The following is a 144,179-nucleotide window of genomic DNA, read 5'->3' as shown; positions in this document are numbered from 1 at the left end:
TTTGACTAAAGTCTGTCAGCTTTTACTTAGTACCTTCTTTTCCTATAAGCATTTGTATTGAGCTCTGTTGTAGATGATATTAAAATGCCAGGTTCTGGTCCTTGCTCTGTAGAAACCTACAGTGTAGTTGGTGGAGCCAAGACAAAGATATCAGAAACAATGAAAGAATATTTACAAAGTGGTATAAGCTGAAACAAAATGTAAATTAGCTTCAAACACCCAGGAAATGGGGAGTCAGGGAATCCTATGATGCATGTTTGTCCATAGGGTATATGTGCCCATTTATGTCTGTTGAGGAGGTGGTGGTACAAAAATCTGGGAAATGAAGCACTATCCTGAGGAAGTGTATAAGCTAGATTGTTGGAGAAAAAGAGCATTCTCTGTTACTATGAGCAATGAGTATAGAGGCAAAAATAAACAGGGCATGTAAAGAAAAGAATTTTAAAAATTAGGCTATTTAGACTGGTGGATCTTTGTGAGTAAGGCTGAGATTGAAGAGCTGGGCAACAGGCATGCAAAGGTTGATAGTGGGGGGCGGGAATTGGATAGATCTTTTAAGACTAGTTGGAAGAGAGCTTCAAAATCCACAGCTAACGTCATACTTAATAGTGAAAGACTGAAACATTTCACTCTCAGGTCAAGAGCAAGATGAGGATGCTTGCTTTCACACATTCTAAAAAAGGGTAGCCATTCAAGAAGCTGTGAGGCTACATTTGTCCTGGACTAGTTAACATTGTACTAGTGGTTCTAGCCCAGGCATCAGACAAGAAAAAAGAAATAAAGAGCATACAGATTGGTAAGAAAAAAAGAAGTAAAACTATCTCTATTTGCAGATGACATGATATTGTAAATAGAAAACACTAAGGGATCCACTAAAAATCTATTATCACTAATAAACAAGTTCAGCAAGGTTGTATAGTACAAGATCAATATACAAAACTCAATTGTAGTTCTATATATTTGCAATGAATAATCAACAAATGAAATTATGAAAACAATTATATTTATAAGAGCATCAAAAGAGTAAAAAACTTAGGAACAAATTTTAAAAGGACTGAAAAACTTATACTCTGAAAACTACAAGCATTATTTAAGGATATTAAAAATCTAAGTAAGCCCTGACGGGTTTGGCTCAGTGGATGGAGCATCGGCCTGTGGACTGAGGGGTCCCGGGTTCGGTTATGGTCAAGGGCATGTACCTTGGTTGTGGGCACATCCCCAGTGGGGGGGTGTGCAGGAGGCAGTTGGTCGATGTTTCTCTCTCATCAATGTTTCTGACTTTCTATCCCTCTCCCTTCCTCTCTGTAAAAAAAACAATAAAATATATTTTTTTAAAAATCTAAGTAAATGGAAAAACATCCCATGTTCATAGATTGGAAGATTTCATATTGTTAAAATGGCAATATTCTCCAAATTAATCTACAGATTCAGCATGATCCCTGTCAGAATCCCAACTGACTTCTTTGTAGAAATTGACAAGCTGATTCTAACATTAATATGGAATTGCAAGTTTCCCAGGATAGCCAAAACAACCTTGAAAACAAAGAACAAAGTAGGAGGACTCACACTTCCCAATTTCAAACCTTACTAAAAAATAATGGTAAGCAGGATAGTATGATAGTGGCACAGAATAGACATATAGATCAGAGGAAGAGAATCATGAGTCCAAAAATAACATTATGTGTCAACTGAATTTTTACAAGGGTGCCATGACTATTCAATCGGGGAAAATATTCTTTTCAAAAATATAGTGCTGGGACAGATGGATAGCCACAGGCAAAGAAAAAAAAGTGAAGTTGGACCCTTACTTCACATCCTATACAAAAAATAACTGAAAATGGATCAAAGACCTAAATTCAGAAGATAAAACTATAAAATACTTAGAAGGAAACGTAGAGATAAATCTTCATGACCTCAGATTTTGCAAAGGATTCTTAGATATGACACCAAAAGCATGCAAAACAATAACAAAATAGATAATTTGGACTTCATTAAAATTTAAAACTTTAGTGCTTCAAAGGACACCAAAGTGAAACAAGGTTCCACAGAATGGGAGAAAAATATTTGCAAATCATATATTTGATAAGGGACTTGTATCTAGACTATAAAATAACTCACATTTCAACAATAAACATACAAACAACTCAATTCAAAATATGGTCAAAGGATCTGAATAGACATTGCTTTAAAGAAGATAAACAAATGGCCAATAAACATATGAAAAGATGCTCATCATTATGAGTCATTGGTGAAATGCAAATTAAAATCACAATGAGATATCATTTCATATCCAATAGGATGGTTAAAAAAAGAATAATAAGAAGTGTTGGGAAGGATGTGGAGAAATTGGAACCCTCATACATTTCTGTTGTGAATATAAAATGGTGCAGCCACTATGGAAAACCATCTGGAAATTCCACAAATGAGTATAATTACCATATGACCCAGTAATTCCACTTCTAGCTATATACCCAAGAAAAACCAAAACATCTCCACACAAAAGTTTGCAGACAAATGTTCATAGTAGTAATACTCATATAACTCAAAAGTGGAAATTCAAATGTCCATCAACTGATAAATGGATAGACAAATACAGTATATCCATATAAGGGAATATTATTCAGCCAAAAAACAAATTAACTACTGATACATGTTATGACTTGGATCAACCTTAAACACATTTTTTCTAAGCAAAAAACATTCACATTGGACCACATATTGTATGATTCAATTAAATGAAATGCCCAGAGCAGGCATATTTATAGAGACAAAAAGTAAATTTGTAATTGCTTAAGGCTGGGGCAGGGAGAGGGGGGATGGGAAGTGGCTACTAATAGCGATGAAGTTTCTTTTAGGGGGAATAAAAATTTTAATATTAGATTGAGTGATGTTTACAGTCCTGAGAGTACACTAACAACTATAGATTGTACACTTTAAGTAGGTGAACTGTATGGTATGTGGATTGTATCTCAATAAAGCTAATGCTATGAATTGAATTGTGTCTCCCAAAGAGATATGTTAACATCCAAACCCCTAGTACTTGTGATTATAGCCTTATTTATAAATAGAATTTTGCAGATTTAATCCAGTTAACATGAAATCATTAGATTGGTCTCTAATTCAATATGACTGGGGTCCTTATTAGAAGGGGGACATTTGGACAAAGATGCAAATGGAAAATGCCATGTGAGACAGAGGCAGATATTGGAGCAATGCAGCTGCCAGCCAAAAAAACACCAATGGTCAATGGCTACCACCAGAAACTGAGACAAGGGATGATTCTCCCCAGAGTCTCAGAGGGACCATGGCCCTAATGACACCTTGATTTTAGGCTTCTAGGTTCTATAACTATGAGACCATAAATTTCTGTTGTTTTAAGCCACCTAGTTTTTGATACTTGGTTATGAAAGCCCTAGCAAAATAATTCAGTAATCCAGCTGTTAAATAAACAAACAAACAACCCAAAGAGTTTCAACTTGTATAAGATATTAGAAATAACACTGGACTCAGAGTGAAGGGACCTAAGTTTTTGTCCCAATTCTCTTGTGATTTACTGTATGACATTAGGCAAGTCACTAGCTCTCTCTGAGCCTAAGTTTTCCCATTTATGAAATGCAGAGATTGGGTTGCATAATCATTAAGTTTCCCTCAAGGGTGGCATTTCCCACCACTAATGGAACTCATTTGTTTTAAAATTCTGATTCAAATGACACCAATAAAAACTAGTGAAATATTTTATAATCAAATTAACTCCTTCCATCTTTTGCTCTTTTATTCATCTTGAAATCTCACTGGAACTAAAATCACCCCCATTCTTCTTAGCTCCTACAGGAACATGAAATCATTCCCCAAACCATATGGGGACTATGAATTGAGACACAACCCAGTTTGTGAAATACAGTACAATTGTGAATTAAATTCCAGTTGTCCTTTCTCTTATACTTTGTAAATGCAGAACTTCTTTTTCAGCATTGTATTAATAAAAACCTAGGTGATGCCAGCAACTAAGCCTCATTTAACCAAAGAAAGAAAAGTAGTATTGTCCTAGTTATACCTTGTATTCAAAGATGCTTTATGTAGTTTGTAAACCTTTGGTTTTGAGGTACATTAAAGAAATCTCAAGCTGATCTTCCCTTTGTTATTAAAAATGTATAGCGTTGCACAATACAGCAAGTGTTCAAAATGGCTTCCCCCTCCCCATTTGTGTTTAAATATTTGGAATATAATACTCTTTCATTTATGTTTCCATTATGCTTTTTAAACTTCCTTTTATCTCTCCTGTGGTCCTTTCTCTCTGCAAGAAAAATCACTTGACCCTCTTGACAATGGCAAAACTCCATTGTATCTCAAGAAATGGAGTTTGCATCAGTTGCTGAATTGTGCACATGCCATAAAGATGTCTCTTCTTTAATACATAGCCCCATGTGAAGTTTAACTTAACTTTCCAGATCACTGCAACCCAACAGAATGTTTTTTCACAGGCTGAATATTCAGGAAACAGTTTTGTATTTAGCTTCAAAATAATGAACTCTTCTAAATGCCAGCCATTGAGTTTGGGCAAGTCATTATGGTTTATATTTAATAGTTTGCCTGTTGCATTTAAGATTTTTGAACCTACTATTGCTAATTTGTATCAAAATTTTTATCCTGTAGGTTTAAATAAAATGGTATTTTCAATTTCATGGTACAGTAGTTAGTTTTACATTCATTCAGTCAGTCACTCATTTATTCATTTATTCAAATGTTGAGTAGTATGCAAAATTTTATAAATATTGAATTTTTAGAAATTAAATCGCATTTTAGTACAATACATGAGTGGCTATTTAGAAGAAATCTAGAGTTGATCCTTCTGCAAAATAATCATTTAGTAAACAGATACCTCTAACCTAATGTATGTTGTATTGAGTGTACGTGAAGTGAAGACCCTATTAGTTAACATAGATGGAACATTAATGCTCTTAAGAGGATAGGAAGCATGGTCTTCAGACCACACAAGACAGAAAACTGAAATTGAAACTCTTGTTTAAAATTAGGATCCTCAAAATCTATCTATTTTGTGTGAAGGAGACCAGAACAGTTTCACCCATCATCTCAGGGAAACACCAAAGACACTTATAGACTATGTCCAGAACTGGTAAAACTCCTAAATCTCTTGCAAAATTAAAAAAAAACAATTATTTAGAGACACCTCCACATCCTAGGGTGCATGGAACACCCACAGAAAGGACAATGCTGAGTTTATAATAAAAGCATAGAAACCACATTAGGAAATTAACCACTGTGAGAAAGAATCAGCTGTTACAATAAACAGCAGGATTAGCATCTCAAGAACTGAACAAAACAAACAATTGCAGGAGATTATAAAATAGGAATGTTTAAAATAATTTAAAAGATCAAAAAGTAGGATTTTTAAGAAAAAAAGATGAATTTGAAGAAGAAACAAAAAGAACTTCAAGAAACAAAACATATAGTCATTGAAATTAAAAACGGAATACAGAAGTGAAACTACAGTCTAGATATAGCTGAAGAGAAACTTTGTAAATGGAAGTTACCTGGGAAAATCACCAGCTCAGAAAGATAAAAGAATGATGAAAATGTGAGTGATTAGAATGCCTAAGGATAAAATAAGCAGAGTATAATTGAAGTGGTAGCATTGTTTTAAAATCCCATTCACAATATACAGAAAATGAGTTACAAAAGAAATGAAACAGAATGGAGAAAAAGGCAATATTTGAGGAAATAATGGCTGGAAATTGTATATAACTGAAGAAAGACACTAGTTTTCAGATCAAAGCACACTGAGTTTTAAGCAGGATTAGTAAAACCAAAAGCATATCTAGACATATCATAGTGAAATGCAGAGTACCAAAGGTAAAACAAACAAACAAAAATATCCTACAAAGGAATGACAATCATATGGACAATAGAGGCTCAAAAAAAAATGAAATGACAGTGTCAAAGTGATGAGGAAAAATATCTGCTACCCTGAAGCCTATGCCTGGCTATCATTAAGAGTGGGAGTAAACAAAAGGCATTTTCAGATAAAGAAGACTAAGAGCATTTTTCACTCACAGATCCTTGCTCAAAAGCAATGAAAACATACACTTCAGTAAGGAAAATAATAATTTTAGGAGAAAGAGTAGGACACAAGAAACAAAGGTGAGCAGAAAAACTGGAAAACATGTTGGCAAATTTTAAACACACTAAATATAAAAATAAACAATAATAATAGCTAGGGATGGTTAATAATAAAGTTAACAGCCTATCTAATAAAAGAGTAATATGCAAATTTACCATCACTCCAACACACAAGATGGCCACCGCAAGATGGCCAGCAGGGGAGGACAGTTGGGAGGGACCAGGCCTGCAAGCGAGGGCAGTTGTGGGCAATCAGGCCAGCAGGGGAGGGCAGTTGGGAGGGACCAGGCCAGCAAGGGAGGGCAGTTGGGGGCGATCAAGCCTGCAGGGGAGGGCAGTTAGGGGTGACCAGGCCAGCAGAGGAGGGAAGTTGTTGGCCATCGGGCCTGCAGGGAAGGGCAGTTGGGGGGGACCCAGGCCTGCAGGGGAGAGCAGTTGGGGGGGACCAGGCCAGCAGGGGAGGGCAGTTAGGGGTGACCAGGCCTGCAGGGGAGGGCAGTTAAGGGTGACCAGGCCTGCAGGGGAGGGCAGTTAGGGGCAATCTGGCTGGCAGGGGAGCAGTTAGGCATCTATCAGGCTGGCAGGGGAGTGGTTATCGGGTGATCAGGTTGGCAGGAAGAAGCGGTTAGGGGCAATCAGGAAGGCAGGCAGACAAGCAGTTGGGAGCCAGCAGTCCTGGATTGTGAGAGGAATGTCCGACTGCCCGTTTAGGCCCGATCCTACTGAGATCGGGCCTAAATAGGCAGTCGGACATCCCTCAAGGGGTCCCATATTGGAGAGGGTGCAGGCTGGGTTGAGGAACACCCCCCCCCCATGCATGAATTTCATGCACCGGGCCTCTAGTACTAGATAATAACATGGAAGAGGGGGTGGTGATAAGTATTTGTGTTCTACTGCCCTGGTATTGTTTAGAAAAAATAGATATAGTGATTAATATTAGACTTTGTTAAGTCACATTTATCTGGAAACATCTAAGAGATCACATATTCATTTAAATTTTTTCAAACCACTAGAAGAGCAGGAATAAAAATGTATGACTTCCAAATGAATAGATGATAGAAAGAAAAATAAAGAAAGCTTCATCAATAAGAAGAATCATCATTGGAAGTTTCTCAAAAAATTAAGGTTCCCATGTGAGCCAGTAATTCCACTCCTAAGTATATACTCAAGAGAATTGAAAACATGTCCACACAAAAACTTACAAATGAATGTTCATACACAGCATTATTCATAATAGCAAAAAGTTGAAACAACCCCATGTCCATCAACTGATGAATGGATTAACAAGATGTGTTATAGCTATACAATGGACTACTAGGCAGCCGTAATAAGTAGTGAAGTACTGATATATGCCACAACATGGATGAACCTTGAAATCACTATGAAAAGTCAAAGAAGCCACACACAAAAGACCACATATTTTATTATTCCATTTATATGAAACGCCAAGAATAGACAAATTAATAAAGAGACAGAAAGTATGTAAGTGGTTTCCAGGGGCTAGAAGGAGACAGGGATTGTAAATGACTGCTAATATGTAAAGGGTTTCTTTTTAGTTTGATTTAAGTGTTCTAAATTTAAATTGTGGTGATGACTGCACAACTCTGTGGATATACCAAAAGCCACTGAATTTTACATGTGAACAGTATGAATTTTATAGTATGTGAATTATATTTCAATAAATGTTATTAAAAACAAAAAAAGAAGTCTAAATATATCAGTAATCACAATAAATGATAATAGATTAAATTTAGCTATCAAAGGCCCATATGGTTTTGGAAGCAAGTTAACCTCAAAAATGTATAATACATATTTTATATAAATATTACAGAAAAAAAGTTAACTACTCCAATTTCTTTTGTGAGTCTAATATACCTTGATACTAAAACTAGAACAGTGCAAAGAAAGGACAAGAACAGGACAATCTGCCTTATGATCATTGATGAAATCTCCTAAATTAAATATTACCAAACCCAGCAATGTATTTCTAATACATTATGACCAAGTGGTATTTATCCTTGCAATGTAAGGTTAGTTTAACATTATCAAATCCATATAATTCACAAAATTAGGTGTCCATGAGAGAAAATTCATCAAATCTCCTAGGTGCAGGAAAAGTGTTTGAAAAAATGCAATACCTGTTGATATGATTTTAAAAAATTCTATTAGCCAACTTAGAACAAAAAGGAACTTTCTTAACTTGATTAAGGTAGCTCTCCAAAACCTGCAATAAATATCATCCTTAATGGTGAATCAGAAAACAAATAAAAAATTCTCATCACTGTTTCTACTCTAAGATAGGGGGACAGGACAGAAAAATAAAATGACATAAAGAAATGAGAGAAGAGAGAAAACATGGCGGCGGGAAGGGAGTGAGCAGTCCGTGCGGCCCCGCACCCGCAGGAGGAAATAGAGGGAGCAGCTGAAACGAGAGGAATCCAGCCTGAATTGGCGAAGGAGAAGCGTCTGGTGAGACAGTTTGCAGCTGGGAAGGGCAGAGATCTCCTAGAAAAAGGTAAAACAAAGATCTGGGAAATAGAATCTGCTGGATCTCTAAACCCAGAAGGTCAGGGGAAAACTACACAGCGCCAAGCCGCATCCCTGAGGACAGGCAAAGTGTCTGACTGTGAGAAAAAGGGTCCACGGGACTGCGGGAGGTAGTAGATTTTAGACCTTGGAGTTTGATTTGGGATCTGAGCTCAAAGGCAACCCTGAAGAGCTAACTGCCCGACCGCGCAGTGCCCCCAAGAGAGGAGATTGCAAAGATGCGGTCCCTCTTCATGCAGGGGCCTGCGTCTTTCTCCACTGAACCTAGTTTGTAGGACCTTTCGGATACAGACACTTACCTGTGGCTGAGGTGCAGGAGAAGGGGAGGAGTGGTGGAACCTGGGGAGAGTGGGCAGAGGTGGAAGCGTGTCTGGGGCTGAGTCACATCAGATCCCTGGTCGCCATTTTCTCCTAAGAGATAACCCCTCCCTCCAGTCTCCAGGCAACCAATATAGCCACACCCGGATACCACTCTGATTAACACTATAGGATTTGAATACTCCCTGAGGCCATAGGTACTGCCCAAAAGAAAAACCTTTAGCATCTATTAGGCAGTTACACTACCAGAGCTCTTCAGAGTGCTTCAGTGTGCCTCGTTGGCAAACTTACCGCGGGTGCTCCTGTGAGCTGCCACTGGGAGTAAGCGCCTATCCAACACAGGTACAGCAATAAAAGCTGAGTCTGCCCACCCCACAACTACAGAACTCTGGGCAACACAGTCACGCCTTTCCAGAGTGCAGGCCCCCCAAGCCAAATCACCCCAACAGACGGTTCCTTAGAGCCACTGTGAGTCCCCACTGGGCAAGCGTAATTTCAATTTAGGGTGCAAGACAGAAAAATTGGGATACTACCCTCCACGACTGCTGACCTCTAGACACTGCAGTTGTGCCTCTCAAACTCACAGGCCTACATCAAGAGAACCCAAATAGTTCAAGTAGGGAACTACACTAGATTACCAAGCCCAGGAAAACTGAGAGATTATACCAGTAGCACCATAACCAAAAGATCCTGGGTAGCAAAGCAATTGAAACTACAATTAAAACATTACAGGAAAACATGGGGAGACAGAAAGGAAATCCTCAAAGGAAGGAACAAGAAGAATCACCATAAAGGGAGTTAAATGAACTTGAGGCTAGCAGTTTAACAGAGAAAGAATTCAGAGTATTCGTTATAAGGATGTTTAAAAGGATGGATGACAAATACACACAACTCAATGAGAACTATAAGGAGCTGAATGAAAATGTCACCAACATGAAAAGAAACCAAGAGGAGATGAAGAATGACATAGCTGCAATAAAGAACACAATGGAAGGATTATAGAGTATAGTAGAAGAGGCTGAGGACCGCATCAGCGAATTAGAAGACAAGGTAGGAAAAAACACACAAACACAGCAGCAACTGGAAAGAAGACTTAAAAAGCAAGAGGAGAGCCTAAGGGATATTTGGGACGACAAAAAACAAAACAATATTCGAATAATAGGGATAAAAGAAGGAGAGGAAGAGAAGCAAGGAATAGAAAACCTGTTGGAAGAAATAATGACAGAAAATTTCCCTGATATTGGCAAGAAAAAAAACTATCCAAGTCCAAGAAGCATACAGAGTCCCAAACAAGTTGAATCCCAAAAACCAACACCAAGACACATCATAATTAAATTGACGAACACCAACGACAAAGCAAGAATCTTAAAGGCTGCAAGAGAGAGACAGAAAGTAACATATAAGGGATCTCCTATTAGAATATCAACTGATTTCTCAACAGAAACACACCAGGCCAGAAAGGAATGGAATGAAATATACAAAGTGATGCAAAACAAGGGACTGAATCCAAGAATACTATACCCAGCAAGGCTATCATTCAAAATTGAAGGTGGAATAAGAAGCTTCACAGACAAAAAAGGGCTAAGAGAGTTCATCACTACCAAGCCAGCAATGCAAGAAATGCTAAAGGGGCTGCTGTAAAAAGAAGAAAGAGAAAGGCAAGAAGAAATATAAACACTAAGGAAAAATATGTCAACAAACAGGTACTTATCAATAATAACAGTAAACCTAAATGGATTAAATGCACCAATCAAAAGACATAGGGTAGCTGAATGGATAAGAAAACATGACCTATATATTTGCTGTCTACAAGAGACCCACCTTAGAGCAAAAGATTCACAGAGACTGAGAGTGAAGGGATTGAAAAACATTTTTCAGGCAAATGGAAATGAGAAAAAAGCTGGGGTTGCGATACTTATATCAAATAAAATAGACTTCAAAGTAAAGGCCATAATAAGAGATAAGGAAGGCCACTACATAATACTAAAGGGAGCAATCCAGCAAGAAGATATAACTCTGGTAAACATTTATGCACCCAATGCAGGAGCGCCCAAATACATAAAAAATCTCCTGGAAGATATCAAGGGAGAGATCAACATCAATACAATCATAGTAGGGGACTTTAATACACCACTGACATCAATGGATAAATCCTCTGGACAAAAAATCAGCAAAGAAACAGCAATTCTAAATGACACACTAGATCAGATGGACCTAATTGACATCTTCAGAGTATTTCACCCCAAAGCCATGGAATATACGTTCTTCTCAAGTGAACATGGGACATTCTCAAAAATAGACCACATATTGGGTAACAAGCAAAGTCTCCCCAAATTCAAAAAGATTGAAATCATATCAAGCATTTTCTCAGACCACAATGGCATAATATTAGAAATAAACTACAATAAAAACATTCCCCAAAATTCAAACACTTGGAAACTGAATAGCATGTTACTAAACAATTATTGGGTTATCAATGAGATCAAAGAAGAAATTAAAAACATCCTGGAAATGAATGACAATGAAAACACAACATTGCAAATCCTATGGGACACAATGAAAGCAGTCCTGAGAGGGAAGTGTATAGCTCTACAGGCCTATCTTTAAAAACAAGAAAAAATGGTAATAGATCATCTAACTCAACAACTCAAAGAATTAGAAAGGGAGCAACAAGAAAAGCCCACAGTGAGCAGAAGAAATGAAATAATAAAGATCAGAGCAGAAATGAATGACATAGAGACCAAAAAAACAATACACAAGATCAACAAAACCAAGAGCTGGTTCTTTGAAAGGATAAACAAGATTGATGAACCTCTAGCCAGGCTCACCAAGAAGCAAAGAGAGAGGATCCAAATAAACAAAATCAGAAATGAAAGAGGTGAAATAACAACAGACCCCACAGAAATACAAAGGATTGTCAAAAAATACTATGAACAACTCTATTCCAACAAACTAGACAACCTGGAGGAAATGGACACATTCCTAGAAAAACACAACCTTCCAAAACTTACTCAGGAAGAGACTAAAAATCTCAATAGGCTGATAACTATGGAAGAAATTGAAGCAGTCATGAAAAAACTTCCAGCAAACAAAAGCCCAGGGCCAGACGGGTTCACAGGGGAGTTTTACAAAACATTCAAGGAAGAGCTAAAACCTATCCTCCTCAGACTATTCCAGAAAATTCAAGAAGAAGGAACACTCCCAAGCTCCTTCTATGAAGCCAGCATCACCCTAATACCAAAACCAGATAAAGATAACACAATGAAAGAGAATTACAGGCCAATATCCCTCATGAACATAGATGCCAAAATCCTCAACAAAATTCTAGCAAATCAAATCCAGCAGTACATCAGAAAGCTCAAACACCAGACCAAGTAAGATTTATCCCTGGGATGCAAGGATGGTACAATATTCGCAAATCAATAAACGTCATACATCACATAAACAAATTGAGAGATAGCCGAAACCGGTTTGGCTTAGTGGATAGAGCGTCGGCCTGCGGACTCAAGGGTCTCAGGTTCGATTCCGGTCAAGGGCATGTACCTTGGTTGTGGGCACATCCCTAGTAGGGGGTGTGCAAGAGGCAGCTGATCGATGTTTCTCTCTCATCGATGTTTCTAACTCTCTATCCCTCTTTCTTCCTCTCTGTAAAAAATCAATAAAATATATTAAAAAAAGTGTCTACTGATGTCCTTTGCACATTTTTTGATTGGATTGTTTATCTTCCTTTTGTTAAGTTGTATGAGTTCCCTGTAATTGTTGGAGATTAGACCCTTATCGTTGATATCATTGGCAAATATGTTCTCCCATGCAGTGGGCTTTCTTGTTTTGTTGATGGTTCCTTTGCTGTGCAAAAGCTTTTTATATTGATGTAGTCCCATTTGTTTATTTTCTCTTTAGTTTCCATTGCCCAAGGAGCAGTATCGGTGAAGATATTGCTTTGGCATATGTCTGAGATTTTGCTGCCTGTGGATTCCTCTAATATTTTTATGGTTTCCTGTCTTACGTCTAAGTCCTTTATCCATTTTGTGTGTATTTTTGTGTATGGTGTAAGTTGGAATTTGGTTGTTTTTGTTGACACTTCTATTATAGAGAAAGGGTAAATAGCAATATTAAAATATTTCTTCTAATTAATTTCCTGTCAATGTGCATGAATCCATGCACTGAACAACTAGTGTGGGATATAAACTCACAAACAAACAGCAGTGTGTTGATTGCCAGAGGGATAGGCGAGGGGAGAGAAGGGGGTCCTAATATAAGGTGACTGGAGAATTTGGATGGTGGGCACACAGTGTAATACACAGATCTCGTAACACAGAAGCCCACCCCTGAAACCTATATATTCATGTTGACCATCAGTTGCTTATATTTTATTTCAATACTAGAGGCTCAGTACATGAAATTCGTGCATGGGGGGAGAGGGGTCCCTCAGCCCAGCCTGCACCCTCTCCAATCTGGGACCCCTCGAGGGATGTCTGACTGCCAGTGGGATCGGGCTTAAATGGGCAGTCGAACATCCCTCTCACAATCTGGGGGACTGGTGGATCCCAACCGCTCACCTGCCTGCCTGATCACCCCCTAACCACTCCCCTGCCAGCCTGATAGATGCCTAACTGCTCCCCTGCTGGACCGATTGCCCCTAACTGCCCTCCCCTGCTGGCCTGGTCACCCTTAACTGCTCTCCCCTGCGGGCCTGGTCGCCCTTAACTGTCCTCCCCTGCAGGCCTGGTCACCCCTATCTGCCCTCCCCTGCCGGTCTAGTCACCCCCAATTGCCCTCCCTGTGGGCCTTGTCCACCCAATTGCCCTCCCCTGCCAGCCTGGTTGCTCCCAACTGCCCTCCCCTGCTGGCCCGGTCACCCCCAACTGCCCTTCCTAGCCAACCTATTTGTCCCTAACTGCCCTCCCCTGTGGGTCTGGTTGCCCCCAACTGCCCTCCTCTGCAGGCCTGGTCCCCCACAACTGCCCTCCCCTGCAGGCTTGGTCACCCTCAACTGCCCTCCCTGCCAGCCTGGTTGCCCCTAACTGCCCTTCCCTGCCAGCCAAATTGCCCCTAACTGCCCTCGCCTTCTGGACTGGTCACCCCTAACTGTTCTCCCCAGCCAGCCTTGTTGCCCCTGTCCTCCCCTGCAGGCCTGGTTGCTCCCTAACTGCCCTCCCCTGCCAGCCTGGTAACCCTCAACTGCCCTCCTATAAGGGCCTGGTCCCCCCCTACTGCCCTCCCCGGCAGACCTGGTTGCCCCCAACTTCCCTCCCTTGCTGGCCTGTTTGCCCCTAACTGCCCTCCCCTGCCAGCCTGGTCAGCCCCAACTGTCCTCCCTTGCAGGCCTGGTTGCCCCTAACTACCCTCTCCTGCCAGCCTGGTCACCCCTAACTGTCTTCCCTTGCTGGTCTGTTCACCCTTAACTGCCCTCCCCTGCTGGCCTGGTCGGCCCCTAACTGCCCTCCCCTGCAGGCCCGGTCACCCCTAACGGCCCACCCTTGCCAGCCTTGTCACCCCCAACTGCCCTCCGCTGTGGGCCTGGTCCCCCCCCCAACTGCCCTCCCCTGCAGGCTTGGTCATCCCCAACTGCCCTCCCTGCCAGTCTGGTGGCCCCTAACTGCCCTCCCCTGCCAGTCTGGTCACCCTCAACTACCCTCTTATGAGGGCCTGGTCCCCCCCAACTGCCCTCCCCTGCAGACCTGGTTGCCCCCAACTTCCCTCCCTTGCTGGCCTGGTCACCCCTAACTGCCCTCCCTTGCGGTCTGTTCACCCTTAACTGCCCTCCCCTGCTGGCCTGGTCGGCCCCTAACTGCCCTCCCCTCAGGCCCACTCACCCCTAACTGCCCACCCTTGCCAGCCTTGTCGCCCCCAACTGCCCTCCTCTGTGGGCCTGGTCCCCCCCCCAACTGCCCTCCCCTGCAGGCCTGGTCACCCCCAACTGCCCTCCCTGCCAGCCTGGTGGCCCCTAACTGCTCTCCCCTGCCAGTCTGGTCACCCTCAACTACCCTCCTATGAGGGCCTGGTCCCCCCCAACTGCCCTCCCCTGCAGACCTGGTTGCCCCCAACTTCCCTCCCTTGCTGGCCTGTTTGCCCCTAACTGCCCTCCCCTGCCAGCCTGGTCACCCCTAACTGCCCTCCCTTGTGGTCTGTTCACCCCTAACTGCCCTCCCCTGCTGGCCTGGTCGGCCCCTAACTTCCCTCCCCTGCAGGCCTGGACACCCCTAACAGCTATCCCCTGCCAGCCTAGTTGCCCCTAACTGTCCTCCCCTGCAGGCCTGGTCCCCCCCAACTGCCCTCCCCTGCAGACCTGGTTGCCCCCAACTTCCCTCCCTTGCTGGCCTATTTGCCCCTAACTTCCCTCCCCTGCCAGCCTGGTCCCCCCCAACTGCCCTCCCCTGCAGGCCTGATCACCCCCAACTTCCCTCCCTTGCTGGCCTGGTCACCCCTAACTGCCCTCCCTTGCCAGCCTGGTCACCCCTAACTGCTCTCCCCTGCCAGCCTGGTTGCCCCTAACTGTCCTCCCCTGCAGGCCTGGTCGCCCCCAACTGCCCTCCCCTGCTGGCCCGGTCACCCCTAACTGCCCTCCGTAGCCAGCCTGGTCACCCCTAACTTCCCTCCCCTGCCAGCCTGGTGGCCCCTAACTGCCCTCCCCTGCCAGTCTGGTCACCCCCAACTGCCCTCCTCTGTGGGCCTGGTCCCTCCCAACTGCCCTCCTCTGCAGGCCTGGTCGCCCCCTACTTCCCTCCCTTGCTGGCCCCGTCACCCCTAACTGCCCTCCCTTGCCAGCCTGTTCACCCCTAACTGCCCTCCTCTGCCAGCCTTGTCAGCCCCAACTGTCCTCCCCTGCAGGCCTGGTCACCCCTAACTGCCCTCCCCTGCAAGTCTGGTTGCCCCCAACTGCCCTCCTCTGCAGGCCTGGTCCCCCCCAACTGCCCTCCCCTGTAGGCCTGGTCACCCCCAACTGCCCTCCCCAGCAGGCCTGGTCGCCCCCAACTTCCCTCCCTTGCTGGCCCCGTCACCCCTAACTGCCCTCCCTTGCCAGCCTGTTCACCCCTAACTGCCCTCCCCTGCCAGCCTTGTCAGCCCCAACTGTCCTCCCCTGCAGGCCTGGCCGCCCACAACTGCTCTCCCCTGCCGGCTATCTTGTGGCGGCCATATTGTGTCCACATGAGGGTGGCCATCTTTGACCACATGGGGGCAGCCATCTTGTGTGTTGGAATGACGGTCAATTTGCATATTACCTCTTTATTAGATAGGATTATTATATATGCACAGACACCCAGGGATCATCAGTATTTAAAGAAAAATTTGCAACAAAAAAATAGATCAATAATAAACAGAAGAAGGGCCCCAAGAAAACATGAATACTTCAGGGAATAAAGAAAACTGAAACAGTAATAAGAATAAAAATTTTATTGTGGTAAGAGCACTTAACCTGAGATCCATTCTCTTAACAAATTTTTAAGTGCACAATACAGTATTGTTAAATATAGGTACTATGTTTTACATCAGATCTCTAGAACTTACTCATCTGGCATGACTAAAACTTTATACCCACTGAACAACTCCTCATTTTCCCCTCCCCACAGCACTTGGCAACCACCTTTAAATTATCTGTTTCTTTGAATTTGACTATTTTAGATACCTCAAGTCAAATCATACAGTATTTGTCCTTTTGTGACTGGCTTATTTCACTTAGCATAATGTTCTCCAGGTTAATTCATATTTTAGGATGTGGCAGGATTTCCTTCCTTTTTAAAGCTGCATAATATTTCATTATATATATATATATATATATATATATATATATATATATATATATATATATATATCCCATTTTCTTTATCTTAATCTATTCATCATCCAATGACATTTAGGTTGCTTCCATGTCTTGGTTGTTGTGAATAATGCTGCAGTGAACATGGGAGTGCAAATATCTCTTCAAGATCCTGATTTCAATTCTTTAGGATATATAACCGGAAGTGAGATTGCTGGATCATATGGCAGTTATATTATTTTTTGAGGAACCTCCATACTCTCTTCCATAGTGACTGAACCATTTTATATTTCCACCAACAGTGTGCAAAATTCAAATTTCTCTGCATTCTGGCCAACATTTATCTTTTTATTTTTTTATGTTAGTCATCCTAACAGGTCTGAGGCACTATATCATTATGGTTTTTATTTGTATTTCCATGATTATTAGTGATGTTGAGCATCTTTTCATGTATCTGTTGGCCATTTGTATGTGTTCTTAGGAGAAATGTCTATTTAAGTCCTTTGACCATTTTTAAATCAGGTTATATTTTTTGGTATTGAGTTGTAGGAATTCATTATATATTTTGGATATTAACTCATCAGCTATATGGTTTGCAAATATGTTCTCTCATTCTGTAGGTTACCTTTTCACTCAGTTGATTGTTTCCTTTGCTGTGCAAAAGCTTTTTAGTGTAATATAGCCCCACTTGTCTATTTTTGTTTTTGTTGGTTGTGCTTTTGGTGTTATATCCAAGATCATTACCTAGCCCAATATCATGAAGCTTTTCCCCTATGTTTCCTTCTAGTGTTTTTATAGTTTCAGGTCTTAAAATATTTAATCCATTTTGAGTTGATTTTTATGTATGGCATAAAATGTAAGATGTTCAGTTTCATTTTTTTGAATCCCATTTACAATAGCATCAAAAAGAATAAAATACTTCAGGATAAGGTTAACCAAGGGGGTAAAATATTATATACTGAAAACCACAAGACACTCATGAAAGATATTGAAGACACGAGTAAATGGAGAGACAACGTGTGTTCTTGGAAGATTTAATATTGTTGAAATGTCTAAACTATTCACAGCAATGTACAGATTCAATGCAATTCTTATCAAAACCCCAATGGCACTTTGTAGAGAAAAATGTTCAAAAGTCCTAAAATTCATATGGAACCACAAAAGACTCCAAATAGCCAAAGCAATTCTGAGAAAGAAAAACAATTTTACAAGGGTTCTTTTTCTCCACATCCTTACCAGCACTTGTCTTTTGTTGATTTGTTGATGATAGCGATTCTGACAGGTGTGAGATGGTACTTCATTGTTGTTTTGATTTGCATCTCTCAGATGATTAGTGACTTTGAGCATGTTTTCATATGTCTCTTGGCCTTCTGTATGTCCACTTTCAAAAAGTGTGTATTTACGTCCTTTGCCCATTTTTTAATTGGATTGTTTATCTTCCTTTTGTTAAGTTGTATGAGTTCTCTATAAATTTTGGAGATTAAACCTTTATCGGATATAACATTGGCAAATATGTTCTCCCATGCAGTGGGCTCTCTTGTTGCTTTGTTGATGGTTTCTTTTGTGATACAGATACTTCTATGAATAGATCCCAAGAAATCATAAACACCAGTCAGAAAGAATATATGCAACCCTATGTTCATAGCCACACAATTTACAATAGCTAAGATTTGGAAACAGCCTAAGTGCCCATCAGCAAATGAATGGATCAAAAAATTGTGGTACATCTACACAATGGAATACTATGCTGCTGTAAAAAAGAAGGAGCTCTTACCTTTTGCAACAGCATGGATGGACCTAGAGAGCATTATGCTAAGCAAAATAAGCCAGTCAGAGAAAGATAAATATCACATGATCTCACTCATTTGTGGAATATAATGAACAATGTAAAGTGATGAACAAAAATAGATACAGAGACATAGAAGCATCGAACAGATCATCCAACCTCAGAGGGAAGGCAGGAGAGGGTGGGAGGGAGGGGTAAGAGATCAACCAAAGGACTTATATGCATACATATAAGCATAACCAATGGCACAGACAGTAAGGGGTGAGGGCATGTGCTGGGGGGCGGGAGTGGGCAGAGGGAGAGGTCAATGGGGAGGGGGAAGGAGACATATATAATACTTTAAACAATAAAGTACTTAAATGAAAAATACATAAATAAAATAAATTTTTAAAAGTGCAACTTAAAAAAAGAAAAATAATTTTAAAGAGCATCTGCAGAAAGATTCAACCAATCCGAGAAAAAGAAAGTACTTGTATAAATTGAAAATGTGATTTCCAAAATAAAATTTAGTTATAAGGTTGAGCATAAAGCTGAGGAAATTTCCCAGAAAATAAAATGAAGAGACAAAGAGGTGGGAAATCTGACTAAAAAGATAATAGACATAGAGGATCAACCCAGAAATTCTAAATCTGATTAGCAGAAGTTTCAAAAAAGAAAATTGATAAAGGAGATGGGAAGAAATCATCAGAACAAATAACACAAGAAAATTTTATAGAGCTCCATGAAGAACAGAGTGTCTGTATCAAAAGGGCCTCCTCAGTGTCCAGTGCAATGAATCAAAAACACTCCACACTTTGAGACAGCATGGAGGGACCTGGACAGTATTATGCTAAGCGAAATAAGCCAGTCAGAGAAAGAGAAATATCATATGATCTCACTCATATGTGGAATCTAATGAACAAAATAAACTGGAAAAAAAAATAGACCAAGAGACACAGAGCATGGAATAGACTGACAAATTTCAGAGGGAAGGTGGAGTTGGGGTGGGGATGGGAAGAGATTAACTGGGGAACTTATATGCAGACTAGAGGCCTGGTGCATGAGATTCGCGCACTGGAGGGGGGCGTCCCTCATCCCGGCCTGTGCCCTCTTGCAGTCTGGGACCTCTGGGCGATGTCCGCTTGCCAGCTTAGGCCCAATCCCTAAGCTGACTGTCAGACATCCCTCTCGCAGTCCAGGACCCCTCGCTCCTTACCTCCTGCCTGCAGTGGAGGCAGGAGAGGCTCCCACCACTGTCCTTGTGCTCACTAGCCGTGATCCCTGCTTCTGGTTGAGCAGTGCTTCCCCTGTGGAAGTGCACTGACCACCAAGGGGCAGCTCCTGCATTGAGCAACTGCCCCCTGGTGGTCAGTGTGCATCATAGCGACCGGTCATTCTGCCATTTGGTGTATTTGTATATTAGATTTTTATTATATAGGATATGCATAACCCATGGACACAGACAATAGTGTGGTGAAGGCCTGGAAGGGGTAGTGGAGGGGTAGAGAAGTTCAATGGGGGAAAAGGGGGCACATCTGTAATACTTTCAACAATAAAGATTTTTTAAAATTTTTTCCACAATAAGCCACATCATTGTGAAATTCCAGAATGCCAAAAATCAAAAGAAGATGGTAACACCTTCTAAAGAAAACAAAACTGGTCATCTAGAAATGTACAAGAATCAGACCAGCATCATAGGTTTCATCAGCGGCATCAATTGCTAAAAGACAACTGAGCCATGCCTTCAAATTCTGAAACAAAACTGCTTTCAAATGAGAATTATGTATCTACAAACTTATCAATCTAATATGAGAATAGAATCAAAACATTTTCAGACACTTAAAACTCAAAAAATTCATCTTTCACATGTTCTTTCTTAGGAAGTTACTTGAGGATCTATTCCAGCAAGATAAAGTAGTAAACAAAATCAAAAGACACTGAGATCCAAGAACCAGTTGCTCCACCCAAGGACTGTAGTGAAGAGAAGTCCTAGAATGACTGCTGCTCATCAGAACTGGGGAGCAATAAGGCCAGATTGGGGCAAGGCAATAGAGGGCTCCAGCTGTGAGGTATCCACAGAAAATAACAGGAACCAAGAGATGTTTATACTATCCTTTAAATGTTGGAACCATCTAAGAAGATGATAAAGGCAGGCAATGTCTGGGAATTAGGAAAGCAGCCAAACAAGCAATAACTTAGGTAATACAATGCCAATTAACCCTTCTGGAAAGAAATACTTAAGAATAAAATGCATCCTGGCAAAAGATAAGCAAAATAAAAATCTTATAAATGGAGATTCTTTGGTAAAATGAACTGGTGTTCCAAGCAACTAAGGAAATTGAGGTTACAGAGATGTACCACCTTAAGCAATGTGGTGAGTAGAAAAACTATATTCCTCAGCTGCCCCTGTACAGCTGGAGGGGTGGCAGTCAATGGAATATAAATGGCAATAGGGTTTCTGGAAGAGTGGTTTTATACCTTTCCCCCTTCCTGCTTCTTGCCTGGAATATGATGACTAGAACTCCAGCAGCCACCTTATGACCTTGAAAAGTCACACACTAAACTTGGCAAAGCAGGAAGACAGAGCAAGCTGGGTTATTAATGAGTCCGTGGAACCTTTGCCATGTCCTGACTCCAGTCTTCCTTCAGGTGAGAGACTAAATTCTTATGTAATTAAGTCACTATAGTCAGGTCTCTATTATCTGGCAATTTCTAACCAATTCCTAGAACATAAAGCAAATGTTATGAACCTTGACAATGTGATATCCTATCTAATAAAGAGGGAATATGTTAATTGACCCTCACAGCATCGCAAAGATGGCGGCGCCCACAGCCAATAAGGAGGGAATATGCTAATTGACTGCCCCACCCTCAAAGATGGCAGTGCCCACAGCCAATAAGGAGGGAATATCCTAATTGACTGCCCCACCCTCAAAGATGGCGGTGCCCAGAGCCAATAAGGAGGGAATGTGCTAATTGACTGCCATATCCTCAAAGATGGCAGCGCCCACAGCCACAAGATGGTGGTGCCCAGTCCCCTCAGCCCCCGCCGGGGTGGCAGGCACGCGGCAAGGGCGGGCCTGGCCACTCCGCATGCCTGCCTCCAGAGTCCCTCAGTCTCCTCAGCCCCCCAGTCTCCCAGGGCTGGCCCGAGGCACAGGGAAGCCTCGGATGGCAGCTGCCCAGCCATCCAGGGTTGCCCAAGGCTCAGGTAACCAGGGCTGGCCAAGGCTTGCGCTGCCGGCAGTGACAGCAGCAGAGGTGTGATGGGGCGTCTCCTTCCCCTGATCACCAGATCGCCTCCCGCCCCTGAGGGCTCCCAGACTGTGAGGGGTGCAGGCCAGGCTGAGGGAGCCCCCCTCCATTGCATGAATTTTCATGTACCAGGCCTCTAGTATTATTATATGAAACAAAAATTGGAAGGGAAGAGGAAAAAACAAGTGTGACTTCATCTTTCATGGCAGAGAGTCAGTTAATATTATGAAATTTTATTATACTCATATGCATGCATACAAGTCCTTTGGTTGATCTCTTACCTCCCCTCTTCCTCCCTTCCCTCTGAGGTTTGACTGTCTGTTCCATACTTCTATGTCTCTGGATCTACTTTTGTTCCTCAGTTTATGTTGTTCATTATATTCCACAAGTGAGTGAGATCATGTGATATTTATCTTTCTCTGACTGACTTATTTCACTTAGCATAATGTTCTCCAGGTCCACCCATGCTGGGGGGTGGGAGCAGCAGGGGAGAAGTCAATGGAGGGGAAAGGAGACATACCGTATTTTTTGGCATATAATACGTTTATAATACATTAATAATAGTTTATATGCCGGAAAATACAGTAGTCCAATATATCTAATCCATTATATCTAATCCCATCAATATAGTCCAATATACCATATTTTCCAGCGTATAAAACAACTTTTTAACCCAGGAAAATCTTATAGGCCCAGTCGTCTTATATGCCGAATGTACGGTATGTAATCTATACTAATAAAAGAGTAAAATACACATTGACCATACCTTCGCGACGCCCACCAGCCAAATCAGGAGTGAATATGCAAATTAACCCAACAAATATGGTGGGTTAATTTGCATATGCAGGCACAGAGCAGCTGGGGCGGGGCAGGACGACACTTGTGTCATCACCATAGCGACGATGCAGGAGTTCTGACCTGTCCCAGCCACTCCAGGCCTCTGGGCAGCGTGGGAAGGCAGAAAGGCGGCTCTGGCCTAAGCGAAGGCGGTGCCGGCAACCAGGGGAAGGAAGGCCCATTCTTTCACAAATCTTCGTGCATCAGGCCTCGAGTACTTTAAATAATAAAGAATTTAAATTTTAAAAATATGAAAATTGAAATGAGAAGGGAAAAAACATGACACCAACCTCATAATGCTTTTTTTCATCAAATTTTTTCTTCCACATTAGAGGGATCTATTAGAAACTGATATTCCATATGGTAAATAAATATTTTTCCAAAGTGTATAGTTTCTTCAGTTTTACTTCATTTTCCCTTTATGCTGTTAAATGCTAGTAAATGTGCCGGAAACCGAACATTGTCACTAATAGAGAAATGTGAAAAGGGAATCCGGAAGGCTGGTCAACCTTAATCGCTTTGAATGGTCGGAGCTATTCACTCATTGTTTAGTTGAGACATTGGTAGTTAAATGTGAAAAGGGAATCCGGAAGGCTGGTCAACCTTAATTGCTCTGAATGGTCAGAGCTATTCACTCATTGTTTAGTTGAGACATTGGTAGTTAAAGCAACTTTCACCTGTTAATCATATGTAAATTCTTGCTGATTGTCTATTATTGGAATTTCATGCCTAAAGGATATGGGTGTATCTCAGAACCTCAATAAAAGGGATGGCAAAGGCCAGAGCAGGGGTAGTCCTCTCCCTAGAGGTGGACTCCCGCCTGGCCCCCCATTTTCCCAAATTAACTCTTTTCATTTTGTTTGCAGCCTTCTCCAGAAACCGGACCCTTAACAGGAACCCTGAAACACGCGGGACGTGAAAGGGGCTCCCACATAAATGTAAAATGAATACTTTTGATTAACAATATGTATATGGTCCAACTTTTAGAAAATACATGTGTATTGAGCTATCTAGAATGCTGTTAACTGCATGTTAATGGTAGCTGTGTCAGTGTGGTGGGAATTGCTCTCAAAATCTTAGCTCTCAATTTTTTACTTTGCATTGATTAAATTTTTATAATGAGCATGTATCATTTTTTAGGAGAACAATAGTCATTTTTTGGTTGATTCTCACCCGAGGATATTTTTTCCATTGATTTTTAGAGACAGTAGAAGGGAGGGAGAGAGGAGGAGAGAGAAATATCGAGGTGAGAGACACATCAATTGGTTGTCTCCCACACATGCCCTGACCTGGGCTTGGGATCTAAACTGCAACCCAGGTACATGCCCTTGACCAGGAATCAACCCGCAACCCTTTGGTGTATGGGTCGATGCTCTACCACTGAGCAACACTGGCCAGGGCAATAAAGTAATTTTGAAATGAGGGGATTAGACTCAAAGATCTCCAAGCTCTAAAATTCTATGATTTAATATTCTATACAAACATATCCATAATTCAGTGATAAAAGTCTCCACATTAAAAACAACACCTCACCTAATCTTCTAGCCTCCTTTAATCACTAATCTTTGTCTAGACCCAATGTCTATTTTAAAAGCACTAGATGACCTCAAGTAATCTGGCTGGTGTGGCCATATGGTTAGAGCATTTGCCTTCACACTGAAGGGTCCATGGGTTTGATTCCCGGTCAAGGGAATGTGCCTGGCTGGGTTGCAGGTTCACTCCCTGCCCCCAGTCTGGGTGTGTGCAGGAGGCAATCAGTCATGTGTCTCTCTCACATCGATGTTTCTCTCTCTCTCCCTCCTCCCTCTTTCCCCTCCACCCCTCCTCCTTCCCTTCCTCTCTCTCTGAAAAAACAATGGGAAAAATATCCTCATGTGAGGATTGATAAATAATAATAAAGTGCCTGCCACATGGTAACCACCCAAAAAGAAAAAAAACACAGTGTGTTCTCTCATCAACCAAAAGCAACTTTTCTAATACAAATGAAAATTTCAAAAAACAGTAAGTATGCAACCTAATCCAAGAACAATAGAGAAACATTAACTTACACATAAAGTAGTTTTAGTATTTAATTGTTATGATGGCAAATTGTCTACTTAGAGAGGTTGTAAATATAACTTAGATTGGCATCCCTTTCTTCAAAACAAGGAACATCCACTATTCCCCTAATGTCTCATCTCTTTCATACCTGTGTCTATAATGCTTTCTACCTTACCTATAATTTGGACAAATACCAATCACTCGACAACACCTAGCCCTTCCTACCACTACAGGCCTATAGCACTTGATGTGTACCTCTGTTATAACAACTCTTAGGGCCACTGTTGTGCAGGTTCTGCATTGCACAAAAGCACACAGATGAGGGAGTAAGTGGTGTTATAATCCTTCCTGAGCTCAGTTGCCAAACCAGGTTGTACCTGCCTAGAGGAGTGTCCATTAAATTTGAACAGTGGCACATTATAGGTTCACATTAACTGTTACAGTAGTTTGGATTGAAATCAGAGTTGAATTGTCTATTGCTCTTCCTACTGTATGCTCACCAAGGACCTGGCATAGAGTAGGAACTTAATATTTGCTTAATGGGTCCTGAATAAATATAAGATACTAGAGGCCCGGTGCATGAAAATTCGTGCACTCGGGGGCATCCCTCAGCCCAGCCTGCACCCTCTCACAATCCGGGACCCCTCAGGTAGGGTCCCTAGGCCTGGCCTGAGATCAGGGCCTATCAGGGCTTTCCTTTCCCGGGCTGCAGGCAGCTGGCCCCACCCCCGCCGCTGCCACTGCTTGCCATCTGTGCAGCACTGCCTCCCCTCCCCTGCCACCAGTGGCCTCCCTCTGCAGGTGACAGGCTGGGGTGCAATGGCTTGATTCGCCTGGGCCTCCCTCTTTCTTTGCTGGGGGGCAGGGCCAGCCCTGCGAGTGGCCATCTGCCTACCTGATCACCCCTAACTGCTGGTCTGCCTACCTGATCACTCCTAACCACTCTGCCTGCCTGCCTGCCTGATTGCCCCTAACTGCTTGCTTGGGGGCGGGGCCAGCCTGGTGAGGGGCTGTCTGCCTGCCTGATTTCCCCTAACTGCTGGTCTGCCTACCTGATCACCCCTAACTGCTAGTCTGCCTACTTGATCACCCCTAACCGCTGATCTGCCTACCTGATCACCCCTAACCGCTGGTCTGAATACCTAATCACCCCTAATCACTCTGCCTGCCTGCCTGATTATCCCTAACCGCTTGCTTGGGGGCGGGGCCAGCCTGGCGAGGGCCATCTGCCTACCTGATCTCCCTAATCACTTGCCTGCCTACCTGATCACCCCTAACCACTGGTCTGCCTACCTGATCGCCCCTAACCACTCTGCCTGCCTGATTGCCCCTATCCACTTGCTTGGGGGCAGGGCCAGCCCAGAGAGGGACCCTCTGCCTACCTGATCATCCCTAACCACTGGCCTGCCTACCCGATCTCCCCTAACCACTTGCCTGCTTACTGATCACCCCTAACCGCTGGTGTACCTCTACCTGATCACCCCTAACCGCTGGTCTGAATACCTAATCACCCCTAATCACTCTGCCTGCCTGCCTGATTATCCCTAACCGCTTGCTTGGGGGCGGGGCCAGCCTGGCGAGGGCCATCTGCCTACCTGATCTCCCCTAATCACTTGCCTGCCTACTTGATCACCCCTAACTACTGGTCTGCCTACCTGATCTCCCTTAACCACTTGCCTGCCTACCTGATCACTCCTAACTGCTGGTCTGCCTACCTGATCACCCCTAATCACTCTGCCTGCCTGCCTGATTGCCCCTTAACGCTTGCTTGGGGGCGGGGCCAGCACTGACTTCCGGTTGGTCAGCCTCTGGTCGTTACTGGTCAGTACAACCCAGGGTTTTTATATATTAGGATAAGCAATTCCCTTAATCTCTTAACATCACAGTGAAAACAAGTGTAAAGCATATTTCTCTCCCTATATTTAGGTTGAAAAGCTTTTTTAAAGTTGTACAGAAAAAAGGAAGAAAATAAAACTAATATTTCATGAGTAGCTACTGTATGTCGAAAACTTTACATATATCTCATTTTATGTTCCAAATAACCCTACACATTCAGTCTTATTAGTAGTGATAGTTAAAATATTTACCAACCAGTATAGCATGGGCACCCATTAATCAGAGGCGACAGTGGCCCGATCAGAACAGAGTCCAGCTGTAAACAACAGCTACACTCTTGCTGGCAAATACAAGGTGAATGTCAGCTCTGGGTATATCAACCCCATCTTACAGATGGGCAAATGAATACTCAGAGGTAAACTAGTGTGTCAAGTTCACATAGCTAGTAAGTGGAGAAGCCAGAACTAGATCCTGGATAAGTCTAATTCTCCCTGGTCTCTACAGCCCAGCAGGAATGTGGGAATTTGGGTCTAAGTTTCCTGATGTATAATCCAATATCTATTCACTAGACTACTTCGCTTCCCCAAAGAGGAATAACCACTTTTTATGATTCTAAAGAAATGACCCTCATTCCACAAGTCACACACAACAGTCATTTTGCTTTAGAGTCATGCTTCATACCTTAATAAATCTGAATGGGATATTTTTATTACTTTATACATTGAAGGGGTTAGTAAAAGGAGATAATTCTTGAATAATGCTCCTGGCTCCCTTTGCATTTTTTGAAGCCTGTATTCTTTAAATTTGAACTACATAATGCAGTTCCTCTCAGCAAATATACTTCATCTGTTGAAGAATATACCAAATATAATTTTGTTCTATGAAAGTTCAGGGCAATACTTTTCCCTACACATTTTATTATTGGTTGATGAATTCTAGCTAGTTTCTAGACCTCATATGTTCTATGAATACACTGAGTGCCAGATTATTATGATCTCTGAACGGATAATAATCTGGCCACTCAGTGTATATCCTATATAATAAAAGGCTAATATGCAAATTGTCCCCTCGACCAGGAGTCCGACCAGCAGGCAGGCCGGCCAATCGCCCATGTCCCCTCCTCCTGGCCAGGCTGACCAGACCCCACCCATGCATGAAATCATGCACCAGGCCTCTAATTTATATATATATATATATATATATATATATATATATATATATATATATATACACACACACACACACACACACACACACACACACACACACTGAGTGGCCAGATTATTATGCGTTCAGAGATCATAATAATCTGGCCACTCAGTGTATATGTTCTATGAACATTATTCATTTCAGAATACTGTATTTACTCAATCCTTGGATCAGCCATTGCATAGTAATATGGCTAGTCACTATGCATCATGCCAAATCTCTATTGGGAATGAAAACATTTAACAATGTTTGGCTTTCCTTGAGGTTATTTTTCATTACAACCCTGTAGGCGATTCTAATAAATTTGTTTCTACTATGAAATCAGTTCTTCTCTGCAAAGGAAAAGTGATTTTTTTTCCTTAGATCAGTTTTATTGGAATATAATACTAACCTATAGACAATCAACTCATTCTGATTTGTGACCAAAATTTATTTTTCTGAAAATAAAAGAGTGAACCCAAGGAAAGATTATCATTTAAAAATGCTTTTTTAAAGACACAATTTCTTCTTTTTTAACAGAAATGGTGAATGCTTTATTTTTTTATTTTTTTAATATATATTATTGATTTTTTTACAGAGAGGAAGGGAGAGGGATAGAGAGTTAGAAACATCGATAAGAGAGAAACATCGATCAGCCGCCTCCTGCACACCCCCTACTGGGGATGTGCCCGCAACCAAGGGACATGCCCTTGACCGGAATCGAACCTGGGACCCTTCAGTCCGCAGGCTGACGCTCTGTCCACTGAGCCAAACCAGCTAGGGCGGAAATGGTGAATGCTTTAAAAGTGCAAATGTAGAAAAAGACATGTTAAAATGGCTTTAGAATACCACCAAACTATGAAATGCATTATTTACAAGTACACTGATGAAAAAACACATAGAAAACTTTGTACATATGCCTTTTGTAATATGTGCTTTGAATCCTCCTTCCATGCAAGTCATGGGAGTGGCATTCAAAATATTAACAACCTGAATCGCACAGGCATGAGCCATCAAAATGGAATCCAACTCTATCCTGGAGCAGAGTCCTCTGTTATACCACAGATTAACCCTTCATTTGCTGGGTAGTAATAAGATCTTGGGGTTCCCAGGGAGGGATCAGATCAGCTTGGATGAGGTGAGACACTTGAGGGGCTCTGGGAAGGAACTATTTACCAACCACTAAGTATTCAATATTGTAGTAACCACGTATCACTGTTTATTAAGTAATTAACAGTAGTATATTTTAATTTCTATTATATTTTAATATTACATTTAATATTACCATATTATTAAAAATAAGCAGTATGGTCGGTACCATCTGAAAATCAATGTCCACGTGCACCTGCCATGCCCCAGGCCCTTTGTTCCCAGGCCCTTTGTTCCAACTACCCTACTCTTAGCCCCTGCTGCCCACCCAGCCATGTTATATACCATATTACTCAGCCCTTCACTAACCACAAACAACAAAACTCAGTATGCAGTTACAGGGGCTGAAAATCCAAACCGCTCTACAGCAGCGGTTCGCCTAAGACCATCGGAAAACACAGATATTTACATTACGATTCATAACAGTAGCAATATTAGTTATGAAGTAGCAACGAAAATAATTTTATGGTTGGGGGTCACCACAACATGAGGAACTGTATTAAAGGGTCGCGGCATTAGGAAGGTTGAGAACCACTGCCCTAGAGGCAGATTCTCAACTGCTGACCAACTCAGGTGCAGCCATGTCAGTCAAACCACTTTCCTACAATGTGACCTGATGCAAAAGATGATTTCTATCCCTATGATTCTCCCAATCAAAAATCTGAAGAAATGAAAGGTAAAGCTTACCAAAAATGCCCTCAGGAAGAGAAGGATATATTAAGGATCGTGGTAAGGCAAAGTAGCAATAAAAGCAGAATGCATTGCACAGCACGAGGTTCCAAGAAATAACATCAGTAGGCCATCCATTAAGGCTATAGACACATATAGAGAGAAGCAGAGCTATGGAGAAAGAATGACAATTGAAAGACATCATGCAGTCCTGGAGAGAGATGGTATGGGGTCACACCAGGATTTAGCCCAATTCCCTCCTGACTGGAATGGCGTCTGCCTGGCCAGGGGCCATAAGGAGCAGAGCAGCACAGACCCAAGTGCCTTCCCACATCCTTGACAGCTAAACAAGCTCACCAGAATCTTTGTCCTTGGACTGAACACAGGCTGTTCCCAGCACAGCTCCCTCCCTCTCTCCTCTGCTAGAAGCCCCTATCTGACTCTGGCCTAGGACAAAAACTCACCCAACAGATCAGCAGCCATTGGGTCTTCTCCAGATGTAAGTAATAAAGACTATGACCTTCCTCTCTTATCTCTCACATGTTTTTGTTGTTGTTGTTTTGTTTGTTGTTGTTTTTTTTGGACTAGCAAAGAAGTGTGGCGCTCCCTGGATTGGAGCTCCGACATTACAGATGGAAAGCATAATTGCCTGTATTCCTGCTGGAAGGTGTCCCTACCATATCCACCTTTTCAGATGTTAGTACTTGTTACTGGAATGCCAGAGGCAGAGGCTATTTAGATGCATTTGAGTGTAAGCAGGTGAGGGCAATTAACAAGATTAATGCAACACAGAGTGGATGAGAGAGACAAAGAAAATGAAAGAAACATAGAGAACTCACAGACCAACTCACAGACCAATGGAGACAAAGACAGTTCATAGGGGTACAAAACTTGAAGGGCTCTCTGTCAGAGAAGGGGTCATGGTCACAACCCCTTCTCCCAGGAGTTTAACCTGGAGTCCAATTAAATGAAAATGAATGAATGAATATACAAATAAATAAATTTTGAATTAATACACAAAGTTAATGACATATGTCAGGATGGACAGAGGTGACTTTGGCCAAAGCCCAGTGGCAGACAGAGAAACAAAGCTTCTGAGATCAAATCACTATGAGTGGGCCAGCCCTTGCCTCAAGCCATGTAGTCAAAGAGGAACAGAAGGACCGGATCTGTGGCGTGACAGACCCAGCAACTGATCCCACTCCAGCTCTTCTGGTGTCCTGAAGGAAAGTTAGTTAATGTGTCTAAAGAGCTTGAGTGTTTCAAGTCCAGATCAGTTTTTGCCAGAGTACCTTTGCTGGGTGGTGGCCTGGGTGGGGAATCTCACTTAGGGACCAGGGAAGTGATGGAAGCAGGAGTGTTCTGCCACAGACACATCAATTCAGGCATAACAGGTGACTATGCACAACCCAGCACCAGCAAAGACAACAGTGGCAATATTACAAATCTTGCCAACTTCACTGGCAGCAAAAGTGGCATGAAAACCTGTTCTGAAGCAAACAGCTAAGGGTAGGAAAGGTGAAGTTCTCCAGCCTGGAAGGGTTTTGTCTGAGTTCTGGGCCAGTGCCAAGAAAGGAGTGGCAGGACTAGCACATGTTGGTCCTTGGGGCATTTCCAGATAACACGGCTCTCACTGCCTATTTTGACCCCAAGGACATTTTTGCTCTGCATTTTGTACTTTCATACACCCATAGTATGAACTGTTCGGGTTAGAAGAATTCAACTTTACCATGAGTTTAATACCTCTACTTCAACTATACATTTCTTTGAATGTATAAATAGGAATTTAATACCTTACAAGTAGCTGAGCCCATGAGAGGAAAGACATCATGTGCTGATCTTCCCAGTTATAGAGCTAGCACATGTTTCATTAGGTTCTCTTCTGAGTACTCCTGCTTTCCCAGTTTATAGCTATGAACCTGGAGCATGGTGCCTGAGTAAGAAAAAAGCTGCCTCAAATCTGAAGTTGGCCTGTTGCTCACAGCTAAGCTGTCTTATTCCCCTATTGGATATTTAAAATTTCATATAATACCAACTTCAAACAAGGTTACTCTGAGAACATGAGAATGTGTGACAAAACAAGGCCACTTCATACTTTTGTCTTAAGCATAAAGTCAAGGCCACTGTGGCCCCAAAAAACTACTCAACACTACTTCCTCTTGCCTAAAATGAGTAACTGCTACTTGTTTACCAATTATCGATTCATCGGCTCTCTAGCTGGACCTCCCTATAGATAAGGTTGTATTGAAATACCCTGACAACATCCAATCTAAAATGAACCCTCACTTCCTTAGACCCTACCTCAACCACCTAACCAAAGCCCAAATCCTGTAATAGGTGGTTTCAACTATCCTCTCATTGGGAGACCCCATATTTTCTTCCCCATAGTGTGTATTCTCCCACCCTGAAAGAAGTAATAAACCCAACTTGTTCAAATGCAGGTGTGTTCCCGGTGAGTTTTAACTGAGGGGCATTGGCATGCCCCTAAAATGCATTCTTTTGATTTATTTTGTCTTGTTGTGTGTTGTGTTGTGTTGTGTGTACGTGTTTTGCATTAAAGGTTGAAGGATATAAATTTTCAGTATCATATATATAATAAGGCGGGGGGGGGAGGGTTAACAGAGTTTTAGATGTTGAACATATCATAGCTACAAATAGTTTAAGGAGAACTGGTAAATAGCCATAATTATATTAGGAGAAACTGCGTAGTTAGGTTGTATTACAATAAGTAATGTAAATTATTAAATCATAAGCCTGTTTTAATGGAAATGTGTTGGTTTTAACAAAATGGGTATCAATTTCAGAGCTCAGGGATGCATAACATTTTTCCCACTTAAAGTAATGGTAATTGCCACTGTGGCTCAGGAGGATTTGCACTAAAGGAGACTGCTAGGAACAAATCACAAAGGAAAAGATTATATTCATAAGTATTGGATGTGCAATAGCATAGATCCATCCTGAAGAATGGGAAAATTCTGGAACACCTGACGGAAGTTGATAGCATTTTCCTCATGGAATAGCCAAGAAATTAATACCAATTTCCAAATAATAATAAATATAACTATTTGAACTAATCAACACAAAATAAAATGGTCAATGTCTAAAACAGCACATAGTAAATTTTATTAGAAACAAAATACTTAAAAACTACATGTCATTTGTAACATTGAAAACTGTGAAAAGTAACCTGAGAAAATAACCTCCAAGGGAAAAAATGACAAGTGGTGAAATTGCACAAGATAAAATTTATTGACAACATTAATTTTACAGAAAAGTCACACATTCATGAAAATTTTAGATCTGTAAAATTTGAGTCAGGAAAATACACCTTGATAAAAAATAATGTTCACAAATGAACATTTATAATTCAAGGTAAATTTTTGCTATGAAAATAATTTTTTGATAAAGCAAATCCTTACTCTAAAGTTAAAATGAAACTCATCAATCCCATTGGAAATAATTTGGGTAAATTAAAAATACAAATGGAAAGATGGAAATGGTTTATTTGTACAGTTTAGAAAATTGATTAAGAATCTTTAGTTAATGAAACTAGACTACCAACTTACACCATACACAAAAATAAACTCAAAATGGATAAAGGACTTAAACATAAGATGGGAAACCATAAAAATACTAGAGGAATCCACAGGCAGAGAACTCTCAGACATATGCCGAAGCAATTTCTTCACTGATACTGCTCCTAGGGCAGTGATCGGCAAACTGCAGCTCGAGAGCCACATGCAGCTCTTTGGCCCCTTGAGTGTGGCTCTTCCACAAAATACCACGTACCCTAATTAAGTTAATAACAATGTACCTACCTATATAGTTTAAGTTTAAAAAATATTACTCTCAAAAGAAATTTCAATCGTTGTACTGTTGATAGTTGGCTCTGTTGACTAATGAGTTTGCCGACCACTGTCCTAGGGCAATGGAAACTAAAAAGAAAATAAACAAATGGGACTACATTAAAATAAAAAGCTTTTTCACAGCAAAAGAAACCATCAACAAAACAACAAGAAAGCCCACTGCATGGGAGAACATATTTGCCAATGTTATTACCGATGAGGGTTTAATCTCCAACATTTACAGGGAACTCATACAACTTAACAAAAGGAAGATAAACAACCCAATCAAAAAGGGCAATGGACCTAAATAGATACTTTTTGAAAGAAGACAGAGGAAGGCCAAGAGTCATATGAAAACATGCTCAAAGTCACTAATCATCTGAGAGATGCAAATCAAAACGACAATGCGGTACCATCTCACACTTGACAGAATGGCTATCATCAACAAATCAACAAACAAGTGCTGGTGAGGATGCAGAGAAAAAGGAACCCTTGTGCACTGCTGGTGGGAATGCAGACTGGTGCAGCCACTGTGGAGAATGGTATGGAGTTTCCTCAAAAAAATTAAAAGTGGAACTCCCATTTGACCCAGTGATCCCACTTCTAGGAATATAGCCCAAGAAACTAGAAACACCAATTAGAAAGGATATATGCACCCCTATGTTCATAGCAGCACAATTCACCATAGGTAAGATTTGGAAACAGCCTAAGTGCCCATCAGCAGATGAGTGGATTAAAAAACTGTGGTACATCTACACAATGGAATACTACACTGCGGTAAAAAAGGAGTTCTTACCATTTGCAACAGCATGGATGGAACTGGAGAGCATTATGATAAGTGAAATAAGCCAGTCAGAGAAAGATAAATATCACATGATCTCACTCATTTATGGAATATAATGAACAACATAAACTGATGAACAAAAACAGATCCAGACAGAGAAACATAGATCAGACCATCAAACCTCAGAGGGAAGGTAGGGGAGGGTGGGGGTAAGGGGGAGAGATCAACCAAAGGACTTGTATGCATGCATATAAGCCTAACCAATGGACAAAGACAACAGGGGGATGAGGGCATGAGTGGGGGGAATGGGGAGTAATGGGGGAATAAGGACACATATGTAACACCTTAATCAATAAAGAAATTTAAAAGAAAATAATCTTTAGTTAGCTTAAGGAAATTTGTCTCAATGAAAATTTGTTTAATATCCCTGACCAGGTGGCTCAGTTGGTTGGAGTGTCATCCCATGCACCAAAAGGTTGTGGTTTGATTCCTGATCAGGGCACATACCTAGGTTTCCGATTCAATTATCTAAATAAACCACTGCTACAGGGAAGGGACACCAACTAATAGCCTGGAGCACACTTAATAGCCTGGGCACCAACTTTGGCCTTACGAAAAACTTGGGAACACTTTAACCTCTGCTTAATAACAATTCCCATTATTGTCGCTATTGGTGATATGAAAAAGTCTCATTGTTAATGGAGAGAGGAATTAGAACCTAGTACTTTGTACCAGTGTAGACTATCCTGATCCATTCACACCACCCACTAACTGTCCACAAAAGGGTAGATTTTCTAAGACCAGATCAATGATACACTACCCAGTCACTACTCTCTTTAATGCCCTCCACCTTTTTATGAAATAACTAAGGGTTAAGAAGAGCTATATATATATGGGTTTAGTGTCTTAATTTGGGTTTCCTAAGAAGCAGACCCTGAGAGAAAGAGGCTAATGCAAGTTTATTTAGAAGTTGACCATAGGAAACACCCACAGGGGAGTAGGAAGTGATACAGGGAAAGGAAAGCAGTCCATAGTGTGCTATCAACCCAGCTACTACTGTGGATGGCTAGAGCTTAATCTGTTGGGAACCATATAGATTACATACCTTAGAGTGACCTTGCTCAATAGGTGAGATAGCTGGGGCACTTATACATAACCTCCAATCAGTTTTGGGTTAAGAGCCACCCTCCACCTCTTCCAGCCTATCATGGAAAGGGTAGAAAAGCTTTCCAATGCCTCTAATAATGCACATAGACAAAGAGATATTGGCAGTTAGAAATCATCAGCTGAAACACACAAAAATGATAAGGCTGAGGAATAGGGGACATGACATGGCATTAGCTACATGTATTTGAATCACATGAAAACATTACCCCTTATCTACTGGGGAGGTTAGCTTAGGCAGACTAAATAAAGGAGACATGGGATAGAATACTGATAGAACTTTGAAATTTGATGGAAACTGAAGGATCTCAGGAGTTAATAAGAACACCTGGAGAGAAAGCAATGTGGACACAGCATTATTGTGGGCCTTGAAACTGGCCCAGGAACCTGATTGGCTACTGTACCATAAAGGAGGAACAATAGATCACAGTGGGGAATAATTGCATTTTATTTTGGTGACAGTTGTTTCACCAGATGGGTAGAGGCTTTTCAGACCAAACACACAGCAACTAAGATAGCTGTAAAGTTTATAGTTCAATAATTTCTTTTAACTGGGAAGTCTCACACAACGGACCAAATTTGGGGCATATTTCATGGGAATCTGACAAGTATCCAACTTTTCTATATAGCATAACTATTCATAGGCCAGGGAGCCAGGGAACAAGAAAGAATTGTAAGTTACTATGATGAAAATGAAAGATTTCTGAGCTCACTACCTTCTTTTGATTCTAAGGAAATTAGGATCTGATTAGCCAGTGAATCATCAAAGACAGGTGATTTATGAGGGCCTCTGTGGGAGCCCAAGGGTTTTTGGAAAAGCTATTCACCTCTTGTCTTCTATAGACAGAGGCCTTGAGTGAAAGAATGCACTTAGGGTCCCTGTTTTTCTACTTACTTCCCTCCTTGCACATTCTCCAAACAAGGAATCAGGTTAGGTAAGATTCCAATAGAATCAATTGGACCATTTTTGCTGGTGGGTTGATTATGAATGTATAAGATTGTATTCATGGATACAGCACTTTCTTCTGCTTCCTTTAACCTCTAAGCAGCCAACATAATAAACCAACTATCCTACTTTTTCTCCCCAACATGGCTCCCAGGTCTAGGGGCTACTATCCCATCAGCCTAGGCCTCTTGTTTGAAATGGAATTCTTTGTTGGGAATTTTAAATTCTCTATGACAACTTAATTTCTCTGTAGAAAGTTGACAGTAAGAGAGATTTCCTATAAAGACTTGGGCCATTTTATATCCAATCATTGTATTATTTGGACCATGCTATCATCTGGTGTTCATTGTATAGTCCTACTTGGTAAGCTATGTTCAACAAAGATACTGTATATAATCTAAGGTGAGGAATACAATAGGTGTGGTGTTTAATATCCTGAATAAAACGCTTTCACAAGTTTCTGAGAATGACATCAGAGGCATTCACTGAACACCTTAGATAGCTGAATTTCACATCTCTTTGGCCCAAGAAAGGCTCATAAGAGCCATGATACAGATTAGTAATAACATTTTGGGTTACCAGAGAAACAATAAGAAATAGAGATTATTAAATTTCCATGAAAGAAGTTCAAAGATACTAATTGTACCTGCTCCCACCCTCCATTTTCATTCTGTCTTAAGAAAAGAAATGCTAAAAGGAACCCTCATTCACTGCTGATGGGGATGTAAATTGGTACAGCCACTATGGAAAACAGTATAAATGTTCCTCAAAAAATTAAGAATAGAGCTACCACATGACCCAGCAATCTCTCTTCTTTGTATTTATCCAAAAAAATGGAAAACATTTGGTTGCAAAGAACATGCACTCCTATTTCATTATAGCATTATACATGGTAGCTAACACATGGAAACAACCTAAGTGTCCTTTGATGGATGATTGGGTAAAGAAAATGTGACACACACACATACACGCACACACACACACACAGTGGAATACTATTCAGTCATAAGAAAAGATGAAATACTTCCATTTGCAACAGCATGGATGGATCTTGAGAATATCATGCTAAAGGAAATACGCAGGTAGAAAAAGACAAAAACCATACTATGTCACTCCTATGTGGGACATTAAAAAAAGCAACAAATGAACAAACAAATTCACAGACACAGACAACAGAAGGGTGGTTACTAGAGAGGAAGTAAGTAGGGGAAGGATGACAAGAGTGGAGGGGGTCAAGTATATGGTGATGGAAGAAGAGTAGATTGTCTGTGGTGAGCACACAATGAAACATACAGATGTTGTTATTACAAAGTTGTACACCTGAAACTTACACAATCTTATTAACCAGTATTACAACAAATTTAATAAAATTTTTAAAAACAAACTTTTAAAAAGAAAAAAAAATGCTGAACTGACTGATCAGAGTCCAGGGCCCTCAATGGGCTGTTTTTTAACGCACAGAACTTGGGGGTAACAATAAGACCTCAGGTTATCATTTTCTCCTGCTCAGGTGAAACGTTTAATCTCATTAGAGTGAAAAATTCCAAAATTTTATTTTGAGTTTAAGAGCTCTAGATTAAAGTTGGAGCCACAGCACCAGCTCCTGAAGTATTACTTTGCTTACCTTTGCCTCCTTTGTGGGCCTCACAGAAAGAACAGTTAAGCCAAGGATGTATTTGGGTATCTCTGGGTTCCTTGATATAATATCATCCTAACAATATCTCTTACTAGTACCCCAATTTCACCCCAACCTCCAATAAAGTACAAGAGTCTCACTCCTAGTGCAGTGGTCAGCAAACTCATTAGTCAACAGAGTCAAATATCAACAGTACAACGATTGAAATTTCTTTTGAGAGCCAAATTTTTTAAACTTAAACTTCTTCTAATGCCACTTCTTCAAAATAGACTCACCCAGGCCGTGGTATTTTGTGGAAGAGCCACACTCAAGGGGCCAAAGAGCCGCATGTGGCTCGTGAGCCGCAGTTTGCCGACCACGGTCCTAGTGGATACAGTAAAAGGTATCCAATCAGGGGTATGTCAGTAAGAAATAAGAAATCTGGGCAATAAATAAAAACTTGGAAAATCTAGCAGATAATGGGCTGTCATTCTAGAAGATGTATTCTTGTTTCAGAACCTCTATGAGAAGACCGAGGATGTGAAAGATGCTGGCTTGTACTCAGAGCTACCCAAGATTTGTACCTGCTTCCACCCTCCATCTTCATTCCACCTTAAGAAAGGAAATGCTAAAAGGAACCCTCATTCATTGCTGGTGGGAATGTAAATTGGTACAGCTACTATGGAAAACAGTATGGATGTTCCTCAAAAAATTAAGAAGAGAGCTACCACATGACCTAGCAATCCCTCTTCTGTGTATTTATCCAAAAAATTTGAAAATATTTGTTTGCAAAAATATGCACCCCTATGTTCATTGCAGCATTGTTTCAGAACCTCTATGAGAAGATTGACGACGCTAAAGAGAATTTTATAGGAAATGCAAAAGATCTTAATGGGGGAGGGAGTAATTCTTTATTGGTCCAAACCTTGTTTTGATAACTAACACTACTGTCCTGCATTCCCAGACTTTATTTGTTGTGTGTTTCACATTAGATTCTGATCCATTTTTATCTGTTTCCTTATAAACTAACCTTGACTTTGATTAACTGCACATTAGCAGTTTCATATGACAGACCCAAGTTCTTTCCTGAACAGAGAGCCCCTATAGCAGAGGAAATAATGTAAAGCGTTCTAATTTGTCCCCCTATATTTGCCAGCTCACTTGCACATACATGGGACCACATGGCTAGGTCTGGTCAATGAAATATAAGTGGATGTGACATGTGTCACTTCTGGCTGAATCAATAAAGTGCCTACATGAAATTATCCAACATCTCTTTTTCTCCTACAGCATCAGTTGAACAGGCTACATGTCCCGATGGTGCAGCTACAAAACAGTGGAGTGACTGTGTGGAGCAGATACCCTCCCATTCTCACATACCTCTCCCCAGCAATGGGACTGTGATATGAGCAAGAAATAAACTCTTGGTGTGTAAAACTTCTGACACTTTGAGATTGTTATCTGAACATAATTGTATTCCTATCGAACACAGCCCCCTACTTCTGCATGCATTGGGCTTATTTCATACTCTTAACTTAGTCATCAATAAATCTGCATGTTAAACCCATAATCCTCTGAACTGGCTCTACTAGACATAAAATCGCACACAAGTCAGCAAGCAAAGCTTTAACTTTCAACCAAATACATAGTAGTGAGCAATACAATTCAGTAAATACAAATATTTTGTACTGCACAAAAAAACAGGAAATAATTAAATTTCGTATAGACATTTCTTTATTATATTTTCCCACTTGAATATTTAGAGAATAATTTAAATGTGATTCATACTGACAGCAAGCACAGTATCAAATATTAGCTTTTTAATATTTTTCTGTTCTCACCCTTGATTCCTTTAGAAAAAAAATATTTAGATGACCTCAAAGAAACACTTATTATGCTAATCACAGTATGCAGTAATACAACAATCCCATACTCAATAGAAAAGAAAGCAACAAAGAAGTGAAAAAGTCTTTCTCCTCAAATCATTTTAATTCTTTTTTCCACAGCCATATAAATTTAAAGTATGAAACAACAATAATACAGCTATAGAATCTAGGTTTTCTTTCAAAGCAGCGGCATATAAAACATAGAAAAGCTAAAACCTCAGCACAAGCTTCAAAAGAACAAGGACTGAGAGGATTTGATGAAGACATGAAATGCACAAAATACAGTACACAAAAATACTAGAATGCATAAAATATAAAGCTACACATTTCAAGTAGAAAGCATTGTAAAATATATAAAATATGCAAGAAATCAAAACGAAAAAGATTTTTCTTAGAGTACCATGAATACACTGGAACTGGCAATTAGCATTTGAAGATGGGAACAAGAAAATAGCAGTTTCCCATTTAAAACTTTATTTCTAGGCTTTAGGATTTCACCTTCTTGACATCCTTCTTTCCAGAGCTCTCAGTAGCTGACTCTGCTTTTCTTTTCTGTGACTAAAATGGAAACAGATTTAATGTTCTGCTCCAATATGGATATTTTTAAATGGCCCAACAATGTTAAATCTAGGATGTAAATGCATTAAAAAAAATTTTAACATGAATATTCACTTAAATGTTATACTCACAATTAATGTTCTATATAGCCCAACAAACTATATAACCCAATGTAAAATAACCTTCAAATATGTTTCTTTTTTTAAAAAGACATAAAATATGCATAAAAAATAGTCGTCAAGTGACTAGTTACACATGGTACTATAAATGTACTCTTATGTTAACTACTTAATACTGAAAGTTTTCTGGGCAAATGTTATTTATGAGTGTATTATTTATAAAAACTATATGATAGATATTAAAATACCACATTTCATGTATTTTATGATGCACATTTCTTTCCCATGTTAGCATCTCTGAAATCAGGATGCATCTTACAATTGATGACAAGTTATAGTTACTTGGCAACAGTTTTTCTCAGTGGTACATAAAATAATGCTGTGTCTTAAGAGTAGAAGGCATCTCAGACTTGCTGAAATATGGCAGTTTACATAACCACACTCAAATAACATGACCCATTTAAGACTATTTTAAATTCTAACTGTACAAGACAACCTGACTGGATTAAAATCAAGTCATCTTATTATTCAACAGTTAATTTATGAGCAAGTAAACCAAGTAAAGCTTTGCTATCCACTCAAAGTTCTCATTTTCACTCATAGTTCCACAAAGAAAATTTATTTGATCAAATCAGAACTCCCTGTTTCAATTTCAGCCCCATCCCATACCCCTCCTCCAACTCCCACCAACAACTCTAGTCTCAATTTGAATGATTTTGCTTGCATATTTTTGCTTAAAGTCATGAGGAATTTTTTAAAACAGAGCCCTGTTACTAGGTAGGGAGTTCCTAACCATATGGTCTATAAACAAATAAGAAACAGTGGTTGTAGTGTAATTCTTTTTCTATCAAAAACAAATTAGCAATTCATAAAACCAGTTTTTATCATTGGTATCACTATGGCATTAAACATAATATAGGCATTTTAATTATGTAAAAAATGGGATCTACCTAAAAATTAGGAAAATGCTGAAAATTTTACCATTGGAGTTTTAGTTGTGCGTTTCTTCTTTTCTGCTCTCTCTCTTTCCTCAATTTCCATATTTTCTTTCTCAATCAATGAAATCAGAGTATTACAGCGTCTCTGGAACTCCTAAACCAAACAGTTAATGATTTTAAATTTCTGTAACCCAGGAATACTCATTAGTGATAATTCTTTAATTGTATCATTTTTGTGGTACAGATTTCTAAAGTTAGTATTCTTCAGAACAATATCCATAAAGGATATTAATACATTTAACCAAAAATATGGGGAAGAGGTAAATGTCATTCAATGGGTAAATGGGTAAAAAAAAAACAAAAAAACTTTGATACATATGTACCATGAAATACTACTCAGCAATAAAAAGGAAGTAAGTCTTGGTATGTACAACAATCTAGATGAACCTCAAGGGAATTATGCTGAATGAAAAAAGTCGACCTCAAAAGGTTACATACATATTCCACTTACATAACATTTTTTAGAGAATTTTTTTTATTGTTCAGGAAGAGAGCAAACAAATATATAACATTCTTGAAATGACAGTTTAGAAATAGAGAACATATCAATGGTTGCCAGGTGCCATGGAAAGGATAGTGGATGTGGCTATAAAAAGCTAGCATGAGGGAGTCTTATGGTGGTGCTGGTTACATGAATCTACATGTGATAAAAATTGCACTGATCTACATTCACATGCGTCAGCACACACACATAAGAGCCATGTATAACCGATGAAATCTGAATAAGCACTGTGGATTGTACTAATGTCAATTCCCTCGTCATGACATTGTACTATAGTTATGCAAGATGCTACCATCAGGGAAGACTAGGTAAAGGGTGCATGGGACCTCCTGTACATTTCTTTACAACTTCCTGTGAATCTATAAATATTTCAAAATAAAAAGCTAAAATCACACAAACAAAAAAATAAGGGAATATCTTATTGCCAGAATAAGTTTTGGAAGTAGTCAGTTTACAAAAATGAAACAGATTGCTGTAGTACAGGGCTCCTCTTAGTGGTCAAGTTTCTGACGAGCACTGTCAGCCACTAGGTGAGAGACGTAGTATGCAAGTAGTTCCCAAAGCTATTCAACCAACAGAATTCTCTTCTCGCAGAACACCTTGTGGGATCAGAGTTCTGAAAAGCACATCTCAGGAAACACTGCTGTATTTATAAATTTGGAGCAAACAATAGCTGAAAAGATTCTGCATTCACCTTGCCACTATCTATATTTCACTGCCAGCAAATCAATGCATCCAACTATAAACAGTTTTTATGAATGTATGGTGAGTACCAAACATATGATTCATTAATATAGACATTCATATATGTTAACCCTGTATATTTTGCTGTATTTTAAAGGTAAATAATAGTTTAATATTAAAAAATAAGTAACATTTTAAAATATTATTCCTTTTCTGTACAAGCAAAAATACCTGATAAAATACAAAATAGCTAAATGTTTAAATGAAAATGTATGTTCATGGACAATTAAAACTCCAACAAAAAATGGTCAAAATACAATAGAAAACTCCTAAAAATTAAAATGTCCAAATACTTTTAATTTTTCACTAAAACTAATGATCAAAGAAATGCAAAGTAAAACAATATCGTCTTTATTAAATTTGCAATATGTATGCACATATGTATGTGGTATGTGTATCCAATGTCAGCAGTAAGATGGTGAAATGAGAACTCTATAATTCACTGATGATGAGATATCAATGTTATGAACTGAATTGTGAACCCTCAAAATTCATATGTTGAAGTTAGCACCCCCACATTGTGACTGGAGGTAGGAACCATAGGAGGTAATTAAGGTTAGTTAAACGAGGTCATAAAGATGGGGACTTGTGTTCTTACAAGAAGAGAAAGTGATGCCCAGAGATCTCGCTCTGTCTACACTCCAACAGAGAAAGGACCATGAGAGAACACAATGAGAAGGTGCCATCTATAGGCCAGGGAGAAAGGTCTCACCAGAAACCGACCCTGCTAGCACCTTAGTTTTAGACTTCCAGTCTCCAAAACAGTGAGAAATTTCTCTTTAAACCACATGCAGACTAACACATTACCTTTCTAGAAAGCAAGTTGGGAATATCAATAAAGCATCTTAAAAATGTCATACCTTTGAACTAACAATTCCACTCCTAGAAACTTCATATAAGGAAATAAGAAATATATACAAAGATTTACTGTAAAAGAATTTTTATAGCAGTGTTATTTTAGCAGGAAAATACTGGGGACTAAATTTTTGGTAATTTGGAAATACAGAAATGCATCTTATTTACACATATATACAGAAAAATAGCTGAGAGAATATTATCTACAGTATTACTAATGGTTAACAGCAGGTATCTCTAAGAGTGGGACCAATGGTAACATATTTTCTTCTTCATACTAGCCTGTATTTTCCAAATTTTCTGCAATGAACTTTTAGGTGTTGGGTAATCTGTAACATTTTTAAGAAATGGAAAATTGTTTTTTAAAGACAGTTTTATCTGTCCAAATAAAAGCCAGAAAAATGGCATACAACATAGAAACTGTTACATAACAAAAATATTATCAACTATCCAAGCATTTTCTACTCTAAAATTCAAGCCCAAAAGGAAGCAGAAAACCAAAGATAGTCTAGACAGAAAAAAATTCCTCATTGACAAGTTATTGTTTAACTGTTAAAAATAACAGTACAAAACAGTGGTACATTCAAGTCTCTTGTACATATTCAATTACCCAAGGTTAAATAATTTAGGAAAAATAACACTGAAATTTTCCTTACTTACCAAAACAATACTGGTATCCTTAATATGCAGACCAAATACTCTTCATAGCTTCATTCAATAACACACATACAAATTAAACAGCATGTTATTCAATTTATCTATTATAGAAAGGGCTAAGTTGACCCTGATGAGATTTGATCATTGGTTTCTAGGGAGACTAGATAGAGTCTTTATTTGAATCTCATTCTTGAATCATTAAGCTATACCCTCTGGCTATTACTATTCTCAGTAAGTAATAGTTGTCTGTGACTGCAGATATCTTTAGATACATATTCATGGTTTATATGTGTGATTCAGGAGAAAAATAATACTTTTGACACAGTCTCATGTGCAGAGAAGTAGAATATATCAAAATGATTATAAATAGACTGTATAATTTCTTACCTTCATTCCTTTTAAGTTGTCACTAACTACTCCAGACACAGAAAAATAGCCTAACTCACTAGATAAACACACCAAGGAATGGGTGAGTATGAACGTTGCTTTACTAGTATAGGTACTGCCACTTTCTCTAGATATACCAACCCCATATTTTTAATTTTTTTTTATAAAGAGAGGAAGGGAGAATGAAAGCGAGAGAAACATCAATGTGAGAGTGAAACATCAATTAGCTGCCTCCTATATGCCCCCTACCGAGGATTGAGCCTGCAACCCCATGCATGTGCCCTGACCAGGAATGGAATCAGCAACCTTTTGGTGCATTGGATGACACCCAACCAATGAGCCACACTGGCCAGGACCCGACCCCATTTTTTATTCACACACTTAAAGATTGCCTAACTAAACAAATGGTATTATAAATAGATCACTAGCTAAATCCAGAAATTACGAGAAAGGCCAGATTACCAATAAAACAGTATTGTACTTTTTAAATAACTATGAAATGACTATGAGTAATTTCATGATGTCAAAAGCACTTTCATCCTATATAATTTTCCTTTCATTTATATACTAGAGGCCCGATGCACGAAGATTCATACAAGACTGGGCCTTCCTTCCCCTGGCTGCTGGCACCGCCTTCGCTCCTGCTGGAGCCACCTTTCCACCTTTGCTCTGGCCCGGAGCCACCTTTCCGCCTTCCCACACTGCCCAGAGGCCAGGAGCTGCTGAGGCGGTGCGGAATGCCTGCGTCGTCGCCATGGTGATGACGCAAGCGTCCTGCCCCGCCCCCAGCCACTCAGCGCCTGTGTATGAAAATTAACCCACCATCTTTGTTAGGTTAATTTACATACTCACTCCTGATTGACTGGTGGGCATCACAAAGATACGGTCAATTTGCATCTCTCTTTTTTATTAGTGTAGATTCTCCTACATTTTTATAACTCTTTATCTTCCCATTTTCCTGGGGTTACAGGGAGTGGTTTCTACAGTTCTATAGTCTAATTATCTCTTTCTCTCATCATTTCCCCATGCTGGATTTAGGAATGAAGTTGGAGTGAGAAAAATAGCATATGAGAGGAAGAGAGGATATGCTAAGCCAATAAATACAACAGGAACATGACAAATGGAAAACTGTTCTGCAATGTTAATAACTGTGGCAAAAGAAGAAAGTACTTTGTGTTCATGCATATGTGAAAATGCTGGATTTTAAAAAGGTTAAACAAATTTCTTCATGGCAGGATTTCTCTGGGCATTTCACATTCTAATGTAGATTGGAAGCATCCAGGGAAGGATTCAGTATCAGAATTTCCCAAATCTATTTGAACACAGAACCCTTGTCCTGCATATCATTTATTTGCATATCCTAGAACAATGTTTGGTAAAAACTAACTAGGAAAATGCTGTGCAGGGTAAGAATGATGAATAAGGCTAAGTTTGGATCAAAGTTCACACACAATAAAAAAACAACTAGAAACTAAGAACAAAGAATGAAGAAATTTGACTTAATTCAGTTGACAATAGGATCTCATTGACAATTTTTGAGCTGGAGGAGTGATGTAATCAAAGGTGTATTTTGGTACTTGGAATTCTTTCCTGGATACAGATTCTCAATAGTGAGAGTTCATAAAACTATACACTCTCAAGGTTAGAAAGGGCCTTTAAAAACAATTCAAGTTGATGCTTGAATCCCTTCTACTAGGCCCTTGTTAATTAGTTGTCCAGTATGTCTGAATTCTTCCAATGATAGGGTCCTCTCTATCTCCAAAGGCTCTCTATTCCACCTTTCAACAAGTTTAAAATGTCCCCTATGCAACACTACAATTTGCTACAATCAGTTTCCAACAATCAGTTCTAGGTAGAATTTTTTAAAGTATGATTTTATTGACTACAGAGAGAGAGAAGCAAAGGGAGGGAGAGAGAGAGAGAAACATCGATGAGAGAGAAACATCAATCAGCTGCCTCCTGCACACCCCCATACAGGAAATCGTGTTTGCAACCCAGGCATGTGCCTTGACTGGGAATCTAACAGGTGACCTCTTGGTGCTTGGGATGATGCTCAATCCATTGAGCCACACTGGCTTGGCTAGGTCTAATTTTTATAGTTATAGAAAACAAGCTGATTCCCTTTTCTATATGACAATATTTCAAATATTGCAAAGCAGCTATCATGTTTCCATCACAATCACCAACACAACCCCCAAACACCCCTCGTTTAGTAAGGGTACATGCCCGGGTTGCAAGCTCAATCCCCAGTGTAGGGCGTGCAGGAGACAGCCCATCAGTGATTCTCATCATTGATGTTTCTATCTCTCTCTCCCTCACCCTTCCTCTCTGAAATCAATAAAAATATTTAAAACAGAGGTCATCACATCTTTTCTGAAAAGAGCCAGATAGTAAATATTTTCAGCTTTATAAACACATGGTCTCTGTCACAACTATTCAGCTCTGCCATATAGGATAAAAGCAGCGGTAGACAGTATATAAATGAAGGAGGGTGGTTGTGTTCCAATAAAACCTTACTTACAGATACTAAAATCTGAATTTTGTATTTATTTTCACATGTCACAAAATAGTCTTCTCTTTATTTTCTTTCAACCATTTGAAAATATAGAAATCATTCTTGGCTTGCAGGCCATACAAAAACAGGTGGTGGGTACAATTTGCCAACCAATTTAAAACTACAGACTTTAAATTTACTTAAACAAGTTTTACTGCCTTAGCTTTCCACGCCTTTTTAATTATGGTCTTACTCACTACAAAGTCACCTGAGTTTCAACTTTAAAATACTAAGATATGTATCCCTACCTTTATGTAATAAATGATGGAATGTTTGCAGTGAATAGCACTGCCCTTTAGTGTGTGGTAAACATCAGTCATGCTGGGCACCAAGTTCAAATATCATTTTCCCCAATACTCAGCTTCAAAGCATCAATTCAAAAGGCACAGAAAGCATCAGTAGTCTTGAAGTGACTTATTGAAAGAGATTAAAGAAGCTCCATATCACATTTCCTATGTACTAAAATCCTAGACACTAGCCCTACCTAATTCTAAATGACAGAAGGTTCATGCCCATTATGGTTCAAAGTCAAAAGCAGGTGAATGAGCAAGGGCAAAATATAAACTGCACTTCACATTGTGTCTCTAAATTTTAGGTAGTTCTATAAAGCCATAATTTTCTTCTACAGTTCTTAGTAAAACAAAATTGGTAGGTTTTTGCCTTTGCTCTTTTATAAACTCCCTATACTTTACATACAGAATCAATACCTTGAATTATACATTGTGTGAAATATTTCCCAGGTCCTTTGTTACCTTGGAACCTCTATCATAATAACAAAAAGCAATCACATTCTATACTAGAATCTCAGGGCCCAAGCACACTGCCAGTTAAATGAGAAATAATATTCTAATAAATATATCATACATTTCTTAAAAACAAGTATCAAATGTTATGATGCTTTTACTTAACTGCTGCTGCTTAAACATAATCCTATATAATAAAAGGCTAATATGCAAATCAACTAAATGGTGGAACAACCAGTTGCTATGATGTGCACTGACCACCAGGGGGCAGATGCTCAACACAGGAGCTGCCCCCTGGTGGTCAGTGCACTCCCACATGAGCAGCACCGCTCAGCCAGAAGCCCTGAGCTTGGCTTACAGCTGGTGAGTGCAGCGGCAGTGGTGGGAGCCTCTCCCGCCTCCAAAGCAGCACTAAGGATGTCCTACTGCCATCAGTCGGACATCCCCTGAGGGCTCCCTGACTGCGAGAGGGTGCAGGCTGGGATGAGGGACCCCCCCAAGTACACAAATTTCGTGCACCAGGCCTCTAGTTACTTATAAAATATTACATCACCTCCTCACAAGGTAACACATAAGTATACTAAACACCTAAAACAGACTCCTGCTAGTGTATTTATTGTATCACAGATTGTTAGAACTGTTCTGCCTTAAATCAAACACTCTAGTTACTAATAAAACACATGCTATTTACAACTGACTATTCAAACTTATCCTGTATAATAAAAGCCTAATATGCTAAGTGTCCGGTCGACCAGTCGGCCGTTCAACCAATCCTATCTAATAAAAGAGTAATATGCAAATTGACCGTACCTCCGCTAAACCCACAAGCCATGCCCACAAGCCAATCAGGAGCAAATATGCAAATAAACCCAACCAAGATGGCTACGGCCACAGAGAGCAGGAGGGAGGCTTGGGTTTCCCCAGTGATGGAGGAAGCCAAGCTTTCTGCCTGCCCTTGCCGGCCTAGGCCTCCACTCAATGCTACAAAGTTTCAATTATAGAAGGTAAATAAATCCAAACAGAAATGGCGGCAGACATGGAGCTGGAAGAGGAGGCTAGGGTTGCCCCCGGCGATGGAGGAAGCCAAGCTTCTGCAGCCCTGGCCAGCCTAGGCCTCCACTCCAGGCTACAAAGTTTCAATTATAGAAGATACATAAATCCCAACAGAAATGGCTGCCACCACGGAGTGAGCAGAAGGCTTGGCTCCACTCCAGGCTACAAAGTTTTAATTGTAGAAGATAAATAAACCCCAGATACCAGGGCCTTCTCTTGGGTCACCGGGGGGCGTGACCGGCCTGCAAACCACCACAGGCCCCTTGCCCAGGCCACCCCACGCCCCAAGGGAACCCCCACCCTGATCCAGGACACCCTTCAGGGCAAACCAGCTGGCCTCCACCCATGCACCAGGCCTCTAGCCTATCTAATAAAAGAGTAATATGCAGAGTGACCATCACTCCAACACACAAGATGGCTTCCCCCATGTGGTCAAAGATCCTGCCCCCATGGTGACACAAGATCGCCACCACAAGATGGCCAACAGGGGAGGACAGTTGGGAGGGACCAGGCCTGCAAGGGAGGGCAGTTGTGGGTGATCAGGCCAGCAGGGGAGGGCAGTTGGGAGGGACCAGGCCAGCAAGGGAGGGCAGTTGGGGGTGATCAAGCCTGCAGGGGAGGGCAGTTAGGGGTGACCAGGCTGGCAGAGGAGGGAAGTTGGGGCTGACCAGGCCTGCAGGGAAGGGCAGTTGGGAGGGACCCAGGCCTGCAGGGGAGAGCAGTTGGGGGGGACCAGCCCTGCAGGGGAGGGCAGTTAGGGTTGACCAGGCCTGCAGGGGAGGGCAGTTAGGGGCAAACAGGCTGGCAGGGGAGCAGTTAGGCATCAATCAGGCTGGCAGGGGACTGGTTAGGGGGTGATCAGGCTGGCAGGCAGAAGCATTTAGGGGCAATCAGGAAGGCAGGCAGGCGAGCAGTTGGGAGCCAGCAGTCCTGGATTGTGAGGGATGTCCGACTGCCCGTTTAGGCCCGATCCCGGGATCGGGCCTAAACAGGCAGTCGGACATCCCTCAAGGAGTCCCAGATTGGAGAGGGTGCAGCCTGGTCTGAGGGACATCCCCACTACCCCGTGCACGAATTTCGTGCACCAGGCCTCTAGTCAAAGTATAATATGCTAATGATATGCTAAGGCCACTCAACTGCTCGCTATGACATGCACTGGCCACCAGGGGGCAGATGCTCTGACCAGTAGGTTAGCTTGCTGCTGGGGTCCGGCTGATCAGGACTGAGCAAGATGGGCCAGATTTGCCCTGGAGCCCTCCCACGGTCCCTCCCTGGCTGGCCAACCTCCCATGTCTCTCCCCGGCCCTGATTGTGCACCAGTTGGGTCCCTCGGCCTGGCCTGCACCCTCTCACAATCTGGGACCCCTCAGATGATGTCGGAGAGCCAGTTTCGGCCCGATCCCGCAGGCCAAGCCGAGGGACCCCACTGGCGCATGAATTCATGCACTGGGCCTCTAGTGAATAAATAAAAGCTACAGGGATGAGAGCCAAATAAAGTCTAGCATTAGAAAAAGGTAGATGAAAAGTAAAGAACTCAACCCCATTGGTACATTTCTTCACTTTCTATCCAATTCTGCTCCAACTGCAGGGGTCTGAAATAGAAGCCAACTTAAGTACAAAAGTTCCAAGCTCTTCTATGCCTACTTTGTGCAAGGTATTATGCTGGTCCCTTTAGATATAACCAGTTGCACTTAAAAATTAAGAGAACAGTACAAAATGCCTCTGGGACAGATGGTAATACATAAGCCAAGGGAAGAAAAAAAAAGATGAGGAACAGAGAAAAGACAGAGACATCAATTTGGAGATTATCAGCCTATAGTTGGTAGGTGAGGTAGACATTTGACCACTTGCACAGAACAGTATTTCTAAAATGTAAATCTGGTCATGTCACTGACCTGTTAAAATCTTCCAATGACTCCCCACTTCCTATACACTGAGTGGCCAGATTATTATGATCTCTGAATGCATAATAATCTGGCCACTCAGTATGTGTATGTATATATTAGAGGACCGGTGCATAAATTCGTGCATGGGTGGGGGGTCCGGCCAGCCTGGCCAGGCAGAGGGGATATGGGCGGTTGGCTGGCCTGCCTGCTGGTCGAACTCCTGATCGAGGGGACAATTTGCATATTAGCCTTTTATTATATAGGATATACACTGAGTGGCCAGATTGTTATGTGTTCAGAGATCATAATAATCTGGCCACTCAGTATAGACTAAAGACCAAAGACTTCAATATAGCAGACAGTTATTTCCTCATTTCCCAGTACTTCCCTACTTACACCCTACCATACCAACCTATTTACAGTTTCTGAATATGCTCGGCTTGTTTATACTTTTGCACATGATGTTTCCACAACCCTGAATGTAGTCCCATGGCCAACTACTTTTAGTTTTTTAAGACTTGGTTCCAAGAAAGACCTCTTCTATGAAGCTATTCCTCGGATCTAACACTCAAGGCAAAGTCAAACACTACCCCCTCTGTACATATATCTACAGAGAACCTTTTCAAAATTAAGGCTGGAAAGGGACAGTTTCATCTTTTAAGTGCATGAGTTAAAAATATATCCCTATGAGCATAACTATATTGCATTTTTAATATTTTAATCTATAGTCAAGAAGAACCCAATAATACATTTTACAGTTAACCAGTTTTATCAATAATGTATTAACTCATATTTCTCACATTTCATTAATAATGTAATACTCTAAAATATCAATGTTAGCTGTTATCATATAATTAACTACTGACATGTAAAATCAAAAATTGTGATTGGCCTGCTTTATGAAATTTTCTAGACCATGCTGCATAAGCAACAAACAAAAGTAATTACTGTGACTCTAGAATAAGTTGGAAATTTTCAAATTTGACTTTTATTTTTCTAAAGTACAGTACCTATAAAGAAAATCTTTCTCTGACTATGATGAACTAATAACCTAATTAACACTATCACTGATAAATCTATAAAAAGGGAAGCAAGCTAATAAAAGGCTATAGTGATATTTCCTAAAAAGTATTTTTTCTCCTATAATTCTAATGAGAAATATCATTTTCTTGATTTAAAATAAGGAACACTTTCATTAATAATAAGTTGATTTAAAAACAAACAGTAATATCAGGAAATTTTTATTACATTGTATACAAAGTGTGCGACTCTGAGAGGCTATCAGAAAAAAATTTAAGCTACTACAAAAGGCATGATAATTGTAATAACTAATTACTAATACTTTGATTCAACTCCAAGGCACATGGCCACAGGCAATGTGCACATAGCTCCTTTAGCTAGGAGAGGAAAGAAAAAAATGTCCCCAGAAGTTAAAAGGCAAGAATTCTTTTTTTTACTAAAATTAAGAGTCAAAGCAACCCTGCAAAGGATACAATAAATGGTTATATCAAGAAATGTTCTTTATCTTAGAGAGTTAAATTCTGCTTTTCCCCTTTAAGTACTTAAAAGGACCTAAGCAGATGCAAAAATGTACTGATTAAGCTTTGGGTACTTTTCATATGTCCTTTCCAGTAAACTGACTAATGTGCTAAATCTTTTGGACCTCTCATATTCTTCTCAAATCTCCCAGTCACATTGGTCTATCACAAAATGAATGGAAATAGTACCCTAACATCCATTCCCTGAAAGGAATGGCAAGAAAATTAATGAGCTAATAGTGATAAAGGGATTGGCAAGAATTATATAAAAGGTACTATCAAATATGAAATATTATCCTTTCTTCTTATAGTCATTTGGTAAAAGTCTTTGAATGCCCTAAGACTAAGACCCCATTTTAAGATATTTTTCTTTGGAGGGAAATGGTAGGGCTATTCATATGCTCTGAGTTTAAAAATCTAAATTGATCGTATCCTTCCTACTTGTTTATATAGTTCAATAGGCTTTGATTACTTAAAGAACACAGAAGTTTTCAGAGAAAGAAATCACAATCTTTTTAGCACAGAGAAATTAAACTAAAATTCATTTTTTTCTTTTGTAAAGCAAGAATTTTTAAATGGAGTAGAGCCTCAAAGAAATCTTCAACCTTTAGCTGAAGGCTTTCAAAGTGAGGCATATTTAGAAGTGGAAGTTCATGACTTTAAGCACTTTGAGAATGTTATTTAAGTCAGAAGCCATTAATTCAGTACTTTGAGACCTCAGAATAAAATATGACTACCAAGGTTTCTACTTTTTTTCTAAGCATTTCCATCCTATTTATTGGTATCTCTGGGAGAAAAGAAAGACATCTTTAGGCGAGATTATGTTTTTAAAGATAGCTTCTACAATAAGCTAAGTTCAAAGTTTAAACATTAATAAGTTTTTAATTGGAACACAGTGACACATATAATGAATAAAATTACATCTTCTGTATTTTTAAGATGGGATATTTCACCGAAACAAATTATTTTAACTTTGGAAATCACAACGGCCTCTTTCAATCTTCCTAGGTTGTGAATGTGATTCACTATACAAGAACAATTATTTAAAATGATGAGGCAAAGAGATCATCTAGGAATATTAATAATCTATTTCTTGGTGTTTTATTTTAATTTTTTCAATTATGTTTTAAATTCAATATTATTTTGTATTCATTTCAGGTGTACAGCATAGTGGTTAGATAATCATAGTTAAGTAAGGGTTCCCCCCATATTTCCAGTACGATATTATTAACTATATTCCCTATGTTGTGCTTTACATTCCCATGACTATTTGTACTTCTGTACTTCTCAAACCTTTCAACGTTTTCACCTAGTCCTCCAACCCCTCTCCCCTCTGGCAACCATAGGTCTATTCTCTGTATCTATGAGTCTGTTTCTGTTTTGTTTGTTTACATTGTTTTTTTAGATTCCACATATAAATGAAATCATATAGTATTTGACTGACTTATTTCATTTTCCTAATGATTGATATTATCATAAAATATTCCAAAAAAGATGGTGTAAATATATTTTAAAATATACTACCTGTACTCTAATTCCAGATATATAAGCAAAAATGATCCATTACCCAGGAGGAAAATAAAAACAATATGACAGAAAAGTTAACAAACAAAACACTTTGTATTACAATATTCAAATATGAAATAAACTATTACATATTTTAAAGATTTGTTAGAAATCATAAATTGCACCTTCTAGAAGGTAATTAAGGACAGAGATGTCTTCATTTTCAAAAGACAAAATAAAGGTTTCATTGTTCATTAGCTATGTACAATATCTGCTCTTTGGAAAATATACATTAGAGATTTAAATATCTTGGTAAAGAAACAGGTAAATGTTTTGTAGAAAGAAGATGGAGGAAAAGGATTCTTTACAAGGGAGTTCAGGGACATCTAGTGGCTATTAATAATATACTTGTTTTTTTCTTGGAAGATGAAATAATTTTATATAGTTCTACAGGCATGTTCATATTACAAATAATATAAGCTTTTCCTTGCACTTCTGAAGCTACGGTGTTTCATCCTACTGCTTTTGTTTAATGATTCCAGAAACTGAAAACAGCATTAAACTCTCAACCTTTTTAAAAATTAGTAAAATATCACTGAAATATACTTGAAAATTAAGCAAAAGTTCCACCACATAAAAGGGCGTGTATGATATAAAATACGATTCACCAAAAATTGTAAGTAGGTATTTGTCTTTTACAAGTTGTTGATGCTGCTCTAAATTAAATAGTTAAATGCACAAACCTCCAAATGGCTAAAATGCTAAATACAAGCGGTACAAACTTCCAATCTATATAAATAAAAGGCTAATATGCAAAGTGTCCCATCAGGAGTCCAACCATGAGACCGGGAGTTCGATTGCCCCTATGACGTGTGCTGACCACCAGGGGGTGGCATGGAACATGGTGGGTGACCAGTGGCAGCAGCGGGGCGCTGAGGGAACGAGGGAAGGAGGAGGCAGGGAGGTGGGGGGGGGGGGGGAACCGCACCATGGCAGCGCATAGGCGGCAAGGGAAGGAGAGGGCGGAGAGGCAGAACCTGATTGGTCCTGATCGCTGGCCTGACTTAGGGACTCTACCGTGAATGAATTTTGTGCACTGGGCCTCTAGTTATAAAATAAATAAGCCATGGAGGTGTAATGTACAGCATAGTGACTACAGTCAATAATATTACAGCCCTGGCCAGTGTGGCTCAGTTGGTTAGGTGTCGTTCTGTGCACCAAAGGGTTGCTGGTTCCATTCCCAGTCGGGGCACATGCCCATGTTGTGGGCTCAATCCCCAGTAGGGGGCATGCAGGAGGCAGTCAATTGATATTTCTGTCTCCCTCTCCCTTCCTCTGTATAAAAATCAATTTTAAAAATCTTTAAAATAATAATAATAATGTAATGCATACTTAAAAGTTGCCTAAAAGTTCTCACCACAAGAAAAAAAATTATTTCTAACTCTATATGAAGACAAATGGTAACTAGGCTTACTGTGGTGATCTTTGGCAGTGTATACAAATATCGAATTATTACATTGTACACCTGAAACTAGTGTTATATGCCCATTATAACTCAAAAAATCCTTGAAATGAGTTCTCTGCAAAACATGGTCACAGATGTACTAAGCTAGAAGGCACCTTAAAAGGCCAGGAAGCTCACTGCCAAAGCCTCAGACAATCAAAATAAAATCTCATTTTGAAATCTAATAGACAAACTATTCTACAGTGTTCTTCAATGATCTATGTCAATTATCCAAAAAACCCTGTCAAACAACTCTTCACTACATCCAAACTTAGCCCTTCATGCTATAGATTAATTTTTTTATTCTCTTCCCAGTACTTTCTACTGAATCTTATTAACATACTAGAGGCCCAGTGCACCAATTCATGCATGGGTGGGGCCCCTTGGCCTGGCCGGCGATCGGGGCGGTCTCACCTAGTCCCAATTGGGGCTGATTGGGGCCAGCCGGCTGGGGGAAGGACCGTGGGATGTTGGTTGACCACGGGAGGTTGGCTGTGGGAGTGCACTGACCACCAGGGAGCAGCTCCTGTATTGAGCATCTGCCGCCTGGTGGTCAGTGTGTCATAGTGACCGCTCAAATGGTTGTTTGGTCTTTCGGTCATTCGGTCACTTAGGCTTTTATATATAGATACACCTCTTCATATTCTTTCAAACAAGTATAGCACTTTATATTTATTCCTATTAAGTATTATGTTGTAAGATCCAACGGATCCATCATTCCAATTTCTCTAGTTCTGTTTGGATCCTGGTTTTATCCAAAGAATTTGCTAGCCCTCCCAGCATTACATAGTCCATAAACTTGACAGGAATGTTCTAATAACAATCCAAGAGAACACTCTAAATTTTTGGTAAAGTTTTAAGGAATATCTGATCTTATAAAGCATCTGCCAAAATTAGCATCTTCAATATGGCAACTCAGATTTTTTCTTTTCTTCTTATTCAACTTGAACTGAAATTCAAAGTCAAATCTTTGCACCCCTATGAAGCTTTGGCCAAGAAAACATTTATGGTAGATAGCAACTACTTAAGAAAAAAAGTTCAATATTTGGATTGTTAGTTTCTGGTTACTTTTAATTTTTAGGCTGTATAAAAGCTATTTTGTTTTAATTCAGCTTTCAAAAAACTGATGATGTCGACATTAAAAATGTGTTGCATTTATTTCAATATCATCAGAACACTGCTAAGCAGCACTAGAATTTAACAAAAACACAATTCAGATTAGAAAGTACCAGAATAAATTATAAGTAGCTAAAATAAAAATATATCTTCTACTTAAGTATACTTTGTCTCATAATAATTTTATAAAGAATCCACTTAGACAACAATTCATTCTCATTAAAAATAAATCTTTAAGTTATATACACAGTCTCAAGTATCACCTGCCTAATAACAAAGGGGAAAATGTACCTTTAAAGTGGAGAGTTGTAGCTGTCACCATATTAACCAAGTGATCAAACTTAGCATCACCAAGAGTGACAATCTGACATGATGTGCTTCATGATGTGATACAATAAGAAGTACCTATCATTTATGTAGTACTCTTGCAAAAAATGCTTAACCTAAGCCTAACAATGAGCAAAAACATAAAGTTGTAGATTAAAAGAGACTAAAAAGCCCTAGCCAGTGTTGCTCAGTTGGATGGAGTGTCATCCTGTACACGGAAGGGTCCTGAGTTTTACCCCTGGTCAGGGCACTTACCCAGGTTGCAGGTTCACATACTGAGAGGCAACTGATCAATGCTTCTCTCTCACATCTATCTCTCCCTCTCTCCCTCCCTCCCTCTCTTCTTCCCACCCTCCCTATCTCTCTCTATCCCTCCATCCCTCCCTCTTCCTCTCCCTAAAATTGATAAAAACATAATAATATATCCTCTGGTAAGGAGAGAGAGAGAGAGAGAGAGAGAGAGAGAGAGAGAGAGAGAGAGACTAAAGCAGTGGTTCTCAACCTTTCTAATGCCGCGACCCTTTAATACAGTTCCTGATGTTGTGGTGACCCCAACCATAAAATTATTTTCATTGCTACTTCATAACTGTAAATTTTGCTACTGTTAATGAATCGTAATGTAAATATCTGTGTTTTCTGATGATCTTAGGCTCTACAGCAGCGGTTATCAACCTGTGGGTCACGACCCACAGGTTGAGAACCGCTAGCAGGGTCGCCTAAGACCATCGTAAAACACAGATATTTACATTACAATTCATTAACAGTAGCAAAATTACTTATGAAGTAGCAACGAAAATAATTTTATGGTTGGGGGTCACCACAACATGAGGAACTGTATTAAAGGGTTGCGGCATTAGAAAGGTTGAGAACCACTGGACTAAAGAGACTAAAGAGACTCAACAGCCAAATTTAATGTTTGAATTTTGACTGGATCATCAAGTTTAAACAACAGCTATGAAAGACACTTGTAGGACAATTGGAAATTTTGTACATGCACTCTATAATGGATAACATTATTGAATCAATGTTAACATTTTCAGGTAGGATCAAGATATTGTGGTTATGTAGGAAAATGTTCTTATTTTTAGATAAATGCTGAGGTATTTAGAAGTGAGCATTAATGATGTGTGCAAGTTACTTTCAAATGTTCGGAAGTATAAATATGTATATTTATAAATATAAAATAAAGATATGTATTTCTGAATGCAAACTATAGATTATATATATATGTATAAGTATATACACGCATATATGGGTGGGGGAGAAAGTCAATGTGTTAAATGTTAGCAATTAGAGAATCTAAGTGAATAATATAGAATATTTGAAATTTTCAAAATAAAAGTTAAAAGAAGAAAGGAATACATACCATGGCAGTTCTAGACTTGATAAACCAGTCAAATCTAAACTGAGGAGCATTCCGTACACACTGTCTTAATTCTTCATAAACATTTTCTCTATCAAAGCCCATTTTGTGTAACATACAAATCAAGAATCTATCTTCTTCCTCAGTATAGTTCTTTCCTTTGCTGGTTCCATACTGAATACGTAACTGATGAAATGGAGCCTTGTATCTTGCAATCTGTGGATTTAAACAAATTAGTGTTTTAACTATATGTGCAATAATAAGTCAAAGCTAGTAACCATATCAATTAAAATAATCCTATATAATAAAACCCTAATATGCAAATCTACCGAATGGCAGAACAACCAGTCACTATGACACTGACCACAAGGGGGGCAACTGGTGGTGGTGATTGGGGGGCAGGGCCGGCTAGCAGGCATCACCAGGCCACCAGCCAAGGTGGGTGCCAGCAGGGGCCCTGCCCACCGGTCACCCCACAGATGGTCCTGATCGCTGGCCAGGCCTAGGGACCCTACCCTATATATTGGGAACAGTCTCTTAGATTTAAAAATTAAAACCTGGCAAGGCTACTCTGACACTGAAAAAACAGGATGATGCAGCAATGACATGCTTGGACTCTGGCTTGCACATTTTGTGGTCAGCTCTGATTCTGACACTTACAACTGTGTGACAAAGCCAATTAACTTCTCTCTGATTCAGTTTTTCCACCCATAAGATGGGGAAAATGGTACTACTGCCTCAGAAGGATCATGTTATGTACTACTTTTTATAATCAGGGCAAAAAAATGTAGCTGCCCATACAACAGCAAGATGTCTTTCACCTGTATGAAAAGTATGGTCACTGGTGCATGCAGCGTCCCTGATTGTGAGAGGGATGTCTGATGGCTGGTTTAGGCCCAACATCCCCCAAGGGGTCCCGGACCATGAGAGGGTGCAGGCCAGGCTGAGGAACGCCCCTCCCCCCCGCCCTGCAGTGCATGAATTTTGTGCACTGGGCCTCTAGTCTAATAATAATTTTACAATTATGAAATATAGTACTTTGGCATCCAGAGCTTTCTTGATACTGATCCTCCGTTGAATTCTTGCTTCACCACGTTCAATTTGAGCCATAATTTTCTCAATGTCCTGTAATTCATTGCAACGTTCCCAAAATACAGCTGAAAGACAGAATTACTACTTTAGAATACTATCATCTTAAAAAACTAAATCCACAAAATTGTACAATGAAGAATTAACAGAAAAGGACACAGTAAAATGATGTTTAAAATTAAGATTCAGATCCATCTGTATATGTTAAATTATTAAATACAAATGGCATTTTTATTATCCATCCCAAATGACAGGATTTCAAGATACTACTGATACTGATTTATGCTATGCTTTTATTCCAACATGATACAGAGGGGATCAAATACATAAAGTGAAACAGGAGAGAGGGTGACCATATAATTTAGAGAGCATTGCTTCTTAACAAGCAAAAAAAAAAAAAAAGGGGAAAACATTATCAACAGATTATTCAAACTTCCTATGAAGCAGCAATTTCTACTGAAACCATTGCTTCGCCTTTGGAAGCACTCACTGTTCTTATTTTCAGTGACCTGTAGCTTATTTTTTAAACTTACTTGGAATAGCCTTTTCTCTAAAAAACAAAACAAAACACCAAGTCACCCTAATTTTATATGAGCTAAATAATCTGGCTGCATTAATGTAACTTCAGTGAAAAGCTTTTTTTAATGACATACTCTCAAATTTTTCATTTTTAGAGCCTATAAGAAGGAATGTTACCCTAATCAGTGTGGCTCAGTTGGTTGGAGAGTCATCCCATACACTGAAAGGTGGTGAATTTGATTCCTGGTCAGGTCACATACCCACGTTGCGGTTAGATCCCTAGTCAGAGTACATATGGTAGGCAGCTAATCGATGTTTCTCTCTCACATAGATGTTTCTCTCTCTCTCTCTCCCTCTCCCTTCTTCTCACTCTAAAAATCAATAAAAACATATACTCAGGTGAGGATTTTTTTAAAAAGAAAAATTTTAGCACTCTAATTTGTATAAGCACCTGCATTCATTTATTCATTCTTTCACTTATTCATTCAACACATGTTTAAATGCCTGCTATGTATAAGATACTCATTAACAGCCAACTGTAGGTATTTCTTCTCTTATTGTAACCAACTACATAAACCATTCCAATTTCCCCAACTTCTGATAGAGCCCCAATTAAACCATCCTGAGCTAGTCATGCCACCAGGCCTGGTGTCAAATTTGAGGGAACATCTGACATGTTATCTTTTTGAATCACTTGTTTTCTTGCAAAATTAGGGTGACTTGGTGTTTTGTTTTGTTTTTTAGAGAAAAGGCTATTCCAAGTAAGTTTTAAAAATAAGCTACAGGTCACTGAAAATAAAATCAGTGAGTGCTTCATATACACTGATGCTATTTTGAAGAAAATTCTACTTCAGAATATCACTCTGCACATATCCTTTTACACTCTTTTATTCAACTCTTGCTGCTAAAATGTCTCTCTCATCTTTTTTACTCCCTCTAAGCCCCCAAGTGCTCTAAACTTATGTGGTAAAGCTTAAGAGTAATAGAAGTGTTATGCCAGTATCAAGGAAAATAGGAAGTTCATAAACTTGATTTATACTATATGAAATAAAAACTCAATATAATCAACCTCTAAAGTCCCTGGTAATCATCAGAAGACCCTTTCATATTTCCAAAGGGGGGAAAAAAGTATTCTCTAATTAAATCTGGACTTCTTCAAACACTGACACTATAGATACCTTAAGAGCTGGTCCTAGCTTATATTAATCCTTGACATATTTCTTAGTATTATAATGTCTCCTCCCTACAGAATTTGAGTTGTTAAGCTAAGTAGGATTTGAGGGACTAGCATAGAAACCTCAGACTACTTTGTAACATTGTTTTTATGGGGTAAGTGTGCTGGATTCTAAACAGCTAATATTCAGACTATGAGAGCCCAACCTATTTGAAAGTCAGAAACTTCCTATTCTACATATAGAAAATTTCCTAGACATAATTGCCTATATTTGATAAGAGTTTTTTTAGAAGCTGGAGGTTGAATACACTGTGGCATGGGAATTGTATTAAGTCCATGTGCTTCAGCAGCTAACCTAGTTCTGGTCAATACCAAAGACACAGCTAAGTAAGAGAGGGACATGATTCTAGGATCAATCAACAGATTTATTCAAGCAGTCTTTTTAGATCTATTCCAGCTTTTCTGGAATTAATGGAACCCACAAGACCTGCCTGGAGTTCACTGGAATCCTGACAGTGTCTGAGGACCTAAAAGGGCCTAATAGGAATTCTCTACTTCAAGGATGACATAGAAAGACAATAATTCAATTTGCTGAACCTGAAATCTCAAACTTTACCCAGAAGGAGGGGTGGAGGGGGACAATGGGGGTTAAGGACACATATGTAATACCTTAATCAATAAATAAAAGAAAAAAAACTTTACCCAGAAGAGAACCAAATTCCAGAGGTGGGAAAGTGGGAAACATTTTCTCAATGCGCATCCAATAGCCCTTTTTTTTCATTAGGGCTTTACTTAGCTCCACTAGCTAACTACTAGGGACAACAGCAGTTACTTTGTTTTGATAACTCTTAAAATCTTTTTGTAGAAATAGAATTATATTTTACTAGAGGCCCGGTGCATGAAATTCATGCACTGGGGCATGTCCCCTCAGCCCAGCCTGTACCCTCTCCAATCTGGGACCCCTTGGGGGATGCCCAACTACTGGACATCCCTCTCACAATCTGGGACTGCTGGCTCATAACCACTCACCTGCCTGCCTGCCGGATCGCCCCTAACCGCTTCTGCCTGCCAGCCTGATCACCCCTAACTGCTCCCCTGCCGGCCTGATTGACACCTAATTGCTCCCCTGCCAGCCTGATCGCCTCCAACTGCCCTCCCCTGCCAGCCCAATGGCCCCCAACTGCCTTCCCCTGCAGGCCTGGTCACCCCCAACTGCCCTCCCCTGCCAGCCCGATGGCTCCCAACTGCTGTCCCTGCCCCCAACTGCCCTCCCCTGCAGGCCTGGTTGCCCCCAACTGCCCTCCCCTGACAGCCTGGTCACCCCCAATTGCCCTCCCCTGTCGGCCTGGTTGCCTCCAACTGCCCTCCCCTACCAGCCTGATCTTGCCCCCAACTGCCCTTGACCTGATCTTGCCCCCAACTGCCCTCCCCTGCTGGCCTGATCTCGCCCCCAACTGCCCTCCCCTGCCATCTATCTTGTGGTGGCCATCTTGTGATGATGTGGGGGCAGCCATCTTTGTGATGATGTGGGGGTGGCCATCTTGTGACGACATGGCCATCTTGTGATGACGTGAGGGCGCCACGCGAGGGCGTGAGGGCCACCTAGGCTTTTATTAGTATATATATTCTCACCTGTACTTTATTCATAAAAGTTTAAAAGATTTCTTGACAATGGCACAATTACAGTGACACTAATGAAATGAATAAGATTACAATTAAACATCATGTTTGAAGTTATATACAAACCTGAATACTCCATGACCTCCTCAGGGGATTTGCCCTCCACCTCTCGAGCTATATTATCAATGTCATCTCTTCCATACTTCTCATTAGCTTTAACAAATTGGTTAAAATCACGCTTAGTCCAGTTTGTGAATCCCTATGAACAAAAAAATTAAGCATTATCAATCAAGGTTAAATTAACAAATCCATTTATTGTTCTATTTTCTTCTATACAATGATACATTGAAACAGTTTAAAAGATTGAAAATATTTCTCCTCATAAAATCCTATGTGTTTTATGTTGGAATCAAAAATTGAATGAGTGTTATTTATAAAAATAACTGCTTTTCTATCATGAAGAGAATGTACTTCTCTCCAAGTACTAAAAACTGATTTATAGTTTCAAGATATTATATAATTTTTAATCCTATATTTTATACATGCCCTTGCCTTTGGGGTAAAGTTCATAAAATGTTCTCTACAACCAAGGCCCATAAGTTTGGTACCTATATTTTCCTCTATGTAATTTATTGTTTTGGGTCTTATGTTTAGGTCTTTGATCCAATTTGAACTAATTTTTGTACATGGGGACAAACTGTAGTCCAGTTTCATTCGCTTGCATATGACTTTACAGTTTTCTAAGCACTATTTATTGAAGAGACTGTCTTTACTCCATTGTGTTTCTGGTTCCGTAGTCAAAAATGATCTGTCCATACATATGTGGTTTTATAGCTGGGCTCTCTATTCTGAGGAGCTATTAGCTTTTAAGTATGCAATGATTACCTTTAAAAGTTTCAAAAATCTCTCATCATTGTACTAAAGTTCTTTCCAAGAAAGGCTAAAAAGAATTTGAGAATTATGAAATTATTCCATAAATAAAATATTAGTAAAGTATAATTTCAGAGGACAGTTTGCATCAGTCAATAAAATAAATTAAAAATTTTAAGAATATGTTAGTAATTATTGTCTCAGGACTCATAGTGAATTAAATGACCTAATTATAATTAATAAAATACATTTCTTCTTTCTAACAATTGAAACCTACATTTTATATTTATGTATTTCCTGGTATTTCCATAAGATTGTATTTTGTGAAAGAGATAAAAAAAATTGGGATATTTGGTCTAAACACTTACAAAGTAGTCCTAAGTTTTGTTAATGTATCCAGTCAAGGTACTAGGCCTATACAACAAAAAATAAGTAATCTATATTTTCTTTTTTTCTATTAGTTGACTAGAAGTATTTCAGTCACTTAAAATATTTTACTTGTGTGAGAAGTTTTTCCTTTTCTTCATTCTCCTCTGCTGTAAGAGGTTCAGCTCCATCTATCTTTTTTTGCTCCTCTCTTTGAGCCACAGCTGGATTTGGGATATCAGAATTTCTTGGGACCTATAAATTCAAAATATGAGTTATGAGTAAACTGTTGAGAAAAAGTAATTAGAATACACACACACACACACACACACACACACACACACACACACACATCAGTCTTTAGTAAACAATATAAAGTCATACAGTCATACCAGAATGACATATGATCCTCTCCACATTCCTACTGCCACATTACCAAAATAAAAACCTTAAATGTGCCACATGGTACTTTATTTTTTATTGAATTTATTGGGATGACATTGGTTAATAAAACCATATAGATTTCAAGTGTACAACTCAATAAAACATCATCTGCACACTGCATAGTGCGCTCACCATCCAAAGTCATCAAAGTCAAGTCTCTTTTTGTCCCCATTTATCCCTCCTTTGCCCACTTCTACCTCCCCACACTTCCCTTTCCCTCTGGCTATCACCATACTGCTGGCCATGTGTGTGCGTGTGTGTGTGTGTATAAATTTTTTTGCTTAATATACACTGAGTGGCCAGATTATTATGATCTCTGAACACATAATAATCTGGCCACTCAGTGTATATCCTATATAATAAAAGGCTAATATGCAAATTTTCCCCTCGACCAGGAGTTCGACCAGCAGGCAGGCTGGCCAACCGCCCATGTCCCCTCTCCCTGGCCAGGCTGGCCGGACCCCACCCATGCATGAATTCATGCACCAGGCCTCTAATATATATATGTACACACACACACACACACACACACACATACACACACACTGAATGGCCAGATTATTATGCATTCAGAGATCATAATAATCTGGCCACTCAGTGTATATACATACACATTTTTTTGCTTAATCCCTTCACCATTTTTACACACAGCTTTCTAATTCCCCTCCCCTCTGACAGCTATCATTCTGTTTTATGTATCTGTGCTTCTGTTTCTATTTTGTTTATTAAATTATTTTGTTGATTACAATAACCAAGATCTGGAAACAGCCCGAGTGTCTATTAGTAGATGACTAGATAAAAAAGCTGTGGTACATTTACACAATGGAATACTACTCGGCCGTAAAAATGACAAAAATCTTACCTTTTGCACAGTATGGATAGACATGGAAATTATTATGCTAAGTGAAATAAGCCAGTCAGAGAAAGACAAATACCATATGATCTCACTTATATGTGGAGTCTAATCAACAAAACAGTTAAACCAACAAAATATAAACAGAACCACATGGTATTTTAGAGTTAAAACCCATTGCTAAATGCCACATTATATTCTAGATTTGGTTATACAATGGAACGAAATATATTGTAATACAATGATAAAAACAATAATGTAATTATCCCCAATACCAACATTATACAATAAAATCTCAAGCCCAGAAGAAACAGTTTGGCAGTACAAAAAGAGCCCATATTCATCCAGCAATATAGACAGTGGTAGAGAAATGGCAATGCACCTGAAGATTGTATCCAACATGTTGATCAAGTCATCATGCAAAGGGAAAGTAGTGTTTTTATTGCCTGACAGGGTATGAAAAGGGAGAGTATCTTCACATAAAATGCAAAATGTCTAGAAATGACAAAATAATGGTGGAAAAAGATTATATATAGGGTGGGGCAAAAGTTGTGAGTATGTGAAACAGTTTATTCTTGGATTATAATGTATTAATTACTGCATTATTTTCCATCCAAACAACTGTAAACCTACTTTTGCCTCACCCTGTATATAAGAGGGTAGGTGTAGTGGAGCACACAAACACCTGTGATGGGACCCTCAGTCAAGGGAAAAAGACTCTAGTAGCAGTAACTAACAAATTATTAATTGTGTTCTATGTACAGAGTTGTAAATACACTTACAACTAAGGAGAAGAAACACCAATGTGAGAGAAACATTGATTGGCTGCCTCTTGCACATCCCCTACTGAACATCGAGCCCAGAACCCAAGCATGTGCCATGACCTGGAATCAAACTATGACTTTTGGTTCATGGGAAGATGTTCATCCAACTGAGCCACACTGGCCGGGCTTGGCTTCAAATTTTAATTAAGAAAAACCTCTTTAATCGTAAGATATTTCTCTATCAAATACCTTCAAATTTTCTATGTCCAACAAACCATATTTTAACCAAATAAAATATTTCATAAATGTCTAATTTTATGACAGAAAATGGAAAATACCCATACAAAATAAACTCTTTATTCCTATGCAGATTACCCCAATACTAAAACTTCCCCCCCCCTGAACTTTAATAGGAACAAAATCAGAATATTATATCATACCATTAGATTTTAGGATCCACTGCAGACTGCTTCTTCCATAAACACCAGTCATATTTTAATACAGCAATGCCTTCATCAATATCACATTTACTATTTTAATTTTAGAAATTATTCAAATACATAGTTGCTAATTTTTTTAGAATTAGAAATGACTCAACATTCCTAAATTCCATTATGTCCTCCTATCAAAAAAATATCCTTTTTAATATTCATTTAAAAAAGGTATTCATTTTTTACTTCATGAGGTTCTTGTCAGCACTAAGCTTCCTGCAGTTATTTAAAACTGCTATATAATAATTAAGTAGGAAAATTACAGACTAATAGTACCAACCAGATACCTCAAAGGTCTCAAGTACTCACACTGTGATTCTTACTGATGGCTCCCAGCAACACTTGATAGCCACAATATACAAAAGTTATCTTTCAAAAGGAAGCATCTCTATTACTATATGGATTTCTAGTCAGACCCTAAGGAATTTGCACTTAAGAGCTGTGTTCCATGGAGAAGTGAAAAACATTTTTTTTTGGCCTTGTTTCTTGGAAGGAGTTTTAGCAAGCATTTCATAGAAATATGAAATACTGAATTAAATGTGACAGCACACAAAATGAAAGCAGTAACCTGAAATCAGCTCACTGCATCTTAGTTCTACCACTGCAAAACAGGTGGCCCACGCTACCAAAACTCACAAAGATTATGGAACTTCCTCCATTTGTCAAATGTTCATATCCATCCCTAAAGATTTTTTTATTGAGGATACATGTTAGAAAGCTCTATAGCTTTTTTCAGCTTCAAATATAACAAAACTCTTTCACTCCATGTCTTAGATTTCAATAGAATTTCTAAATACTCTGGATTTTTTATTCTGCAATTGAAATTTCAATTAAGTCCTCTCTGTAAAGAGTTTAGTGAACAAGTTATTAAATGCATTAAGTAACTCTTTTAAGTTGCAAGAGCAATTAAGCTTCTGAATATGTCTAACTTGTAACAAGGTCAAAGCTTAGACAGCAGGGGGAATTGGTACTCATGCACTGCTATCTACCAAGTGGTTAGGGCAAAGCAAACCTGTATTTCATCCAGCCTCCAATCAAACAAAACTCTCACTACAGATCTTATCAGCAATATTGCTGTGACCTTATTGGTCACAGAATATGGGGGAAGGGTGGGAGAAAAAAAATAGAAAATAAAAATTCAAATAAGCAGGCCCTCAAGAAAAATACTCTTTCCCAACTGCTTCAAAACTATTGAGCCCCTTGCCTGGCCAGCATGGCTCAGTGTTTGAGCATCGAGCTATGAATCAGGAGGTCACAGTTCGATTCTCGGTCAAGGCACCTGCCCGGGTTGTGGGCTCAAGAGGCAACCGATCGATGATTCTCTCTCATCTTTGATGTTTCTATCTCTCCTTGTCCCTCTCCCTTACTCTCTGAAATCAATAAAAATATATATTAAAAAAAACAATTATTGAGCCCCTCAGCCCTACCCCAAATCACTACAAAATAAGACTATGAGGGACTCAAAATGGACAAAACAGTACTGTGCACCACAGTGGCCCCAGCTATAGACCACACCTCTCTCCCTTGGGCTAGCAATCATTTAAGCAGAAAGGGGGTGGAAGGAGTCCTCTTTTGAGAACCTAACTTGTGTAGAGAATACCATGTACCTGTGCTATAGCAGTTCTTTTCATCTGAGAATAAACTATTGTTCTATTCATTTGTGCCTCTGTTGAGTTTTCTGGAGATATGAAGGGGGAATCAATGCTGGATATTCTTGAGAAAATAGGTCTAACAGTTATCAGTATCACACTGTCCTTGAAAGGAAACATTTGCAGGTAATTAACATGCCATGCTCTTCTGTCTGTACTCTGAACTCAAACATGAAACCCACCCAATTAAGTCACCCAACTTAACTCAGGTCCGTAGTTTCTGGTAAAAAATTTTAAAAGGCTCAGAAAGAACCAACATCCAGAATGAATTCTTATTTGTCATAAATCCTCAGCTACAGATGCATACAAAGGATCAAGGCAAGTCTAAAAACAATACAGAAGCAATTCAGGATGAATTTTACCCTGTTTCAAATGTCTTCAGGGAGGACAAGCTAAAGGTAGAGTGGTATGGGATCATTCCCCTTCCTCCTCCTCCAACTCCACCACCACCACCACTGCAGCCGCTACACTCCAAGACACCACCATCTTCTCTTATCGTCACACTTCAAATGCCCCCTGGCTGATTTCTTAGAGAAACTCATCATCCTCTGTGTAGCAGCCAGAGTGATCTTTTAAAAGTGTAAATCTGATCATACTCTACCACTTACTTATATGTTGTTTGATTTTTAACAAATTATTCAGGGCAAATTACTCAACCTCTCCATGCCTCATTTTCCTCATCTGTAAAATAGGATGTAGTTCTAGGGCTGTTATGAGAATAATGAGCTAATCTTTTTAAAGAACTTAGAACAGCCGAAGCCGGTTTGGCTTAGTGGATAGAGCGTCGGCCTGCGGACTCAAGGGTCCCAGGTTCGATTCCGGTCAAGGGCATGTACCTTGGTTGCGGGCACATCCCCAGTAGGGGGTGTGCAGGAGGCAACTGATCGATGTTTCTCTCTCATCGATGTTTCTAACTCTCTATCCCTCTCTCTTCCTCTCTGTAAAAAATCAATAAAATAAAATAAAAAGAACTTAGAACAGTAAGCATCACAAGAACTAAATAAGTAGCTATTATTATTTCACCACTCATCCACCCTTCTGTCTTAAAATCATCTCAATGGTTTTCCTGTGCTCTGAAGCTAAAGTTCAACCTCATTAATATGACCTATAACGGCTCCACATGACCCAACTCCACCTGCTCACTAGCTGCATCTCAAGTCACTTTCCTCCTCACTGGGCTTCTTTCAGTTTCTGAAAGGGCAATCCTCCCTACTGCAACACTTTTGCAGCTATGGATGCATTACCTGAGCTTTTCTCTCCCACACTGCATTTGGCTAATTCTTGTGCATCTCTCTGATCTGTTTAAATGACCCTTCCTTAGGGACCACTACTTTGATCTTGCAGTCCACATTAGATATCCATGTTATGCTCCCTTGTAGCACCCTGTGCAAGCACTGAAACACACAAATAACAATGTCACTACTCTGTGGTACCTGCTTAATGCCTGTGCCTTTTAGAATGTAAAGTCCATGTTCCTCTTACTCATTGCTTTATCTTCAGTGCTTGGCATAGAACCTGATACAGAGGAGTACTCAATAAATATGTATCAAATTTTTAAAAAGCCCTCCTTTCACTCATTCTCCCTGTCTTGTCACTTCTATCTGGAGGTGAAGAAGAGAAAATAATAGTAAGGTGCCATAGCATGGATTCCATGTCACCTTCCCTCTCCTCATTCATCCCTTTCCTCTCTTCTTACACCTTCCTCCTTTCTATCACCCTTTGCAGCTGTCCCTTCATTCCTCCCTCTTCTAAGGTTTCCTCTCTCCTCCATCTCCTTCCAGTTGGCCACCACCCAACCAATCATTGTGAGACCTCGCTCTTCACTACAAACTGCCTGTAAGGAAAAGCACTGTTTACATTAAAATCAGAGGTATGGTAAGAATGTGGTGGGCACTGTATTATTGCAGGGAACAGAATTTCAGTATCTTCAAAGAAGGAGCATAAACAATTCTATCAACAAAGATAATTTTTTATTGCTGCTTCTTGATTACCACTTGGCTCACCTCCCAAACATGTCACACCACTGTAAACACAGTCCTTATTTAGGGTTGCAGAAAGAAGCAGGGTTATGTCACATGCAGAAATAGCCCAGGATGTTTAAGTGGAAAGAGCATAGCATTTGAACATTGAGAACTTTGGTTTGGGACCAGCACCCTTGGCAATTCTGTTAACTGTGTGACTCTGAACAAGTCATTTAACCTCTCTGAATTTCAGTTTCCTCACCTACTATATAGAGGTGATAACAACACCTGTTTCACAGGGTTGTTAGTAATCAAATGAACTACGAGGTCTAACATTTCAATTAATTTTTCTTTCAAGTCTCACCAATAACAGTCAAAAATAACAAAAAGTAATGATCTAAACATAAAATTTTTATAACCCTTAGTGAGATAATATGTTTACCTTATGAAATAGTATTAACTACTTTATTAATTTCACTATTTTTATTTCACATTTTGTACCTATAACTTGCCTTTTTCTCTTGTCATATTACCATTTTCACTGTCTTTGAAATAGTTTTATGTCTGGTCTCAACGTTCAACTGGTTACTGTACACTTTTATAACTTCCTAAGAAGGATTTTATCCAGTCCTGTTGGTTAAATACATTCAAATTTAATAACATTTCCCTAACCAGATTATAACTAACTACTTATATTTACTTTAAGTTTCTTATTCCTATTTATATATATTTAAACTTTGGTACATGAAGAGCAAGCAAAGTTTTTTACCCTGTTTCAAATGGCAAAGCTTCCACTCTGTAATAATAGTAGAAACGCTCTCAAGATCCACTCTAGTTCCAAAATATAAATGAGCTAACTAAATACCTTATATACATGGAGCTTTTATAGACACATTATAACTTCTAATCAAAATAATTGGGCATAGTTCCACTTGTGTTAAAGGCTCACAAAATAAATTTTAAAACACAGCGTCCAGTTCATATAACTGAAATTTTTCTAAAATTATAATAATGTTAATATTTTTATAATTTCATTTATACTATTGGTTATACTTCTAGTCATACCTTTTTGTTCACTATGAAGTCAATTTCAACATATAGAAATAACATGATATGCATAATTTTCAATGTGATAGCTTTAGTGTGGTAACATTAAATTTCACTCACAAAAATGGGTTCCTATTTATCAATATAAATAAGAATTTTGAATTCTAAAATATCATTTTTAAAGTATATAATTTATTGTCATGTTTATCATTAATACCTGTGACCACAGTCTACTAATCACCAACAGGGCTTTCATCAACCTTGAACAATAAACTCAAAAATACTATTTCTTGTTCATATTTTTAAAAAATGATCAACCTTCCTATTATCTATCATACATTCACTTCTACCTAATCACATACCTGTTGTTCTTTCTACACATCCTTTAACCACTTGAACACTAGCATTATTAAAATAATATGTTATTATAACTATTTTAAAATACTGGAGAATTCTCCATTAATCTAATATGGTATAGTGATGATCCTACTGGCAATTAGGTAGATTGATGCTTTACTTCTATTTAACCCTCTTTGGTTTTAAAAACATCACTATTTTGATTTACTCTTACAACCTCTCAAATTAAAATAAAACACCTTCTAGTCTAGCTGAATAGATTATATTAGCTTAAAGGATTACATTACACTAGTCTAAAAAATTTAAATTTTACCTTATAGCCTATTGTCTTCCTATAATAAAGAATTTCTTTTTCCAGGAGCTCAAATAAACGTGGTGGGAAAAATTGAAAATCCTGAACATTTGGCTGTTTTGAAGGTCGTGGAGCCTGTGGGGGGGAAAACGCATGATATATATATACACACACACACACACATATATGTATATGTATATATATATACATACATATATATACATATGCATATATGTATATACATATATATATACATATATATACATATTTTTTCAGTACATAAGGTGAACATATTTATCTTTTACTATTTTTTTATATATCTATCTAATAATAGAGTAATATGCAAATCATCACTCCGCTACACTCACAAGCCACGCCCACCAGCCACGCCCCAGCCACGCCCACCATTCAATCTGAGCGAGTATGCAATTAAACTGAAAACATGGTCGCAGCCCCGCCCCCCAGCCTCTCCAGGTCTCTGGGAGTTGGAGAAGTCAGGCGCCAGCACCTGAGGCTGGCTGCAGCCACAGAGACCAAGAAGCCGCCTGCCCCATGATCCCAGGCTGCAGCCAGCCTCAGAAGCCTCAGGTCCGCCTGCCCCACGTCCTGGGGAGATGGAGAAACTGGGCCCCAGCGCCTGAGGCTGGCTGCAGCCACGGAGACCAAGAAGCCCCCTGCCCCATGATCCCAGGCCTCAGCCAGCCTCAGAAGCCTTAGGTCCGCCTGCCTCACATCCACCTGCCCCACATCCTGGGAAGACGGAGAAACCAGGCCCTGCGCCTGAGGCTGGGTGTGGCCGGGAGACGAAGAAGCTGCCTGTCCCATGATCCCAGGCTGCAGCCAGCCTCAGAAGCCTCAGGTCCGCCCGCCCCATGTCCTGGGGAGACGGAGAAACCGGGCCCCAGCACCTGAGGCTGGCTGCAGCCACGGAGACCAAGAAGCTGCCTGCCCCGTGATCTCAGGCCTCAGCCAGCTGGAGAAGCCGTTCACCCCACGTCCTGGGGGAGACAAGAAACCAGGTGCCAGTGCCTGAGGCTGGCTGCAGCCTGGGAGATGAAGAAGCCGCCTGCCCTGTGATCCCAGGCTGCAGCCAGCAGCAGAAACCTCAGGTCCGCCTGCCCCACCTCCTGGGGGAGACTGAGAAACCCGGCCTCAGCGCCTGAGGCTGGCTGCGACCTGGGAGATGAAGAAGCCGCCTACCCCGTGATCCCAAGCTGCAGCCAGCTGGAGAAGCCGCCCTCCCCACGTCCTGGGGGAGACAAGAAACCGGGTGCCAGTACCTGAGGGTGGATGCGATCTGGGAGATGAAGAAGCCACTTGCCCTATGATCCCAGGCTTCAGCCAGCTGGAGAAGCTGCCCACCCCATGTCCACCCGCCCCACGTCCTGGGAGAGATGAAGAAACCGGGCACCAGTACCTGAGGCTGGCTGCAGCCCAGGAGATGGAGAAGCCGCCCACCCTGCAGTCCTGGGCACCAGTACCTGCAGCTGGCTGTGGCCTGGGAGACAGAGAAGCCACCCACCCTGCGGACCTGGGCACCAGCACCTGTGGCTGGCTGTGGCCTGGGAGACAGAGAAGCCACCCACCCTGCGGACCTGGGCACCAGTAACTGCGGCTGGCTGTGGCCTGGGAGACAGAGAAGCCGCTCACCCTGTGGTCCAGGCGCCAGCACCTGCAGCTGGCTACAGCATGGTAGATGGAGAATCCGCCCACCCTGCAGTCCCGGGCACCAGCACCTGTGGCTGGCTGTGGCCTGGGAGACAAAGAAGCCGCCCACCCTGCAGTCCTGGGCGCCAGCACTTGCAGCTGCAGCACAGGCGAAGCCCCCTGTCCACCATCCCCTAAGGCTGCAGCCAGCCTGGGCGCCTATGGCTGACCAGAGGGAGGGAAGCCCGGATCCTGGGTGCCTGTGGTCAGCTGGAGGAGGGAATCCTGGGTACCAGGTGTGGGCCGAGGCAGAGGTAGTTAGGGGCAATCAAGCCAGCAGGGGAGCAGTTAGGGACAATCAGGCTGGTAGGCAGAAGCAGTTAGGGGCAATCAGGCAGGCAGGTGAGCGGTTAGGAGCCAGCAGTTCTGAATTGTGAGAGGGATGTCCAACTGCTGGTTATCCCATGAGGGGTCCCAGATTGGAGAGGGTGCAGGCCAGGCTGAGGGACACACTCCCCGCTGCCCCCCCACCCCGCCCCGTGCACGAATTTCGTGCACCGGGACTCTAGTAGAAAAATAAATACAATGAAATCCATTGATATGTCTGGGCCATATCAAGTACTTTTCTGTATTATTGTTATATTTTAGGGACTATGATTTAGCACTAATAGAAATAAATCTGATTCAAGATCAGGTTACAAAAGAATTCTTCTGTAGGACATAAAAACTGGCCTCATACTGTTTTCTTTTACCTTTGGAACCTTTGGCTCACTGACACGTAAAGCCTCTCTAAAGTAGGCATCCACTGCGTAGTTTGCTTTGCGTTCTCGTTTAGGAGGTTCAATCCATTCCACCATCCCGGGCTATACACAACAAACAAAAATGAGTAGTTTAATTACTCCAAACCGTTTTATAAAAATCAAGCACATCAAGGTTGCAGAAGCATGAGAAAACCAGAGCCCTTAGGAAGAACCAAAATTTGCTTTTTTATGTCACAAGAATGCATCCCAAGTGCCAAAACCTTGCCCTAAGGTGCAAGGATGGTTTTCTTTTTCTTTTTCTTTTTTTAAAGTAAGTTTAAAACTTGATTCTTCCTTAGCAATTGAGAAGAAATTGCACAATCTGGTTAGTTTTTGATGCCTAATAAATAAATCCAGGGTGGGGTAAAAGTAGGTTTACACTTGTGATTATTCAAAACATAGTTTATTCTTGTATTATTGCTTAATTATTATATTACTTTCCATACGAACAACTGTAAACCTACTTTTTCCCCACCCTGTAGTATCTACTAGAGAAAGAAGACTCACATTGATTCTGGTGACTCTGTTAAGTGTATGAAATAGAAAACAACTGAAAGGGGTAAATGATGAGTATCAATATGACAGGCACATATCACTTAAAATCAAGATAATTTTTTTTAATGAGACTTCTTGATAAGGTAGCTGTGGAAAAAGTCAGTGAAATCAGAATGACCTGAATGTGAAACCAGGTTCTGCCGCTTTACCAGTTGTATAACTTTGGAGAAATTATTTTTTCCATCTGTAACATGCAAATAATAATACCTACCCTAACGATTAAATGTGAATGTATATGTGAAAGCATTAGGTAAACTGTCAAGAGATCAATGTAAGTTATTATTTTTTAAATATATTTCTTTATTGATTTCATAGAGGAAGGGAGAAGGAGAGATAGAGAGAAACATCAATGATGAGACAGAATCATTGATTGGCTGGCTCCTGCACGCCCCCTACTGAGGATTGAGCCCACAACCCAGGCATGTTCCCTTGGCCGGAATGGAACCTGGGACCCTTCAGTCCACAGGCTGACGCTCTATCCACTGAGCCAATCTGGCTAGGGCTGTAAGTTATTATTAAGCATCCAAAGTGGGGTAAACAGTGATTTGGTAGTTTTACAAAACTTCACCCCAATATCAGCTAGAAAATACATTTTAAAAATAAGCAGACAAAACTGACAATAAACGTTCTGGAATCTATAGGAATGGTTTTCTTGTTCAGACATTTTTCTTGAGTTCATAGTGCCTAGCCTAGTGCCTTTACACAAAAGAGGCCATTAATCTATAATTAATGGTCCCACTCCAATCTTATCTAAGGGATGAGTTCCAACTTTGGTATCATATTTAAAGAGTGGATGATATACTCAGATTACAGGCTCAATCCCCAGTGTGGGGGCATGCAGGAGGTAGCTGATCAATGATTCTCATCATTGATGTTTCTATCTCTCTCTCCCTATCCCTTCCTCTCTAAATCAATAAAAATACATATTTTTTAAATAAAGAGTGGATGATAAACTAAGATGACTAGGATGGTTAGAGATCTACAAACTCGGTGTCTAGAGAAGTAAAGACTAAAGAGACATAATGGTGGCATCCACATAAGTAAAAGTCTATCAAACAGGAAAGAATACAGTTCTTCATTGATTCGTAAGATTAAAAACAACATGGGCAGTCACAGGAAAGTAGACTTCCACTCAATATAATTTAATATGTCTTAAGTACCTACTGTATTATTTGCAAGTCAGTGTCACAGGTACACAAATGAATAAAATAATCTCTTCCATTACGAAGCTTATAAATCAAACTAGAGGCCCAATGCATGAAATTCATGCAAGGGACTCAGTCCTCGCAGCCACAGCGGCTTGCCTTGGCCCTTGCAGCCCCAACTTCGTCCAGAAGGTCATCCGGAAGGACATCCAGAAGGTGTTTGGCTGTCTGGTCTAATTAGTATATTACACTTTTATTATTATAGGAAATAAATTTTCTGAGAACCAGAGAATATAAAACAATGAAATGAATTATCCTGAGAAGAGTAGAATTCCCAACATGACCACATTCTCAGGCTGGATAACTATCATCTATATCATAAAAGGCCTGAGGTCATGACGCCATAACGGTGGAATGACCAAACAACGGGTCACCAGGAGGTGCATGGAGCAACTCTTGCAGGCCGGGACTCACAGCTCACGCAGCGAGGTGGGGCTCATGCGGGGATGGCGGGGCTGGCGTAGCAGAGGTGGGTCCTGCGGCTCACTGCAGGGCAGGTCTAGGGTCCCGCGGCTTGCGCAGGGCGGGTCTGGGTCTTGCAAGATTTCACGCACTGGGCCTCTAGTAGATACTATAATGGGCCTTCTTAATTACAAAAAAAGATTAGAGTAACTAACCTTAAGGTCTCTTTTAACTCTAGACTTATGAGATATGGATAATATAATATGAATTTATATAAAATGAGAAATACCCTGAGCAGTGAAATGAGTTTTGTTTTTCTTCCCCTCAGATGGATTAATGTGGGATAATAGTAATATTTTATAAATAACCAATATTTTATTTGTCTCAATTGGGGTAAAAAATAAATCAATAATAATTTCCATTAACTCTCTAAAAGTAATGTATTTGATCATTTAAACTATACTTTTTTGAAGGTATAGGTACCCAAATTTGAAATAAGCATTAAATACCAATTCCTGAACTTTTAAAAACAGAATAAATCATGCTGAATTAGTTTGTTTCAGAAAGCAGTACATTTAATACAAACTTATTCAGATTAATTTATTCAGTATCAATGTCAGTCATTATGACTTAATCTACCAGGTATAGTTGTAAAGTACTGCAAGTGGTTCAACAAATCATATATGAAAATCTACCGCACTGTATAACTCCCATGATTTACGTATAAACAACATTCTTGCAAGTTTTTGATTCCTTCAAACGATAGTATGAACCTATTTTAAGAACCTATCCAGGAAATATGAAAAGATAGAAATAAAATATAATCTCAACTCAAATACTCAGAAAAAATCTGATTTGTCAGACATTCAATTATAAAAATATATCATCATCATCATTATTAAAACTTCTCTTTATCTGTATATCATTAGTTTGCTAGAATCAGAAACACAGGAAAACCAGTTATATTAGAAACAGACAAGTACTTTACTAAGTCTAATTTACCTCTAAGAATGTAGTAAGAAGCTCCAATGATATCTAGACTCTTCACTGTAATATTTTTCCACTTTGTAAAACACTCCTAATATCAGTAAGCCCATGGGAATAACTATAAAATTTATAAAATTAATATCACATAATGAGATCTAGAAAGCATATTAGGGAGGCAGTTTCCAGCCTGTGCATGTAGGCCTTCACCTCTCTCTCATCACAATAAAATGTAAATAGTCAGAATTAAGGTTATAAATATAACTAGATAGATTTAAGTCAAGACACTAAAAACTAACTGAAATAATGAATGCAACAAAGCATTGTAAGCATACTAGTTGTACTGCAAACTAAAATGGCTCGTCTCTCATTTTTTCTGTAAAGTCAATATCCAAGAATAAGGTTTTTTATTTTTTTATTTATTAAGGTATTACATCTGTGTCCTTATCTCCCCCCCATTGCCCCCACCCCACTCCCATTCATGCCCTCACCCCCCTGGTGTCTATGTCCATTGGTTATGCTTATATGCATGCATACAAGTCCTTTGGTTGACCTCTACCCCTTACCCACACCCTCCCCTACCTTCCCTCTGAGGTTTGAGCATCTGATCGATGCTTCTCTATCTCTGGATCTGTTTTTGTTCATCAGTTTATGTTGTTAATTATAATCCACAAGAATAAGTTTTTTAAATAAAATTCACTTCTGAAGTTAAAAAATATAGCAGCTTTATAAAACCATTTGAGCAACAAAATAATGATAGAATTGTATTAAAACTCAAAAATAAAATAACTTCCCTGGCCAGTGTGGCTCCATAGAGCAACGGCCTGGGCACTGAAAGGTTGTGGGTTCGATTCCCAGTCAAGAGCATGTACCTGGGTTGCAGGTTCAATCCCCGGACCCAGTTGTGGAGCCTGTGGGAGGCAACCAATCAATGTGTCTCTCTCACATTAATGTCTCTCTCTCTCTCTCTCTCTCTCTCTCTCTCTCTCTCCTCACTTCCACTCTCTCTAAAAAAAATCAATGAAAAAAATATCCTCACTCCTCTAGTGAGGATTAAAATTTTTTTAAATCAATGGAAAACATATTCTTGGGTGAAAATTAACAAAAAAATAAATAAATAAAAATAAGAATCCATGAGCCCATGTTGATATAAATAAATAACTGAGTATATAAATAAATGGGAAGGGACAGTTCTTCCTTACAACAAAAATCTCATTAATAAATGTAGATTTAGTAATGAAGAAAAATTTTTTAAATTACCATTAGGCAAACACTACAGTAATAACTGCTGTAGGCAAACTCCACCAATAGATGCTAAAATCAGTGAGTAAAAGTTTGAGGAATATCTTCCCCCAAGATATTTATCAATTACAAAGGGGAAAATGGTTATCCTGCAGTGGAGAAACCCAGCAGACATCACTTCAGCTAAGTGATAAAGGTTAACATCCCCAGTAGTAAGATATAGCGGCATCACATGTTCCCTGGTATGATGTATTGAGAAGGACATGGCATCCCTTCCATTGTATTCTTGCCAAAAATGCATAAGTTTCCATTAAAACACAAGAAAATGTTGGACAAACCCAAAATGAGAGACAAACTACAAAATAACTGACCAATACTCTTCAAAAGTGTCAAGGTCATGAAAGACAAAGAAAAACAGAACTATCACAGATTAGAAGAGACATAGCAAGAAAAACATAATGTGGGTCAAGAATATGAGAAGACAAGCCACAGCTTGGGAGAAAATATTTGCAAAAGACATATCTGCTAAAGGACTATTATCCAAAATATACAAAGAACTCTTAATACTCAACAATAAGAAAATAAACAACCTGATTAAAAATGGGCAAAAGACCTGAATAGTAACCTCCCCAGAGAAGATATACAGATGGCAAATAAGCAAATGAAAAGATGCTCTACATCATATGTCATCAAGGAAATGCAAATTAAAACAAGATACCACTACATACATATTAGAATGGCAAAAATCCAGAATACTGACAATATGAAATGCTGGTAAGGATGCATAGCAACAGGAACCCTCATTCATTGCTCATGGGAATTCAAAATGGTACAGCCACTTTGGAAGACAAGTTGTCAGTTTCTCATCAAATTAAACATACACTTACTATACAATCCATCAACCATGCTCCTTAGTATAAACCCATAGGAGTTGAAAATGTATGTCCACACAAATCTTTGCACCTGGCTGTTTATAGTAGCTTTTTTCACAACTGCCAAATATGAAAACAACCAGCATGTTTAGGTGAATGGATAAATAAACTTTTCAACATCCAGACACTGGAATATTACTCAACACTAAAAGAAATGAGCTATCAAGTCATGAAAAGTCATGGACAGAGCTTAAATGCATATTGCTCAGTGAAAGAAGCCAATATAAAAAGGTTACATACTGTGTGATTCCAAATATATGATGTTCCAGAAAAGGCAAAAAAAAAAAAAAAATACGGAGAAAGTACAAAGATCAGTTGTTGCAGGGGTTGAGGGGAGGGAGGGATTGATAGGCAGAGCACAGAGGATCTTTAGGGCAGTAAAACTATTCAGTATGATACTGTAATGGGGAATACAGGTCATTACACATTTATCTAAACCCATACAATGTACAAACCAAGAGTGAACCCTAATGTAAACGATGGTCTTTGAGTGATGATGATATGTCAGTGTAGGTTTGATAGTATCAAACATACCATTATTGTGGGGGATGTTGATAATGAGGGAAGCTGTGTTTGTGTGGGGGTAGGAGGAATATGGGAACTCTACTGTCTGCTCAATTTTGGTGTGAACCTAAAGCTGTTCTTTAAAAAAAAGCTCTCTTTTTTATTCAGTTACAGTTTACATTCAGTATTATTTTGTATTAGTTTCAGGTGTTTAGCATTGTGGTTAGACAATCATATACTTTACAAAGTGTTCCCCCTGGATATTTCCAATATCCATGTGGCACCATACACAGTTATTACAATATTATTGACTATATTTCCTATGCTGTACTTCATATCCCCATGATCTAGAGAGTATTATGCCAAGTGAAATAAGTCAGTCAGAGGAAGACAAATACCATATGATTTCACTTACATGTGGAATCTAAAGAACAATGTAAACAAACAAAATAGAAGCAAACTCACCAATACAGAGAATAGACTGATGGCTGCCAGAGCGGGGGGGGGGGGGGGGGGGGGGGAGGGGATGAGTGAAAAAGGTGAAGGGATTTATAAGTACAGATTGGTAGTTACAAAATGAAGCTGTTTTTCAAAATTGCAATGTGGAATCCTGGACTACATCCCCTGTTGATTTCCTAGATTTGATCATTGTACTATAATAATGTAAGTTGTTAAAATTAAGGAAATCTGAGTGAAGGATATATGTGAACTGTACACTATTTTTTTCGCAATAAAGTCTAAAGTCATTTCAAAATAAAAAGTTTTAAAATTTACAGTCACAATTCAATTAAACAAAATAAATAAAACTCCCATTTCTTCAAAAGATTCTTGCTATACGTAAGGCATTATTTCATAAATGAGAACACCTTACGAAGTCCTTCTATCATTTAAGTAACTATGTGTTAATAATATTATCACTAATATGTTTAGTACTAAGTGCTAAGTATATTGTTCTAATTACATTATGAATATTAACTCATTTAACCTCAGAATCATTCTAGGATATTACTATAACCTCCATTTGACAGGTGAGAAAACTGGGTACCCAAAGTCACTTAGTGATAGAGTTGGGATTTCAGCTTCAGAATCCAGGAACTCAACGACATTCCCACAGTGTTGCTCAAAAACAAAAGTAGTAGTCATAACAGCAACAGCAGCAAAAATGATGATGACAATAATGGTAATAACAAACCAGTAAAATATATTAAAGGTGGCCCTTTCATGAGATCTTCTGACTTACATCAAATTTCACTGTGCAACAGAGTATTGTATTAGGTAAGTACCAGCGATTTTTATAATTGTTATGGGGAGAAATGATCATTTGAGAGTCTAAGGGTTGGGGATAAAAAGTTACCTTCTGTTTTTCTCTATAATCTTCTCCTTCAAACTTGTACAAACTTTGTTCAGTGTCCATTCTAAAATTTCTCAGAGAAGACTCTCCCATTTTCTGCAAGCGTTCATTCATCTCTGCAGTCTACATTTGAAAGCATTGAAATTAGAAAATCATCACTGAATACTTATAAATATCTTAGTATACTCTATGTTTTTAAAAAGTCAAGTTTTGACACAAAATACCCAATCTGTTAACTTTTAAGGTAAGGATGTAATGCTGACATCAAACTTGAATATAAATTTAACTTGCCCCAAGTATTTTAAATACTTACCGTAAATGGTTCTTCCAAAGTATTCTTCAATTAGGCTTTCTTTAAAATATTTTATCATTGAAGATATAACCATATTATATTTTCTATTGCAAAATTTTAATGGGAAAAATAGCTAGTACTAAAATACAGGAAAACTTGGATTAAACAATTGGCATACTAACATAAGATTGCTCAAAATTCAAGATAATATCTGATACATGAAAAGATTCTCAACATCACTAATCATCAGGGAAATGCAAATTAAAACTACAATGAGTATCACCTCACACCTGTCAGGATGGCTATCATCAATAAATTATCAAGGAACAAGTAATGGATAGGATGTGGATAAAGGAACCCTTGTGCATTGTTGGTGGAAATGTCAACTGGTACAGTCACTATGGAAAACAGTATGGAGGTTCCTCAAAAAAAATTACAAATAACACTACTATACTATCCAGCAATTACATTTCTGGTTATTTATTTGAAACAAAGACAATAACTCGAAAAGATATCTGCATCCCTCATGTTCAATGCAGCATTATTTACAGTACTCAAGACATGGAAATGACCTAAGTGTCCATTGATATATGAATGGATATAAAATATATGGAGTATATGTATACAATGGAATATTACTCAGACATAAAAAAGAAGGAAATCCTGCCATATGCAACACTTGGATGCACCTTGAGGGCATTATGCTAAGTGAATAAGTCAGACAGAGAATGACAAATACCATGTGATATGTGGAATCTAAAAAAAAAACAAAAAACCTCATCAATACAGAGAATAGATTGGTGGTTGCCAGAGGCAGGGTGTGGAGTCAGTTATAAAATAAGTAAGTCCTGGAGATATAATGTGAATAAACAAAAAAATGGTCTGAAAAGTAAATTCTACAAACTTACAGAAAATATAGCAAATAGTGAACATGGAAAAATACCCCATGGGGATGGAATCAGCAAAATCCAGACTGTGAGCAACTCAAAAGGGAAATAACACAGTTTCTACACCACATAAATTAAAAGGAAAATAATACATAAAAAAGGGAAAACTACAGATTTTTAAAAATACAGATGACATATCAACCAATGGCAATGTGTAGACATTATGTGTATTCGAATTTAAAGAAACTTTTTAAAAAAGTATAGCTACTTGTGAAACAATTAGAAAATTTAATACTAACTGGATATTTGATATTATTAATGATTTATTGGGAGTTTTCAGGTAGTACAATTCTATAATTATTATGTTTTTAGAAAGCATTCTTACATTTTATTTTTTAACTTTTTATTTTTTTATATATTTAATTTATTGGGGTAACATCCTATATAATAAAAGCCTAGGTGGTGTTGCGTGACATCGTAACAAGATGGCTGCCACAAGCTAGCCACTCTCACATCGTCACAAGATGGCTGCCACAAGATGGCCACCACAAGATGGCCATCACAAGATGGCTGGCAGGGGAGGGCAGTTGGGGGCAACCAGGCCTGCAGGGGAGAGCAGTTGGGGGAGACCAGGCTGGCAGGGGAGGGCAATTGGGGGCGATATCAGGCCAGCAGGGGAGGGAAGTTGGGGGCCATCAGGCCAGCAGGGGAGGGCAGTTGGGGGTGATCAGGACAGCAGGGAAGTGGTTAGGGGACAATCAGGCTGGCAGGCAGAAGTCAAGGGACAATCAGGCAGGCAGGCGAGCAGTTAGGAGCCAGCAGTCCCGGATTCTGAGAGGTATGTCTGACTGCCGGGATTGGGCCTAAACCAGAAGTCAGACATCCCCCAAGGGGTCCCAGATTGGAGAGGGTGCAGGCCTGGCTGACGGACACCCCCCTCCCTGTGCACGGATTTTGTGCACTGGGCCTCTAGTTGGTTAATAAATTATATAGATACTAGAGGCCTGGTGCATGAAAATTCATGCACTGGAGGGGGCGTCCCTCAGCCCGGCCTGCCTTCTCTCACAGTCCAGGAGCCCTCAGGGGCGGGAGGTGACCCAGTGATTAGGGGAAGGTGACGCCCCATCATACCTCTGCTGCCGCCACTGCCGATAGCACAAGCCTCGGCTGGCTGTGGTTACCTGAGCCTCGGGTGGCCCTGGGCAGCTGGGCAGCCACCATTCAAGGCTTGCCTGCCCCTCGGGCCAGCCCTGGGCAGATGGGGTGCTGAGAGACTGGGTAACTCCAGAGGCAGGCGTGCAGCTGTGGGCGCTGCCATCTTTGAGGGCGTGGCAGTCAATTAGCATATTCCCTCCTTATTGGCTGTGGGCACCACCATCTTTGCAATGTTGTGAGGGTCAATTAGCATATTCTCTCTTCATTAGATAGGATCAGGTGTACAATTCTATAATACCTCAGCTGTATACTGTATTGTGTGTTCACCACCACAAGTCAAGTCTTCCTCCATCACCATTTATTCTCCCTAAACCCTCTTCTACCTCCTCCCATCCCCTCCCCATTCCTTCTGGTAATCACCATACTGTTGTCTGTGTCTATGAGGAGTTTTTTTTCTTTGCTTAATCCCTTCGGCTTTTTCATCCGGCCCCCCTACCCGCCTCCCCTCTGACAGCTATCAGTCTGTTCTCTGTATTTAGTCTGTTTCTATTTTGTTTTTTAGTTTATTTTGTTCATTAGATTCTACATATAAGTGAAATCATAGTACTGGCTTCTTTCACTTAACATAAAGCTATGGAACATTAATACAATGGAATACTACTCAGTCATAAAAAATGAAGGAAATCTTACCATTTGTGAAAGCATGGATGGATCTGTCTACTTTTGCTTATGTTTAAAATTATCCAAAATAATTTCTGGCAAAAAGCAAATTCAACACAAAACCACAATATTCTGCAACAGCTTATTATATATACCTTAACAAATAATGCTTTAATATTTCATGAAATGTTCAGAAAAGATTTTCAGTTAACAAAATTTATCAGCAATTTTTAATCCAGTGCAAAAAATATAGTCCTGATATATGTGATTAAACACAAAATTTATTTTGTTTTTATACCAACTTTATTTTCAACAATCATCTAATAAAAGAATAATATACAGATTGATCATCACTGCAACACACAATATAGCTGCCCCCATGTGGACACAAGATGGCCACCACAAGATGGCCAGCAGGAGAGGGCAGTTGGGAGGCACCCGGCCTGCAAGGGAGGGCAGTTGCGAGGGACCAGGCTTGCAAGGGAGGGCAGTTGGAGGTGATCAACCCTGCAGGAGAGGGCAGTTAGGGGTGACCAGGCTGGCAGAGGAGGGAAGTTGGGGGCAAACAGGCTGGCAGGGGAGCAGTTAAGCATCAACCAGGCTGGCAGCAGAGTGGTTAGGGGGTGATCAGGCTGGCAGGCAGAAGCGGTTAGGGGCAATCAGGAAGGCAGGAAGGCAAGCAGTTGGGAGCCAGCAGTCCTGGATTGTGAGAGGGATGTCCCAGATTGGAGAGGGTACAGGCTGGGCTGAGGGACAACCCCCTGCCGTGCACGAATTTCGTGCACCGGGCTTCTAGTATAGTATAAGGTCACTCAATGTTAAACTCTGGTTCATAGTCTTTCTTAAACTAAAGAAACCTAAACTACCCCAGGATATAAATCTACAAATTCTTAGAGAGGACATGAGTCTTTTGAAGCATGAGGTTTAAAACATGTATTTGAAACAACACAAGTACAGAGAGCATGTTGATGTATGTTGATTTCAAAACAATCCATCGTGAAAACAAAATGCCATTTTAACTAACCTTCTTTTCCCCTCTTTCCAGAAGAGTTGTAATGTCTTCATCTGTCAGCTCACTTTCCTTAGAAGCAAAAACATGAGTGGCTCCATGACGTATCATTTGCAACATTTCCTCTTTGGCCAGCTTGTTAGACTGTTGGTCAATGAGTCTTCCTAATAGCAAAAATAAAAGTTATATATATTCTACTATATTCCAAAGAAAGCATGACATAACAGTTCTAATAAGACACCACTACATGTATCCATAAGTAAAGCTTTATAAGAACAAAAATTCGTGAGCTTTAAAGTTATTTTTAATTAACAGCCCTACAAGTTTTTCTTCTATCATACCTTCTATTTCAACATGAATTTCCTTCTGTAAAATTCAGCTAAAACTCAGAAGGACAGAAACATTTTTTCAAGTATAGACTTCACTTTTTAAATCAAATTTTTCTGTATGGAAAGACACCCTCAAGTACCTATTTTAAAAACATTTTAACTCAACATTTTGTCTGTCAAAAGACATAACATTGACATTTGGCTATAAGCTATTAATGTTTAACTAGCTTATAGTGAATGCAAGGCTTTAGCCTTATATTTTAAAAACTGACATTTTTCGCTCACTAAGCTTGCAAATTTTGGTCAACTTTCACTAAAGGTAATCTCCTTTGAAGAAAGTTGCATGTACTTTTGAGAAAAAAAAACACACCTAATTAAGTTTATACATATAAATACCTTGTTGTATAACAATTGAGTCAAGTCTCAGTTTTATCTCAGCTCTTTCTACAATCCTTTCTTCAACAGTATTGTCAGTGATGAGACGGAACACACGTACTGGCTTCTTCTGACCAATACGATGTGCTCGATCCTAATAGAAAAAAATTCTATTATAAGATTTTGGTACTCTGGATAAAAGGTAATATAGCCACCATCTGCTATAAAAATCTGAAACTAAAATTAGTTCCTAACCTCTCTATACCTACAAATTTTGAAAAAAGCATAATGACTATAAAAGGTAAAGCCCTACCATATGACCTACCAAGTCCACTTCTGGATATTTATCAAAGAAAACGAAAATACCAATTCAAAAAGAAATATGGACCCCTATGTTCACTGCAGCATTATTTACAATAGCCAAGATATGGAAGCAACCTAGGTGCCCATCAATCGATTAGATGAGTGGATAAAGATGTGGCATATAGTTTTTTTTTTCAATGAAATATTACACAGCCATAAAAAATGAACTCTTGCCACTTACAACAACACAGATGGATCTAGAGGGCATTTTTCTAAGTGAAATGAGTTAGATAGAGAAATACATTTATATATTTCACTTATATGTGAAATCTAAAAAACAAAACATAAATGGACTCATAGATACAGAAAACAAACTAATGGTGACAGAGGGGGGATGAGCAATAAGATGAAGGGGATTCCGCAACACAAACTTTCAGTTATAAAATAAATCACGAGGATATAATGTATAGCATAAGTAATACTAGGGGCCCGGGGCACAAAATTCATGCACTGGGGGGAGGTCCCTCAGCCCAACCTGCCCCCTCTCACATACTGGAAGCCCTCAGGGGATGTCCTACTGATAGCTTAGGCCCGCTCCCAATGGGGAGCGGGCCTAAGCCGCAGTCTGGCCTCCCTTTTTGGGAGGCAACCGGGCTGGTCAGAGATAGGCACCAGCCCCATCACCCCACTGCTGCAGACACTGCCAGTCACCGCAGCCACCAAGGTGTTTTCATCAACACAGACTCCAGTCCTTTCACCATAAAAAAATGACAACTTCCTTTAAGCATTTTCAAGACGTGTCTTTCATAGGATATGACATTTCTTTCTTTATTTTTTATCCTCACCTGATGATTTTTAGAGAATGTGGAAGAGAAAGGGAAAGACAGAGCGAAACATCAAAGTGAGAGGAACACTTTGATTGGTTGCCTCCTGCATGAGCCCTGACCTGGGCCAGGGAGAAGCCTGCAACCTAGGTACATGCCTTTGATCAGAATTGAACCTGGACCCTGCTGTCTGCAGGCCGAGGCATTATCCACTGAGTCAAACTGGCTAGGGCAGGATATGACATTTCTTAGCCCTCCAGCAGCGGACCCTCATTTTTTTCTCCAGGAGTGTGGTGGAAAAACCCTAGATCACCTTTTTGGATTCTTATACCCAAGATACTAAAAATATTACCAGTGGCATACAGGAAGCTTAGCCAATGAGCGGTCAGAAAAGGTGTTTCCTCTGTAGTTTACACCTATCACCTCTGATCTCCGGCTCCACCCCTGCCGAGGCCTAAAGCCTCGGGCCTGGGTAGGGGTCCCCCAGCTCCCTCTGATCGTCAGCTCCATCCCTGCCCAGGCCCAAAGCCTCTGGCCAAGGCTTGGGGCCTGGGCAGGGGCCCCCCAGCTCCCTCTGATCACTGGCTCCGCCCCTGCCCAGGCCCCAAGCCTCTGGCTGAGGTTTGGGGCCTGGGCAGGGGCCCCCCAGCTCCCTCCGATTGCTGGCTCCACCCCTGACCAGCTCCCTCTGATCGCTGGCTCCACCCCTGCCAAGGCCTAAAGCCTTGGGGCCTGGGCAGGGGACCCCCAGCTCCCTCTGATGGCCGGCTCCACTCCTGCCCAGGAGCTCCCTGGCTCAGGCCCTTCTCAGGTTGCTCAGGACCCACACGGGGCCTACCTCAGAGTGACCTGGGTGCTGAGAAAGTTCCCAGGACCCAGGCTGCTGGGCGCCTATGTATGCAAATTAACCTCCATCTTTGCTGGGTTAATTTGTATACTCACTCTGATTGGCTGTGGGCGTAGCGGAGGTACGGTCAATTTACATGTTTGTCTATTATTAGGTATGATAGGTATGATAGTCATCATTATAGCTTTGTGGACTTACCATGCTGGTCACTTCATAGGGTATACAAATGTTGAATCACTTTATTGTATACCTGAGACTAATATAATACTACATGCCAACTACATAAATTATTTTTTAAAAACTAGGGGGAGCTGAACGCTTCTTGACTAAGTTACTAAATAATTTTTAACCCACTAAATCCAAACACCTTCTACATGAGCAAGGACTTTTGTAAGTAAGGGAAAAAGTAGTTAACAAGTGTTGCTATGGTAGCAAAAGTCAGCTTTATCTCATCATTGAAACAGTTCCTTCTGCTTGCTCAGGCAATTCAGGAATCTGTAGTAGAGTCATAAAAATTAATCAGATACTAATATCCTTACTGTATATTGGTCTAGAATTGGTCCTATGGTTTATAGTTGGTAAAGCTGACAAGTGGCAAGTTCTGATATTAAAACATCTAGGGGTAGTCGTTTTTAAAACACAGAAGCTGCTAGAGCAAGTAGGTGAAGGGAGGATGGTAGTTGAGAAAAAAAATTATCAAAGAAACATAGTTCAAAACAGCTCTTGTACTAAATATAAAAATACCAGAGCCCAGTTACACTTTCAACACTGAAAGAGAATGCAACATCCCTACACATATTTTAAATTTCAAACTCAAATCAGTAAATTGTGAAACAGCTATACTCTAACAATTTTATGGAAATAAAGGTTATAATCAATAAGTTTTCCATTTCAGTAACACTGTAACTTACTTGGCTTGCTCCTACTTAGTTATATCAAACAGGTAGTTTGGTACCATGCTAAAATAACAATTATGCCAAAGTATATTGATTTTCAAATGTCCCAATGGTCAATATTTTCAATTCTCTATCATAAAAGAAAATGAAAGACTTCTGCCCTAACCGACATGGCTCAGTGGATAGAGCATTGGCCTGCGGACTGAAGGGTCCTGGGTTCGATTCCAGTCAAGGGCATGTACCTTGGTTGTGGGCACATCCCCGGTAGGGGGTGTGCAGGAGGCAGCTGATCGATGTTTCTCTCTCATAGATGTTTGTAACTCTATCCCTCACCCTTTCTCTCTGTAAAAAATCAATAAAATATATATTTTTTTAAATGAAAGACTTCTAAGCTATGCCTCACTGGCATATGACTTCCAAAGACAGTCAGTTATTCCATAACTTATTGGGATTTTGAATGAATAACTCTTTTGAATCTTTTTACTTCTGAAATTGTATTTCTATATCTTAAGATGTGTCACATTGACAGAAGTTGTAGCTCTAGTTCAATAAATGACACCATGATGAAAGATAAGAGAAATAGCTCCCTGAAAAAAAAATTTAAGGTAGAACAGTTTCTGATACTGTCCTTAGGAAACAAATGTTTTCCTGGAATATTTTCCTTTGTTACCTTTTTACCTTCTCGCCCCAAATGTTTTATTACAAAAGTTAAAATCGCACCTCTCCCAATTTCAGTACTAAGGATTTTAATATATTTAACTGTTAAGCAGAATAATATTAAGAGACTTTTAACCCTCTTCATTAAAACATGCATGTGTCCTCTTCAAGACATTTCTTTTTCATGATAAAAAGCCAAAAATCGACACACAAATGCTATAGTTGGATTTGGGTATGTTTATTTTCATTTCCTTTGTTTGTTTTTGCAGTTAGCACAATTGAAATATTGTTTATTTTCCAGGAGAATCTATTTTAGCATCTACAAAAACTCCCCAAGATTATTGTTACCCTTTTATCATAAATTGTCTTTGTGCTATATAAATAACAATAGTATTCTGAGCAAAGAAAAATTTCTGACATCATTAAAGATTACTAACCATAGCTTGTAGATCAACCTGTGGATTCCAGTCTGAATCATATAGTATAACCACATCAGCACTGGCCAAGTTAATTCCGAGACCTCCAGCCCTGGTACTCAGCATAAAGATGAATTTGCTGCTATTAGGAGCATTAAAAGCCTCTATTGCTTCCTTTTTTTAAATTGACACAGAAGAGGCAAGAGAAAGAGAGAAAAATCAGATTATATTACCTTAAAAATAATTTTAACATGCAGACTCAAAACCCCACTTCATATTATTCTCCCACCTTCTAAAATATAAACATTTAGCTATCTATATACTGTACTGTGTGAGTTGCTGTAGGAAGTATATTGCATAAAATTCCTAATCTTTATGAGAGTACATCAATAGAGTCAAACTTAGAACACTCATATAAACAAATTTAACTAAGCCAGTAATAAATCATTTGAATTATTTTAAAACAATAATAGTGAAAATGTTTTAACTAAGTGAGAGTTGACATATATCTAGGGGGCAAAATGTCAGATATGTCAACTTCATTCCCATTAGTCTATGATGAATTGATAAGGAAGGTATAGTTTAGGAGATCAGCCAAGAAAGAAAAAGTTTTAGAAATGGGAATGAGAGCAACAGATATAGGGGAAGGTAAGTAGATTTATTTTGATAACCTAGAAGTAATGAGGAAAATTAGGAAGGTAATCAAGGGATATTTAGTAAAGAGCTTTAAAAATTAATGGAATGTTAATATCCTTACTATATAAAGATCTCATACAAATTAATTAGAAAAAAATACTAAGACCCCAAAAGAAAAAATGAGCCAAAAAAAAACAGACAATACACAGAAAAACAATCACAAATGGCTAATAAACACAAGAATAATGTTCAATCCACTAGTAATCAAATAAATACAAATTAAAACATAATACCATTGTTTGAAGATTTAAAAAAAAATGATAATACTCAATGTTGACGAGGGGGGCGGTGAGACGGGCACTCTCATACATTGCTGCTGGGAGTGTAAATTGGTACAACCTTTCTGGAAAGCAATTTGGCAATATGCATCAAGAGTCTTAAAAATATTCATACCCTTTGACCCAGTAATTCCACTTCTAGGAAATTATCCTAAGGAAATAATCAGAGACGTGCACAAAGATTTATGTATAAAGACTTTCACCTTACCATTATTTATAAATAGTGAAAAATTTGAAACGACCTAAATGATCAACAATAGGGGATAAATTATTCATAGTACATCCATAAGATGAAATATTACACTAAAATTATTTTTACAATGACTTTTTTACTGATACAGGAAAGTACAATTTGATGTTGAGTAAAAAGTATCAGGATACTGAACTTTATATATAATGGACATAGTATAACAATTATAATCTTTTAATGTATATTTTACATATACTCATACTTATATATTTAATATATACATGACTATATACATTAAAAGATTGACCAGAAATACTTTTCTTTTCCAAATTTCCTTCAGCAATCGAATATTACTGTTATAATCACAAAATATAGGCAGTTAGACTTTTCATGAATGGAATGGCATGGTCAAAAGTTGCAGGCAGAAAAGGTGACTCCCACTGCCAGTCAGTATAGAATGTAGAGAGGGCAGTATAGAAAGCAGCATGGTGTAGTGAGAGGCAATTTGGTGTAGAGGAAATAGCAAAAACCTGGGCGTGAATCATAATTCTACCATTTATTACATATGTGGATCTGAGCAAGCATTTAACCTCTCTGAGACACAGTTTCAAGTACAGAAAAATTTACCAATACTTTACTGGGCTGCTGGACGAATTCAATTGGAACTATAAGTTGCCTAGCTTATAGTAGTAGTTGCTTGACAAATGTTAGTCCCTTTCCCTATAAAAGTGAGGATGCCAATTAAGTGCACATTACAGGAACTGAGTCAGAGGATGACCAAAGACTTAGCTGAATTTAACTGTATCAATGGAGAAAGGGCAAATCTGTAAGCTGTTGCGAACGAATTCTTCATTATCAGCTGGGAAATGATTAAAGTAAGGAATCAAATATGGTCTTCCCCTTCTTATTGGGAAAATAATAAAAATGATTGAAATGATTGTGTGGACAACAACATAATGAAAAAGCAGGGCATTTCCAAAAAATAAAAAATGATCAGCTCTGACTTTGCTGTATCTAAAGTCAATATATGCAATTTAAAGCCTCTGGAGGGAGAACAGTATTTGAAATTTTAAGAAAACAGAAGAATTTGGGCATAATTAGGTAACGTCTATGATGTTTATCAGGAGGGAGATCAGCTAGAAATGCAAATTGGCTAGTTGAAGTCAGAAAGCATCTACTCTTCTGCCTTAGTATCATCTTTATTCCAGGAAGCAGGGTCATTATGAATGGTACTATATGGTCTATGCTTAAAGTGGATTTGGAGAAACCCATTCTCAAGAATAAATCGGCAAAAGCCCAATAAACCTTCAAGTTACCATTTCAGAAAGAGTAAAATACTATAGAGCAGGGGACAGTGTAAGCTTTCAAATGTCCTACTATTGTAAATGTTACTGCAAGTGTTTCCCCAAGTGGGCAGCAGGTAAACCCTTAATATGAAAAGGACCTGTGTACCTATCCTATGCTCTAGCCAGGCTTCAATGCAACATACAAGGGACAGAGGGCCCGCCGCAGCTATGGAGGGAGAAGGCCATGTGCTGAGTCTTTGTGACCTAAGAAGGGGCCCCAAAGCTGAGAGGTAAAAAGGACTGTGTGCAATCTCATGACATGCGCTATAAACTGCACGACACAATTTAAAAACTGCATTCATACCTATTATATCCAATGGTCCTCACAACGTTGTCAGATAAAAGAAGCCTAGGTATTAATATTACCCTTATAATACAGTTAAAGATACTGAGGCTCAGAGAATTAAATGGCTTGCACACACTACAAAGTGGTGGAGTTGGTGCTAAAATTCAGGTCTTCTGAAACCAAGTTCAATGCATTTTCCACTATACCATGAAATCACGATCTTTGCCCAGAGCATGAGTACAGACTTAAAACAGAGGCCAAAGACAGAGTCCTGAAGGATCACAGAAAAGAGAAGATAAATTAGCAAAGCCCTCCCCAAAAAGTGCTTTAAAATGTTTAAAATACATTAGACCCATGACATTCGTGAGGAATAATCTAAGACCTAGAAGAATTTCCAAATATGAGAAAAATACTGGATGCTAAGTAGGCTTCCTCACTAACTAAATGACTCTTTTCTGCACACCAAACTTTTAGTATTCCAAGATCCAAATGTATGATCAGCACCTATACCTATGTTATCCCATTTCAGTTTTACAAAATCTCTGTAAGATTGAGATTATTCCGTTTACAAATTACTGTTTCTTGAGTCTTTAGGGTTGCTCATAAAGTGGAAAAATCTCAATGTTAAACTCCACGAATGGTGAGGGTCTACTGTAGGAGGCAAATCAATAAAAGAAAATGACATTAAAATCAGAAGTCAAAGAGTTAGCTGAGAAGCAGTTAGTAATCAAAAGGTCAGAGATAGCAATGGTTAGAGGAGGTAAAGATGCAATAGTGTAGTATCCTTTAGATAAGTGAGAATGTCTTTGAAGACCTTGAAAAGAATGATTGGTAAAGAGTCAGTGTAATGGAAGCCAAATTGAAAATCTCAGAGAGAGAGAGGAGTGGCAGTGAGAAATTCAATGCATCTAGCTACAAAAAAGGTCAAAGTTCAAAACTCCTTAATGATGAAAACATGGCTTACTTGAACTCTAAATTTTGAAGTCTTTATTTTCTCATCCTTACCTCTCTTTCTTCATGTGGGGTTTGTCCATCCAATCGACAATACTCATAACCACGCCACATACAATAATCCTCCAAAATGTCCAGCAAGCGAATCATCTGGCTAAAAATGAGGACCCTTGAACCTACAACATTTTACCAAAAAAAGCAAGTTATTCAGCTTGTGTAAAACTAACTTGAAAGTTACAAAAATAAAAGTAAGCATCATATGAAATATAAATATGTAGCACATGAACACACACACTTATACACATACTCATCTTCAAGGCATGCTATACATTTGTTGAGGTGATCTAACACCTGACTTTCTCTGTCCTGAGGCTGAGCAATTAATTGGTCATAGTATTCTAACTATTCTCTTCTCTCTAGTCTTTTCTCCTTAGTAGATTCCCCCATACTGCTTCCAAGGTTCTCTTCCAAAAATACAAGTCTGATTTTATCACATACCAAACCAAGTCGTCTCTGAATTGCCCTGCAACCCACCCTGCCTTCAAATAAGCACAAATTCCTTAAAGCATGTTTTAAAAGGCCTTTTGTAACATGGCCCCATCCATCTTCCCAGATTCATTAATGCCGCTCTACCCCAAATACCATAAGCTCCATATTCCCTTCTTTCACACCTGTCTTCATTACTCTGGAAAACCCTTCCCCTTCTTTTCCAATGGGTTACTTCTATACATTTTCTAGGGCTCACCTCAAATGTCATCTCTGTGACCACTTCCCCAACTCAACGAATCACAGCACTTATCACAATGAACTCCAACTATTCCTCCTTACCACACTGTGAGCTTCCCCAAGGCAAAGACTGTTTTGTGTGTCTATGCATCTTTTTTATAACCAGCCTATAGGACAATTCCTGGCAAATAGTAAGTACTCAACAGTGTTTGCTGACCAAATGAATGAATGAATGAATGAATGAATGATGAGTGATTCTGCAAAATGTTATTCATATACAAGTCATTAATATTGTTATTTCATGTTAATAGAAAGACTTGTAACTCACCCTGTTCTTTGAGTTTGGCCAACAGTTTATCAAGAACTACCATTTTACCACTGTTGCTGACAATGTGCTCATCAGTAGTATAAGGTGGACCAGGTTCAGCACCATCAAACAGGTAAGGATGATTGCAACACTTTCGTAGCTGCATCAGAATGTTTAATAGTCGCATCTTATCCATCTTGCCAGCAGAGTTTAAAACATCAATATCTTTCATCAGGATTTTTGTATACCTAAAATTTTAAAATATAATTAATCACTGATTATTAGAAATGTTTAATGCCATAAAAAATATCCCTTGGGAGGACAATTTAGACTCCTATTTAAAGATAAATAAGATTTGAGTCCAGCTGGAGTGCCTCAGTAGTTGAGCATCGACCCATGAACCAGGAGGTCACAGTTCAATTCCCAGTCAGGGCACATGACTGGGTTTCAGACTCAGTCCCCAGCAGGAGGCATACAGGAGGCAGCCCATCAATGATTCACTCTCATCATTGATGATCCTCTTTCTCTCTCCCTCTCCCTTCCTCTCTAAAAATCAATTAAAAAATACACTTAAAAAAGATAAAGATTTGATAGTAAATCTGATCAGCAAATCCAAGAAAGAAATAAAGGCTGAAACATTTTAACTTGTCTGTTGCCTATTAACCTGTTCCTCTACTTTTTCCATTACTAGAAATTGCAATCACTATTCAAATAACTATATCTGATAATTATTCAATACACAATCGCAATTTCTTATATCTGTCTTCCCAGGTCTTTTTTTTTTTCTGATCCAATAACATTTTTCATTTTCTTTTCTAGACCTTCATCCAAGCAAAAATAGACCAATGTATCCACCTGAACAGTAAGAATATTTAATTATAATAAGAGCCAACCTGTACTGAATGCAAGTGCCAGATATCATGTCACGGGCTTTATATTAATCATCTTGTTAAATCTTCATAAAAACCCTGAGATTTGTACTATTATCACACCCATTTTACAGACAGAAATTCAAGCAGCTAAGAGAAGTGAAACAACTTACTCAGAGCTACAGAAGGGATAAAGCCAGAGTTTGATCATATGCCTCAGTCCAGAAAAATATATTCTTCACATCTACCTTATACTGATTTCAATAGTAGAGAAGTCATTATCCTACCTAATAAAATAGTAATATGCAAATTGACCACACCTTCGCTACGCCCAAAGCCATGCCCACCAGCCACGCCCACCAGCCAATCAGAGCTAGTATGCAAATAAACCCAACCAAGATGGTGGTTAATTTGCATACATAGGCGCCCTGAGCTGACCCCCTGTGACGGATTGCAGGGAGCTGGGGTCTACTCTGGCACCAGACCGAAAGCCTCCGCCGGAGCGGACACCCAGCTCCCAGCTTTCAATGGATGGTGGGCGTGGCGGACACCCAGCTCCTTGCTCTGATTGGATGGTGGGCATGGCGAGCGGACCCCCTCGTGCACTCGGCCGAGCACGAGCAGACACCCAGCTCCCCTGCCATCGAAAGTGGGGAGCTGGGTGTCCGCTCTGGCTCCAGGCCAAAAGCCTCTGCCGGAGGCTTTTGGCCGGGTGCACAAGCAGACACCCAGCTCCCCTGCCATCGAAAGCCGGCGGCTTTTGGCCAGGTGCACGAGTGGACCCCCTGCCATTGATTGCAGGGAGCTGGGGGTTTCTTCGGCTTGGTGCACAAGTGGACCCCCTGCAATTGATCACCTGGGCAGGGAGCTGGGGGTCTGCTTTCGGCCTGGGCAGGAGCGGACCCCCTGCGATTGATAGTAGGGAGCTGGGGGTCCGCTCCTGCCCAAGAGGTTTTCGATCTGGGCAGGCCTGGGCAGGGGCTGAGCCGGTGATCAGAGGGAGCTAGAGAGGCCTGCCCAGGCCTAAAGCTTTGGCTAGAGGCTTTAGGCCTGGGCAGGGCCCAGCCTTCCATTGGTGTGAACTATAGAGGAAACACCTTTTCTGACTGCACATTGGCTAAGCTTCCTGTATGCCACTGGTAATATTCTTAGTAACTTGGGTAATAAGAATCCAAAAAGGTGATCTAGGGTTTTTCCACCACACTTCTGGAGAAAAAAATGAAGGTCTGCTGCTGGAAGGCTAAGAAATGCCAAATCCTGCCCTAGCCAGTTTGGCTCAGTGGATAATGCCTCAGCCTGCAGACAGCAGGGTCCGGGTTTGATTCTGATCAAAGGCATGTACCTAGGTTGCAGGCTCCTCCCTGGCCGGGGCCCAGATCAGGGCTCATGCAGGAAGCAACCAATCAAAGTGTTTCTCTCTGTCTTTCCCTTTCTCTTCCACATTCTCTAAAAGTCAATGGAAACATACCCTCAGGTGAGGATAAAAAATAAAGAAATCCATATCCTATGAAAGACACATCTTGAAAATGCCTAAAGAAAGTTGTCATTTTTTCTTGGTGAAGGGACTGGAGTCCGTGTTGATGAAAACACCTTGGTGGCTGTGGTGACTGACAGTGGCTGCAGCAGTGGGGTGATGGGGCTGGTGCCTATCTCTGACCAGCCCGGTTGCCTCCTACAAAGGGAGGCCAGACTGCGGCTTAGGTACGCTCTCAGTGAGGAGCGGGCCTAAGCCGTCAGTAGGACATCCCCTGAGGGCTCCCAGTATGTGAGAGGGGGAAGGTTGGGCTGAGGGACCCCCAACCCCCAGTGCACGAATTTCGTGCACCGGGCCCCTAGTATGTTATAAATGATCTAATTTTATTTATATAATCATCATTTTGTTTCTCTTAGCAGCATTATTACACTATTAACATGTCTAATTTATGATTCCTTGTCTCTCCTCTTTTGATAATTTCCTGTTTTGCTTGTATTTATAAAACCATACGAGCTTCTATTTTTATAATATACATAACCATCGACATTTTCACCCATCTCATTATTACTGATTGTTATTATAGTTATTACTATTTCCACTGATGGAAAAAATAGCAAATGTGTCTGTGACTTTATCCTCTTTAACCATGATATCATCTTGATAAGCTTATTATCCCCATTTTAAAGAAGGGAAACTGAGGTGACATAACTTGCTATTTAAGCTATTAAGAGGAAAAGCTCAGGATTCAAAGACAAGTTTATGGACTCCAAGGCCAATGCTCTTTCCCAAAGGTTAAATGAAATACTCGCCAATTTTCCATTGAAATATGTGAACTACTTAACTCGCCATTGAAACATACAATGTAATTTTTGTCTAAAGGCATAACTGAACCACTTCAAAGTTAATTTCTAATAACTCCTTACACATAAATTCTAATAAAAATAAAATAGCTCACCAATCTCGTTGCATTTTACTCAGTCCCAAGTAAATCTTTATTTCCTTTTTAGGAGGCAGGCTCTTCTCTACATCGGTTTTTATACGACGTAACAAAAATGGTTTTAAAACCTAAAAAGTTACAGTTTTTATAAAAGTTTATCAGACATTTCATATATAAACCTAAATTACACATGCATAATCTGATGGCACAAAATACAACAAAAAGACAAGATTATTGAATAAGTAAAAAAAAAGCCTTAAAAATCTGCTGTCATATAAAATTTTTAAACCTTTGAAGAAGTCAATTTGGAGTCTCTAAAAGTGAAATAAAAATTCAGGCAACTTCAAAATGGTTAAATATATGAATGAGGAGAAAATGGTCCAATGTTAAGGAAGATATAAATGAACAGAGAAAAAAGATGAAATAATGAGTGTATGCTTACAAGGCAGATTCTATCACAAGAAAATAATAGTGCTACCATCTATAGAGTACCTGCAATGTCTCAGACACTACACCATGAACTTCACACTAGTACTGACTCCTTACAATAAATCTTTTAGGGAAATGTGATTATTTTAATTTTTAAAATATCACCAAAGTTACTTGGCTAATAAGTGGTAGAAGCAGAATTCAAACCAAGATCAAGTTAATTCTACAATCAGCTCAGTCCCTGGTTAGCTATCATGAGCTGGTCAATTTCCTTAACTCTTCGAAGCCTGTTTCCTCATCCATTCATCCAAAAATATATATATGGTATATATATATGGCAAGCATTTTTAAATGGGGATAATGATACCTAATTCTAAGGTGCTGTGACAATTTGTGGTAGTACATATGTAGAACTTAACCACAGCAGACATTACTAAACTATTGCTATTATTATTAGAGATCAATGGTAGATAAGGAAAAGGGAGAAATAAAAGCAGATTTCTGGTTTTTTATTTGGGCCTCTTAAATTTGTCTAAGGCAGTGGTCAGCAAACCGCATCTCGCGAGCCACATTCGGCTCTTTGGCCCCTTGAGTGTTCTAATGCCACTTCTTCAAAATAGACTCGCCCAGGCCGAAAACTGACTTCTGTGCATGGGCCACGAAGTTTCAATCGCACTGTACATGCGCGCCCGCATGTGGTATTTTGTGGAAGAACCACGCTCAAGGGGCCAAAGAGCCGCATTGGCTCGTGAGCCGCGGTGTGCCGACCACTGGTCTAAGGGATATTCTTTTTTAATTTATTTTTATTGTTGAAAGTATTACAGATGTCCCCTTTTATTCCCCATTGACCACCTCCACCCCCCTCAGGCCTTCACCACACTATTTTCTGTGCCCTTGGGTTATGCATATATGCAAACAAATTCTTTGGTTAATCTCTCCACACCCACCCCAGCCATCCCTCTGAGATTAATCAATCTGTTCCATGCTTCTGTGTCTCTGGATTTATTTTGTTCATCAGTTTATTTTGTTTATTAGATTCCACATGAGTGAGATCATGTGGGGGATTCTTAAGAGTTTAAACTGCCTGTAAGAAATTTATGCAGAAGACTTAGAAGGTAGTGGGATATATAAGTCTAGACCTTAGGACAGAGATATGGAGAGATAAAATTGGGAGTTATAAGTATACTAGAGGCCCAGTGCATGAAATTCATGCATGGGAAGGGTCCCTAGAGGCTGCCAGCTGCCACCGGGGATGCCTCCCTTCCTCCGGCTGCCTGCCGCCTCCACTGCTGTTCCCTTTCCCCAGCAGCCTGCCACCACCGCCACCATCGCTGTCACCCCCTGGTCAAACTTCCAGTAGAACTCCCAGTCAAGGGGACAATTTGCATATTAGGCTTTTATTATATAGGATTATTATATAGGATAGGTGATAGCTGAAACTATAGGAATGGATCCCCAGGGAGAACATGTAGTCATAACCCATGGACACAGACAATAGTGTGGTGAAGGCTGGAGAAGGGAGTGTGGGGTAAAGGGGGTCATGGGGGAAAAGGGGGACATCTGTAATACTTTCAACAATGGAGATTAAAAAAAAAAAAGAAAGTCAAAGACAAAGCCCTACAAAACACTAAAGTTTGGGGAACAGAGAAAGAAAAGCCCATAAAGGGGACTGAGAGGAGCAGACAAAGAGGTAAGAGAAGAGAAAATCCATCCCATACCCTAGAAATAAAGCAGGTAAGAGTTTCAAGCAGGAACAATGGCTAGCTGTGCTAAATAGTACAGAGAAGCCAAGATACTGACCAAAAGGTGTACCCTGAATAGCGCAACTTAAAAATCATCGAAGACTTGTGAGATAAATTTCACTTGTATGGAATGGATAGAAGCCAGTGGTCAGTGGATCCAGGAGTGAATAAGGCCCACTAGAGACAGAACAACCTGTCCCTAAATCTGACCAAGTTTGACACCTGAGGCCCAACTGTACTACGACTTGTATGACAAGATTCTTGGGAGATTTGTCTTCTATTCCTATTCTGCATTCTTACAATAAATGCCCCATTACTTAAGGTAACTTGTTTTCTGACTTGTTCTGTTTTACTCTGAACAAATATTTATAGCATGGTGGCTGTTGGGGATTCAAGTCAATGAATGTTTAATGAGCAGTTACTATGGATCAGGTACACAGGGCATAATGTGGTGGAAAACAGGGTTTCTGCCACATGCAGCTTATACATGGGGAGAGAGATAGAGGTGGACAATACGTTTTTGTTTTTATTTTTTAATTTGTAAAGAAGGCTTGAGATTCTCATTAAAAACAACAGACTAAAAAAATAGCAAACAGGGAGAAACCAAGATGGCGGCATAGGTAAACACCTAAACTGCTGCCTCGCACAAGAATTTCAAAACTACAACTAAAAGACAAAACGTCTATCACCCAGAACCATGGGAAAGCAGGCTGAGTGGAAGATCTACAACTAGAAGGAAAGAGATAAGAGCATTGAGACGTGCACAAGCTCTGAAAAGCTGAGGTACGGAGGCGCGCGAATCGGGCTGGCGGCGGGTGTCTGGGTGCGATGCTTTTTTCAACCGGAAGGGAGATAAGCTCCCAATTACTCTGAACTCCAGTTTCTGGGAAGATGCTGGGAACCCAAACTCTTATGGGGAGAAGCTGGACTGTCTGCCATCGGGTCGGAAAGTGAGGGTGACATTCTTGCAGAGGTGCGTCCAGCAATCACTGTTTACTGCGCTGGGGCCCGGGACGCGGGGACTTGGAAACACAAACATGCAGAGACTGGCAGCCATTGCTGTTTGCCACGCCCTAGCCTAGTCACTCCCTGAGACCCCGCCCCTCACAATCTACAAACCCACCCAAGCTCCACGCAGCGGCTTTTGCATATAAATGGCCTGCCCCATCACAGCTTAACCAAACAAACTGCAGCTCGGGTCAGACAGCTCCAAAACCTCCAAACCCCAAGCAAAGAGGAGAAAACTGTAGTTCTCGCTGTAGCTCCTGCTGGGTGGCCTCAGACAGTAGCTGACCTGCACCCCATTGGAGATCCAGAAGCTAGTGTATCTAGTGGTCAGTGTGAGACAACACCAGATTTCAACTACTCACATCCATAAGAGGCAGACTCAGTGAGCACCAAAGCCCCACTGAAGCAAGTCTTGCCCTATAAGTGTGTCTCCAGCGTAGCAGTTCTTCCATTATAGACACAGTGGGTCCTCACAGCCAATTGCCCTGGAGGTCAATTCCTCCCAGTGACACCAACAACAATCAAGACTTAACTACAACAAGACTGTACATACAGTCCACAAAGGGGTGCACCAAGAGTGTCCACCTCAGGTAACTGGGAGGCCGACCCACTAGCCCATATAGGACATCTAGCACACAAAGCCACCCTACCAACTCAGGGAAGCAGTGAAAATGCAGAGACAAAGAAACAGGTCAAAAAGGAAAGAAATGGAGGAAAACAAATGACTGGATATAGAGTTCAAAACCACAGTTATAAGGTTTTTCAAGAATTTCCTAGAAAAGGCCGATAAATTTAGTGAGACCCTCAAGGATATGAAAAAGGACCAACTAGAAATTAAACATACACTGACTGAAATAAAAAATATTATACAGAGACCCAAAGCAGACTAGAGGAACGCAAGAATCAAGTCAAAGATTTGAAATACAAAAAAGCAAAAAACACTGAACCGGGAAAGCAAAAAGAAAAAAGAATCCAAAAATTTGAAGATAGTGTAAGAAGCCTCTGGGACAACTTCAAGTGTACCAACATCAGAATTATGGGGGTGCCAGAAGAAGAGAGAGAGCAAGATACTGAAAACCTATTTGAAGAAATAATGACTGAAAACTTCCCCCACCTGGTGAAAGAAATAGACTTACAAGTCCAGAAAGCGTACAGAACCCCAAACAAGAGGAATCTAAAGAGGACCACACCAAGACACATCATAATTAAAATGCCAAGGGCAAAAGACAAAGAGAGAATATTAAAAGCAGCAAGAGAAAAACAGTTAATTACCTACAAGGGAGCACCCATACGATTGTCAGCTGATTTCTCAACAGAAACAATGCAGGCCAGACAGGAGTGGGAAGAAATATTCAAAGTGATGAATAGCAAGAACCTACAACCAAGATTACTCTACCCAGCAAAGTTATCATTCAAAATTGAAGGTCAGATAAAAAGCTTCACAGACAAGAAAAAGCTAAAGGAGTTCATCACCACCAAACCAGTATTACATGAAATGCTGAAAGGTATTCTTTAAGAAGAGGAAGAAGAAGAAAAAAGTAAAGATAAAAATTATGAACAACAAATACATATTTATCAACAAGTGAATCTAAAAATTAAGTGAATTAAAAATCTGAGAAACAGAATAAACTGGTGAATATAATAGAATCAGGGGCATAGAATGGGAGTGGATTGATAATTCTCAGTGGGAAAGGGGTGTGGGGGGTACGGGAAGAGACTGGATTAAAATCGTACACCTATGGATGAGGACAGTGAGGGGGAGGTAAGGGCAGAGGGTGGGGTGGGAACCGGGTGGAGGGGAGCTATGAGGGGGAAAAAGGAGAAACAATTGTAATAATCTGAACAATAAAGATTTATTAAATTTAAAAAATATATAAAATTAAAAAAATAGCAAATATGCATCTGCATCCACTTCCACACAAAACTCCAATAAGATATTTAAAAAAAAAATAGAACTGTACATAAAAATAAGAGTGAAGCCCTATCCGGTTTGGCTCAGTGGATAGAACGTAGGCCTGCAGACGGAAGGGTCCCAGGTTTGATTCCAGTCAAGGGCACATGCCCAGGTTGCTGGCTCAATCCCCAATACAGGGCATGCAGGAGGCAGCCAATCAATGATTCTTTCTCATCATTGATGTTTCTATCTCTCCCTCTCCCTTCCTCTCTGAAATCAATAAAAATATGTTAAAAAAAGAGTGACTAGGATCCCTGGCTGGTTTTGTTCAGTGGATAGAGCATCAGCCTGCAGACTGAAGGGTCCCAGGTTCAATTCTGGTCAAGGGCACATGCCTGGGTTGGGGGCTTGATCCCCAGTGGGGGACGTGCAGGAGGCAGCCAATTGATGACTCTCTCTCATCATTGATGTTTCTATCTCTCTTTCCCTCTCCCTTCCTCTCTGAAATCAATAAAGATATATTTTTTTAAAAATAAACATTTTAATAAAAATTTCATAACTTAATTTAAAAAAAGAGTGAATAGGAGATTAGCTAACAGGGATGGAGAGGATAAACAACTCTTTCAAGAAGCCTAACTATCAAGGGTGAGAAATAAAATGAATCACTGAGAGGGCACAATGTTGAGGGGGTACTGTTTTGTATGCGTGAGGGTGATTAGCATAGGTTTAGATTTGGATTTAATAAATGAGATACCTGAGAATGTTAAGGGAAACAAGCCAATATGGAGGGAGAGGTAGAAAATTCAGTCAGTAAAAAAGGATACATTATGGGGAAAGTTCCATAGGAAACAGGAAGAAATGAGATCCATGGTTCACATGGGAAGAATTAAGCACTGCCCAGAGAAACAACACCTGTTCCACTCAGACAGAAGGTAACACACATGCAGATACACTTGGAAGATGGATATCCTTGAAGAAGTTCCTACCCTAATGACTTCTATTTTCTCTTTGAGAAAGGAATATTGTTACTTGCTGCAAAAGGAGAGGGAGCACGGAATACCTGGGATAGAAGTCTTGGGGAAGTAGGGGAGGTGTGAAATAGCTGTTATAGAAAATGGGAAAGAATGCTGTACAAGGCCATGGTGAAGAATCACTAGCCTCCTCAAATCCCAGCTTACATTAGGGAACATGAAATCGTGGTTCCAAACTGTACAGTTATATAATCTTATTATCAGTGTTGAGCAGCCTCAGTACAGAGTAGGTCACTCTGCTAATAAGTGGCACAAGCAGAATGTACACCCCAAGACAGACACACAGTTACATTATTCCAGTTTAGGGCTTTTAGATCAGAAATGAAAGATCAAGAGAACAAGGGAGTTTAGGAGTATTCACAAAAGAGTGGTCCAAGTGTTAGAAAATGGGCTCATTGCTGGCTACAGAAAAAAAGTAACCACAGAAATAGGCTGATGGAGAGAAAAAACAGGAGTCCAGGACTGGAGGTCTCTGTAAGGTAACAAAATAAGTACAAAAGGAGTTACATGAGTGAAAGTATTAGAAGGATATTGGAAGTTATCAAAGAATGTAAAATTGGTGTTCAATAAATGTGAGGGAGTCACCTGGTGATGAGCAGATGACAAGAAGAAATGGGTGGCAACATGAGTCTCAAAGGAAGAATTCTGTACATGAGTGGAGAAGCAGTGGCTTAGAACTGGCATTGGGGTACTAGGAGAATACCAATGTGCTCTTGAGGACCTGTGGAGAGTGGAGAGTGAACAGTCTCTTCTGGAGAGGACCACATTATCCATTGGGGAGAGCAGAAGCAAAAAAACTATTCCATAGAGAGGCTGAGGAAACAGTACAGTTTGTTTCCCAAAGAGGCTGTCAGAAAGGTTGAGAGGAAGAAGTGGTGAGACTGAGTCAAGAGGCAAACCCACAGTCCAAACAGATTCTATGGCAGTTTGTTTCTTGGCTTGCTAATCTGTATTTAATTACTAAATTTTCTTATCTGCTATTACTCACTGCGTGAAGTCTTTCCACGAGTTTTTGATCACCAAGACAATTTTTAGTGTCAAACCAAGAATCAAAGTCCTGTGGAGGGGAGAAAATTCTGCAATAAGTGCACAGGTTTGGGTTTGTTTTTTGTTGTGTTTTTTTTTCATGTAAACTCAATATTCTATAAATTTTTATGCAATTGACATAGCAATAATTCATTTTAAAAGCACTTTCAGCCCTAGGTGGATTGGTTCAGTGGATAGAGCATCAGCCTGCAGATTGAAGGGTCCCAGGTTCGATTCCAGTCAAGGACACATGCCTGGGTTGGAGGCTCCATCCCCAGTGTGGGGCGTGCAGGAGGCACGGATCAATGATTCTCTCTCATCATTGATGTTTCTATCTCTTTCTCTCCCTTCCTCTCTGAAATCAATAAATATATATATATATATTTTTAAAAGCACTTTCAAAATATTTAAACTGTGATGGCCAATATTATTTACTTCTGAAAATAGAAAAATGTTGGAGCAGCTAACAAAATTTGAACTCCATTATACAGGAACTCAATCAGCAGTTTGTCCTTAAAACGATGTTATTAGGCTTCCCATACCATAACAGCATTTTATCCAGGAGTATGAATATAGAATCAAAGACATATAATGATATGAAAATGCTAATCCAACAATAAAAAACAAACAAAAGCAAGATAAGGTATACAAACCAATGGATAACTAAACTTGGTACTTTTTGTTATCAATTAATATCAGGAATGAGGAAACTCAAGCTCAAAAGTCCTTAAATCATTCTATTCATAATCTTGTGTTAATGATAAAAGCAATATAAATCATACATTTACAAAATGCATTGTTTTCTAATCGCATACTATGAGCTCCTTAGTACTCACCAAATGTTAATGCCTACAATAAGCAAAGATCATTTTAAAGACTCCACCTCCCAAATCACTCCGCGGAAAGCCCTCCCAATTTGATTAAAAGAAAACTGTGAATGCACTACTCTGAACTCAACCTATCTCAAATCATAAGTTGTGACAGCAATGTGATATAAGCAAAGTTTAACAGGCAGGATAATCTCAAGGGGGAAAAAAAACCTATTTCTCTAAATATCCCCATTTGAAAAATATGTACTTAAGAACTCTTTTCTGAGAAAACCGAAACACACAGATAAAGAATTACAAAAAAAAAGAATTATAAATTTCAATCTATATTCTATGCTTTGAAAACAAAGCATAGAATATAGATTGTGAACATAAGAAAAGTATACGTGATACATATGACTTAAACTTACCTCTGCAGAATTAAAGGCATCAGGCAATAAAAAGTTGAGTAAGGCCCAGAGTTCATGCAGGTTATTCTGCAAAGGTGTTCCAGTTAGGAGCAAGCGGTTAGTTGACTTGAATTCACGAACAATCTCTGAAAGCTAGAGAAATAATAGTTACGTTAACATTGTTTTATTTATTAGAATACTCAACATTCAGTCCTTTATCCAACCAATACAGTTTTTGAATAAAACAAACTTAGCCCTAGCTGGTTTGTCTCAGTAGATAGAGCATCGGCCTGTGGACTAAAGGGTCCCGGGGTTCGATTCTGGTCAAGGGCACATGCCCGTGGTTGTGGGCTCAATCCCCAGTAGGGGTCCAACAGGAGGCAGCAGATCAATGATTCTCATCATTGATGCTTCTATCTACCTCTTCCTTCCTCTCTGAAATAAATAAAAATATATTTAAAAATAATAATTTAAAAATAAAACTTAAAAAGGATTTTTCTATGGAAAACATTCTAGTGCAGGTGACATTGCCTCAGTAAAGCAAAACTGAATAAAATATTATACGCATTTCTACACTTACAAGAATGCAGATTAGAGTCATACCTGAGACCCTTCTCCCACTTCAAAAAATTTATTGTCTCCATTTTGGGTTCACAGAAACAGTCAGAACTCTGTGGAATTCAAGCTAGTCACTTTACACAATATCTTCCTCACCCTGTCAATTATGTCATCTACATGCCTAGCCAAGTTTTAACTTGACCTGGATGCAACTTTTAAGCAGCAGAGTTGAGCCCAATTTCCCTGTTATCTTACATTGACTTTCAAAATACATGGCCACACAAATGAAAGCACAAAAAGTATAAAAGAACAGTAATCTTATCCATAAAAATACACATCTTTAGAATACTCTCAAATAAACAATTATTCTCTAACATGCATCCTTTTATCTAGTATTAGTTCCAATTTGAAAGGAATATGATCCACCTAGTGGTTTTGCTCCACTTCTGTCCCTATTTCTCTCAAAGTAGCCCAGTGATCCAAAGAGAGGTTCATCATAATAACTGATGCTTTTCCTACTGTTGGTGGAGTTGAATGGCAAGAAATATAATATTTTTATGTTAACACCACACTCTAATTCACACAAGTCAGATAATTCCAAGAAATGACTTTTTCTAATCCAGATGAATATACATAAGATAGCTCCTCAATAAAGATAAACCAATGCAAATGACATTTGCACATAAAATATTAACAAAATATCAAAATACTGTTGCAGAACAGAGTTAGGCTGCAACAGATATAGCAAATGAACAACCAATTTTCATTACATTAAAAACTGTGCTCAATTTTCATGTGTTTTGTATTCAATAATTTAAACTCTAAAACCATTTAAAATACTGATTTTCATTCATATTCCATGAATAAAATCACAATCTTCCTTCAGTTTTTTATTTTGAATATAGAGAAGTAAACAGACATAATAGTAAAATAAACCTTTAATAAAAATATTGAGAACTGGCTTACCTTAGATTTTTCATTCTTTATTCTGTGAGCCTCATCAATGACTAGGTATCGCCAATGAAACTTTTTAAATACAGATTTTTCTTTAATCACCATCTCGTAAGAAGTAACACAAACATCCCATTCTCCTGGCATCATTTCATCACGAATAAAAATAGCCTAATGCAAAATAAGAATCCTTACATTAGAGCAGTGGTTCTCAACCTGTGGGTCGCGACTCCGAGTGACCCTTTCACAGGGGTCGTCTAAGACCACCGGAAAACACAGATATTTACATTACGATTCATAACAGTAGCAAAATTACAGTTATGAAGTAGCAACGAAAATAATTTTATGGTTGGGGGTCACCACAACATGAGGAACTATATTAAAGGGTCACGGCATTAGGAAGGTTGAGAACCACTGTATTAGAGTATGCTGACAAGATTAACACAGAATTAAAGCATCAAAAGAAGATTAAAAATTCTAAGAGACCCTGGAAATCATTTGGACTCATCCATTTTAAAGATAGGAAAACTGAGGCACAAAGATACCTCAGTGTCAATTATTGGGATGACATGCTAATATATCTATATATATAAAAGTCTAAGCAACCGTCGCATCCGAAACAACCAAACGGATGACCGAACAGGCTGTGTGGGGCAACCAGGCTGGCAGGGGTGTTAGTGAGGGATGAACAAATGACTGAGCAGTGGGCTGCGTGGGGCGACCAGGCCGGCAGAGGGGTTAGTGAGGGGCGACTAAACGACTGAGCAGCAGGCTGTGTGGGGCAACCAGGCCAGCAGGAGAGTTAGTGAGGGGCGACCAAATGACCAAGCAGCAGGCTGCGTGGGGCTACCAGGCCAGCAGGGGGGTTAGTGAGGGGTGACCAAACAACTGAGCAGCAGGCTGCGTGGGGTGACCAGGCCTGCAGGGGGGGCAGTTGGGGGTGACCAGGCTGGCAGGGGGGCCAGTGAGGGGCAATCAGGCCAGCAGAGGAGGGCAGTGAGGGGTGACCAGGCTGGCAGGGCAGGCAGTTGGGGGCGATCACGCTGGCAGGGAAGGGCAGTAAAGGGTGACCAGGCTGGCAGGAGGGCAGTTAGGGGTGGCCAGGCTGGCGGGGGGGGGGGCAGTTGAGGGCAACCAGGCCAGCAGGGGGGGCAGTAAGGGGCAACCTGGCCGGCAGGGGTGGGGGGGAGGTTAGGGGCAACCAGGCCGGTGGGGGGGGGGGTCTGTTGTGGGCGTCTACGTCAGCAGGGGGGCATTTAGGGGCGATCAGGCAGGCAGGCAGGTGAGCAGTTAGGAGCCAGTGGTCCCGGATTGTGAGAGGGATGTCTGACTGCCAGGGATCGGGCTTAAACCGGCAGTTAGACATCCCCCGAGGGGTCCCGGATTGGAGAGGGTGCAGGCTGGGCTGAGGGGATACCCCCCATGCATGAATTTCATGCACCGGGCCTCTAGTTCATCAATAAAAGAGAAGCAATGGCTTCCCTTAAACAAGTACAGAATATATCACCAAAAGATTACCAAATTACTAGGCTTTCTCTTCATATCACAAAGGGTCCAAAAGGACATAGGCAAAGTAACTGCTTTCTGAATACCACATTCTTAGCAAGATCTAAGCATTACCAACATGATATAGTTTCAACAAATGGAAATAACTCAATATACATGAGAGATTTCAACCCTTTGAGATCTCTAGCAAGGACAAGTCATATATTTGGTTAAGGCCGTGGTCGGCAAACTGTGGCTCACGAGCCACATGCGGCTCTTTGGCCCCTTGAGTGTGGCTCTTCCACAAAATACCACAGCCTGGGCAAGTCTATTTTGAAGAAGTGGCGTTAGAAGAAGTTTAAGTTTAAAATATTGGGCTCTCAAAAGAAATTTCAATCATTGTACTGTTGATATTGGCTCTGTTGACTAATGAGTTTGCCAACCACTGGGTTAAGGGGTCATAAAAGCCTATTCATGTTTTTGTGAACATCCTGATGTTGTTATGAGGCTATAAATGTGATTTTATAAATGATACTTGCTCTATCTTAGTAAGGAGCCTATTTAAAACTATTTTTAAATATTCACAGGCAGTGGCCAACATGGTAGCCAATTAACTGATAGCACTTTTAACTTGTATGAACTGAATTCCAGATGAATGGGTCAAAATAAAACCACAGAAGTTAACAGGGAGCAGCAAAAACTATTTGGTGAAGTTGGTTAGTATTATAAATCTGAAATTACAGTGCATAAACAAAATTAATTGTTCACTGCAAAGTCTTTACTTCATAAATTCACAGTTATGCACCAAAACACTGTGAACTCATTCGACAAATATTCACTGAGTGCCCACTATGTATAAAAGGATTGCCCAGACTAAAGTAAAGAACAGAAGAAAAAAAAAGCCTTTATAGAAATCTCAGTTGCACTCTTGAAAGTAGTCAAGTTAAAAAAGTTAATTAAAATATTTGGAGAATTGGAAACAAAAATAAAGGGAACCAGGGTGCCAGACCCCATTCAGTCCTGCAAACACTTAATCCTTGTTTGATATTGTGAAACACTCAGTTTAATGGTTCCTCTTACTGTTTCATGGACTATATGCACATTTTAAAATTTAAATTAGCTCTGCTTTGAAATTTGTTAACTACTTGAAAGATTTCAATACCTTGACAAAACATTTAAGATCACAAAATCCAAAAGCTCCCACTTTATAGGTGACAAAATTAAGGCCCTTCGAGATCTACTTAACATCATACAGTCATAGCAAAGCCAGAACTAAAAACAGATCTGTTTCTATGTCCCTGATCTTTGATGCCTCCAGAGTGGAAAAGAAAAGGGTCAAAAAATCATGTTTGGCAGAATGATCCAGGTTTCTTGGATTTTAATGGAAATGTTCAAAGAAACTGCTAAATAATCTTTTTCCTTCAGACATAATTTTGTTAGGGGACATGACCATAGTGATCTTGATAATGGGGAAGGGCATGTAATAAGAATAGAGCTACAGTTGTTGAATTGTTCACCTTACTAAGTATAGATAAGAGGTTTTCTTACAGATCCTGGGAAACTGGAGGATGAAACAAGGCTGTAAAAAGATAAGATGCCTCAATGGGTCCATTACAAAGAAAAGAAATACATTTTGAAAACAGACCAAGGACAGGACACACTTTGATTTGATTGCTGTGCCAGGACCCTGACCACCTCCAGGAGTTTATCTCAGGAACTGACCATTCTCACGTCCTAGGAACTGGACTGAGCTGTTTGTAACATCATAGAAGATTAGCCACCTTGTTATCGGACTTTGAGTTCCAATGAAGGCCTGACCACAGACGCTCCCCTCCTCTTTCTGTTACACTTGCAGCTCATAGCTGCACAGAATTATCTTCTCCTTCATCCTATCTAATAAAAAGGGAATATGCTAATTGACTGCCACACCCTCAAAGATGGCGACACCCACAGCCACAAGATGGCAGCACCCAGTCCCCTCAGCCCCGCCAGGGTGGCAGGTGCACAGCAAGGCCGGGCCACTACGTGTGCCTGCCTCCAGGGTCCCCCAGTCCCCTCAACCCCCTAGCCACCCAGGGCCAGCCCGAGGCGCAGGCAAGCCTCGGATGGCAGCTGTCCAGCCACACAGGGCCGCCTGAGGCTCAGGTAACCAGGGCCGGCCGAGGCTTGCGCTGCCGGCAGTGGAAGGAGCAGAGGTGTGATGGGGGTGTCGCCTTCCCCTGATCACCGGGTCACCTCCCACCCCTGAGGGATTCCGGACTGTGAGAGGGGGCAGGCCGGGCTGAGGGACCCCTCCCCTCCAGTGCATGAATTTTCATGCACCAGGCCTCTAGTGTGTATATAATCAGCCAACTCACGAGGGGGATCAGATCAGAATTTCTAGGGTGACCGACTGCTCTCCCCATACTACTGACATTATTGGAACAAATGCTCATATATGATTTTAAAAAAAAACACCATGTTTGGGAATCACACCTCTATATACTTCAAGACTATACTAGCATCAGACAGGACCAGGAATACCTCTAATAATTTCCCAACTCAAACACCTATTGTCACCTACATCAAATTTTTATTACTAAAATATTGACCTCATATAATGTTTACAAAAGGCCAGGAAACCAGAAAGGCCCAATATATCTTTCCCATGTGGTACCAAGGTTCAAATCTGTCAATGCATAATGACCTGGATTTTCTCTATACATACCAATATCAATGTCTAAGTGTTGAATAAGGCACATTATTTATATAATTAATAATTACTGGTTTTCAAACTCTTTTGACCATGGCCCATAGTAAAATTACATTTCAGGTTGCAATCCAGTATATACATACATGTTCAAGTGTGTGTATATAGAAAAAAGCAATGTATATCCTTACTATGTATAAAACATTCTACTATTTCTATTCTATTCTATTCTATCTCAATGTTTTATGAAATTGTCGTCACCACCACTAAGATTAATTCCCAACCTTTGAGTGGCAATTTGAAAAACACCGATTTGAAGATTAGTTTTCAAAATTAAGAAAATGTTGAAACTACCAGAAGAATGCCAACTTCCCATGGGGTAGAGATAGGGCAGTCACAAATTAAATGCATCCACTCTTTCTTTACAAGCCATTAAATACTTCAGAGATACTTCATAAAACTGCTGGATTCTATATAATATAGTTGAAAATCACTGACATACATTTTTACTGAGATATGAAAACACAAGCCTAGATATTTCTATTTTGCTTGTGATCTTCATCAGGATATGATTTCAGAAAAAAGAATTCAATACTTTAGAAATACAAAGTTTTATAAGGGGTAATATAATATTAAATCAGCAATTTTCAACTGGTGTGCCCCAAGAATGTTTAAAACATCCGCTACCTATTTAGTCAGGGAAAACTAATCTGTTTTCCCTTAGATTGTCAAATTAAAAATAATGAATTATGCAAAAAGACAAAAATTAATAATCAACAGCCAACACAACAGTAGCCATCTGGTGTGAATGAATCAAAATTATACTTATTTTTTTTGTCAGATGGGCAAAAAATATATTTTTTTGGTGTGCTGCAGAATTTTAGTAATTAGTTTATGTGTGCCATGAGATGAAAAAGGTTGAAAATTGCTGCATTAAATAACAGTAGTGATTAGAAAGAGTTCTAAGTGACTAATCTGCTACTGGAAAATATTAGGCACAGGGCAAAATCAAGCTTATAATTCTAAATGTATGAGTTCAATATTTAAAATTATTTATAAGTTAAATTTAAATAAATTTACATCATTTTTCTTCAAGCAAAATAAGAATAAAATTACATAATTCATTATGCTACCATCCTTTTGAATATATATTTTGATAACGTATCTAAAATATGTAAAATAGAGTAACTCTTTATACTCTAAACTATGCTCTCTGGAGGCAAAATAAAGACAAAGTTTAATAATATGCTTTCTAAGCTGATTATTAATTTTTGTATTTTTGCACAATTTATTATTTTTAAAATAATTCTACACTCCCAAAATAATTGTAGCCTAGATTGACAAAAAGCTAATTTAAACAAGAGCTCAGAGTTTCGTATCTAAGAATGCATGCAGACATACACTGAGTGGCCAGATTATTATGATCTCTGAATGCATAATAATCTGGCCACTCAGTGTGTGTGTGTGTGTGTGTGTGTGTGTGTGTTAGAGCCCGGTGCATGAATTCGTGCATGGGTGGGGTCTGGCCAGCCTGGCCAGGGGGAGGAGACATGGGCAGTTGGCCGGCCTGCCTGCTGGTCGAACTCCTGGTCAAGGGGACAATTTGCATATTAGCCTTTTATTATATAGAATATACACTGAGTGGCCAGATTATTATGCGTTCAGAGATCATAATAATCTGGCCACTCAGTGTATATTTTTCTATTCAATGACCAAAGCTGAAAGCTGTATCTATGCATAAACACAAAACACAAGGCTCTCAATACAAACTGAAAAGGTTCCATTCATGTGTGTGTATGCGCATGGGTGTGCATGTATACAAATCAAAGTCAAAAGTCAAAAACTTAAATATAAAACCTTAAGTCATGCAAATTTACACATTTCTGGTGTCAAAACAGCACAAATGATAGAGTTACTGATGAGATACACTGTTAATAAAATAACGTTTTTAAATAAAATGTCTCTTAAAAGTACAACTCAAACATGCTTAAGTTAATGAGCTACTTAAAAGTAAATGCAGCTCTAGTCAGTTTTGCTCATGGTTAGAGCATTGGCCCTTGGACTGAAGGGTCTGGGGTTCAATTCTGGTCAAGGGCTAGATCCCTGGCCCCGAGTTGAGGCACATGCAGGAGGCAATCAATCAATGTGTCTCTCATAGCGATGTTTCTGTCTTTCACCCTCTTTTACACTCTCCCTAAAAATCATGGGAAAAAAAATATCCTCTGGTGAGGATTAACAGAATAACCATAAATGCAGATAAGCAAAATAATGGACTATTATTAAGTAACACATCTACCATATAACAGTGTTGTGAGAATGAAATTAATATACTAAAAAGCACTGAAACAGAGCCCGAGTAAGCACAAATTAAGTGTTATTTAGTAGTAGTAGCCAACTTAAATGTCTTTATGGCAATAGTATGCAACTTAACCTCAGAAATAATGTTAGTCTTGATTGCCTTTTTAAACCTGTTTCTCACTTACTCTCACATCCTTGTCTCCAACGAAACAAATAACACGAAGAGATGGGACCCATCGTTTAAATTCATTCATCCAGTTGTGTAAAGTAGACTTTGGAACTAAAACCATGTGAGGTCCAGGAAGGTTTCGGTAATGTTTCAGGTAACCAAGCAAAGCAATCGTTTGTAAAGTCTTACCAAGACCCTGCATTATCATCACAAGGAAAAAAATATCCATGAACATTTTTTATTTAATGAAACATTCTGTTAATAACAACATTACAAAAGATACTTGTCAACTATCTCACATAGGGAAAAGTTTTTAAAAAAAACTTGCTTGTTTTTAAAGTGAATAACCATACCAATTCAATAGTTACTGTGAGCACAAAAAGAAACTAAGAACTTGCAATTAGAAAGTTGCTCAACAAAGCAACTCTCTATTTAGAAGACTTAACTCCTAAAAAGCAAACAATATACTATGTAATTTTTTCTACCATTTCAAAATTAAGAATTTTGAGTGTGTATTTCACAAAGACACATTTATTTTACCAGCCTGCTTAGATACCAGTCTTTCTTGCCCATTGTCCCCACCACTACAACACAGGCATGAAGTATTCAGACTATGCATGTCAAGGGGCATGTGGCTCTATATAAGTACCTCACACCCTTGAAGACCTAAGGAACCATAAAAGAACAGAACATAACAGAACTCTTAAACCATAAAGGATATTAGAGATTATCTAGTCCAGTGGACTTTTAAAAATAATGTATTTACCACCAAGAACATACCACCTAACCATGGGAAAGGGAACAATGTCCTATGCTGTATGGCTTTTAAAACAACTTCTGGCTTTATCTCTATGCAAAGTATATATTTTCTTTTATAAACCTAAACCTAAAAGTTCTGTCTGCTTCAGTTTTCTATGCTACACATCAAAAGCTTAAAATGTTTATACGCTTTAACCAAGTAACTCCACTTCTAGAAAACCTATGAAAATAATTTGAGGTACAGAATAAATTACAAGGGTTCTCATAATAGCATTATTATATAACACACATGTACACGCACATGCACACTACATCTACTGATCCAAATGATCAGCAATAAGGGAGGAAATTAATAAAATGATGGTTAGTACCTCCTTAGGATTATTATGCAGTAACTAACAATTATTCGTATTTTTTTTAATATATTTTTATTGATTTCAGAGAGGGAGAGGGAAAGATAGATAAGAAACATCAATGATGAGAGAGAATCATTGATCAGCTGCCTTGTGCATGCTCCCTACTGGGGATCGAGCCCACAACTGAGGATGTGCCCTTGACTGCAATCAAACCCGGAACCCTTCAGTCCACAGGCTGACGCTCTATCCACTAAGCCAAACTGGCTAGGGCTAACAATTATTTTTATAAAAAGGTTTAAAGTATGTGGAAAATACATATGAATGTGAAAAAAATAAAAATACTTATATATACACTACAATCTTAACTATGCAAAATAAATACATCTGAAGGGAAAAAAACTGAAGAGAAATATGTCCAAATGTTCAATGTGGTTATTGCTGGGTAGCAGAATTATGACTTACTTTTAATATTTTTCTTGTTTTTCCCCCAATTTTTCTATACTCCTTAAAGTATCTTTCCCTTTTAGTTATTAAATCATATCTGGTGTCACTATAAATTCAATATGGAGACTCTTTAGAGTAGTTATGTAAATGAGTCTCACTGGGACATATAGATCTAGAACTCCCCTTGTCCTCTCTTAAATTCCATCTTATTCCTTTGGTCTTAAAATACCAATCTAGGCCTTTAGATACTCCCTTTATCAGCTAAATTAGCATCTGAAATAGCCTTACTTTTTATCTTTGATCATTTTATTTATATGTCATTTCATGGCTTACTTCCTGACTCCCAACTGGCACTCAACTGTCAAGACTCAACATTGCTCTTTACTATTTTGTTCTTTATTCCATCTATTCACTTTCTGGTTGCTCACACATGGAGGCATTTACATTCATTCATGCATGCATTCATTTGTTTTATTATTTGGTTTATTCATTCATTCATTTAGTATTTGGCTTATACACCCTGCCTCATTCCCCAAATAAATTCAGATAGCCTACAATGAAAACTCGTTTCAGGTGGCCTGTGATGAAAACATGGAACGGAAATTAATAGTGAAATAGAAATAAAGAGGGATCAAGGAAAATAAGACTAAAAGGTAAAGAATAGGATAAGGCACAAAGGGCACACAATAAGCAGACCATTAAAAATTAACACAGATGCTCCATTCTGGCATTCATTTTGGCTCTGAGCTTCCTGGAAGCCAAAGTGCAAACAAAAACAAAAGTACAAGGAGGTTTTTATGCCATTTGAGCAACTCTCAATAAGAATTTTGTGGCTAGCCCTGGCCTGTGTGGCTCACTTGGTTGAGTGTCCTCACAAGGACCTAGAGGTTCCCCAGTTCGATTCCTGGTCAGAGCACATGCCCAGGTTGTGGGCTCGATCCCCAGTAGAGGGCGTGCAAGAGGCAGCCAATCAATGGTTCTCTTTCATAGATGTTTCTCCCTCTCCCTACCTGTCTCTCTAAAATCAATAAAAACATACTTTAAAAAAAAGAATGTTATCGCCAGTGACGTATATGTTCTAAAAGGTTACTTAAAGAAACCATTCTTGACTTTACAAATGCCTTTCATGCTATAATAACTAAATAAAATTAGCCTCCAGACCTCAGAAGGGCAGTTCAGCTCAGTTATTTCAAGTTCACACACACACACAAAAAGTATTGATAACTGAGAATGCATTTTTGGCTACCAACTCCTTACCATTTCATCGGCCAAAATACCATTGATTCCATTTTCATACAAAGAAATCAACCAGTTCAGTCCTCGAATCTGATAATCTCTCAGTAGTCCTCCTTTCACATCTGAAAAAAACAATATCTCATACATTCATTAATACAATCAAGTACAATTTTTCTAAAACCAAATTAGAAAAAAACAACAACATGATGAAGTACTCACATGAAGGTGACACCTCAAACCTAACACACACGTTAGATGTCTTCCGACTTTCTGAGAGTAGCTCTTCATCCTCCTCTTGCTCCGTGCGCCTGTGGCGGTAGCTGGGATGAAAAAAGAAACATCTTCATATTCAACCCAAATGCTAAGGTGTCAATTAAGTCAGTATATATTGCTAATATCTTTTATGAAAAAAAAGCAATGTGTTACCTAGGATCTTGCTCAGAAGTGGGTAGAACCAGCCTACATTTTTACTGATTAACTGCTAGTGAGAAAAAAATATTATTGCCTATGAAATATATTTGTACTAACAATAACCTTATTTTTTGAACATAAGATTATACTGAATATGTGAAGAGGGAAGGAGTGTATGAGGAGAGGGAGAAGGGGGAACAGGAGGAAGAGAAAGAGAAGAAAGTAGAGAGAGATGTCAACATACTCTCCAGCAGAAATTAAGCTCTGCTTGTCCTCTTTCTTTATTTGAGGGCGTCCCAATTTCATGTTGAAAGGAGATGTTGGAGATTTCTGTGCTGAAGGTTGAATGAAATGTGCAAAAAGTTCTGTCTGCTTCAGTAAAAATTCAAATCTCTTCGCTCGGTCTGCTTTCTAGTTCACAAAACAAAATAAAAAGTAATGATTTTCTTTTTTATTCATTCAAATTTACTTAATAAACATTTATACTGTACTTACTTTGTATTGTTCTAAGCTTTAAAACATACTAACCCATTTAATTCTCTTAATAAACCTATGATATAGGTACTAGTATTTTCCCGTTATAGATGATAAAACTGAGGTACAGAGAGAGTAAATAACTTGGCTCAAGCTCCCACAACTAGTAGGTAGCCAAATCTGATAATGGTATTTTCAAATATTTTGAATAGAAGCCAAATGATCTGCCAGACTTAGTAAATACCCTCAATAAGAAGTGCCCTGCTAAAGAGTTGTGGCCAAAAAGCAAATCCTCTTACCAAACCATAACAATTTTATTTTCCTGAGCAGTTAATAAAATTATCATAATATATAATGTATCCCAGATATGGAAATATAAATTAACCATTATATATATATATATATATATATATATATATATATATATACTGAACTCTTAAGAATTTTCAAGTTGCTTCTAGAAATAACTGTAATCTTAGAATCCAGTGTCACCTTGTCTCAAAACATTTTCAATGGTATGGTACAATAATGCAATAAACATTTTTCTCTTCAATTACAATGATCTGGAAAATTATGTTTTATGATAACAGTATATAAAGTTTCCCCCCAAAGTAAGCAGGACTTGTAGGAAAATACACACACACACACACACACACACACACACACACACACGAAATAGTATATTTACTACGGAAAATTGATATATATTATAATTTCTCAATACATTGTAAAAGGTCATAGAACTTGTACCATGTAAATGCAAAAAACTCTTTTCACTGAAAATCTTAAAAGACCAAAAGATGTATATGTTTCATTCCAGATAAAGAAAATAATTAAGATGATTTTGTATTCACAGGGTAGAGAATATTTGATTGCTAATCAAGGATGCATAATTAATAACACCAGAAACTTACAAGAGATTATTAACATAAATACAAGAATTAGACAAATATATTCAGACCGGTAGCTGGAAGGAGGCCAAAACCTTTTCATTTTATGTTATCCTCACTGGAATGTTGTTTTTAGAGTTGTTAAAACATTAACTGTTTGTTAGCTATGGCCTTAAACATTAAGGAATGGACTTTTATAAAATCACTATGAAGCACCAAAAAATGTACTTCACCTCTATTTATTTTTATAATATTACTGCAAAAAAACAACCCCTCAACAAAACAAAACAAAACAAAACTCAGTTCCAACTACCTGTTAATTTCTCTTTAAGTCTACCAAATTCACTGGTCTTAAAAAATCTCAAGCATAAAAATATATAATTAAATTAAACCTAAAATATGGATTTCAGTGACTAAAAATTAAATAATTAAATGTAGAGCAAAGCAGATGAGCATAAATTAAGACTATATTGCTTAAACATGTAATATTTTCACGCACTGGGAAATATCCTTACCTTCAGAAGACATATTACCATATTACATGTTTCATAATGTGTAGCATTCATAAATCCAAAGCAATGGAGAGAGGGAGCAAAAAATATGTCTGGCTTTGTGACCTGCTTTCTTTCAGCCATATTGATATTGACACAGGTATTTTCACTTAGTGGATAAAGTACTTCTAGCACAAAACACCTTATTATGGGGTAAAGAGCACTGAACAAAAATGAAGAGATATGGCTTCTAATCCCAAATATTCCATAGTTTCTCTGCTCTTTTATTTCTCATCTGAGAATGATGTGGTTTCTAGTCCCAAATATTCCATATAGTTTATCTGCTTTTTTATTTCCTCATCTGAGAATGTGGAGATTCATTTCTTCAACAAAAAATCCAATTCTAAAATCTATGATTCTGTACTCATCATACATACACATGTATTTTTTTAAATCTTTCACTTCTCTATAAAAATCAACTACAGTATTCACTATCCTACCCAATAATATATTTACCATTTTCTCTTCATATTCTGGGTCCATTTCCTTTTCAGATTTAGAAACTTTAGCAGCAATTTTGAGTTGAAATGGAGAAACGCTTTTCTAGAATTTCAAAGAAAATAAATCATCAAATTGCAAAGCAAGGTCTTTAAAGTGATCAACATTCTCATGTGAAGAAAGTAAAAATTACTTAAATACTAAATAAATAAATACATACATACATACATAAATAAATAAGAGCCATGCATGGACCAATGATGACAGCATGTTATGAAGCAGGGCTTATGATTAATCCAGTTCTGTGCACCTGAAGTCCAATAAAAAAAAATCCAAAGAATTGTGAAAGCCAGAGCAACAACATTAAATAAAATAAAAGCCAAAAGGAGAGCCCTGGCCCCCTATGGTTCAGTTGGTTGACCATCATCCCATGCACCAAGAGGTTGCTGGGCACATGCTCTGGTTTTGGCTCTATCCCCAGTAGGGGGCATGCAGGAGGCTATATCAAGGTTTCTTTCTCCCTCTCTCCCTTTCTCCACCTATCCCTCTCTTCCTCTCTCCCTCACTTCCTCTCCCTAACTCTCCCTCTACCTCTCTCTCTAAAAATCAATAAAAACATATTTAAAAAGCAAAAGGAGAAACATTGAACCTTTTCGCATTTTTTTTCATTTAAAGCATAAGAAAATCTAATCATTGAATAGAAGATTTAAAATCTAGAATATACTTAAAATAATAAAATAATAAATCTAGAATATACTTATATTATCAACCACAAACCAAAGAATTCAAGGAAAGTAAATATTAATACTAACACATTATGTAATGGAATCAAGCCAGAGTTTCAGAAGAAAAAAAATGTGGTTTCTATTCCTGAAAAGACACTATGTCTTATTGTTTCCATATTCTAATTAGAATATTTAAACTTTTTAATGTAATATAATTGATCATTTATATTTAAAATAACTAGTACAGTTTCAAACTTTTGGCTTATGTTAATTTTCTCCAAATGGGAAAAAAACTATTTTAACTATCTATATTACATAAATATTTTGTAGAAGCAGTTTTTCAAGGCTATTAACTATTAACCTTTGGTATTTAAAACGTTGTAATTTAGTGAAAACTAAAAAAAAAAATCAGCTTTAATTTCACTTAAAAATACTGAGATTATCTGGGGGCTTATTCATTCTATGCTTTGTAAAGACAAGCTTGTACTTGTAAATATAAATCAGTAAATAGAATACAAGTCCTTCCCTGCAAGAAATCAAGAAATAAAATAGTAAAAACACAAATCTACCCATTGGTACCAAATTTGAGAGTATTTCAATTTTAACACAGACTGCACAAGTCAAAATACAAATCTGTTTGTGAAAACTAAAGAAATTATGTTCATTTTATCATGGTTTTTTGTCAACCTTTTCCTGAAAACTTAGATCATAAATCAAAAGCAGAATGTAACCTTAAACATAAGAAAAACATGGCTCCAATATTTAATGTACATATCTTCCAAGATTTACTAAAATTTCTATTCTATGGAAATCCAAACTGAAATCCAGAGATTTGATCCTGGTCATGGTTCTACTTTGGAGCACGGATCTGGTATTGTTATTCTTAATCCAAATAACAGCCATCTTGATTTACAGCAATATATATATATATATATATATATATATATATATATATATATAGTGTTTTGAATGTAATCCTGGATGGATAAGATCAGATAACTGCTAAAATCCCCTCAACCACATACTTTTAAAATGACATATACTATAAGTTCTTTTGTATTTTCAAAGCGACAATTAAAGGAAAATTGGATAACAAACCCCACACCTATTATTCCTTGAACAGCTATATGAAGTCATTTTCAAATTTCAAAACAGTGAAAATTACTTTACCTCATATATACAAATATATATCTAATAATGTGGGATTTATAAAAAAATAAGGCTTTAATATTAGAAAAACATTTTACTCATTACTTTTTTTGTGCTTACCTTGCAGTAAAATACCATAAAATTTTAATTATATGCTAATTAAAATTCCTAATCTTGAACAGTGCTATTAAAAGATGTGGGCAATTACTTAATTGGCACTATCTTCCACAAGAAATTCTAAACCTACCCTCTACACCTTCTTATTTGTATACGTGTATGTTTTCAAAAATATGCTTCTCATACAGGAAAAGATAAAAGGTGACTGTGCTATTCTAATAAATTCCTTATGAACTTTATCATCTGGTAATTGAGATGCCATGAGAATGTAGCTTAAGGTCATCAAGATGCCCTGTCTTAAAAAACCATGACCTTTTTCTTGATGTTTTTATTACCAAAAATACCAGCTCCAGCTTAGATTATCTAACAGTGAAGTTATCCAGCTATCACTTACATCAAAAAAAGTTTAAAAACCAGAAGGTAAGCAAAAATACCTATCTTCAAAAAGTTGAAGAACCAGAAGATAAGCAAAAATACCTATCTGTAGCTAAATGTCAGAAGTCAATCCACTAAATCTCATCTACTTTATGCTTCATGAAAATGCTCTCATTCAGAGCCTATTTTCTTTTATTTGATATACAATTCTTAGCAAGCTTAATAATCTGGCTTTCCAAAGTACAGAGAATAAAAACAGCAGCAAATGACATGAGAAAGACCACTAGAAGAAGGCACACTGTCAACAGTAAGAAGGGATGGCAGAAGCCCAGGACTAAAATGTGACTTCCCCTACAGAACACCTTTTCCTTGGTGTTCAGGTGTAACTATTTCCCTCTCCCCGCTGCATCAATTGTATTTTTGTATTTTACAGTTACTTTCAATCTTTTACATCTACAGCCATTATCATAAAAAAATTCTAATGAAAGTAGATGAAGTAATTAAAAAGTGATAGCTAACAGCCTGACAATTGAAGGAGAAAGCTGAGAAATTATTGAAAAATCAACACAATACTGAAAGTTTCTGGGAGGTGGTTACTTAATTGAGGGAAAACAACCTCTTAGATCTCTAATGCCTTTGTACAGAGTACAGTAATTGATGGATATGAGGAAAAGGTTAGTTTGCACTGTTAGTACACCATTTAAGGAGTCAAGATAATGTGTAATATAGTGTGGTTTTGTTTTGTTTTTTTTTTGGGGGGGGAGGGAGGTTACCAAATTAGTTTATTTGAAGAAATGGTACAAATAAAAAAAAAAACTTAAGTAGATGTTTTGGTACTATTTAAATTTCAAGAAAATTTTAAAATAAAAACAAAAAGATGTAATGAGTAAAGTACTAGTAAACTTCAGATACCCAGAAAGTTCCTGCCATGCAGCACCTCACTTCCCTATGCTGAGTGGACAAATAAGGTTCCATTATTAAGGCACTTTCTGATGAGGCTACAGATCTCTTGAATATATATATATAAACTCAGTGCTTATTATACAGGCTATTTTAATTGATTCCCATTCTTTTCACAATTCAAAAAATGTATTCATCATGGAAATTCAACAACCTTTAGAGTCATACAAAAGGCAGTTTAGCAGTTACATTTGCCCAGTCTGGGGAATAAAAGACACCTTAGATGGGTTTCTGAATTTCCCAACATTTGATTTATATTGACACTTGGTATTTAGCCCAGCTTTAATCATCAATATTGTCTTACTGATCCAAGTATCGCATGGATCTTAAAATGCATGTTTTCTACTGTTTTCATTTAGCACTACAATTGTCTTTCTGTTTAGTCAACCTTGTAACAGTAAAGTATGTCACTTAAGCAACTGCTGAATTTAAAATTATTCTAATTCACAGCGCAAGATGTAAATTTCCCTCAAAAGCTTTTCATTTGGTCGTAGTCTGATATAATGATTCAGACAAAGCCACTTGAGATCTCTTAACCATAATTTTAATTACCCACCGTTTTTTAAATTGTGATGTCTATTCATAAACGGGAAAAAATCCACCCATAAATTATCTATCCTACAATGTTGTTATACATCAAAAATCCTTATGCCCCATCCTATTTTTATATCAATTGTGCAATTCCTTTCATAGTTTTATTTGCAAGTCTCGATCCACATGAAATATGCCTTTTGGAGGTAATACATATTTTCTGGATTTGGCTTTAATACGTGTCTGAGCAGTCCCCTCGTGCATATTAGCAGCAGCTCATCCTGGCGAAGCTGGGTTTTCTTAAAAAAATTTTTTTAACCTGCCTGTGTCCAGGAGCCAGCAGAGCCTACTAGGAGAGGGAGGAAGAAGCCCAAAAGGCTTGGGGCCGGATTGGGGGACCATTTGGGTGGCCCTGGAGTGAAACACTATACCGTTGGGGGCGGGGCAGGAGAGGGTGAGGGTGCACACGTTGGAAATTTTCCTAAGCCCAGCTTCCAGGGTTCCTCAGTTTGGGGTTTGAACTGGGGCGGGAGGTGGTCCGGCGAGAGACCTCCTTTTCTCCGGGTGACACCCCCCCACCTCAGCAGGCGGGGACCCACAGAACAAGGAATGTGGTTTTTCTCCCCTGCCACCCAAAAGGCCGACATTGCCAATCAGAGCAGTAAAAGTCTCCCCGAACGAATGTCCTCGGCCTCCCAACCACTGGCACCTTGAAATTCAAATTTGAAAAAATAAGCCCCAGCAAAACCCCTTTAGCGCCAGTGTGGGACTGAAGGGCCGAGATTTCCCAGGCAGAGGCCGACGGGAAGAGGGGGAGAGGGAGCGAGAGGAGAGGGAGAGGCGGAGGCTGGTTCCTGCACGGCCCCATCCCCCACCCCGCGCGTTACCCCAGTTCCGGGAATGCGAAGGGGGCTGGGGGCTGCCGAGGGGTTCCAGAGCCTCTGAGCCCTGGGATAACGGCGCCCTGCACCCCGCGCAGCGCCCGCGCCCCAGCCCCGCCCCCGCCCTCCAGGCGGCGAGAAGGGAAGGGGGAGGGGAGCGAATGCTATAAACTGTGCCGCCGCCCCCACCCCACTCCGCGCCTGCGACCCCCATCCCCCCGAGCTCGTGGGTACCTGTCGGCGCAAAAAGGTCGCGGTCTGGGGCCCTCCCCTCCGAGTGGCCGGCACGGGATCTCTCTTCACCACCACCCCCACACACACATACACACACCCCCTTCCGATTTACCTCCTTCTCGCTCTGCTCCGTGGCCACGGTGGCTTCGGCGGCCGCGGCGGCCGCTCCCTCCTCCTTAGAGGTGGACGGCCCCTGCTCGCCCTCTAAGACCACGATCGTGGCGGTCGCATCCGAGGCTGCCACGGCGGCTGCCACTGCAGCGGTGTCCTGCTCCATGGCGTTGGAGCGGGAAAAGCAGAGAGGCGAGGAAGCGACGAGGGCTCCTGGGCGGCGGCACAGGCTGCACTGGAAAGAGCTAGATGGAGCAGGCGTGGGGAATCACTCTGCTTCCAACCCCTATGCTCGGCCCCCCTTCTTTAAATAACCCTCAACCCTGCCCCACTTCCGTCCACCCACCCTACGTCATGGCCTCCCCCCGCCCGTCACCCTCCCCCTTTTCCCCACCCCCCCTCAACGATCGCGAGACTCCCCCTCCCCACTCGGAGCCCGAGCTGGCCCCGCACGACCAACTGTTGCCTGAGTGTGGGGCACGGACTGGAGTGGAGGCGGGAACCCACAACCTCCAGCCCCCTTCAAATCTCCATTCCCACAAGCCCCCAACAGTCAGCCTGAGCTCCCCTCGCAGATGTGTGCACAAGGAATCTTCTTTCCCTTAAATCTGCTCTTTGTACATCGAGGTGCTTTTCCCCTTCCTGCACAAAGAACTTTTCCTCTGTTTATAACTGTACAGGCGAAGGTCTTTCTCACCATTTGCAAAACCCAGAATCTCCTCCCTCCCTCCCTCCTCCTCTCCCAGGACTGCCCTTTCCCAGGTCCAAGGGGCGATGGATCGGTGGTGCTTATTCCCACCTCTGTACATTCTGCACAAGGAAAAGCACTTCTTGAATCTCCATTGTAGCGGCAAACATACCCTTCCAAGGCAAAAATGACTCTTGGGTTTTACGCATATGTGTTCTATTTTCAACTCATACCTCTCAGATGGCCAATATGCCTTTCCTTTGCCATAACGACTGAATTGTAAAAATCCTGGGGGCAAGGTCAAGGTCCCCACAGAACCTGGGCAACTCATGGTAAGTGCCTAATGTTAATAATTAGATTGAATTACTGTGATTTTTTTGGTGTGTGTTATATTTGTATACTCGTTATTATTTAGCAATAATTCAGTGCCAATAATATACATGATCACGAATATAAAAGCATTTTGTAAAGGGTGCAACAGTGTGCAAATATCAATTATTAAATATCACCATTTCTATTTCTCATCGCCCTTTATTTTTATCAATATCGGGGAGATTTACCTCCTAGTTTTTAAATTCCAGAGACAAAAGAGAGCAAAACATAGCAAACAACAGTCACAAAACCTATAATTTCCAAAATGAAGCAAATACTTTCCAAAGTGTAAAGAAATTGTGATTAATTTCCCTCAACACTCCTTGGTAAATTACCAATTTGAAATCAAGTGTGAATTCTGCAAAACGCAGAAAGGCACACAATTGCTGGCCCCCCTCAAATATATCGCTTTTACCTGGAGATAATACCTTAAATTCCTTTTTATTTTAAAGTTGTGACACTTAATATATTTTTAAAAAAGTGTGACATTTTAGCTATTATTGGTCATTTACACTTTACTGTGAGTGAGATCCTGTCCTGGGACTGGTTTTGCAGAGAAAAGGATATGAGCAAGACACTGGTGATTGAAGGAATGTGTCACTGATAGGGGAAAGGAGAGGCTGGTGGCGCTAGCTAGCTTTGCTCTGATTTTACTTTCATTGGGTTCTCATTTACTATATTTTTTCCCCCATTACCATTAAACCCTCCCCCCATGCCCTATTCTATCTCTCCAGCCCCCTCTACCTCTGGCAATCACCACACTGTTTTCCTAGTCCATAGAGAGCAGGCAGACAGCTCTGGTGGGGGTCGAGAGGGGGGGTGGAAGGATTGAGGGGAAAAAACTCATTTACTTTACATCTTCCCCCTGATGCCCTTGTTTCTCATCCTTAAGTACACAAGCATACTGTCCAACAGGTACAGTGAGCATCAGTATAAAAATGGTTCATATTTCTGGAGCATCAACTTTAGTCAAAAAGTGGGACGGAATTCACTCACTTAACTGATTGTTTTTAAACACTTTTTTTTTCTATTAAAATGTGCAGATGTGTTAAGGAATACACTACACAGTTTGAAGTTTCTGCAAATAAAAGCTTAAGAGACTTCCAGTTAGACATTCTGCCTCTTCCCCACTACCTATTCAATCTTCTCAGTCATTAAGGGTTCTTTGATGAGAAAGTTCAAGAAGCACTGAAAAAGAGGGATGCTGAAATGCATGCATCCACCTGACTTGAGAAGGACCCTTCCAAGCGAGGACAGTGAAGAATTTCTTTTTCAGCAAACAGTAGCTATGGGAGGATTGAATTCCCTTTTCATTGCCTGAGGCTTCAAAGGGAAAGGCTCAAGAAATATTTGTTGTGTGTTGATGTGTTGCTGCGTGCAAGGGTACTTACTTCATTCCATTGTATTTCTCAGGGCCAATGTACAGTATTTCACTTACATCTTGGGCTAAATGTACTCTTATGAGGAAATCTGGGAAAGTCACTTCCTTTTATAACACCTTTTCTGTGCGAACATGTGTTCCAAGTTCCAAAACAAAACTTTAGAAATTAATTTTGGGGGGTAGAATATAGTTATACATTGGCAATTTTCCATGTATGTATGATGTGATCCTTTCTTTTCAAGATGACATGGCTGAAAGTGCTACCAAGTCTGAGTTTGGCTGGAAAGGTCAAAGCTTGATCCATAGACCTTGAGACAGGATTCATGTAAATATTGCCCTTTGGCTTGTGGCAACAGCTGCTATTTACAGAGCATGTGCTACCTTATTTGCAAATCTGCCTAAAATTCATGATCTGTAGACTTTGTTCAACAAATCACCTGGAAGGGATTAAGAAGTACAAATTGGTAGTTACAGAATAGTCATGAGATGTAAAGTACAGCATAGGGACTATAATCAATAATATTCCAATAACTAGGCGTGGTACTGGACTGGTGCAGGATTTTTTGGGGTGATCACTTATTAAGTAATGTAATGTCTGGTCACTGGGATATACACCTGAAACTAATATAATAATGTATGTCAACTATAATTGAAAATAAAAAATGATTTAAAAAAGAACAAGAGTCACCTGGGTTCTGATCCTACTCAACACCTTGCTCTATCTGATACTACTAGTATTTTTGTTTCTTGTCTTTTCATTTGACATGGTCTTTAATTGCTCTGCCCCATTGAGGTTGAACAACAAAGCAACATTTTGTAAAGAACCTTGGGGCCATTTTTGGGAGCCTCAAAATGAATCCTAGTCTACTGGATAATACATCCATTTTGTCAGATTGTGGATATTGTAGAAGTTATCCAATGGTCATTTTTCATAGCCAAACTTGTTTAGTAGCCAGCAGAATGCATGTCCAATGGTGGTATTACTAGTAAATACTTTTATAAAGTTCATAAAAGTGAAGTCAAGGGCTTGGTGTTCCTTCTCTGATGCTGTACCTGGTTTATCATCGAAATCACAGCATGACTTAAAACCACATTGTGATCCCACTGGTCAGTGTTCTTCAGAAACTGGTATAAAAGATTCTGGTAATAGTATCTTGCTTACAGCTTTAGTAACCATCCTGTTTATATCAGTAAGCTTTCTCACCATTCTTCTTGAACACATTTACAATAGTGGCATTTTTAAAAAGGTGATATTTCCTCAGTGTTCTGTATGTTAAGGAAAAGGTAATGGTAATAGCTTGCGTACATCTACCATTTTTTTGAGTACCCACTATTGTGTCAGGCACTGTTCTAGATTCTTTACATATTATATTGCTAATACTACTAGGAATTTTATGAAACAAATGCTATTATCACTATTTTACATATCAGAAGACAAAGATTTAGGAGGCTAAATAACTCATCTAAGTCCTATAGCTAGTGTCAGAAGCCATAGTCAAATCTCAACTTGTCTGGCTTCAAAACTCATCTTTTCACTTCACCCTTTTTAAGTTCTCTGTCCCTCACAGGGCTTTCTCATTGACAGTAGAAATCATATTGAGAAAATGAATGAGAAATATTTTTGCCATCTGTCTTTACAGTGTTGCCTTTGAGTTTATAAGGAGAAATTGTCAATCATAGGCTCTGGTGTAAAGATGGCCAGATAATTTCTTTAGGTCTACATAAAAATTATTATAAGGTGGAAGTTGGAGAATAATTTGGGATTCTTGCATGTACCCAGAGTAAATTCTTGGAACAATATTGGGACTCATGACAGTTAGAGTGCAGAAAAGGGAGAAACCTAATAGAAACAACTTAGATATCCAAGAAGAATTGTTTGACAAAATATTGTACAGTACATTTATAAATGGAACACTGTGCAGTCATTATGAATGATTTGGTAAATATATATCTGTGAATGTGGAAATGTGCTCCTAAGATATTGTTCAGTGAAAAAAAAGGCAAGGAAGAAAGTAGAATGGCCCAGCCAGGGTTGCTCAGTTAGTTGGAGGGTCATCCCGTACACCAAAAACATTGTGGGTTTGATTCCCTGTCAGGGCACATAGCTAGGTTGTGAGTTTGATCCCTGGTTGGGACACGTAGAGGAGGCAACCTATCCATGTTTCTCTCTCTCTCTCTCTCTCTCTCTCTCTCTCTCTCTCTCTCTCTCTCTCTTTCCCTCTCTCCCTCTCTCTCTCAAATCAATAAACATCTCCTTGGGTGAGGATTGTTTTAAAAAGAAAATAAATGGTCCCATTTTTGCAAAAGAAAAAGAAACTATTTGCATAAATAAATTTCCACAAAGAAACATGTCTGGAAGGTTCTACTCCAAATATCAACAGTAGTTACAGCAAGGTGGTAGGATTATGGGTGACTTTTTTATTTTTGCTTTTCTATTCTAATTTTCTTCGATGAAGGTATTTATACTTATATAATAACTAAATAATATTGTTAAAGATGAATTGAAAAATATTGCTCAAAAATGGACCAGTTGAAATGTTCCCTAACAGGAGTGAGACAGAGTGAGTCCAAAAAAAAACACACACAAAAAAAACAATTTCATAATGAAGAATCAATGCAGTTATTTAATGTGTAACAAAAGAAATATAAATTACTGTGCTATTTACAATAATGTTACCAGGTTAAGGAACTGTTTATGACATTATCCTTTTAAGTTGTCTGCAAAAGGATTTTTCTACTTTTAAAAATTATCACGCGGCCCGGCAGGCATGGCTCAGTGGTTGAGCATTGACCTATGAACCAGGAGGTCATGGTTCGATTCCCAGTCAGGGCATATGTCCTGGTTTCAGGCTTGATTAACAGTGTGGGGCATGCAAGAGGCAGCCAATCAATAATTCTCTCTCATCATTGATCTCTCTCTCTCTCTCTCTCTCTCTCTCTCTCTCTCTCTCTCTCCCCCCCTTATTCTCTGAAATCAATAAAAATATTTTTTTAAAATTATCACACATAATCTAGCTTAGGAAAAGGATAAAGCTGCTTTTTAAATATTTCCCTCCCTGAAATTCTACACACCCATGCATCCTAAAACATGAAGCACATGCTAAGTAATCTGAATTTGGTTTGCATTGTTTTGCAATATTGCAAATGGTGAATATTATTAAAGGCACAATAGCACAATTATTGCCAGCTTGGGCTCTAGAGTCAAAAAGACTTGGCAGTCCAATTCTACCAAATTATTTAACTTCTCTAAGCCTCAGATTTGCATCTGTAAAATAAATATAATGACACCTAACTCAAAGTGGCTTTATGAGGATTTAATGTAAAGCATTTAGCATGGCCTTGGCATGTAATATGCACTCAATTGATGGTAGTTAACAAAAAGAAAAAGAAAAACGCAGGGATGCTTTGAGCTTCACACTGAGTGAGCCAAGGAAAAAGCCAGGATATGAGAAAGTCACTCTGGAAGTCAGTCCTAAACCAAAGTGGGAATAAAGCAAAACTGTTGTTTGCCAAGTTAATTTTCTCTGTTCATTCTCATTATTAGTGTCAGCAATTTGGTGCAATTACACTTCCTCAAAGGTAAGTTCTGAAGAAAGGCAGTAAATGAGAGAGAAGAGGGGAAACAAGACACTTCCCTACTTAGAGTGTGACCTCCTTGAGGACAGGGACCATATCTGATTCATCTTTGTTAAGAATCTACATAAAATGAGGTGGAGGGATGAGGATCCAGGGGCTGGCTCCCTAGCTACATTGGGTCTTCCTTTTTCCTCCATACATACCCTTCAGATTTTTATGTTGCCCTCTGTGGTTTCTCCCACTTTTCCTCATTAATTTTGCCCAGGTGTCCATTTTGACCAGCTTTGACATGCATAAGAATACATTTATAGAACACTTTTCAAGGCTCTTTTACAGCTTATCCACTACATGTAGAACAAGATATCAGGACTATGAAGATTTGCAAAGAAAACAGATTAGGTCCTTGTCCTGGTCCTAGATCAGGAGTCTCGAACTTTAACACATCAGCATTATCTGGAGGACTTGTTAAAACACATATGGCTGTTCTCCACAGTGGCTGCACCAGTCTGCATTCCCACCAGCAGTGCACGAGGGTTCCTTTTTCTCCGCATCCTCGCCAACACTTGTCCTTTGTTGATTTGTTGATGATAGCCATTCTGACAGGTGTGAGATAGTACCGCATTGTTGTTTTGATTTGCATCTCTCGGATAATTAGTGACGTTGAGCATGTTTTCATGTGTCTCTTGGCCTTCCTTCTGTCTTCTTTTGAAAAGATTCTATTTAGGTCCATTGCCCATTTTTTTATTGGATCATTTATCTTCCTTTTATTAAGTTGTACAAGCTGCCTGTAGATGTTGGAGATTAAACCTTTATCAGTGATACCATTTGCAAATATGTTCTCCCATACAGTGGGCTTTCTTGTTGTTTTGTTGATAGTTTCTTTTGCTGTAAAAAAAGCTTTTTATTTTGATGTAGTCCCATTTGTTTATTTTCTCTTTAGCTTCCATTGCCCTAGGGGCAGTATCGGTGAAGAAGTTCTTTTGGCATATGTCCTCAAAAAACTGAAAATGGAACTCCCATTTGACCCAGTAATCCCACTCCTAGGAATATATCCTAAGAAACTGGGAACACCAATAAGAATGGATATATGCATCCCTATGTTCATAGCAGCACAATTTACAATAGCTAAGATCTGGAAACAGCCTAGGTGCCCGTCAGCAGATGAGTGGATTAAAAAACTGTGGTACATCTACACAATGGAATACTATGCTGCCATAAAAAAGAAGGAATTCTTACCATTTGCAGCAACCTGGATGGAATTGGAGAACATTATGTTGAGTGAAATAAGCCAGTCAATGAAAGAAAAATACCACATGATCTCACTCATTTATGGATAATAAAGAACATTAAAAACTTGAACAAAAAGATAGACACAGAGGCAGTAAAGCATCAAACAGACTGTCAAATTACAGGGGGAAGGTTAGGGAGAGGTGGGGAAGATAAGAGATCAACCAAAGGACTTGTATGCATGCATGTAAGCATAACCAATGGATGCAAAACTCTGGGGGGTGAGGGCATATATGGGAGTGGGGTGGGGGGGCAATGGTAAGATATGTACACATATAATACCTTAAATAAATAAATAAATAAATAAATAAATAAATAAATAAATAAATAAATAAAATAAAACACATATGGCTGGCCCACTCCCAGAGTTTCTGAATCCATAGGTTTGGGGTATGGCTAGGAATTGCCTTTCTAACAAGTTCCCAGGTGATGCTGATGCTGATGGTCCGGAACCACACTTCAGAACCAGTGACCTAGAACAGGGATCAGCAAACTTTTTCTTATTTTAAAAATATATTTTATTGATTTTTTTACAGAGAGGAAGGGAGAGGGACAGAGAGTTAGAAACATCGATCAGCTGCCTCCAGCACACACACCCACTGGGGTTGTACCCACAACCAAGGTATATGCCCTTGACTGGAATCGGACCTGGGACCCTTCAGTCCACAGTCCGACGCTCTATCCACTGAGCCAAACCGGTCAGGTCAACAAACTTTTTCTATAAAGGGCTAGACAGTAAATAGTTCAGGATTTGTAGACTGTAAGGTCTTTGTCACAATGTCTAAACTCTGCTGCCATAGACAATAGGTAAACACAACGAGCATGGCCAGGTTCCAATAAAACTTTACTTATGGACACTGAAATTTGAATCTCATATAATGAAATATTGTTTCTCTTTTGGTTTTCACAACTTAAAAATATAAAAAACACTCTAAGGTTGAGGGGCACACAAAAATGGGCATCAGGCTATGTTTGCTGACCCCTACCTGAAAGAGACTGATTATCTAAGGAAGACAAAACAAATACACGTTTTTTAAAAAAAGACATAAAGCAATAAATACATGAGAAAGTGTTTAACCTTGATAGTAATCAGGGAACTGCAAATTAAAACCAGAGTGAAGTACTGCTACACATCCACTAGGGTGACCTTTTTTTTTTTTTTAAGACTAAAAGTACCAACAATTGATGAGGATGAGAATCAATGGGAACTCACACTCACATAAGAGTGTAAATTGCACAACCACTTTGAAGGCCAGTTTGGCATTATTTACTAGAGCCAAATACATATGTATCCTATTGTGGTAGAGAAACAGAGATGTACCGCCCAGATTCTCCTTCAAGGAAGGCCACTCTGCACAGATACAGAAAATGCTGTCTATAGATAGCCTTTAGCTACCAGCTCCTTGAGGGTCTGCCTTAGCTGCAGAGAGTTACTTTGCCCAAGGTCACGCTGATCCTAAGGTGAGTGAGCAAGGTAGGAGTGGAAATGAGCAAAGCCTGATGCAGAACACATTGATGGGCACTCCTTATATTCCAGCTCCATGTCAAATTGACCCAAGCTTTGTCAGATTTGTATTGCTGTTCATCCTTTCCCTCTGCACAGTTGTACTTCCTCTGCCTTACATTCATGAGTTTTGGTCCCTAATAAGCATTTTGTACTCAGCACTCCATCCTAGTTTTTGCCTCAGGAGAGCCCAATGTGCGATATATTTGACTGAGGAATTCCACTAGGATAATATGCCCTAGAGAAAATAATTCCTAAGTGCACCAAAAACTATGCACAAGAATGCTCATAGCAGTTTTTATTTATTGTAGCCAAAGAGAGGAAGCCACCCAACTGTCCATCAACAGGAGAATGAATGAACTGTGATATATTCATATGATGAATTATTACACATCAATAAAAATGGTAGCTATATACAACTGCATGCATGACATAATATTGAGTGAAATAAGCAAGATATAAAAGAGTACATACTGTATGGTGCCATTCATATAAAGTTCAAAAACAGGTTAGCAGTATTTAGGCAGCATTCACAAGTGATAAAACTATAAAGAAAAGCAATTAGATGATTATCACAGAAGTCAAGATAGTGGTTATGTCTATGGGATGATCATCAAAATTTTTAACAATCAATCACTATGACGCAAATCTTGACCAATGAAGCCGGGCTGGTGTTCTCAATGGCTAGCGTCGACCCATGAATCGGAGGTCATGGTTCGATTTCCAGTCAGGGCACATGCCTGGGTTGTGGGCTCCATCTATCCACAGTAAGGGGCGTGCAAGAAGCAGCCAACTGATGATTCTCTCTCATCATTGATGTTTCTGTCTCTCTCATCCCCTCCCTTCTTCTCTCTGAAAATTTTTTTTTTAATTTTATCCTAAGGATGGATGGCTGTCTTTTTTTTTTAATATACTTTATTGATATTTTTACAGAGAGGAAGAGAGAGGGACAGAGAGTCAGAAACATCAATGAGAGAGAAACATCGATCAGCTGCCTCCTGCACAACCCCCACTGGGGATGTGCCCGCAACCAAGGCACATGCCCCCGACCGGAATCGAACCCGGGACCCTTGAGTCCGCAGGCCGACGCTCTATCCACTGAGCCAAACCGGTTTCGGCCTTCTCTCTGAAATTAATAAATCAATGAAGCATACTAAAAAATAATAAGTAAAGATGTGAGAATTTACATGATGCTTAATATCTTTCTAAAAAATCTAGACCAATGAAAACAGAAGTTGTTGTTTTTAAGAAGTTTTTGAATCAAGAGCTTTGTTGGGTTTTTCTAAAATATATTTTTATTGATTTCAGAGAGGAAAGGAGAGGGAGAGGGAGACAGAAACATCAGTGATGAGAGAGAATCATTGATCAGCTGCCTCCTGCATGTCCCTCACTGGGGATCAAGCCCGAAACCCGGGCATGTGCCTTTGACTGGAATCGAACCTGGGACCCATCAGTCCACACACCGACGCTCTATCCACTGAACAAAACCAGCTAAGGCCAGACAGAAGTTTTATACCTCACCTGAGTATGCTGGCTCAATACTAGTCCTGGTTTAATTCTGGGTCGGGGAGGAAGGGATGATTATAGAGAGAGGCACCTTGTTTGAGGGTGATTTCCAAAATGCTAACAATGTTCGATTTCTTGGCCTGGGTGAAGGCTATCTGGGCATTCACTTTATAATCATTTGTTAAACTGTACATATATATTTTATGCACATTGAAAGAAGGAAAATATAGACATACTATAGGAAAATATAAATAAATGTTGCTCTGGCTGGTGTTGCTCAGAGGTTAGAGCATCAACCAGTGCACCGAAGGGTCATGTGTTCAATTTCCAGTCAAGGACATGTACCTGGGTTGCAGGTTTGATCCCCAGCCTTAGTCAGGGTGTGTGCAGGAAGCGATCAATCTATGTGCCTCTCCCACATTGATGTCTCTCTCAGGCACGTGCTCTCTCTCTCCCTCCTACCCTTCTTCCTGCTCTCTCTAAAAAAATCAATGGAAAAATATCCTTGGGTGAGGATTAACATACATAAATAAATAAATAAATAAATAAATAAATAAACAAACAAATAAATACTTTATAAATGTTTACTTTAAAAAGTATAACTATAAAGCCCTGAGAAGATTGTGGGGGGAATGACCAGCACTATCTTGTGCTTATGCACTCTGTAACAATATAACAAAACAAACCGACCTTGAGAAATTCCAAGTTCTATAAGAGGTACACAGAGACACTGTTGTTCAGAAGAGGGTGCATTCTTTTCCAGCTGAGAGGTGACAGGGAAAAAGCTTCACAAAAGAAGGACCATTTGAGGTGAGCATTGAAAAACAGAGAGGATTCTAGCAGGCACAGTTGCAGAGGAGGTTGGGGGGAAAGACAGCATTAACGTGATGGAAGTAAAAATAAGCATGTGATCAAGAAATTAAATAGTTAAATTGATTAGAGTAGCATCTCCCAACTTATTTTTTTATATATTTGTATTGATTTCAGAGAGGGAGAGCAAGACAGAAACATCAATGATGGGAGAGAATCATTGATTGGCTGCCTCCTGCATATCCCTGACCATGCAGGAGCCCGCATGTGTCCCAACCAGGAATGTAACCATGTCCTCCTGGTTCATAGGTCGAGGCTCAACCACTGAGCCAAGCCAGACCAACTCCCAACTTGTTTTGATGCTTATCACCCGTAGGAAAATTCTAAATCATACATTATTTTCTCTAAGGAATAGTTATACATTCCACAGATACCACTGAATAATTACTATGCTACGTGCTAGGAATACACGCATCCTAGCAAGACAGATAAGGTTCTGAAAATTACACTGCCTATATCTTGATTTAATTTCAACATTCTTCCTGAGAGCAGAAAACAATCTAGACTCATCCACAAAAGGGTGTGTGTGTGTATGTGTGTGTGTGTGTGTGTGTGTGTGTGTGTGTGTGTGTGTGTGGTTTCATGATTAAACTCAGATTTAGGGTCACCCTCTCCCTCCTTCATGACCCTACTATTGATTTTGAACTCCAGAGTTTTTCTAAGATTAAAATAGCAGTGGTGAGAAGGAGGTGTCCACTTCTAGGGCTCTTAATATATTCCGCACTGGCCTTCCCTAAGATGTACAGTCACCGTGTCATCCCTCCCTGCTGCCATCCATTAAGGTGGACAACTCCTCATCAGGCATCTAATGGCATGGTTCTTACTGCCACCCAATGCTGCTTCCCCTCATCAGGACCACAGACCCCAGCTTCTAAGTTCTCTTTTCCTACTTGTCTCCTTCTTCTCATCTGGGAGGTTCTTACCTATTAGGGTGGAGGGATGGGGTAAGTAACCTAACATGTCTTACCCAGCAAGCATTCTTCCCTAAAATTTTCTGTCTTATACTCTGGAATGAGACAGAAAACAACCTAAAAACCAAGAGTGTATTCTGCCCTTCAATTGCGACCATGGCGGTGAGATCAGCCTCATGGGTCACTGCCTGCCGTGAGAAGGTTCACAGGGTTGAAGGCAGAAGGGAGCTCAGCTAATCTTCATGGTTTGCCCCACTGGATCCATCAAAGAGTTGATTAAATGTCACAACTAGACAAAAACTGTTTTCAAGATCTGGTTGATTTTGAAAATTTTGTGCTTTAAAAAAATATCAGCTTGCTTACTTTAATTTCTGTGTTTTGTTTCCAAATAATGAGATTAGAGAAATGTTTTTACTTGGCAGATGTGGATCATTTTTATTCCCAATAAGCTAAAAACTGAGTTGAATTTAGCCATAACTCTACTTTCTCTTTTAAGATTTTCAAAGTACTAGAGGAATCTTTACGTGCTCTGTAGGAATTTTGATCAGATAAATGCAGCTTATGGGTCTGATGAGTATCATCTTGAGAATTTGTAGAATTTTTATCATTTTTATCACCTGTGTTTCAACATCAGCATGTCTTTGTTTCTTTGTAGATATACATTAAACAACTATGGCCAGTTGTTTTTTTTAAATTAGCAATATCTAAAGATCAAGACCAAAATGTCAAGTTAGCATTACTCAGCTGCATGATCAACAAAGTACCTGAGTCATGAGCACACCCATCTGATTGCCACTAACCACTGCCCATGTTCAGTTTCTAAGGGAAATGTTGGATAGGGCGTAGGATTTGTGAAGACTGTTCTTGGAAGGTAACTCTGAAAAGGTTTGTTCAGGACAGATTCCTTGGAGCCTTAAATACCAAGCTAAGTCTATATTCTTTTAGCTCATATCTCCAATCCCTGAGGACCTGGCTATGGGATTCACTGAGCTGACAGGAGAGCCTAGCCTAGCAGAATGAAATAGGACAAAGGGAATTAAGAAACTAGCGTGGGCAGAAATAAAGTAGCAAAGGGAAGGTGCCTGTCACCATCTAATGAGCCTTTCTCACCCCAAATTCTACAAGGAATGAAAAACATAAACGGAAATATGTAAATAAAAATGAGCTCTTCTGCATGGCTCATAGTTCAATTCCCAGTAAGGGCACATGCCCTGGTTTCGGGCTTGATTCCCAGTGTGGGATGTGCAGGAGGCAGCCCATCAATGATTCTCTCTCATCATTGATGTTTCTATCTTCTCTCCCTCTCCCTTCCTCTATGAATCTATATCTATATCTATCTATCTCTATCTCTATCTATCTATCTATCTATCTATCTATCTATCTATCTATATCTTAAAGAGCTCTTATTTATGATTCTCTGTATGGAAAGAAATATCTAAGTTGGGCTTGTGCATATGAAAAGCAAGGCTTTTCAACTAGTGGTGGTTTAAAAATCATTGAGTCATTTATACTTCTGCCTGATCTGCTTTCTAGCCTCTGGCTGCTGACTCACCTATTCGAAATCTTCCTCTCCAGCCTCATCTATGTTAAGCAGGCCTGTTTTTGCCTTTGCAGGCCCAAAGATTTCTTGCTTGTGAAAGCTTCAGCTTTCTGCATTTAAAATATTTATATTTTTGCTGTACATTTTTGAAAGGGCTTTTGTAAGTTTGCTCTTGAAATTATTTGTGCATAACTAATTTAATTGAAAATGGCTATAATTTCTCTATAATTATTATGCATACTTGGAAATTCTTGGGAAGTGAGATGATCCAACCTAAAAATTCTTTTCAAAAACAACTTCTTAAATAAATACAAATTTTAATAATTAATGAACTTAGTATAATGTTATATTTTGTAACCATTTCATTAAATGGTTATTTTGAGTGTTCCTTTTCTTTTAGTGTCTTATAGTCTTTTTTTCAGATCTCAATTTTTTATTTTGTCTCTAAAGATCCCATAAATCCTAAGCACATAGTTATAGTTGTCTAATGGATAAAGACAGGCACTGAGTACCCATTTAATTGTGTGTGTGTGTGTGTGTGTGTGTGTGTGTGTGTGTGTGTGTGTAATGAAGGTAGTGAGGCCTGTGTTTTCTTGAAGCTAGTGTTTCATTTATTTGAATTTTGTTTAATGACCATTTAACTTTTTGCATTGGATGTCTCTTGTATGTAAATACAAGTATAGGGCACAGGACCTTTTTCTATTAAGGCAAAATGCCATCTGATAGGTGAGAATGATCAGAGCTCTACATTAAGGAATTTACTATAGAAATGGCAAAACTTGAGTTTTGGAGTATCATAGGTGAAGGAGAAGCAGGGTTGGTGGATAAACCTGAAGTTTCAAACTTGAATGACTAGTTAAACAGTGATGTCATTAACAACCACAGATGAGTCAGAAGGCAGTTGTGAACTTAAAAAAATGATTTTACTCAACTTACAAAAATGACTTTACATACAGAAGCACATACAGTTCCCAAAATGATCCCCCCAAAGGAGATATAACAATTTATCACAGGATCAAGCCTAAGGAAATGATTAAATTCATCAGGATTGCCTTTGTCCCCTCTGCTGGCCTTAGTCTGAGGGGATTCATATCTTCACTTAACTTTTACTCTAGGGCCAGCTATTTCAATGCATCCTAAGCACCACTTTAGACTCCCTCACCCCGTGACCTTCTGCTGTGTCTGCTATACTAATTCCCAAGCCTAATGTACCTTCTTGGTATATTTTCTTACCCTTGTTTTCCATGTGTCAAGCATTGTCAAAAAAAGTTATAGATGCGTGCTCATTTGGATCACTGTAGAAAGTCATGCCATCTGCTTCCAATAGGGCTCTCTCTGTTGTTCTAAAACCCTTTATTAACTTTTCTGCATTTGCTATCACTCTCCAACAGTGCCTTCCCTCCTTCTCTGCCTTATTTAAGTTCTCAAACCCTCCTCTACTCTCAACTTTAATTTCATCAGATTAAATGTGATAATTCAGGTAGAGCAGGTACCGTAGTACCTGGCACATTGAAGGTTCCAAATAAACACTGTTTTTACTATTAATACTGAATGAATGGCAAACTATCTTGGTTAAAAAGCTCTGGCTTTGCCTGGCTGGTGTGGTTCAGTGGTTGAGTGTTAGGGCACATGTCTGGGTTGCATGCTCAATCCCCAGTGTGGGGCATGCAGGAGGCAGCTGATCAATGATTCTCTCTCATCCTTGATGTTTCTATCTCTTTCTCCCTCTCCCTTTCTCTCTGAATATATATATATATATATATATATATATATATATATATATATATATATATATATCAAAGCTCCGGCTTTGAATTTAGACAAATGTCAGTTTGAATCGCGATTCTGCCAATTACTAATTAATGACCAAGTTGCTAAACCTCTCTGAGTCTCAGTTTTCTCATCTTTAAAATAGAAACAATATTATTTCTTTACAGAGATTTAGTGATAATTAAAATTTTAAAAGTATGTATGCAAAGCCATGAGGAATGTCTGTCACGGGAGTATTCAATGTTAGCCACCAGGATTAGGGATTATTTTTGTTATTGCAACATCCACTTATTACATTTTTTGAGAAAAGCATCATCTCCTCTTTGAGAAACCAGAAGTTTTAGTGTCCTCACCTCCATTTCTTCACAACCTCTTTTTTGTTATTGTTCGTTGTTATTTGTTGATTGATTGAGAGAGAGAGAAGTGGGAGGAGAGAGAAACATGGATTTGCTGTTCCATTTAGTTATGCACTCATTGGTTGATTCTTATATGTGCCCTGACCAGGGATCGAACCCGAAACCTTGCCATATCATACCGGGACGATGTTCTAACCACCTGAGCTACCCTGCCAGGGCACCACCTCTTATTCTTTACAACAAATACTTGAGTACCCCACTATATGCAGGGCACTGTTTTACATGCTGGGGATACTGTAGACTTAGAGGAGGAAGTATGAGCTTCTCTAAGATTGATGTGTCCATCTCCACTTTGGATCCTTGCCCTTCCTAATTACTGAGGATTTTTTCTTGCAAAGTTTCTGCTTTCCTCACTAGTATCTTAAATGTGCCCCCTTCACCGGTTCCTTCCCCTTTGTTTTAAAGTGGCTTCAGGTTTTGCCAAGTCTTTCTCTTTGACCCTTCTAACTAATTTAATTAAAATTTTATTCCACTCCTTTTTATATTCAAACCTCTGCAATACATGATCTCTCATTTCCTCATGATACACTCCTTCTCAATTGTCACCTTGTTCGTAGCACTTATTGAAACCATTTATTTTGTGGTCTCCAGTGAACTCCTTAACACATCTGAAGACAGTCTCTCAATCCTCATTTTTCTTGTCCTGTTTTCAGCATTTGACAATGCTGACCCTCCCCTACATATTATTTCTTTTTCATTGATAGCAAACAATTTCAAATGCAGGAAATAACATGAAATAACCAATATATGTAGCAACCACCCAATTATATCAAATCTTTTTTTAAAATATATTTTATTGATTTTTTACAGGGAGGAAGGGAGAGGGATAGAGAGCTAGAAACATCGATGAGAGAGAAACATCAACCAGCTGCCTCCTGCACACCCCCTACTGGGGATGTGCCCGCAACCAAGGTACATGCCCTTGACCGGAATCAAACCTGGGACCTTTCAGTCCACAGACCTTTCAGTCTGCCTGCTCTATCCACTGAGCCAAACCGGTTTCAGCTATATCAAATCTTGCAACATCAACTTTCAGATTGTGTTTAAAAAAATAAATATTACAGATATAGGTGATATTCCCTGTATGCGTCTCTCCAGTCTCAGTACACTCCCTTTCTTGGTGGTGATTATGCCCTTTCATGTTTTTTTTATTTATTTTTTTATTGGAGAGAGAGAGAGAGAGAGAGAGAGAGAGAGAGAGAGAGAGAGAGAGAGAGACAGATTTGTTGTTCTACTTATTTACTCATTCATTGATTGATTCTTGTATGTGCCCTGACCGGAGATCAAACCTGAAAGTATCAGGACAACGCTCTGCTCTAACTGAGCAATCCGGCCCTGGCCTGCCCTTTCATGTTTTATAGACTTTTACTATTATATCTATGTAGCCATAAAAAAACATACAATATTTGCAGACTTTATATAAATGGTATACTGTACATATTTTGCAATATTCTCTTTATGCTCAACATTGTATTTTATAAGATCTAACTCTTTTAATACATATAGTTTGAGTTCTTCATTTTAATTTAAAAATAGTAACCAACTTCATGAATACTATGCTTTATTTATCCATTCACCTGTTGATGGACATTTAATTTGCTTCCTTTTTTTTTTCTGAGAGTGCAAAGAATTCTGCAATGAGCGTTCTTTTCCATGCCTCCTTGTGCACAAAGTGCAGAATTTTACCCAGGTCTACAGCTAGAAATGGAATTTCTGGGTTGAAGTATATTACATATACAATTTTATTATATGATGTCAAATTCCTTTTCATAGCAGTTCTACCAACTTATACTCCTTCTCACAGTGATCAGAGTTCTATCTGTTCTACATCCTCAACAACACTTGATGTCATCTGAATTTTCATTTTTGCCAAACTAATGGTCGTGAAATGCTATCTCATGGTTCTAGTTTTCAATTTTCCTAAAAAGGAATAAAGTGAAACATCCTTTCGTGTCTTTATTGGCCATTTGGGTATTCTTGACTATGAGGTTCTTATTCATATATTTTGTCAATTTTTCTACTAGTTTTCTTTTTTGCTCACTGATTTATAGAGGAGCTTATATAGTCTAGCTACTAGTTCATCCATTCATTTAATCAATATTTTTCTAGCATCTACTCTGTTATAGGAATAGTTCTAGGCACTGGGAATGAAGCAATGAACAAAACTGACAAAAATGCCTGCCCTCATGCCCGGCCGGTGTTGCTCAATGGTTGAACATCAACCCAGGAACCAAGAGGTCACTGGTTCAATTTCCATCAAGGCACATGCCTGGGTTGTGGCCTCGATACCCAGTATTGGGCATGCAGGAAGCAGCTGACCAGTGATGTTCCTCTCTCTTTTAAAAAAATATATATTTTATTGATTTTTTACAGGGAGGAAGGGGGAGGAATAGAGAGTTAGAAACATCGATGAGAAAGAAACATCGATCAGATGCCTGCACACCCCCTACTGGGGATGTGTCCGCAACCAAGGTACAAATCAAACCTGGGACCCTTCACTCGGCAGGCCGATGCTCTATCCACTGAGCCAAACTGGTTAGGGCTGATGTTTCTCTTATTGACATTTCTCTCTATCCCTCTCCCTTCCTCTCTCTCTAAAAATCAATAAAAATACATATTTTTTAAAAATGCCTGCCCTCGTGGAACTAACATTCTAGTAGGGGAAGGGACACAATAAACAAAATTAGTAAGTAAAACAGATAGACTAATGGATAGTGATAAATCCTCTAGAGAAAAATAAACAAGGAAGAGAGTATGGGACTGGAAAAGGAGATTATTGAACTGCAATTTTAAATAAAGTTGTCTAGAAAGGCCTCATTGAGAAAGTGCCATTTTAGAAAAGATCTGAAGGAAGTGAAAGTTCAGGCAAGGTAAACAGCAAGTGCAAAGGCCCCAAGGCAAGAGTGTGCCTGTCAAGTCCTAGGAATAGCAAGGAGCAGTGTGTCTAAGCTGAGTGAATTGGGGAGAATGATGGAAGAGGAAGTCAGAAAGGTGATAACAGCTGGAAAGGTAGAACCTCACAGGTTATCCTTTGTCAGTTATATATACTGAGTGGCCAGATTATTATGATCTCTGAACGCATAATAATCTGGCCACTCAGTATATATATACTAGAGGCCCGTTGCACGAAGAGATTCGTGCAATAGGCCTTCCTTCCCTTGGCTTCCAGCACCAGTTTTCTTCGGTACCCGGGACCCAGGCCTTCGCTCCGGCCAGAGTCTGCCTTCTTTGTCTTTGCTGC

The 144,179-nt window shown here is 39.4% G+C and overlaps 1 protein-coding gene across 5 annotated transcripts; it reads right to left on the bottom strand.

Annotated features, from left to right (window-relative positions):
* Nucleotides 1–39,466: 39,466 nt before the first annotated feature.
* SMARCA1 (SNF2 related chromatin remodeling ATPase 1) lies at nt 39,467–125,420 on the bottom strand. Of its 5 annotated transcripts, none has more exons than XM_079764815.1 (25): nt 125,119–125,419; nt 120,053–120,139; nt 117,926–118,092; nt 117,490–117,590; nt 117,292–117,392; nt 114,492–114,671; nt 107,850–108,005; nt 106,347–106,478; nt 105,072–105,140; nt 97,998–98,107; nt 94,721–94,947; nt 93,721–93,842; nt 91,009–91,044; nt 89,941–90,093; nt 85,998–86,130; nt 85,288–85,436; nt 81,273–81,392; nt 74,047–74,157; nt 71,669–71,782; nt 63,922–64,044; nt 62,680–62,812; nt 59,190–59,308; nt 58,155–58,367; nt 41,369–41,510; nt 39,467–40,368 (listed from the first exon to the last, which is right to left on the bottom strand). In XM_079764815.1, exons 1-24 carry the CDS (start codon nt 125,281–125,283, stop codon nt 41,376–41,378), a joined length of 3,156 nt encoding a protein of 1,051 aa, XP_079620941.1. In that variant the 5' UTR covers nt 125,284–125,419; the 3' UTR covers nt 39,467–40,368; nt 41,369–41,375. The 5 variants fall into 5 exon arrangements, with proteins under 5 accessions (XP_079620941.1, XP_079620942.1, XP_079620940.1 ...); XM_079764816.1 differs by having other exon boundaries at nt 41,400–41,510; XM_079764814.1 differs by having other exon boundaries at nt 39,467–40,299; nt 41,400–41,510.
* Between the last annotated feature and the right edge of the window lie 18,759 nt (nt 125,421–144,179).

Source organism: Cnephaeus nilssonii (genome assembly GCF_951640355.1).
Source record: "Cnephaeus nilssonii genome assembly, chromosome: X".
Taxonomy (NCBI): Eukaryota; Metazoa; Chordata; class Mammalia; order Chiroptera; family Vespertilionidae; genus Cnephaeus; species Cnephaeus nilssonii.
The sequence above is the reverse complement of the archived record's forward strand: the minus strand, read 5'-3'. Positions and strand labels throughout refer to the sequence as shown.

What these genes read in the sequence shown, in the direction of transcription:
- SMARCA1 (XM_079764814.1), bottom strand. Translation starts at nt 125,283, where the DNA reads ATGGAGCAGGACACCGCTGCAGTGGCAGCCGCCGTGGCAGCCTCGGAT. An exon ending in TCGTGGAAAGACTTCACGCA is followed by an intron (nt 98,108 to 105,071) that starts GTGAGTAATAGC and finishes GTAACTTTTTAG; the next exon opens with GTTTTAAAACCATTTTTGTT. An exon ending in GTGAGCCAAAGGTTCCAAAG is followed by an intron (nt 71,783 to 74,046) that starts GTAAAAGAAAAC and finishes TCCCCCCCACAG; the next exon opens with GCTCCACGACCTTCAAAACA.